This window comes from Oryctolagus cuniculus, chromosome 14, assembly GCF_051225735.1.
Source record: "Oryctolagus cuniculus isolate XC-2025 breed Fujian yellow rabbit chromosome 14, ASM5122573v1, whole genome shotgun sequence".
NCBI classification, from domain to species: Eukaryota; Metazoa; Chordata; class Mammalia; order Lagomorpha; family Leporidae; genus Oryctolagus; species Oryctolagus cuniculus.
Window position 1 is genome coordinate 94,212,469 of NC_142880.1, and position 119,084 is coordinate 94,331,552.

At 51.2% G+C, this 119,084-nt stretch overlaps 2 protein-coding genes across 6 annotated transcripts; one reads left to right on the forward strand and one right to left on the reverse strand.

Annotated features, from left to right (window-relative positions):
• Positions 1–9,635: 9,635 nt before the first annotated feature.
• On the reverse strand, positions 9,636–70,851 carry ICE1 (interactor of little elongation complex ELL subunit 1). The gene is made up of 19 exons (XM_008251200.4): positions 70,717–70,851; positions 58,402–58,460; positions 57,745–57,779; positions 55,515–55,533; positions 54,685–54,796; positions 52,088–52,164; positions 51,078–51,115; positions 47,846–47,928; positions 47,616–47,655; positions 47,476–47,532; positions 40,681–40,815; positions 37,329–37,741; positions 30,357–35,084; positions 29,587–29,755; positions 26,744–26,904; positions 22,411–22,601; positions 20,009–20,115; positions 12,354–12,452; positions 9,636–10,630 (listed from the first exon to the last, which is right to left on the reverse strand). Exons 1-19 carry the CDS (start codon positions 70,798–70,800, stop codon positions 10,449–10,451), a joined length of 6,789 nt encoding a protein of 2,262 aa, XP_008249422.4. The 5' UTR covers positions 70,801–70,851; the 3' UTR covers positions 9,636–10,448.
• Positions 70,799–116,014, forward strand: LOC138845212 (uncharacterized). Of its 5 annotated transcripts, none has more exons than XM_070056859.2 (6): positions 70,799–71,332; positions 109,650–109,796; positions 110,062–110,578; positions 111,363–111,535; positions 114,568–114,650; positions 115,016–115,176. In XM_070056859.2, exons 1-3 carry the CDS (start codon positions 70,799–70,801, stop codon positions 110,083–110,085), a joined length of 705 nt encoding a protein of 234 aa, XP_069912960.2. In that variant the 3' UTR covers positions 110,086–110,578; positions 111,363–111,535; positions 114,568–114,650; positions 115,016–115,176. The 5 variants fall into 5 exon arrangements, 1 of the variants encoding a protein (XP_069912960.2); XR_016220880.1 differs by lacking the exon at positions 115,016–115,176 and adding an exon at positions 115,370–116,014 and having other exon boundaries at positions 71,103–71,332; XR_016220881.1 differs by lacking the exons at positions 109,650–109,796; positions 110,062–110,578; positions 111,363–111,535; positions 114,568–114,650; positions 115,016–115,176 and adding an exon at positions 93,050–95,051 and having other exon boundaries at positions 71,084–71,332.
• The last annotated feature ends 3,070 nt before the right edge of the window (positions 116,015–119,084 follow it).

Sequence of the window (119,084 nt, forward strand, 5' to 3'; positions counted from 1 at the left end):
TGGCAGCCGTGAACTTGTGGGGTGGGCGGTCAGCCTGCTACCCAGCACAGGGTTGGGAGATCGAGAGGAGCCGCGTTTCAGAGGTGTTCAAAGCCTGCGTTGACAGCAAATTGAGGGAAGTGTATATGGCTGCTCAGGAGAGCCCTAACACAAGAGAGTGGCTGGCGCTGCGGCTCACTAGGCTAATCCTCCGCCTTGCAGCGCCGGCACACCGGGTTCTAGTCCCAGTCGGGGCGCCGGATTCTGTCCCAGTTGCCCCTCTTCCAGGCCAGCTCTCTGCTGTGGCCCGGGAGTGCAGTAGAGGATGGCCCAAGTGCTTGGGCCCTGCACCCCATGGGAGACCAGGAGAAGAACCTGGCTCCTGCCATCAGATCAGCACGGTGTACCGGCCGCAGTGCGCCGGCCGCGGTGGCCATTGGAGGGTGAACCAACAGCAAAGGAAGACCTTTCTCTCTGTCTCTCTCTCTCACTGTCCACTCTGCCTGTCAAAAAATAAAAATAAAAAAATATATAAGAGCGGTGGGTAGACTAGAGAGAGAGATAGTTAGATAGGGAAAAGATAGATAATGCTTTAAAAATAGATGATGGGTAGATAGATACATAGATGAAAGACACATGATAGATACATGATAGCTGGACAGATGATAGCTAGACAATAAACAGATTGATGACACGCTGAGTACATGATAGATAATAAGATGGACGGATGGATAGATGCTAGATACATAGGTAGATGATAGATGGTTCATAGATCAATAGGTGGCAGATAGCTTGAGGAGAGAGAGGGGGGAGAGTGGGAGGGAAAGGGGGAGAGGGGAAAGGGGGAGAGGGGGAGGGGGGGGGAGAGAGAGAGAGAGAGAGAGAGTTTGAAGCCCCATGGAGGCGGCTGTGAGCCTGGTCTGGAACTTCAGGAAGGGGTCAACGTCGCCACCTTGAGTCCGAGTTGCACAGAGCAAGGCTGGAAGCAGGGTCTCTGTGATGCAGAGGAGGGGGCAGAATTTCTTGGAGAAGGCGCAGTCTTTGCTCTGCAGGCCTTCCACTGATGGGCCCGGGCCCTCCCACATCCCTGAGGAGGGGTGTGCCTTGCCGGGGACTGATTGCACCCTCCCAGCCCCCTGTAGCCCCACGTTGACCAGACAACCGGCCCCCAGAGCCCGGCCAAGCTGACTCACCAAGTTAGCCAGCCTGGCAGGATTCCCTTCCTTCTACATCTCCCTTGGGGTGACCACGGTTTCTGTCTCCAGAGAGCAGTCAGGCCGCTGGGCTCACTGCCCTAACCCTAACCCTAACCCTAACCCTAACCCTAACCCTAACCCTAACCCTAACCCTAACCCAGGAGCCAGGAGAACCCCTGGAGGCGGGCGTGCAGGGTGTGCACTCAGCCGGGGACTGGTTCTAGGGCAGCTTCCAAGGTTAGCTCTTTGCCCCCGGAATTTCCTCGTGAAGGCAGCCCCAAGGGCCACTGAGGTCCCACGCGTGTCCTCAGCCCCGGGGGGTAACAGAACGACGCACACTTGTCTGCAGTACAACTCACACACGTGCAAGTGCTCAGAGCTTCCATTCTCCGAGCCGAGCCCGCCGCCGCCCCAGCCAGCCCCTGCGGCTGCACGCGGGTCTCCGCAGATTCTACACGTGTGCATCTCCCGCGTCACGAGGGCTCTGGTGTGGGCTCCTCCCTGTCAGCTGATGGCTCCCGAGACTCCCTGTACACCCCGCGTAGCAGCCATCCACTCCTTTGCACTGTGAGTGCATGCAGGTGTGAGAACAGAGCATTGCTTAGCCATTCTGTTAACAGCCCAACCGTGACTATCAAAGTCTTTAAAAAGGCCTCTGGGGACACACTGGTGCGCGCTCATTCTGGGTGCTGTGGCTCACGCATTTCCCTGTGCCCTTCTCGGTGACTAAGGAGGGGAAGCAGGTATTCGTGTGCTGACTCATGGTTTCTGTCCTCTGGCAAACTGCCTGTCTGCCTTTGTCACTTCCAAAGTCGCATGACTGGGGCCAGCGTCGTGGTGTAGCTGGTGAAGCCGCCACCTGCGACACCAGCATCCCACAGGGGCGCCCGCTCACATCCTGGCTTCCCCACTTCTGATCCAGCTCCCTGCTGACGTGGCTGGGAAAAGCAGAAGATGGCCCAGTGTGGGGCCCCTGCCACTCACGTGGGAGGCCCAGAGGAAGCTCCTACTCCTGTTGGGCCTGCCTCAGCTCTGGCCGTTGTGGCCATCGGGGGAGTGAACCAGGGGATGGAAGACCTCTCTCTGTCGCTCCCTCTCTCTGTAACTCTGACTGTCTAATAAGTCTTCAGAAACAAAAATGCATCATCTCCTTTTGTTTGAGTCTTAGGGGTGCTAATCTATTCTGGATACAAATTCTTTGCTTATGAATATACCCGCACAGTCTGTGACTTGTCCATTTTAGTGATAATGTTTTGTGATGAACATTTTTTATCTTGATAAAGTCTAATTTATCAACTTTTGCTTTATGAGGTTGTCTTTCATCTCCTATGAAATCCTTGTTTGCCTCCAAGATCTTTTACCATTTAATTGATTACATATGGACAGTATTAGTGATCAAGGTTTTTTTTTTTTTAAGTTTATTTGAGAGGCAAAATAAGAGTGAGCGTGACGAAGCACGCACACACCCTCACACGCACGTCCACGGCACACGTGTGTGCCCTTCGGGGGCTCTTCATGACTTCCACAGAGTCAGGGCTGAATCTGGGGCATTCTTCTTCGACCTGAGGACATTCTTTCAGTATTTCTTGTAGGAAAGGTAAAATGGAGAGAAATTCTCTTGGCTTTTCTCTTTTGAAACTGCATGTATTATGGCTTCATTTTTTTTTTCAATAATTTTTTTTATTTATTTGACAGATAGAGTTAGACAGTGAGAGACAGAGACAGAGAGAAAGGTCTTCCTTCCGTTGGTTCACCCCCCAAATGGCCGCTATGGCCGGAGCTATGCCCATCCGAAGCCAGGAGCCAGGTGCTTCCTCCTGGTCTCCCATGGGGTGCAGGGCCCAAGCGCTTGGGCCATCCTCCACTGTACTCGGGCCACAGCAGAGAGCTGGACTGGAAGAGGGGCAACAAGGACTAGAACCGGTGCCCATATGAGATGCCGGTGCCTCAGGCGGAGGGTTAACCAAGTCAGCCACGGCGCCAGCCCCTGTGGCTTCATTTTTAAAATGAGTAACGGTTGATTCACATGCAATTCTGAGCACTGCGGAGGCACCAAATGTCCTTTACTCGGTCTCTTTCAGTGACCACAGTGCCAAGTCACGGTGCAGTCTCGGACCCAGGACCTCGACCTCGACACGGCCGAGACAGAGCAGATGCAGCGCTGCGACCATGCCCCGTGCCTCCCTCCACTACTGACACCGGGCTCCCTCCTCCCCACGCCCGTCCATGACTTCTGGTTTCCAATGTCTGCCTCTCTTCCTGCAAGGTTTTCATTTCAGGAATAAAACTGTACAACACCTGCCATTCAGGGATTGGCTGACCTTCATTCTGAAGGCACTTTCACAGGATATGGGATTCTAGGTGAACTGTGTATACATGTGTGTGTGCACACATGTACACACACATGATACTCTCGTATGACTTCTCAATATTTAAAATAAGTCTTTCCATTGTCTTCTGCATGCCACTAATATGTCTTTGAGAAGTCGATAATTACACTTCCACTCATTCTTCGGTGCATGGGATGTCTCTGTTTGTTCCGGCTCGTTCGCTCTTCAGGTTTGGTTCTAAGCAGTCAGCTATCACGCGGCTCGTCGGCAGTTTGTGTTTCCCTGACTCACGCCTTCTGAGAGGTCTGAACCTGTGGGTTGATGCCTCGCGTCAACTTTAGACCTTTCTCAGCAAAACTGTCATTAAACACTGATGCTTTCTTTTTTTCTTTTCTCTTTCTTGCATCCCCATTACACATATACTGGACTATTTGATATTGTCCCGCAAATTAAGACAGTCTCCTCTTTTTTGTTTTTGTTTAGTTTCATTAGGTTTTTTTTTCTTTTTGTATTTCAATTCAAATGCGAAATTTCTGTTAGCCTCTCCTCCGGTTCATTGATTGTTTCCTCTCCTGAGTCACTCTATTAAAGTCAATAAAATATTTATTCCTAATAGTGTATTTCTCATTTCTAGAATTTCTACATAATTCACCTTTATAGTTTTTCTCTACTGAAATTCACCATTCCATAAGTACTCCATTCTTTTTCCAATAGATCGCTTAGTTTATTTCTAGTCCTGGCAAATAATTACAATATCTGAGCCGTCTGTGGGTCCACGTCTACTGGCATTTTCCCTCCTTCCTGTGAGACATCAGAACAGTAACAGACACTGAGGTGCACCTGTTCCCCTCTAGAGGGGGCACGCCCCTTCCTGCATGGGCCGCTGTCCTGGCATGACTGGGTAGACTGTCCTGTAGACAGGCTGGGTTTGAGCTCTGGGGGAGTTTAGCTTTGATTCATGCACTATTAGCCTAAGTGGGCTCAGGAATTCTCTTCTACAGTGCTTGGGGTCTGAGCACTAGCAAGATTCTCAAAACGTCTTCAGTCCACCCAAATCACCCGTTTTCCAAACCACGAGGGAGCTCTGTAAGAGCTGGGATTTCTGCTTGCCCTCCAGTCACACCCTGGGCTTTGGGGCATCTACAGAGATCTCTGGGGGGAACCTCAGAGGGCTCCTGCACTCTCCTGCCCCGCACACAGCCACGGGCAGCTGAGCGCTGCAGAGTGTTGGGGGAGGAGGATTCTCAGCACCCTTGCTCGTGCCAGCCCTCGGCAGCTGAGTCAGGAGTGACTCGGGGTGATAAGCCTTCTCCCTCCCTTCCTTTCTCTCTCTCTCTCTCTCTCTCTCTCTTTGAAAGACTTAGAGAGGGAAGGAGAGACAGAGGTCTTCCGTCCATTGGTCACCCCCTAAATGGTTGCAACTGAAGCCAGGTGTTTCATCTTGGTCTTTCATGTGGGTAGAAGGGATGGCACTTGGGCCACCTTCTGTTGCTTTTCCAGGCCATCAGCAGGAGCTGGATCGGAGGTGGAGCAGCCGGGACGTGGGCCGGTGCCGTATGGGCTGCTGGATCACACGGTGCCGTATGGGCTGCTGGATCACACGGTGCCGTATGGGCTGCTGGATCACACGGTGCCGTATGGGCTGCTGGGTCACACGGGGCCGTATGGGCTGCTGGATCACACGGTGCCGTATGGGCTGCTGGGTCACACGGGGCCGTATGGGCTGCTGGGTCACACGGGGCCGTATGGGCTGCTGGATCACACGGGGCCGTATGGGCTGCTGGATCACACGGGGCCGTATGGGCTGCTGGATCACAGGCAGCGGCTAACTTGCTGTGTAAAGTTCTCAGAATCCTGCTGCTTGCTCCTCATCCCCATCTCTGCAGACATTTTTTCTCTTGCATCGACACCAAGAAGGTTAGGAGCCTCTCCTTGCTCAGCAGAGGCTACCGTCTTTTCTAGAGTTTACTTCACTTTAGTTTTTTTAATCTCAGCTCTGATTTATTTATGGAGATTGATTTGGTGGCTTATACATCTTGAGTTAGCAAGAGCAGCGGTTTTGTGGGATTTTCTTCATTCCCTTATCTCCTACCTCCCATTTTCTGCCATTTGATTCTCTGAGCTTTGCGCGATCTTATACAAATTCTCTCACCGTTTGCAGCTAGTCTGCTCTGATCTTCTCCCTTGGCTGGCTGTATACCCGTGTATGCACCTCTTTCTGTCTTTAGATCTATTCCGTTAGTCTGGCACCTTCTCACAATCTCTGATTTCTGTGTCACACTTTCATATTCTCGTATTTCTTCCCAAATGTTAAGCACACTGAGGTCAGTGCTGTGGCGCAGCAGGTTAAGCTGCTGCCTGCAGTGCCGGCATCCCGTATAGGCACTGGTTCAAGTCCCGGCTGCTCCGCTTCCGCTCCAGCTCCATGCTAGTGCCCCTGGAAAAACAGCAGAGGGTGGCCCAAGTGCTTGGGCAGTTGTACCCACCTGAGAGACCCGGATGAAGTTCTTGGCTTCTGAATTCAGGCTGGCCCAGCCCTGGCCATTGTGGCCATCTGGGGAGTGAACCAATGGATGGAAGACCTCTCTCTCTGCCTCTCACTCTCCCTCTCTGAAACTCCACCTTTCAAATACATAAATCTTTTGAAAAATGTTGAACAGGCTTCATGTATTCTCAGCGTGATAAACAACACAGGCACAAGCTCTGTGCGTCTGGCCACGGGCAGTTTGCTGGTTCTGGAAATTCTCATCAGAGCGCTGTTTCCTTCCGTTTCTCATCTGTTAAGAAATTTGGCAGGAATGAGTAGGGAGCCACACTCCCGGCAGCTTCGTCTGTGGGCCAGGTTTACAATGACCGTCCTTGAATGAGAATGTCCGTTGCCTTGTCCACGCTCCTGGTGCTCTGGGGGGATCGGGCCCCACAGGTGGTGCACATTCCCGCTCCACTCCCTCGCGTAGGCCTGGGGTGGCGACTCACCTGGGAGATGCGTGTGGGTGCCTCCCCTGTCCCGCCCATAGCCGGACACACACTGGCAGTCCTCCATTCGTGCTTTGTGGACTTCTGATTCCCAGACACCAGCATCCCCGGAGGTGCTGCACAGCGGGGGTGGCTGGGGCCCAGCCTGCCCGAGATCCCACAGCACAGAGTCCGGCATCCAACAAAGGCACCGCACCCCCCAACAGCCCTTCACTCGTGAGTCTTGTCTGTTACCGGCACTTGTCTGTGCTCACGAACTGCGCAGGGCTGCTCGCGAAGCCACACAACCCCGTGTGTTAAGATGGAGACGCGGGATTCTGCAGAAGCAGAAGGGGCAGGAAGAGGACCGTCCCGTCGGCGGCCCGCAGAGCGCCAGGTCAACGGAACAGGGGAGCCCACGGCTGACTTTCCCAGCGCCCTCCCGCAAGTTCCTGACCATTCCCCATCGACGCGTCGGCCGCATCGGAGGAAACGGGTTAGTGAGGTTCACGGCTCTGAGCCCCACTCACAGGGCGAAGTCTTCAAGGCATGGCTGTTGTCTGGCAACGCGGGACGTTCATGTGGGCAGCCGGCCGAGCTAAGGGCTTTGCTGCTTAGCGTGACCTGCCCACGGTCACTCTGCCACCGCACCGCCAGTTCCCACCTGGACCCCTCACCCTGTCCCTTTTTTTTTTTTTTTTTTTGGTCAAAGCATTGATTTAGGAACATTTCAGATGCCCCGGAGTTTGCCGGGAACAGGTAAGCCACTTGCTGCGGTTTATTCCTCTCGGAAACGCTCTCCAAAAGCACCAGCCTCACGCTCGGCTCCCCTCCCACCCTCACCGCTTCCTAGAATGGAGCCCAGCAACCAAGCTGAGTGCGATGGGCGGTGCCTGCAGGCCAGCAGGCGGCCCCGGGCGACGGCCCTGCCGCTGCCCGCTCTGGGCGAGCCTGCAGTGCCCTCTGCCGGCCACAGGACACAACGTTCACAGAGCACCCTCACTATCGCCTACAGGCTGACTTCGCTCAGCAGGTGCATACTGAGGGCGAGAGGGATCCGGTGTCAGAAGCGCCCCACCCCGCCATCACACCTCCTCCGCATCACCCCCGAGCAGGCACAGCCAGAGAACCGCCGCTGCATTGCACTGCACCGCCTGCCCGGCCCCTCCCTAGGGCTCCCTCACTGCCCACCAGGCTCCCTCACTGCCCACCAGGCTCCCGGGACCCGGCACCAGCGCGGCTGCGCAGACTCAAGCCCCACCCAACTCCAGGTTCAAGGGTTCGTTCGTTTTCTCCCATACGCAGCATTTTGCTCCAGTGAGAAGAACCTGCGACAGTATCCTGCTTGGCTTCCAGAAACTAACAGAAGCTCGAAGGTGGAGGCGACAGCACCACAGGCCGCTTCAGGACTGCTCCCTGTGGGACCCAACGTGGAGCGGTGCAGACGAGCAAACCCAACACCCGCTGAGCGCAGGGAACGTCAGGGCATGGTCCCCCCTCCGTACAGATGCACCTGACCCCTTTCTGGGCAGGCCCACTCTGCCAGCAGACGGTCCCTGCTCTTCTCGTCCCCAGGCCCTCATCCTGACCCAACTCCAAGCCAGCCCCTCATCACACAGAGCCCCCTGCACCTGACTCAGGTTCCCGCTGCTCAGCCCCCCGCGCCGCGGGCTGTCTGCTCCTCGCACTCCCACAGCAGCCAAGAGGGGCTGGGAGTTATTTTTCTCTCCACACACTTTTTTTTTTTTTTAATGATGTACATTCACTTATTTGAAATGCAGAGAAACAAACAGGTTATCTCATCCGCGGTTTCAGGCCCCCGAATAACGCCCAGGGAGCAGAACTGGGCCCGGCAGAAGCCACAGCAGGAACTCAGCCTGGTCTCCCGGGTGGGAGCCTCACCTGCTGCCTCCCAGGCGCACAGAACCAGGGCAGGGGTGGGACGCGAACCCAGGCACTCTGAGATGGGGTGCCGAGTCCCCGCGGCGTCTTAGCCGCCTGTCAAACGCCGGCCTTGCACACAGCCTCCGTGCACTGTCAGCTCCTGGCCTCTGCCCCATCTTGAGTTTCCCGTGTAGTTTTCTGACACCTCGCTCTTGAATGTCTCCCGTTCCCTAGCCCCGAGTGGGAGGCACGAGGTCTGTGGTTGCTCCCAGCACACCGTGCGCGGGTCCCCGAGTCCTCTGGCTCTTGAATGTCTCCCTGTTCCCTAGCCCCGAGTGGGAGGCATGGGGTCTGTGGTTGCTCCCAGCACACCGTGCGCGGGTCCCCGAGTCCTCTGGCTCTTGAATGTCTCCCCGTTCCCTAGCCCCGAGTGGGAGGCACGGGGTCTGGGGTTGCTCCCAGCACACCGTGCGCGGGTCCCCGAGTCCTCTGGCTCTTGAATGTTCCCTGTTCCCTAGTCCCGAATGGGAGGCACGGGGTCTGGGGTTGCTCCCAGCACACCGTGTGTGGGTCCCCGAGTCCTCTTGCTCTCGCTCAGGCCACAGGGCAGCACCACCTCCCACCTCCCAGGTGGCTCCATGCACCCCCCTCTGCTGGTCTCCACCGCCGCTGCAGCCTCCCCAGTCTCTCCCTCCATCCTTTTCTCGGGGAACAGCCCAGGGAACTGCCATCTCCTGTGTCCAGAGCACGGACGCCCCTCCCCCCATGTCTGGACAGTGGTCAGCAGTGTGCTGTCCAACCCAACCTCCGGGGGATGGGCCCAGTGTTCCGGCCACGAGGCTCCCACGACAGTGCCTGCCCCGGGACTGCCCTCTGCCAGCGACCACACAGCTGGAGCCGGCCCTGCAATGCTCCACGCCTGCTCCGCCTCATCCACCAGGCTTGCGGCCACCACGCCCATGGGGTGCCTCCTGTTCCGGCTCTCCCCTGCCTTGCTGACCACCTGTTCCCGGCAAGGCGCCTGGGGGGAGAACACGCGGGCAGAGTGACTACGCCGGGAGAGCTGAAGGGGCGGTGCAGTCGCCTCTAAGTCAGTTACTGCAATTAAAGAAAACGCTGTCATCCGGTACCTGCTACCCCAAAGGGCAGCTCTGAGCGCTCGGAGCTGGCTGGGCGCCGGCTCTGGGTGGCTCCCATGTCGCGGCAGAGCCGCCACCGCAGGAAGTGCCACTCCTCCGTCTGTGCCGACGGCAGAGCTCACACCTCAGCAATCAACAGGAATGTGCGTGGCTTACTTTTATTTTTTATTATAAAAAACACATACAAGAGTTTTAAGAAATGATGAATATAAGACAAATCAGAATCACGGTGAGTTATTAAACCCAGTTTCTATATACAAATACTAAAATTCCCAAAGTGGAACATCATCCAATGTGAGACACATCATACATAGCACTGTCCCTATGTACACGGCACGCGCCCCGCGCCCGCTGCTGGCACGAAGCCCTCCCTCCGGGAGCATGCGCCCCGGGCTCCGCTGCCTGACGGCTACATGTCCGGAGGGGCCTGGGAGACAGAAGGCAGCGCAGCAGAGGGCCCGCAGGACGCCGCGCTCTGCTCTGGCGGATACGACACCTCGGGAGACGTGGCTGCCACCCGTTTCCAGTGAGACAGCGGAAGACTCCTGGATGTTTCGTGAGCCGATTACCTTTGTCCTAGTTACTCATCTGCACACAAAGTCCAAAAATAGCTCAGGAACCAAATCATGTTTTACTGTTAAGTTCATTATAAAACAGCACTCAATTTAAAAAAGCCACTAAAAGGACACTTTCTGCAGCAAAAAAAGGGCGAAGTTCAAGTTTTCGTTTGACCAAGACACAACACAACCCATACATCACAGGATCACAACAGCCGTACAGGAAATGCATTTAGGGAGAAACGGGGCAACCGCTTGTGTCTCCTGTCTCCTGGCGAGCGGGCAGAGCGCCTCCTGCCGTGCTACCGATTCCGATTCCCGTCTTTGTTCTCTGCTCCTCGGTGTGCTTTCCGAGAGCGTGGACGTCTGCTCCGAGTCAAGGCACTTCTCACCGCAGCCACGCCGCGCTCAGCCGAGCCCCTCTGCGCTCAGGGAGCTGACCTCCTCCAGGTAGCTGGCGACCGCAGACGGGATGCTGCTGGAAGCCTCTCTCCGCCAGGCGTCCAGGATCTTGGCTATTTCCGCCGGATTGCTGGGACTCAGGTCACAAAGTGCGTAGACAGCTGCTAACTGTACACCCCACGGTATATCTGAAAAGAATTTTCACGTCGGTCAGCAGACAGGAAAATATTTACTTAAAGTTTTAATGTTATAATCTATCAAACACAATTCAAATACAGGGAAAATTAAATTTTAAAGAAAAATCCCGCAACAAAAAAGCCCACTTCAGGCTGGTGTGCGAAAGAAGAGGAGACAAGGCCTGCGGCGGCTCACTGCTGTTCCCGTGCCGGCTGTGGGCTGAGGACGTGGGTCTGAGGCTCAGGGAGGGCCCACCTGGCTCGGGACCCCACGCCCACACCGAGCTTTCCTGGGCAGTTCTTGAAGAAGCAAGCTCCCGAGACACAGGTTTTAGGAAGGGGCGGATCCCAAAGCATCTGTTAACCAGGTGACTCTACTGCTATCCTGTGGGGTTTATACACACACTGAAGAATGAAAAGGTCAGGAAAGGACAATCGCCTGTCCCCTCGCACACTCGCACAGCCGGGTCACAGGCCCAGGAGGACACAGCGGTGCACTGTGGAGGGACGGGGTGCACAGGTGAGGCCCTCAGCTGGAGCCGTTTCCGAACTACAGACTCCCGTTCTCGGAGCGGCAGCGGCTCAGCAGGGCACAGCAGCACCACTCCGAGCAGCCCTGGCTGGAATCTGGAATACTGTGTATGCACAGTGCGACGCGCAGGGACAAGACCCAAGTCTAAACAGGAGAGTCAGTCGTGATTCACGTCGCCGTATCCTATCTCAAGCTGAAGGTAAGGCTGCACCCTATTCACAGAACTTTCTGCATGACAGAGTGGTGTGCGCCGAGCCACCAGAGCTGTGGCGCTCGGAGTTCCGGGTTTTGAGCTAGGGATGCTCAGCTTGTATCTAAAGAAGTAAAAAAAAAGGAAGACAAAACCCAAGAAACCGCCCACCACCACCAAAACCCACACATCCAACAAACAGCAGCTTTACCCATGACTTCCCCTTTAACCGCAGACAGACAGCAGCACAGAGCAGGCCCCGCGTGCGGCGCCCCCGCACCCCTCCCTGCACACCCCGCCGTGCGGCTCTCAGCCTGCAGCGCGCGGCAGCTCTCCTCACGTCAAAAGCTGCCCCCTTCGGCTCAGCCTTGCAAGCCTCCCAGGGAAAGGCGAAGACAAGGAACCCATCACAGGAAGATCATCCGCAGTGCCACACAGCACTTAAGCTGTCACTTCGTGCATGTCTGATAAGAGCCTGTGTCACCACACATTCTCTGATTGTGTAAGTCAAAACAGAAGCCAGGTTCATTACTTCAAAGGGTTCTCTGAGTTAAGCTCTTCCACAGAAGAGCAAGACAAAAACTGCGTGCTCTGCAGCACGTGAGAACGGGGATCTGCCGCGAGGACCGGCACGCAGGTTTCCAGCTCTCCCCCTGAAGCTCCGGCTCGGGAACACCCAGGCCGCTTCACACGGGCAACCCCACTCGGTCCTCGCGCCACAACTCCACCCAGGGGCCCAGCTGTTTCTGAGACTGAATGTCTGCACCAGGGAGACAGGGGGGCACCCTCTGCCTTGGAGAAGCACCGGCCCACAGCGTGAACTGGGCCCCAAATACACAAGCAAGGACGCGACACTCACGCACACGCTCAGATGCTGTGGAAGACGCGGCTCACATCGCTGTCTACGAGGAGCAGGGGAAGCTCAGGGCGTGGCACAGTCAGGACTCAAAAGAAAAAGTTTAAGAAGCGAAATGCAAAGGATTTACAAGCAATTTTAATAAACTCAGTTTTACCTTCATCCTGAGCATGCTGTATGAACATCCCGATAACGGAACTAATATTTTTCACAGCAGATGGGAATCCTTCCTTCAAACCCAACTGGCCCAAACGCCCTAGGAGAAACAAAGCAGAACAAAATGAAAACAGCATTTGGTTCCATGTTAATTTTTTTCTTATAACATTATGTATCGTAAGCCTAAAAGTTCTGAACTTAAATTAAAATGGATGTAAGTGGAAACGGGTTAAATGGTAAGGCATCCAGACTTAGCAAAGCACCATTTGTACAAGAGGAGGCGTGGCCAGCGGCCCCTCCATCCCTGACTTCCTGAGAACTCACCACACCCACACAACACACGCTGTGCTGTTTCCCCAGTGAAGTCACATCATCATGAGTGGAACTGAGAAAGATTCCAGCAGGACAAATGGAATCTGCTCCACTAGGCTAACACTTCAGATCTGAGATGGTCGTGCTGCCAAATGCAGGGCTTGGGTCTAACGCCTGGGACAGCTGTGATGACAGCCAGGCAGTTGTCAAGCGCAGCCACAGCTTCCCTGGACAGCAACGCTGAGCTCTGTGCTCCTTCCCAACGCTCCCACGTGGACTGATGCACAAGCAACAGCACAGCAAGCCACCATACCCTGAGCAGGGGCCACGGCGTGGCACCTCTCTGGACAGGCCTCATTCCTCACTGCCAAGGCACGGGCAACCAAAGAAGGCAATTCCACCTAAGAAAGGCGACAGCAACCAGGGCGTCCCTCCTCTGGTTCATGCAGCTGCACCCTTCCTCTACTCCAAAGGACCCCTGTGGGTGCGAGCCTGCTCCTACGTGGGATCCCACTCCCTCCCTCAAAGCAGTCTTCAAGTCTGACGCGTTCCTTAAAGACGACGACATTCCAGAAGACACTCTAGATGTGCCTTCCTGACAATGCTACATTGTTCTCTGTGCTTCGGCTCTCTCTCGGCACCACGAACATGCTCCTGGATAAACGGGAATCTCGTTCATGAGCCGCGACTCGACGTCGAGCATGGAGAAACTGAGGGACTGAGTACCTAAGTAATTTCTTTTTTTTCTAAAGATTTACTTATTCAAAAGAGTTACACAAGGAGATACAGAGATAGCGATAGAGACAGGGGTGGGGTGGGTTGGGGAGGGGAGAAGGGAAGTGGTGGGGGGGAGAAAGAGAGACAGAGACAGAGAGAGGTATCTTCCATCCACTGGTTCACTCCCCAAATGGCCACAATGGCCAAGGCTGGATCACGCCAAAGTCAGTAGCCTTGGACCCCATCCAGGTCTCCCACACGGGTGCAGGGTCCTAAGCACTTGGGCCAGCCTGGCTGGTTCCCAGGCACATCAACAGGGAGCTGCAGAGGAGGCAGTGTAGCTGGGATCTGTACTGGGCTCTCGTGGGTGCCGGCAGGGCGTGCAGCAGGCCTTTAGTGGCCTTCACTACTGCCCCCCTTGGAGACCAGCCCGGTGCTCACACATCCTGAACGCTGTGAAACGCAGTAGGCATTAGTAAATGATTACTGATTGAAGAATGTATGGTAATTCCTGATCCACGGTGACTTTCTAAGTATCTGGATGACCCTCTGGCAGCCTTCTGATGAGAATGAAAAGGAATCAACTTCAGAGAGGAGAAACCTCAGGTCATGACCACTTGTAAGATCTGAAAAGGATAATGGACAGAGGATCTGACAAGGACGATGGACAGAGGATCTGACAAGGGTGATGGACAGAAGATCTGACAAGGCTGATGGACAGAAGATCTGACAAGGACGATGGACAGATGATCTGACAAGGACGATGGACAGAAGATCTGACAAGGCTGATGGACAGATGATCTGACAAGGCTGATGGACAGAAGATCTGACAAGGACGATGGACAGATGATCTGACAAGGCTGATGGACAGAAGATCTGACAAGGCTGATGGACAGAAGATCTGACAAGGACGATGGACAGATGATCTGACAAGGCTGATGGACAGAAGATCTGACAAGAACGATGGACAGATCTGTTAGATGGGAAGAAAAGTCCCACAGAAGGGAGGCGAGGGAGTCCAGGGCCATGCAGAGCCACGCTCAGCGTCCCAGATAACCTACACCCCAGCAATGCCTGCTGGGAAGGGAGCCTCAGCAGGACCGAGACCCTGGAGTTCTCATCCTAGCGTTGGGGCAGACTGGTCACGGCCAGGGTGAGCTGAGACGATTCCCAAGAAAAGCTGAAACACTTGATGAGAGAATGCACAGGACTGCCCAGTGCCGGCACCCACAGCCTGATCTACGGAAACTGTCAGGTAAGGTGACGATGCCCCAGCTCCTGGTCCCAGCTGACACCCGGTGGGCCACGTACTCAGGATTTCATGGCCCCTAGATCTGGTGGTGGGCAGTGTCTGGCCTGGCTGAGTTACCTCCCCACTGCATGGACTCACACAAGGCTTCAACTCTGCAAATGCACCACTCCTCCGTGTTTACGAATCTAGAGCAACTCAAGCATTGCACAGAATAGTTTTTAACGTATGTTGTTAGCATGGGTCACACACATGACCACTGCTAATAGCAATGTCCACACCTCAGTTCAGCACTCAATAACACTACACTGTCCGATGGCAACCTTGCTTCACTTCCCATGGAATAAAAATCTCATTAATTAGAACACTGCAAAATTTGGAATTAAAAATAAAGACAAATTGGGGGAATCAAAACGGCTGCACCCACCCTCAGCCAGAGAGGAAAGACCCGTGCTCTAGGGGGGAAAGTCTCAGGAAAGTGGGAACGGAGCTGCAGACGGCGCAGACCCGCAGAGCCAGCACACAGGGGCCGCGCACACTGCGCACACCGCGCACACCGCGCCTGGCGCTCCGGCTGTGGATACCTCTCGCAGGAGCATTCCAGAAAGTCCAAGAAGTGAGGCGGCTGCCTGAGGAAGCATCGGTGAGGGGGTGAGGAGACCCGCAAACCGCATGGAGAGACTGAAGGACGGGAGAGAGCGAGAGGCGCTCTCCCTCCCGTTCCCTGCCAGGGGACCCCTTGCTGGAAAGAGGGAAGCAGTGCTGGGACACCCGCCACTGCTGCAGACGCCCTCCCACGGGGGCTGCCACAGTCCTCACCGACTTCCAGTCCAGGCCAGAGGGCTGACAGGTCCGAGGGACAAGTCTGCTGCAGAAGAAGCCACATCGCCTCTCCCTGCTCCTAAAGTGCCAGAACCAAGCTGCGGCCGAGAAGCTGCCAAACTCCTTCTGTCCTAGGCAGCAGCCAGCGGCTCCACCACTGTCAGAAGCCCCCCGAGACAGCCAGGACGGAGAGCAGGCCCCTCTGAATCACGCTGTGCAGTTCTGTACAAGGCTCTGCAGCCACGCCTGCTTGTTCTGTGTGGATGCAGGGATGGCCGTTGGCTTCCTGAGGCTGGTTGGCAGCAACAGCCCGTACGCATGCCCAGAGGAGCTGGTCCGAGGAAGCCGCTGCTGTAGCTCTTAGCAAAAGGTACTGGGGGTCAGGGGCAGAGAACAAGCCCCAGCATCCCCTTGCGTGCCCAGCGGGCACTGAGGGAGCCCCCGTGCGCTGTAACTTTGAGACTGTGATACTGTGCTACAACCCCTGGAGTAGCTCGCTCTTACCCAGAGGATCTAGAAGGCCCTACCTGCATTCCTCTGCTTCAGGCCTGTGACTGCCAGTGACCGCTCCCCAGCAAAACCGGCGTCCACCCTGTGAGCCCAGGCACAGAGGCCCCTGCCTCCTGCGGCTCCAGGACTGTGACGACCAGTGCTGTACCCGCAGTCACCAGAACACAGCCCGCAGGTCTCCAGGGAAGAGCCACCCCACTTGCCACTCTAGACCCACACCACTCAGTGCACGGTCTGCAGCACAACCTGTGTTCCCTCATGGGCCTGGGATCGGGTCCCCTAAACATCTCCCAGTGCTGGGACTCGGGCTCCCAGTGCTGTAGGCCCCAGCGTTAGTCATGCCCACATAGCAAGACCTGGAACGTCCCACCCACATTAGAGTTTGAAGTCCACAGTTACTGGGGCCACAAGCCCCAGAATCCCTCACACTTGCCTGGCAGAACAAGGGGACAATCCCCTGGGTGTCCCAAAGCACCAGAAACATGGCTGGCGCCACCACTAATCCTAGGGTGACGGACACTCAATTCTCTGGGGACTGAAACGCACGCCCTTGGAAGTCATGTCCACCTCAAAGCCGTCTGACTGACTCCACAGACGGCACAGTCTGGACGGCCGCGGCTCTCAGACGCTGCTGACCTGATGAGCACCGAGGAAGCCTCAGAGGTCACATTCTGCTGACCTGATGAGCACCGAGGAAGTCTCAGAGGTCACATTCTGCTGACCTGATGAGCACCGAGGAAGCCTCAGAGGTCACATTCTGCTGACCTGATGAGCACTGAGGAAGCCTCAGAGGTCACATTCTGGGCTCAACTAGAACAAGGGCAGAGCAGCAGACCACGGTGCGCACACTCCACAGAGAGAACTGCTATGCCGGACTGCACCCTTCAGCGCGGGGACGCAGGGCACCTCAGCAAGGACACACAGTTCCCCAGAAACAGCTGCAAGCTGAAGGAGATACCTGAAAAGAACCCAACAGACAGGGATCCCCAAGAAACTCAGTGAGATGCAGGAGAACACAGATGGTTTAAAGAAGTAAGGATAGTAATAGATGGCACTAACGAGAAATTTGATAAAGAGACAGGAATCATTAAAAAGAAGCAAACAAATTCTGGAGCTGAAAACCCCAATGAGTGAAACCACACACACAATCAAGAGCTTCAAACACAGAACAGACCAACTAGAAGAAAAACTTTCTGATCTGGAGCATAAGACTTTTAAAGTAACCCAATCAGATAAAAATGTCTATACTAGCTAAAGCAATCTACAGATTAAATACAATCCTTATCAAAACACCAATGGCATTTTTGATAGAATTAGAAAAAAAATAATAAAATTCACATGAATCACAAAAGACCCAGAACAGCCAAAACCATCCTGAGCAAATAAATATAAAAATAAATTTAAAAAAAATCAAGCTGGAGGGATCACAATGCCTTCATAATATGATTTTAAAACACACAACAAAACTGTGGTAATTAAAACAGCACAGCACTGACATAAAAACTAACACATAAATCAAAAGAACAGACTAGAGAGCCCAGAAATTAGTTCAAACACATGCAGCCAACTGATTTTTGACAAAGGTGCCAAGAGCACACACTGGAGAAATGATAGTCTTTTTAATAGGTGGAGCTAGCAAAACTACAAGAATGGATTCAGATGCCTACCTCACATGATAAACAAAAAATCCACTGAAGACAGATCAAGGACCTTAATTAAGAGCGGAATCTATGAAACCGCTAAAAGAAAACATAGGAGACACTTCAAGAAATTGGTGCAGGGCATGACCTCTTGGACACAGTCCCAAAGCACAGGCAACATAAACAAAACTGATCCAGTCGGACTCTATCAAGTCAGAAGCTCCTGCAGAGCAAAGGAAACAATAAGTAGAGACGGCAACAGAACGAGAGGAAATACTTCTAAGCTACTTATCTGGCAAAGGTTAATATCCAGAATATATCAGGAACTGAAAAAACTCAACAAAACAACAAATCCTGTTAAGAAATGGGCAAAGGACCTGAACAGACAGCCCTCACAACAGGAAACACAAATGACCAACAAACATCCAAGCACCGGAAGTACAGAGAAAGGCCACTCACTCACAAAGACTCTCAAGGTAGGCCTCACTTTCCAGTCTTTAGTACAGATACTTTTGGTCTAGTGATTTTTCACGTATTTTTTTGTAACCAAATTGTTTTTTTAAAAGATTTATTTGAAAAACAGAGTTTCAGAGAGAGAGGGAGAGGGAGAGGGAGAGAGAGAGACAGACACCTTCCACCTGCTGATTCACTGGCAAATGGCACCACCATCAGGGCTGGTCTAGGCTGAGACAGTTTGGAACCCCATCTTTGTCTCCCACATGGGTGGCAGGGACCCAAGCATGTGGGCCATCCTCTAATGATGTTCCAGGCACACTGGCTGTGAGCTGGATCAGAGTGGAGCAGCCAGGACTTCAACTGGTACCCATATGGGATGCTGGCACTATTATATTTAGAAATGTAAAACATCTCTCCTAATTTTTTAGCTTCTCTAGATTTTATAATTGCGAATGCATTAATCAAAAGTCTGGACATTTCTTCTCAGTTCATGAGACGCTGGTACTGGAACTACAGCGTCCAGATACACAGAGAACACCGGAGAACACGAGACGGCGTCACCAACACTCCTGTGTGCTAATGCTGCACACCCCGGATGCAGACGGAAACCGTTCTGTGTTATCTGCCCCAGCAAGCACAGCTCATCACTCCCACTTATGTAGCTCTGTTCACCTCTCAACCTATCTTCTGAATCCCCACAGTCTTTAGCAATGATCACTTGGTTCTGTCTTGATGGGTAACTTAATTCCAAGTGTATTTTTGGTTATTTGCAACGAAATTGGGTGTCTACCTTGTAACCACGCTTTGGGCAGAACCTGAGCACAGCACAGCTATGTGCAGGTGAGGTGCACACCGGGCAGGAACGAGGATTTGCTGTTACAGTAACGAACTTGGCAGAGACACATTTCCTCTGATCTATTTATAAGACTAGCTTGTAAGTTTTCATCAACTCAAATCCGAAGATACTTAAAGGTCAGGATAACTATCTTCAGGTAGCTCAAGGGCCACAACCCAGCAATGAGATGAGCCTGGTGCTGGGTCCCCCAGAGGCAAAGAACACGCTGCAGACGGAGAAGTCAGCGCACACTCAGCACAGCCTGCCGTCCACCAGCAGAGCTTATCCCCGGTAATCCTGCACAGCCTGGACAGCAGCGTGGCAGATGTGGCAGAGCAAAAAAAAAAAAAAAAAAAAAAGTAAAAAAAGTGAAAATAAAGATCTGTAGGTGACAGGAAAGGCGTATGAGAGCAAATGGCCACTGCATCTTCCTTAGATGGGAGACTGAGCAGAATCCATAGCTCGTTTTTATTTTTTTATTTTATTTTTTATTTATTTTTTTTTTATTTTTTGACAGGCAGAATGGACAGTGAGAAAGAGAGACAGAGAGAAAGGTCTTCCTTTGCCGTTGGTTCACCCTCCAATGGCCACCGCGGCCGGCACGCTGCGGCCGGCGCACCGCACTGATCCGAAGGCAGGAGCCAGGTGCTTTTCCTGGTCTCCCATGGGGTGCAGGGCCCAAGCACTTGGGCCATCCTCCACTGCACTCCCGGGCCACAGCAGAGAGCTGGCCTGGAAGAGGGGCAACCGGGACAGAATCCAGCGCCCCAACCGGGACTAGAACCTGGTGTGCCGGCGCCGCTAGGTGGAGGATTAGCCTAGTGAGCCGTGGCGCCGGCCCCATAGCTCATTTTAAACAGTGATTTCTGAAATTCACTGAAGTGATCCTTACTGGGCAAGTCTGAAAAACTGTGGTCGGGGGTGTGAAGATAATCCTTATTTTGCAAAGTAAACGAGGCAACAGCCACTATGTCTCCTGGTATGCAAGTGGATTAATATTAGCATGCGGGAAACAAGAGTTCAGAACAACATGCACTAACATGAACAATCAATCTGTGACAAGGACAGGTAAAACACGAAGTCTGAAGGCAGATTTTAAAAAACCAACGACTTACCTATGAGCCGCAGGACTGATGCTATGATGACATCAGGAGTGTGTGCGATGTTCGCATGTCCTTTTCTGTGCTTGATCCACTTATCCATGACAGGCCACAGCTCCTTACTAGAAAACACATGAGAGGATGTGTGCTGGTCACTGACCTGAGGAACGGCCCCCAAGACGGGGGGAGGGGTAGCCGCTGAGACCCGACACTGAACGCTCCCATCTGCTCCAACCAACCATCTGCACTCTCCTGGCTTACAACAGCTACAGACACCCACACATGCTGTTTTCACTGCTTCTACAAGGATCTGCACAGCATTCCCACTGTCAGGGAACGAGGATGTGGTGGAGTCTGTGTTTCCGTGGACCCTCAGGAGCTGGGAAGCCCCGGTTACAGAAGCCCACAGTTGCCTGGGAGGGTCACAGACAGAGAGCTGTGTGTTTAGGAAGAGCTGAGGCAGAGGGCAACTGGAATTTCAAGAATCAAACCACACTTTAGGTAGAAGAACAGACACTTTCTCCTAGCTGAAAAGAGTCTCAATACCTTTTTGCTTTTTTGTTCTTTCTCTTTTACCAAAAACACATTTGCTTCTTACATGGCATTCATGATATATCACTAGAAAAGTTAAATGCAGACAAACAAAAAGGAAATCAAAAGCACTCCAAATAACCCAGCTTACACAATTACTACTCTTGGCATTTGGGCTTTCTTTCTGGATACTTCTCCATCTCTATGCATGTAAAACTGCATGGTAAGAGCCCCTACGTGCCAAGCGAGAAGGCAGGGTCTTCTGCAGTTGCTCAGGCCAAGGCCCTGACATTCAACCCTGTTGTCACCACCAGTGGGGTACTACGGACAAGGCCACACTGACAGGCACCAGCCCTGGTCTCCTCATCTGTCACTGGGGGAGGACACCTGCCCTGGACTCCTATGGAGCCAGTGAGACAAGGCCCTCACACCTCTACAGCAGGCGCTGGACAGACTTTCTGCCACTTTGCTATCTAGTGGCAAACTGCCACTTACCTTTCCACAGCAACACACAGAGGTGCGCTGACAGCCATGTGTCTTCACACTGCTGTGCCTCACTACACACATGGACGAAAACTGCTCGCCTCCCTACCGCCTGACTGGCAGGTGCCTCCTGCTGTCGGGGTGGGGGCGGAGCGTCCTGTGTACAGCTGGATCCCGCACACAGGAACTGCCACAGAACAGTCTTCAGTACCTCTGTGCCAGGGACCAGCAACTCTGTGGTGAATACTCTGTGATGTCAGAAAAGCCCTCAATTCAGCCTTTCTAAGTCTGGGTTCCACAAGAAAACGATTTGGAAGACAATCTTGCCCATTCTCCTAGAGTGGGACATAGCTAGGGCCAGAATTACAGATGCAGAAAGAGAAGTTAACGCCTTACATACAAGGATGCCTGAGAGTAGCAGGCTTACATCTTTCCCAGGTGACAGAGCTGTTAACCTGATAATTTTGAGGATTTCTCCTTCTTTCGTTTTTTTCAGAGTATCTGTATGTTAAAGTAACAGCTATGACATTTCATTCACCATACCTGTGGGGTGCCTCCCTGTGTGAGCACCAGTCTACATGATGGGGCTACACCACAGAACTCGTCTCCATCGGCCGGCGCCGCGGCTCACTAGGCTAATCCTCCGCCTAGCGGCGCCGGCACACCGGGTTCTAGTCCCGGTCGGGGCGCCGGATTCTGTCCCGGTTGCCCCTCTTCCAGGCCAGCCCTCTGCTGTGGCCAGGGAGTGCAGTGGAGGATGGCCCAGGTGCTTGGGCCCTGCACCCCATGGGAGACCAGGAAAAGCACCTGGCTCCTGGCTCCTGCCATCGGATCAGCGCGGTGCGCCGGCCGCAGCGCGCCGGCCGCGGCGGCCATTGGAGGGTGAACCAACGGCAAAGGAAGACCTTTCTCTCTGTCTCTCTCTCTCACTGTCCACTCTGCCTGTCAAAAAATAAATAAATAAATAAAATAAAATAAAAATCAGACCCATTCAACGTTTACCAATTTCCACAGTCAAAAAATTGTCGTAATAATTCAATAGGAGGTTGAGCTCCGTATTTCTCCAATGCAGGCATATTCATATCATCTATAAAAAAAAAAAAATTAAAAAAAAAAAAAAAAAAAAAAAAAAACTCGTCTCCTTACCCTAAGACTCACTGCTACTGGGGAGAGATCATCCTAACAGAATACAATGCAAAGTAGGAAGAGGCACAACAGAAAAACAAATCAAGGGAATATAATAGGGATGCAGGTATTTTAAGAGTAGTTTTATAAAACAATCATCTATAAATATTTCAGATGCTTCACATACTTAAAAATGATTCAAATTGCAATTCAGCATTCAGTAAACTGTCTTAGAATGCAAACGATGCCTCTTTGTCTGAAGCTAGTGAAATGGCTACCTTATGATGTTATCATGCGTCCAAATCCACTTCTGGTGGCAGCAGAGCAGGTCAATGGCAAATATGTACTCCCAAGTGTGGTCATTTAAGTCCTCACCAAATTTCTCACTGGACTGAAATTCTGTTTTTGGACATAGCTGTATAGTCAAAAGTAGCTTTGAGACCATAAACCCCACATCTACAGGAGCATTCTAGAAAATAAAAAAAAAAATGGGAGTCTCAAATACAATACATCTAGTGTTGGTAAACTCAGAGTATAATAATCATCAGATAAACAATCATTTAATTAAAAAATTGGTATTTGAAGCAGCTGTATTTTGGATAAGGAACCAGGTGTATGTTAGTCCTAATACTTACCATAAAATGATCATGGAATGGAAGTTGAGAGACCAGGTAAACTAACTACAGGCAGGAACAGGATCCAATCAGGTAGAAAAAAGGTAGCTGCACCCAGCCAATAAAGAACTGAAGTATTAAAGCTAGCTGTAATAAAAAAGTTATTGGCTGGTGTTGGGGTACAGCAGGTTAAGCTGCCCCTCATGATGCCAGAATCCCATACTTGGAGTACCAGCTGCCATCCCGGGCTGTCTACTTCCAGCTCCCAACTGATGTGCCAGGGAAAGCAGGGGATAGCCCAAGTGCTTGGTCCCTGCCCACATGTGGGCAGTACAGATGGAGCTGCCAGTTCCTGGCTTCAGCCTGGCCTAACCCCAGCCAGGTACAGCCATCTGGGGAGTGAACCAGTAGATGGAATCTCTCTCTCTCTGTCACTCTGCTTTCAAATAAACAAAAACAACAAAAAAGCTGAAGCCATTAAAAATTCTTTTAATCCTATCATCTTTCTGACACTGGAAGACAGCTGGCTTTTCCTGAAAATTCATAAAACTGAATGAGACAGTACCGGACTGTTACGTCTGGCTTCTCTCGCACCTGTGTATAATGGAATGCATCCTTTCCACTCCATGTATCGCTAGCTTGAACATGCTTTTTCACTGCTGACCAGTTACCATTATATAGACACACCACTGTTTATCAAATCTCCTGTTGATAGCCATCTGGGTTACTGCTAACTATGGATGACCGTATGGACAGAATGGCAGCTGACATTATATACAGAAGACCCTTAAGAATGTTAGAAAATCTTTTCACAAAACTAGCAGGAAATACCACCCTAAAGAGGTCACCTGAGGGAAACACTTCCTGCCATGCTAGTAGTAAGAAATTCCTGATTTTAAAGACTAAAGCGCTAAATAATTTGCACTTGAGATAATATACACTACTTATTTTTTGTTAACTCGTGGTATTATATTTAATAAACATCCCTCTATTTTCAATTCTAGAAATAACGTCCTGGGGCTTAACTGTATAACTTTTCTGATTTTGAACCTTCTTTGTTCTATTGGGGAAAGCTGTGGTTACAAAGTAATATTCTTTGATATGTTAGTGAAATCTGTTATAACTTTTACTTTTAAGTGTCTCATTGAAACTTTTTCCATTCTTGTGCTATTACTTTTATTGAGTTTTATAATTTAACAAAGACAGGGGCTTTCTTTCTTTTTTTTAAGATTTTAAACTCTTCCACCTGCTTGTTCACTCCCCAGATGACTGCAACAGCTGCAGCTTCCTCTGGTCTCCCATGCGCGTGCAGGGCCCAAGCACTCAGGCCATCTTCCCCTGCTGTCCCAGGCCATAGCAGAGAGCTGGATTGGAAGAGGAGCAGCAGGGACACAACCCAGCACCCACATGGGATGCTGGTGCTGCAGGTGGAGACTTAGCCTACTACACAGCGGTGAACCCATGGCGGGGTGGGGGGAGGGGGCTGGGTTTTAATGTGTTCTTAAGATGAAATAGATTTCAGGGGCCAGCGCTGTGGCGTAGTGGGTAAGCCCGCAGCCTGCAGTGCTGGCATCCCATATGGGCGCCGGTGCAAGACCCACAGGCTCCACTTCCAATCCAGCCCTCTGCTATGGCCTGGGAAAGCAGCAGAAGATGGCCCAAGTGCTTGGGCTCCTGCACCCGCATGGGAGACCCAGAGGAAGCTCCTGGCTTCGGATCTGCACAGCTCTGGCCATTGTGGCCAACTGGGGACTGAACCAGCGGATGGAAGACCTCTCTCTCTCTCTCCTTCTCTGTGTAACTCTTTCAAATAAATAAATTAATTTACAAAAAAAAAGATTAAAAATACTTGGTTCTTGGGGCCGGCGCCATGGCTCACTTGGTTAATCCTCCGCCTGCAGTGCCGGCATCCCATATGGGCACCGAGTTCTAGGCCCGGTTGTTCCTCTTCCAGTCCAGCTCTCTGCTGTGGCCCGGGAGGGCAGTGGAGGATGGCCCTGCACCTGCATAGGAGACCAGGAAGAAGTACCTGGCTCCTGGCTTCAGATTGGCGCCGTGGCGGCCATTTGGGGAATGAACCAATGGAAGGAAGACCTTTCTCTCTGTCTCTCTCACTGTCTATAACTCTACCTGTCAAATAAAAAAAAAAAAAAAAAAAGTAGTTAAGAATCAGACAAAATGTAGCTGGAACTTATATTTGCCTTTTGTTATATAGTAAGCATCAACATCTTTTATGTTAATTACCAACTGGTCTGTTCAAGCATTCTACATGTAAAGCCAAAGTTGACCATTTTTATTTTGATAAGAAATCATCTTAGGCATCTAAAGCTGTTGCTCTAGGGTTCATTAATCCAGTAACTGTTGCTAAGTCTTCTAGTCAGAATCTTCCATATTCTGGCTTTTCTCCTTTTCTCATTAATCTGGACTCTGAGTTACCCATTTTTGTTGGTAAGACAGTGTTTTTTGTTTGTTCTCTCCTTGATGCTATGTATTACCTTTTAAAGATTTATTTTATTTATTTGGAACAGAGTTAGAGAAGTAGAGACAGCGAGAGAGGTCTTCCGTCCGCTGGTTCACTCCCCAGATGGCCACGATGGCCGGAGCTGCGCCGATCCAAAGCCTGGAGCTTCTTCTGGGTCTCCCACGTAAGTACAGGGGCCCAAGGACTTGGGCCATCTTCCACTGCTCTCCCAGGCCATAGCAGCCAGGACTAGAACTGGCGCCCATATGTGATGTCGGCACTTCAGGCCAGGGCATTAACCCGCTGTGCCACAGTGCTGGCCCCTATGTATTTCTTACTTTTTAAACTGAAATCTTTTTCTATATTCTTTTTTGTATTTTTAATTTTGAAAATGAGTATCAGCCAAATGTATTATTTGCTTAACAATAAGAAAAAGTGTTTTTAATAGTACAAGTTTTCCAAAAACTAAGGATATTTGGTATGAAGGGTTTTCCTTTTTGCTGAATTGTAAAAACGATTGTGACTTTAGTTTTCATATTTTACTTGTTCCCAGACTGCCCATGACTGTGCATCTCAAGTTCTAACTAAAAGTTTAAGATTTAAGATATTAGTGTCTAACTTTATTGAATTATCCCTACACAACTTAATCTTTACTTCCCAAAAATTGTGGTTTCCATGTGGCCAAATTCGTGATTCACCATATATATAAAAAATCCTATCTACATTCTATCTACATTCAGATTTGCTGTCTGTACTTAATTCTACTATGTCCTTACTTTTGTCTATCAGATCTGCTGAATTCTGAAAAAGAACAGTTGGAAGTCTTGTAGTGCAATGCTATTTTTTTCCTTAAATATTTCGCACTTTTCTTTGATTTTATTTTATATTTTTACTTGATATGACATTTAAAAAATTACTGAAACCAGCAGCTGCTTTGCAAGTACTGTGTTTTATCATCGAATTCCCAAAACAGGCAGAAGAAGGGCTCCAGCTGCAGGCAGGGGCAGGCGTGGCACAGGCAGGCAGGGCCCCCCGGAGGCAGCCAGCTCCCCTGCCGAGGAACTGACTCTGGCTTGTGCACACAGATGGCCCATTTCAAATCTGCCCTGAAATGCATGTGCACTACTCACTGTCCACTTGGTTCTCATTAAATAAAATAGAAAAGAACACCAATCTAAATATCACTTTAAAATATTAATGCTTAAAAAATAAAAAGGCAACATGAGAACAAAACATGTAGAACAAATACCAATTCCATCTACTAGAAAGAAAAATATAGATTAATAGATTCAGAAAAGATTTAATAGAAAAGAATTGAGATACCAATTTTTTCACTTCTCTAAGTACCTATTGCAGAATCAATTTATATCTCTTCCAAGTCCTTTAAGCATATGTATGGATTTCATCAGTCATAAATTAGCATAAAATCTAATTCCATGAAGAATATCTTTAAAATGCCTAGGAATGAATACAAAAACAGTAATATTTATGTAAGACCTACAAGAACATATGTCACAAGAGAAAAATAAAACTCACCTTTTCCCAATTGAGAAAAGCTCTCAAACAGTTCAGAACCTCTCCTTTCGCTCGCTGCCGGGCTACTAACTGCATTGCTTTATTAATCACTGATTGAGAGAGAAATATGTCATGCCACATGTTTGCAATAAACAAAGTCAGTTTCTCAGACTCTGGGAAATCTGTAAGAAAGAAAACAATAACCTTTTATGTCTGATCAAGCAAACAGAATATGAACCAAGAATAAACTCTGTGCATGACACTGTGCGTGCAAGGCTGGCCACAGCGGAGGGCACGCACTGTGCGACCCAGCCGAGGCTCTGGCCTCAGCTATTTCAAAATATGCTCCGCCTTTTTTCCTTCCTTTTCCCACTGGCAAATGCTCTTAAGTTTTTAACACAGGGCATGAAAACACAGCGGTGTATGAAAAAAGGAAATCTCCAGAGACAAAAGGCAAAATCCTCCCTCTAGGCTTCCTTAGTTCCAGGATTCTCCCATTTGATGTACGTCATTGCAGGTCATTTTAATGTGTTTACTCAGGTATGGATTAGTCAGGGAATTTTTTATTTGAAGAGTTATACTTTATAAAATCCGGATGACATGTTTTTTTGTAAACTCCTTCCCCTATAAAATGGCTTTTCTCTTTTTTAAAATTCATTTCATTGGGGCCGGTGCTGTGGCACAGCAGGTTAATGCCCTGGCCTGAAGCACCAGCATCCCATATGGGCGCCAGTTTGAGTCCCGGCTGCTCTACTTCCAATCCAGCTCTCTGCTGAGGCCTGGGAAAGCAGAAGGTGGCCCAAATCCTTGGGCCCCTGCACCCACATGGAAGATCCGGAAGAAACTCCTGGCTTCGGATCGGTGCAGCTCTAGTCGTTGTGGCGAATTGGGGAGTGAACCATTGGATGGAAGACTGACCCTCTCTACCTCCCTCTCTCCCTCCTTCTCTCTCCCCTCTCCCTCCCTCCTCTCTGTGTAACTCTTTCAAATAAATAAATAAATCTTTTAAAAAAAATAAAATTCACTTCGTCAAAGGGTAGTTTCTATTCTAAAACTGCTGGTTCAGGGAGGGCGTCGGGACAGCAGTACGGCAGTTAAGATGATGTGTGGGGTGCCTGCATCCCACACAGGAGTGCCTGGGCTCAAGTCCCAGATCCACTCCTGACGCCAGCTTCCCGATGCCACACACCCTGGGAAGCAGCAGGGACTGCTCACTATGGGGTTCCTATTCCTACCATGCACCTGAGCACCATGGACTGAGGTCCAGACTCCTGGCTTCAGCACAATCCAGCCCTAACTACTGAAGGCATCTGAGACATGAACCTGAAGTTGGGGGATAATTCTCCATCTGCTTTTCAAATAATACTAAGAATAAGTGAAATACACTCAAGGACGCAGATCAACTACTTTTGATAAATGAATAAATCAACATAGCCCCAACCCCTGCAATCAATACCTGTCACTCTTTGACTCTGCCCCTCCAGTGAGTAACGTTGCCCCTGGATACCGAAAACCTTTGACCTGCTTAACCTTACTACAGATTAGTCTGCCTTTTCTCAATTTCTATGAACAGATCAGCGTGGTTTGCAGTCTTTTCTGTCTGCCTTCACCTCTCAGCATAATGATTTTGAGATTTACCCATATTGCTATATGTGCCAGCAGTATGTACCTGTGGATGGCCAAGCAATGTTCCACTCTTTCCTACAGAACGAGATGTTTTTCATTTACCTGAGGACTGGCATTTGTTTCCAATTACGGGCTATTATGAATCAACATGTTATAAGTATCTGGGTACTAGTCAAGTAAGCATATCTGGTGTCAGTTCTTTCTGACATTCCCTCTGCCTAGAATTCTCTTGCCCACTTTTCAGCTGCATATTTTGTGTGCATTTTCACATCTAAGTTCAAAAGTCACTGTGACAAGGAAAGCTTCCCTGACCCTAGACTACTGCAGATCCACCTTCTAAATAAAGTACAGTTTATCCATTCAGCCCACAGTTAGTGACTGCGAGCAGCACACCATTCTGGGGTGTGGACAGAGGAGGAACAAGAAATTCCTGTCTATACCAAGTACACACTCTGGATGCTGCTTTGGGCTACCAGCCCCCACGGCATGGTCAAATCTAGAACCAATCACACCACACAACTCCCAGCACTTAGAGTTAAATGAACAATAAAGAGTGAATACAGAAATAAAGTGGGCAACTGAAGCACTGAGCAGACGCAGGAACCATACTGAAGATGATGGCACGCTGGATTATCCTGACTTAGAGACCCCTCCCTGCCCCACCCCAGCCACACACAAGGCAAAGGAATACCAATCTCTGCAGCTGAGCTGGGCTTCCACTAAGTGCTGCATACCATGACCTGGGACAGCAAAGGACTCCTCTGACTTCTCACTAGAGACAGACGACACAGCAGCAGACAGAGAAGCACAGGAGAAGCCCACTGTCTCTCCTTCTCTGACTCGCTGCTGCCCACGCACTCCGGCATCCACCTCACAGCTGCCCTCCGCAGGTAGAGGCACAGCAGTTTCCTTGTCAGTTGCTTCAAAAGTTTTTGCATATTTTCTATCTGCTTCTAAAGCAGCATCACAGGACTAGAACAGAAACGCAGTAACAACAGACATTCTATTTTTATGCAGAAGCAAAGAAATGTGCTCACTCAAGTTTAAGCAAATTCTACTGAAAATCAATATGAATAGAAGCTGAAGCTATTCATACCCTCTAGAAAATGCACAAAATTAACATTATTTTTAAAGCTACAGAGCAGTCATCTAGCTGAAAATGTAGATGTGAAGTATAATAATAAGGTAAAAAAGCAACAGGATGGTTCCAATATGCAAATGTCAGCATCTAAACATACCTTCCTTGAGGAGGCTGTAGCAAAACAGGCGTGCTCGCTCTAAGTCTCCAAGCTGCCGACAGATACCCACGTAGACCCTGCAAAGGGCGTGGATGTAACTGTGGTCCAGAGACGTCTTCTGAATTTTCAGTTCTGAGAGAATAGAGTGAAGCAAGCACTCTGCTAGATGCTGCATTGGAAGCACAAAGTGAAACGTCACTGCACGTTCTTGCTTATCTTTAGATCACCTAGGAAAAGCTAAAAGCAGCAAGGCTAAGTATCTATTGGGAGTATAAAACCCGCACTTTACAGAGGGCAGACCACGGCTAACCACTGGTAAGCCACAAGGGCGGGGGCGGGGTCCCCAGGCCTGCTTCGTGTGGTCTATCAGGCTTAAGTGTGAGCTCACATGGTTGCCCACTGTTACAGCCACCGAGAAAATACCACACAGTACCATGGTTTTGCCAAAACGACCTGGGACACGTGGAGGGCAGCATGCTGTGCCTTTGAGCATACCAGGATCAAGAGGAAATACGGCAATTTTAGCCTTGAAAGAGGAAATTTGCTTCAAACTTTAGGTTATTTGATGAACACAAGTTATTAAACCTCTAATACTTCCGTTTCAACTTTATAAAATGCCAGCTGGGAATAAATTATTTGTCTTAATGTTCACATACTTCTCAGTCTTTGTTGGCCTGGCTCATTAATCATTCAACACTTTGCGGGCAAGAGAGCCCTCATTCTAAGCACAGGCCATTCCTGACGTGCTCGGAGAAAGGCAGCCAACATACCTTTTTTGTTGTGCTGAATTCATAGACGACTTCCTTCTCTTGATCTCTCATCACTGGCTTTTTGGAGATATTGCCCACATACACATGGCTACGAATGACAGGCAACAGATCAAAGGACGACTCTGCAATTTTCTTCAGTGCATCGGCTATGGCTTTGTCATGGGACTCCACAGTTTCTTTGGGTTTTGAAGGCAACCGTGACTCTGTGTTGACAGCTCGAACAGAACTGCTCTCCTCCTCTGTGGCTCCAGCTTCAGCCTGAGGGAGGTTCCTCTGGAGGCTCCTGTGGACTCCTGCACTGGACTCCCTGCTCTCTGGTTCTGGGGAGCCGCTGCCCAGGCGCAGCCTCTTGGCACTCCTTGGTGTACATGTGGACAACGTCCTCTTCCCACCTGCATCCTGCTGCGCTCCCGAAGCCCTTGACTTCTCCTGGCGGGCGTCACCGGCAGAGCTACCTCCTGCCTTGACGAAAGCAGTTGATGCTGAAGTGATTGCCTTGAACCCTAGCAGAGCACTGACAGACCCCGGTAAGTTCTTGGAGTCTGCAGACGCACCTCGGGCGCGCTGAATGTTCCCCTTGAGGAGGTTCAGGGTGCGGGCCCTGGCAGACAACTCTGGATACATGGTGTCCAGGATCTTCACAGAATTCTCCTGAGGAGGCGCCCCCACGGCAGTGTGACTGGGCGCGCAGGCTGGGAGTCGGCCAGGCACAGGAAGCGCGTGCTTCGGGGTGGCTGCACAAAACTGCAGGGGCGAAGACACTACCCTCTCGCCAGCTGATGCGGCAGACGGAGACGGAGATGGAGACGGACCTGGGGGAGAGATGTGTCTGGGGTCTTCCAGCCATGGAGACAGCACGGGAGGCGCTGGGGTATCACATAAGGGAGAAATCTGGCCGACGGGAGAGGCTGGTGAGGAAGGGCTAGAACTGGAAATGAGAGGAGAAAGCGGCTGTGAAGTCCTTGGAGGTGTAGCTACCAGAGGAGCCAGCAGAGGCGGCAGAGGGGGCCCCACCTCTTGCCGTATCTTACTCAGAGTGTCAGGAGAGCACTCCGTGGGAGTAGAGGTGTCGGCATTGGCTAGAACAGGCTGAGTCTGGTTTCTTGGGGTTTTGACGTTACTTCTTTCACCTGAACAGGACTGAGAAACTTCACTTGGATGAGTTTCCACTTTGTTTGATGCTAAAGTCTTGGCTGGCTTGTTCGATGGCTCCTTGTTTGCAATCTTGGATCGATTCTTGTTTTTGCCACATGGCTCCAGTTTGGAGTTGTAATACGTGTGATCAGACGCAGCAACCTGAGTCTCAAAGGTCTGATCGTATATTTGAGAACTAATCCATATGCTAGGCTTAACAGGTCTATTCCGCAAACGACTTTTATCAAAGTTGGCGCTTTGACCACTGCTTGAAACATCCTCACAGGGAAGGGTGCTGCCACACAGGGGCTCCCGACACGCAGGGCCAGCGGCATCCGTGTCTGGGGACTTCTCCACAGAAGCCTCCGAAATGGACTCAGCTTCCAGCTCCCCCAGGTCCCGAGGAGCAGGGTCCTCAGGAGTCGCACACACTATCACCTGGTCCACATCGGGCCCGACGGACACACCACTGATGATGGTCCAGTTGTCCCCCTTTTCAATGACCAGGTTCTGATCCTTATTTATAAGGACGTTAATGACTTCCGAGGTCACTGTCGATATCTGACACTGGAAGGTCGTCTCGGCCTCCCTCGAGCTCTGCTCCGTCGTGGGCTCTGCTGCAGAGGCAGGGCACAGGGCTGCCTCGCCGCCATCTGCCTGCCTGGCCTCCTCAGGCCTGCTCTGGATGCGCTCGCGAGACCCATCCGGAACAGGGGAGCTGCTTCTGGCACCCACACTGGCGAGCAGCGGGAGCAGTTCTGGGGCATGAGAGGAAGAGCTAGCCACTTCCTGAGAGGGGACTTTTCCTTCTAATTTCTCAGTGGTCAGGCTGCTATTTATATTTAAGAACAGATTCCCAGAGTGATCCTGACAGCCCTCATAATTGATCTGCAGTTCCTGCCCAATCTTGGTGAGGACGTCAGACAGGGTCTCCAGAGAACACGGCGCCAGCTGACTTGCATTTTTTAAGGACTCGCCCTCATCCTCTGATTCGACCCACTCTTCAGAGGCACCAAGTGCTGCTTCCTCACAGGGTCCCTCTCTCGCCTCTCCTCCTGACAGTGCACTTTGCTTTAATTCCTTGTTCACTTCTTTATGCAGGGTTCCTTTGCTAGAACATTCTGAGACGGAGTCCCCCGAATTATAATCCTTCAGTTGACAACTTTCAAGAAACAGCACGACCTCAGATGTAGAGAGTCTGTCTATGTCAGGAAAAGCACTTATGTTACAATCCTGAAGAGCTGAGGTCAAACGGCCCACTTCCACGGAAGGTCCCGCCTCGGCCACGCCAGGCTCTGCAGCTCCTGCGCCTCTCTGAGAGGCGTCTGGAGCATCCTGCTGGGTGCTCCCCACCACGGCCTCAGGGTCCTGCTCACCCTCACTGCAGCTGAAGGCCTCACTCTCCTCTACCTCGGTGTCATCCTCTCCTCCCTCCCGAATGCCTGTGTAACTATACAAAGTACCAGGGAAGCTACTCGGGGCCGCGTCCGGGGCTTCCTCGTCTTTTCTAGAAAATGCTGAAGAAGCGGCACTGCCTGCGGTGACGAGGCACTCAGGGAGGGCACCACGAGCTTTCGGTGGCGACTTCAGAAGACCACGAGCGTTCGGCGGTGTGCCAGGAGAATCCTTTGCCACAGCCAGGGCCTCACTTCCGGACCTTGCTGCCTCTCCACAGAGTGTTTCTTCAACAGGAAAGCCTCCAGGTGCTGCTGATGCGGAGGCCGGAGGCAACCCGCTGCCTTCCACCCCGCTGGAGTCCGGATCCGTGGTCTGTGGAAATGGCCTGTTATTCTGCACCTCTCCCTGCGCTGCGGCCTCCCTCACCACGTCTTGGGTTCGGACAGGGATGTTCTCAGAAGAGAAAGATAATGTCCTATTTGTGGAACAACCCACGCTTTCTACTGGTAAAGAACCACCTGGAGAATCGCAATCTGATTTCCTCCAAGAGGTGGAGACCTCTGGTGAAGTGCTTCTCACGGACGCCTCCTGGATGCTCAGCGCTATGCCGGCTCCTTCTGCAGCGCACTTGGCTACAGGTGCAGCGCGGTCAGCTTCACGATCACTGCGCTCGGCTCCGAGAGCAGGCTCACTCCTGTGCAGTCTCAAGGGCTCCAATTTAGCGCCCTGACCCTTTTCAGGCCTTGACTGCTTCATGATAACAGACACTTGATTAGGCAACAGAGATGCGGTAGGTTTGAATTCTACAGGATTAGTGTTTTCCCCAGGAAGTTCAAGATTGGATGTTGCTCCTCTATTTTGCATGGATGGGATCCCCTTTTGTAGCTGATGGTCAGTCTTTTGTTCATGTTCTAGTTTAGCTTTCAGAATTTCTTCACCACGTCTTCTTAATAAATCACTGTGGTGCCAGGAAGTGCTTTTAACAAAACCAGAGGCACTCTTGACTGAGTCAGCTCGAGAATCTATTACTGATGTGAAACCTGACTTTGGAAGCATGAGTTCAATTCTTGGATCCTGACTTTCACATTGTCCATCCTTTGTTGCTTTCATAAATACTGAATGAGGAAATGAACAGACGTTGGTCATGCTGTTTATAATTTTCGTACACTCTCTCGCACTATTTTTCGGGTCATTAACATCAGATGCTCCCCACGCAGGGCTCAGAGCGCGCGAGCCCCTTCCCAGGTCACGGCCCCCTCCAGGCCGTTCTGCCTGCTCAGACTGCAGGTGCAGTGTGTTCAAGGTTTCTGGTTGCAGTTTCTGCTCTGAAGGACCCAGTTTGGCAGGGAGCACTTTCGTGGGAGTATCTGTGTCACTAACGAGCTGGAACGGACAAGACTGAGGGTTTCTGCTAACAGACAGCACTACTGAGGTAGAAGAGGAAGAAAAATGGGCTCCAGCATCAGGCCTCGACGCATCTACTGTATAACCTGCGTGGCTGTCCTCAGGTTCTGAGGACTCCCCCATAATGGACCCGTGCACATTGTTCCTGGCCTTCGCTGCTTCTCCAGACAGTCCCTGAAAATGGTCAGACAGGGCTACAGAGTCTGACTGAGGAGCTACGTCTTCAGGTACAGCCCACTTAGTAAACTCCGACTTGGGGGAGCCTATCCCTTTGGACAACAGGGTTTTCTGTTCCGTCTCAGTGAGCTCCTTCAGTGGCCTCTTGCCAAGGGGAGAAGAACATGGGGCGGACTTCCCAGGGGCAGCTTGCTTTTCTCGCTCTGGGTTGCTGGACAGCTTTTCAACCCACACAGTCCTGGTGGGCTTGGGAAGGGGCTCCTCAGTCTGAACAGACCTCTCCAGCTCCCTGACCTCCATCTGTGTTTCTGCCCCATCTGAAATGTCTCTCTCTCTACCCGCCGTGAAGTCAGATGACGGGGTCCAGCGTTCACAGGGCACGGCCGAAGGCTCTCTCGGTGCTGCTGCTGGAGTCTCAGGTCCAGCAGCTGTCACTCTGCAGACCTCCTGGGATTTGGGCTTTTCCTCCCATGTGCCACTTCCTGTACTCTTCCTGGATAAGCCAAAATAATCTCGGGGTTCAGCTGTGTCATCTTCTGAAACAGACTCAGCAGAAGTTCGAGGCTGGGCTGTGTCATTGTCACTGGAATCTGTATACTCTCCAAAGTAGGTTTCCTGAAAGGGTAAAAATTAGCCATGAGCACTCATTCACCAGACCAATTAAGGCAACCAATCCAAGGCACACAGAGGACATGATTCCCGAGGAACCCCTGAACTCACATCTGAGAAGGGAGTCGTTACTGAGGAGGGGTCTACACCTGCACTCCAAATGCACTTCCCCATTTTCTGGTCCAGAGGCTCACAGCCTCTGGCTCCACAGCCCACGAGGCTCCTCTCCTTTCCAAATGTCACACACGCTGGGGGCAGCCCTACCACATGCCAGGCATCACCATGGCTCTGGGAATCTGTGAGGATCTCCTGCCAACAGCTCTTCCCAACACTTCCTCAGACTGAATGCTGTACCATCTTTTTTTTTTTTTTTTTTGTATATTTTATTTGAAAGCGGGTGTTAGAGAATGAGAGGCAGAGACTAGTTTCCTCCCCAGATGTCCACAACTGGTGATGGGCCAGGCCGCAGCCAGGACCAGGAGCCAGGAGCTTCTTCTAGGTCTTCCACATGAGTGCAGGGGCCCAAGGGCTTGGGTCATCCTCTGAGGAGCTGGAGAGGAAGCAGAGCAGCCAGGATTCGAACCAGCATCCACAGAGGATGCTGGCACTGCTGGCCATGGCTTTGACCCGCTGGACCGCAGGCGCTGGCCCAGGCTGTGGTCTCCGGGCAGTGAGGACCCACCTCTACTCTAGAAGCCTCTGTGACACCAGCTACGCCGTCGGTCTGTGCTGACTCTAGCCCCGGGCCTCCTTTCTGGTGAAGACTCAGAGCCAGCTCCCACTGAGAAGGCCCTCTCCTCTCCTGAACCCACGCTGCCCCAGCCCCTGGCCTTCCTCTGCCTTCAGTCTCCTGCTCCCTCCCACCACCTCTGCTTGTCACTTGCACACTGACTGCTCCCCAGGATTCTGAGTGGGATCCCACTCCTTCCCCTCCACACACGCCGGCTGGATGCCATCTGCTGTACTCAAGCACCTGTGTTCCACCACTCCCCCTCCAGCACCAGGCCTGTGTCTAGAACGTGTGTGGCATCGGCTCTCTTGGACATCCTCACATCCCTGGTGTCTAACACGTCACATCACTTCCCGGGAAGCAGGATCCCTTCTTGTGCATTTGTTAATACCCATTACCCCTCCACCCCCTTAATCACCACCCTGGAAGTTATCAACTGCTGCTTACCTGACCTAACATTTTTCAAACCAGTCTCTACTTCCTGAATCTCAGTGCCACAACCTGGGTAAACAGCTTATAAAACCACAGCACTGTCTGCAGTCTTGCCTGCTTCCTGACCGTCCCTCATTTGCTATTCAGTCTTACAGTGACTACACTAAAACTTTCAAGTGAAGACCGATCATTAAGCTTGCATTTCTGGACTGTCCATCCCCTACAAGATGAAATGCACTTTTCTTAGGAGGACATACACAGTGCTTCCTGTTGTGCCCTGCTGGAATGTTCCCCAACACTGTGTTGCTCATAAGGAAATCTTCCACCTGAAACAGCCTCTCTAACTCTAAAATCCAGTGTGGGGATCCTATCTTCTGGCAGCTTCTTGCAGCCTCCACCCGGGGCCTCTGCCAGGATGGAGCTGTTTCAGTCTGTGAGTGCAGTGTGTTTCCCAGTACGGCAGTACACTATCACAGCAGTGCAACTAGATGTTTTCGTGCTGGCCCCATTCCACAAGACACCCAGTACGGTGCTGACCAAATCCTTGGTCATCTCTGCACTCCCAGCGCCTACCCAGTATTTGAAACACAACACACGAGCAGTGTGTCCCAGAAGGAAGTGACTCCTTAAGCCAAGAGATATGTAAATCTGCTTCAACAATACTATCTTCCTAAGAAAACACCATAAACCACCCCATGAGCCCATGAAAAGATTAATTCCCAAGTGCAGACCTTGGCTCTGCAAAGCGAATGGACATGCATGATAGTCACTTGGGTTTTCCTAGCACTGTACAACTGCACTGTAAGCCCATATTCGTCAGGTACTAGAGAAGAACACAAAGTGCATTATTCCCATTGGATACTTATAATCTGGCTTGGTTAGAGACAAACAAAAATCAAACCATAGTACCAGGTAAAGAAGGCCTATAACAAAAGTGTATGCTGACCCAGTGGGTCCTGGCACACCTTTTACAGTCTCGTGGTACCCACTAATAAAACTGGCTACAACAAGTTGTTTTTATCGAAGTGCTACTAGTGTCCTCTGAGTATCACTGCCAGGTCAGGCTCAGCCATGGAAGCAGAACTCACCGGTGCAAGTGGAGACGTTAAGGAGCCCAGGGGCGGTGACGACATCAGAGGGGGCGAGGGCACCGGAGACAGAAGAGGAGGGGGAAGTTTAAAGAAGTCAATTGCAGCTTGAAGGTCTTCATCAAGCCAATGCTCCTGGTCAGACCCGGCAGTGCCACCACCGTCGGCCGCACTCTGCACTGAAACCTCGGGGTTTCTGTCCTTGTGGAAAGCATGGTCAGCGCTATCGTCAGCTCCACTGGGCCTCTCTGTTTCCACATTTTCATGGGAAGAAAAGTCCCCCTCCAGCTCCATGGACAAATCTGCGAGGCATGCCTGTCCGTCTGGGGTCCTGAGAGGACCACTTTGTGCTGGAGGTAGAGCGCCGCCTTCCCCAGACGCCTTGCACCTGGTGCTGTCTCCAGCAGGCTGTTCTGTAGAGGGGAGAAGGCAGGCAGCTATCAGACACTGACAGTATCAGGAAGACTAATGCTTGCAATGTTAAGTTCAGTAAGCAGAAACATTTTAAAAATGAAAATCAATTTCAAAACATTACCTCGAACATCTGACTACATTTCACACATGTAAGCTACCCTTACGAGGAAAGTGAGGGATACAGGAAGAAGGGAGACGGCTGGAGGAGACAGCCCTGCAGCACGTGGGCCGACGACGCGCAGCTGGGAAGCTTCCGCAGCAGTGCTGAGGGGTCTTGCTAATCATCATTCTCTGGTGGAGCTTTCCAGACAACCAGCAGGATCTGGCAGAGAAATGACTGCATAACGGCTGGCACTACTTTTCTGTCTGAAAAGCTTCCCATGCCAATGCAACAGCAAAGTCACCATGAAAAGCCAACATGTTAGGGTCCTGATTTTGGTGAACTTCAGTATTACTGAGTTATAAAGCACAGAATAAAATAATTATCTGTAAGACTATTCTCATACAAATGAATGAATGAATGAATGAATGAATGAATAAACAGTGGAGGAGAGACAGCTCCTCCTTCCAGAAGAATGTCAATTCATAAATGCAACACTGGGGTGAGCATTGTGGCACAGCAGGTGAAGCCACCCACTTCAGCCCACATGGGTGCCGGTTCAAGTCCTGGCTGCTCCACTTCCAATCCAGCTCTGCTATGGCCTGGGAAATCAGGAGAAGATGGCCTGGGTCCTTGGGCCTCTGCACCCACGTGGGAGACCAGGAAGAAGCTCCTGGCTTCGGATCGGCCCAGCTCCGACAGCTGCGGCCGTCCGGGGAGTGAACCAGTAGATGGAAGACTGATCTCTCTCTCTCTCTCTCTCTCTCTCTCTCTGCCTCTCTATAACTCTGTCTTTCAAATAAATAAATAAACCTTAAAAAGAAAAAGCAAACACAAATTTAGAGAAATACAAAATTCATTATCAGGCAAATATCAATGCAGTAATTACAGCAGGACGATCCGCTGCTGGCTGCTAACATGTCTGGGTGGCAGTTTCAGAGGAACAAATTACTGGCATCATGTGTAAGTATTTTTCTCAACTAATTAGGGAAAAGTACCTTTCCTCCACAGAGGAACCTGTAGACAGCACTCTGTGCAAGGGAGCCAGGTGACCATCCCTGGGGACAGGACATTTCCAGATCACCTATCCCAGGCCCAGGGAAACACCACTGCTGTGGTGCCATCAGTCACTGCCTCAGACTAACACAGAAGACATCAGAGTCGCCAAAACAACAGACTCCACACCACATAATTCTACAAAGAAACACTCTCCCTAGGAGGCAAAGACACGGGAACATGGGAAGATGAGGAACTTTGAGACAGGGGCAGATGAAAGGAAGATGACTCCTAAGGCAAGTGGGGTCCGAACTGGACCCTAGAAGTGGAAGAGGCAGCAGCAAGGAACGGAGGGCTAGCTCACAGGACTGTACCAACAGTTCTGGCGTTCAGCATGGGAAATGGAGAATGCTAAACTCAGGGAATTCTAGGTGAGGGTCTAAGGACCTCTCTGTACCATGTCTGTAAGGGTCCCGTCTCATAACAAGATTCCTAAGTTGCAATATCTTCTGTTCTACCTTGGAAAAGCTGATGTAAGTAATGGCCTTACCCTTCATAATTGTATTTTTAATAAAATACAATTCGACTATTAGATCATCTTCTTAGTACTACTTTCACAACACAAAATCAAAACTTGAAATAAGAGGACTGACTGACAGAGAAGGCTGCCTCTGCCAGAACAGGCGAGTGGTGAACGCTCAACTGTGGGGATTCATTTAGGCGCTCCAGGCACCAGCTGGCGACTGTCAGCCCCATTCTTCAGGTGGCCAGAGGGACAACCCACCCAGATCTGCAATGCGACACATGCCGGGTCAAGCATAAATAACATGCAGGTATATTTATTGTTTTTATTTTATTTTTTTATTTTTGACAGGCAGAGTGGACAGTGAGAGAGAGAGAGACAGAGAAAGGTCTTCCTTTGCCGTTGGTTCACTCCCCAATGGGTGCTGTGGCCAGCACACGGATCCGAAGCCAGGAGCCAGGTGCTTCTCCTGGTCTTCCATGCGGGTGCAGGGCCCAAGCACTTGGGCCATCCTCCACTGCACTCACGGGCCACAGCAGAGAGCTGGACTGGAAGAGGAGCAACCAGGACAGAATCCGGCTCCCCAACCGGGACTAAAACCCGGTGTGCCAGTGCTGCAGGTGGAGGATTAGCCTAGTGAGCCGCGGCGCCGGCCCATGCATGTATATCTATTATCTCTCAGGGACTCCATCCTCAGAAGCCGGAGAGGAAGTCACAGGCACCCATTTCTACAGATTTTGATGCTCAATATTCTACACATTCAAAGGAGAAAATTAATAATATGCCAAAAAGATCAATAAGCACTTTGATCTTATGCAAGGCAGTGGTCTTCTTCCCTTCTACTCAAGGTAGCTAATCTATTTCCAAATCTTTAGCCCTTGAGGGACCGTAACTGTGAACATGGTAGAAAGCCTTCATGACATTCATCACAAGTCACCATGTTTAACCAAAGGAACTAGCAAATTACATGATAAATATAGGAGGGGAAACTGCTGACGGGCGAGCAAAGGCGCGAAAAGGTTTAGCACTGCGTCCTGCAGTGTTCTGCTAGGCCTATCTGCCTCCTCCATCTGTCCTTCCAGTCCCTTTGAACACCCTGATGAAAGCTGCTGTTACAAAATCAGAACTTAAACAAACGCATTCACTGAGATGCAAAGCCACAAGGGGGAAAGAGTGAGGGATGGCTCAAAGTACCCATTCTAGTTGATCTCATTTTTTTCATGTTAAGGTTAAGAAAACATTGAAAACTAAAGGCTGCGATGCCATGGAAAACATTTCTATTTCATGGCAGACATGGACATCTGTAAGCCTCTCCTCACCTAGGACCCATCTGCTGCCTTCGCCTGGGAGTCTGTGCGCTGTATCACCTAGGACCCATCTGCCGCCTTCGCCTGGGAGTCTGTGTGCTGTATTGACACAGAGCCAGAGTTCCTTCAGGAGCAGTTTCACTTTCCCTGTGAAAAAGAGGAAAACAGTAAAGTCACGTCATTCGGCTCAACCCACACAAGGCCAGAGCATATCCTGTGAAGTCACGACTCACTGGGGACTTGACTCCGCCACCGTGCACAAGTCAGTCACCGACAGAAAGCTCTGCCATGCTTCCGGGGGACTGAAGGCGGACCACAGATCTGCTTGCTATTTTAATGTGGGAGCCGAGCAAGGACCTACTTGCTGTGAAAGGCTTTCACCACTTTCACAACGGGGACAAATCCATCTTTAGCCCACACTGTTTCTCCACAGAATGCTAAAAGATGGAGAAGGAAGTATTGTTAACGACTTACAATACAAGGCATTTGGTGCTGTATTTGTATGTTTTACAAGGAATGGCAGAAAAGCATCCTTAAGTTGTATGAAGTAATGAGAAAAGTCATTAGACTTGACCATGCTAGAATTAACCTGGGAGGGTTGGTGGACTGTAGCAAATCCATCAGAGAAGTTGAGGGGAGATGGGTGGGAGGCCAATGTGTGTATACACATACATGGTCAGGCACAGATGCAAATACCTAAGGACAGAAACAAGCACAGAGTTTCACAAGGAAAACAAAACTTCTGGAAAAGTGGAGTCCCAGGGGCCTGGGTACCGGCAATGGCTAAGAACACACTCAGACTTAAGGCTCCAGGCAAGCTGTAACCACGAATGCCCTGGAGAATCCATATTATGTCACACTGTTACAGCTTTTTTAAAAAATAAACATTGTGAAGTGAATTCTAAAAATACCTTCCAAAGCAAAAGCACTCATGAAAGTATCAGCAGCTTGTCGTGAACCGTGCATAGAACCCACTCTAAATCACAGTCAACCAAGAGTAGCTTCAAGTGTTAGGTAACTTCAGGCCACCTCCAAGTTCTACTATGGTTTCCTTCAACTCCAGTGTTCAGATTAACCTTAAGCATTTAATGAAATTAGTGAAATCCTTAATCCAGTTCAAGGAAACATGAAAAGACTAACCTTGCAAATCAAAACAGGTTAGTCCTACATAAGCTGGAAAACTGCATCGCTCCAAAAAATGAAGGCCACAGAAAGGGGCCGGAAGAAAGCGGGGACAGTCACGGGTGCTGGAAAAGCTGGCCATTTCCAAGCCCGCCTGACGCAGTCAACAGCCTCACGTCGCTGGGAGTGAGGCACACCCATTTTTCAGTTTCAGAATTCTGAGATCAAGCAGCTTATCCACACTGCGATTTAACCTGCCCAAAAGCCCGCTTCCAAACAGTGGAATCCCCTTTGCTTAAATGACCTGACCAGGGTCCCTGCTTATTATGTATACCCAAAGCAGCAAGGAACCTTACAAAAAAAGAACGAACGTTACTTTTCCATTCCTACAGAGGCTATTAACCAGAGTCTACACTTATCCCAAATGAGCACTCATCACATCACTTCTGACCAAAAAAAAAACTACACATTCCCAACAAAGCAGGGGAAAAAATCGCCTGTGCGGTTCATTACTTAGTTGTGAAGACAAAAACCTCATGAAAACTGAATCACACACCTTTTTCTGATCCTTCAAAATGCTATCAATTCTAAAGCATTTAGAGAATCTCTGGACTTCACTGCTCTGTCCATTTCTGAACCTATATACACTCCCTACAGTATTCCAAACACTTGTTCTTTCTTTCTGATAAAGTTTCACAACTGCTTGTCCCTCTCCACAGAGAAGCTCACTGGGTTTTGAGTCCGTACGTGTGGGGACACTGGGGAAAGGTTCACACGCACACGATGCTTGCTTCTGTGTTCAGCTCTCCTGCAATGCTCTTCAGGAACGTCGCATAGCTTTCCTCACTGAGGTCCTCATAAGGCTTCTAGGTCTCTCCTGAGACACAGTCGGCCTTGGAGGATGAGTGTCCTCTGCCCCTTCTCTGACAGTCAGCAGTGACACATCGCACACCACCGCTTTACCAAGTGCCCTTCACTGCCACTTCTGTCTGCGGCTCTGTCTAGCACTTTCTACACGGTCGTATCAGCTGAACCACAGACAATTCTACGGCTCCCTAGGAGTGCGCACAGTGCTCGCTCTGCCACGTCTGTTTGCTGCACTGATTAGGGCTCCAGTATTGAAGGCAGGCTGGCCTTGTTTCCCATAGTTATGACTATGCTTTTAAAGGGCCACCATTCTCAGATCAAAAAACAATTTTGTTTTTTTTTTCTATTACCTCATCAAATATACATATATCTTTCAATTAGAAATGGGTGAATGACATAATTAGAACCAGGTGTTCTATTTCTGAGATACATCTTCATGTCATAAATGGTCTAAATTACCTAATTACTCATGGATTTTATTTCTTAAAATTGTATTTAGTGTTTTCAAAGCTATATTATCAAATGACAGAGTTGGCTCATGAGTATGTATGTGGATATTATTCTAATCTGCTTTGGGTACGGTGTGTTCTACCCTATGAGAATGAGATGGACAGAGTCCATAATGTTACAAGTAATTCAATAAATAAGTTAATAAAGACAACATGTTTTCATTGACAGCTTCACAGACCACACCCATAAAACCACCTGGATCTATCATGGCATTAGATTTTTATTTTTAACATCTTTTTCCAGTTTATTTTTTGGTCAGGTGTGCAACAACTATTCTGAGTCAAACTGCACATGTTTTCCTAGAAAACAATACATTTCACCTACATTTCGCATATAAATGTGAAACTGTGAATGAAGGACTTCCTCCGCTGCAGTTCTGCGGGTTTCTAGTCCTGGTGGTATAAGGTTTCTTTCCCGCCTGCTTCCTACCAGAGAGTCCCTGGCTTCCGCAGCCTTGCGAAGGCACAGCTGCTGGCCGAGAGCTGGGGACCAACTGCTGTTTCCTCTCTCACATTTCCATTCCCATTTCCATCATCACATAAATTTTCACTTCCATTCTCAAGTTTCTTTTGTATTTCCATCCCTTCTTAGTTGCACACTTCATTTTCTGTGTTTCTTACTTTCTAGAAATATGTACTTATGATCATAAAACATGTCTTTGAATATCTAAGAAACTGGCTATATCCCAAAGGTTTAATAAATACTGCCATATTGTTTATTTCCAAAATAGTTTAGTGTTTCATTTACTATTTTCCATGATCCAAAAGGGGTAGGTTTGTGTTCATGTGGATTTAGATCCCATGTAAACTTTCTACGTTTTTGTTGATGCAGGTCTAACAGGATTTTTATTAGTAGACTGGAGATGTTTTGTTGTTTTTAGTCAACTTTTATATGTGCTTGAAAAAAATTTTACAACTCCGTTCTATGATTTACAAAGAGTGATATGCCAATTACCAAACTTGCAACCGTGATTCTAATTCCATCTTTGGTCTGCTTTCTCTCTCAATTTTTGAGTAAAATATTAAAGTCTCCCATGATGAAAACAGATATGGCTAATCCAGTCAGAATTTCCAAAAGTTTTCTTTAACACAGGTTGATGCTTTTAGGTCTACAACAGCAGAATTTGTAAATTTGTTTCTAAGCATAAATATTTTTTGCCTTATATTTGTTTTCACATTAGCATTGCTATCTTTATCCATCACGCTATCTTGACATCATCTGAATTTAGGTCTGTTTTCTGTGAGCACGCCAGAGATGGAAACTCCACACAAAAATCACCCTCAACACTTGGTAGGCCCTTGAACAAGCCTAAGTTTCTGCTCAGGGGAGTGTCCTCCCGTGACTACTGGGTCACTCTCTCTCTTGGCAGTTCTGTCCCCCTATGAGAAGTCCTAGCATATGGTTAAAGACACCTCTGGCTCTACCCTCCACATTCTTATAATTTTTTTCTAATACTTTTGTTATTACTATTACTTATTCCTTTGTACCACAGTCTCAGAGAAATGTAACACTTAATCTCTTGGTTCACGAAATCTATTTTCTATTATCTGTCCATCCAACATTGAGGCTTTCTAATGGGTTTATTTCTGCAACTATGCTTAATTCTAGAGACACTCAACTGGTTCCACTGCATAGCAGAAGCCTACGGAGAGGTTTAGGTTTACACTGAGGACACTTAGTCAGTTTTTAACATTTTCTCCTCATCCACGGTTAAATACTGTTACCTCAGTTTTCTTGTATCTATCTAGTGTTTTCTTGTCACTACTTTTTTTTTTCTTGTTTTTTTTTTTTTTTTTTTTTTTAAAGATTTGTTTATTACTTTTTTGAAAGGCAGAGTTACAAAGAGAGACACAGAGAGAGAGGTCTTCCATCTACTGGTTCACTCCCCAAATGGCCACAATGTTTGAACTGGGCCAATCAGAAGCCAGGATCCAGTTTCTTCCAGGTCTCCCATGCAGGTGCAGGAGCCCAAAGACTTGTGCCATGTTCTACTGCTTTCCCAGGCCATAGCAGAGAGCCGGATTGGAAGGAGAGCAGCCGGGACTCGAACTGGCGCCCGTATGGGATGCCAGCACTGCAGGAAGGGGCTTTTACCTGCTATGCCACAGCACCGCCCCGTCACTACTTTACTACTTTTTCTTAAAGTTTTCCACGAGAGTTCAAACAAAATAGCTTTGGTAGCCAAACTATACTTCTTCAGTCTATTTTTAGTTCCATTCCTTTTATAATAAACACATGTTCCCACTTCATGAATCTATAGGAAACTGTCTTTGGCAGTGGGGAGATGTGGTAAGTGGATGCAGTCCTAAGGGTTTACATGAGTGTATATAAATGATCTTATTTTCTGGAATAAGGAGAGCTGTTCCTTAAAGCAGCACCAATTATCCAATTTTCTTATATCCACACCCACTTTAGGAACCTCCCATGCCACAGCTAACCCATCAAAAAGCTAACGTGGGCCACAATCTGTGGGCAAAGGCCAGCAAAACAGCTTCTGAAATCCAAGATTGACATGCTGCTCACCCATTAATCAATCACCCAGCAAATCGCTGACGTCCTGTACCTCTTCTCTCTGCCTGTCGCTTCTGATCAGGGGAGACTGGGCTTCTGCAAGGAAGCCCTGCTGCTGGGAGCGGCTGCTTCTCTGTGACTGTGGGTTTCATCATCACCACCTGGGACCGTCTGCGCTGCATCTTCCCGGCGTAAATGCTTTAACTACGCAGGACGGCATTCTTTACTTCTGGTCATTTTTACTGGATTTGATAAGAAAGACAAACTAGCACGCAGGCAGCCATTTTTTAAAGTGAAGTCAACCCAGTACTGGCCTAAAGTGCAAGTCTTTTCCAGAAGTCAAATATTAACAGGGAAAGTGTTGATGATAATACTTAAGAATTAGGAATTAAAGCCATCAAGGTCCACAGAGAAACAACCGGCAGGTTGCTGAAGACTTCACCTATTTAGAAAAAGCAAAAAGTACAAAAGACAACATCCCTTGCCCTCACTGTGAAGGCAGAACAAACATAAATCAATTTTACTTGAGATAATGTTAAGTTCTTTGAGGGAAAAAAATTAAAACAATGCAGACACGGGGAACAAAGGCCCTGCTCTGGTCAGAAGAGCCCCGGAAGAGCTGAGCAGTGGCATAACCTGCGGGTGCAGAGGGAAGATGACTGAACGCAGCAGCTGCTGCCGCTAGACAGCAAACCTTGGTCAAGTCTGCCACCTCTCTCGGCAATACCTATTTGCAGCGCTGTACTTTCCACACATAGGAGGACCAAGAGAGCAAGAGCACATGGAATTCATGTTAGTGAGAGTGATAAACGACAAGTCAGTGACCAGTAGCAGAAAGGTGTAAGTAAGGCCTTGAGCTAGGAAAACTTGAACTGTGCTCTGAATTTTTTTTAAATTTAAAGATATTAAACCAGGTTAAAGTGATTTCTTATGAGACACCATATACTGAGAACAATTTAAGTGTTGCAGTCATTTCTACTCAGGAAAAAAGACCTTAGTGTGATGAAAATACCATTGTTTATATATTATTTTATCCATATAAAAAACTTGTGATATAGAGCAGGGTTTCAAATTCATAAACTCTGGTTTTTAGACAGAGTACAAAAAAAGAGACGCAAATGCCTAGGGTCACACAATAACAGAAGTGGTAAAGTGAAAACTGCGATTCCTCACCCTCAGGGTACGGCCTGCCATCCCTGAGACCAGGTACTCAGTGTAAGGTGCACACACACCGTCTCTATCGCCCACGCTCCACTCTACCACTTTTCTTTTTGACTCTGGGCCTTCCTTAAATTCTTCTGTCTTCAGAAAATACACTATAGGGCTTTGACTCCACAGTGTTCCTGCCTGACCTTAACACTGTCTATATATTGCATACCTAGCAAATTTAATGAACTGATAACCTGAAATCTAATGAGAAAATCTATACTTAATGAAAAGTGCACAAACTATAAAGCAATAAGCTGATTATACAAGTATATATGGAACAAATGAAAATCTAAAAACAAAAACAAAAACAGAAAACAAAAATCCAAACTCTACCATGAAGAATCGAGTAAACTCTGGCATTTCTCTAGTTCTGTGCAACCACGTGAATACACAAAATAAAACAAAGGCTATGATACCATGAAGAATCGAGTAAACTCTGGCATTTCTCTAGTCCTGTGTAACCACGCGAATACACAAAATAAAACAAAGGCTATGATACCATGAAGAATCTAGTAAACTCTGGCATTTCTCTAGTTCTGTGCAACCACGCGAACACACAAAATAAAACAAAGGCTATGATATACTCACTCTTATCTATGCTTCCGTATGAATCACTTGAGATCTGTGTTCCAATATGTCTCAATTCTAAAAACACATGAAGATGAACAGTTAAAACAAAAAAATGCATACTGAAACAAATTTTAAGCAACTATTAACTGAATACTCACCCTTTTCATTTTTCTGCTTAGAAAATTCATCAAGCTTTTCCTGTGAAAACAAAACACTGATCGTATTACACTAGAGAAGAAGTACAACTACCCAGGACTAAAGGTAGAAGAGGTGTGACGTGACAGGCGACTGAGACTGTCGTCTGACTCTTAAATCAGTTACAACACAGACACGACAGGAGCTCCTGAGTCAGGAACTTAACGCGCAAGTACACGAATTTATCCAGTACCTGTGTCTTCTTAAATTCCTTTTCAAGTATTTTCTTTTCATTGCTCAGTTGCTTGAAGTCCTGAGTTTGCCTGACAGCAGCCTCTTTATTTAAAAAGTGCAGTAAAGCAAGGGAGAGAAAAAAATTTACTAACTTTACTACCACAGTAAATGAAATGCTTAAAATCTAATCCTCTGTATATCATTTCTTAAAACTTTACAATAGTTTTTATGAAGTTATTGTTCCTTCAGAATATTAGCCAGAGCTAAATACAGAAATGCTTAATTTATTTTTAATTGTTATTTTCAACACTATAGAATTGGGGAGAGCCTTAAGAATTGTTTCCAAACCATGCAGAACAATTGTAGACCCTTCGAGTCAAGGAAGAGCTCACTACACAAGAGGGAGATGCTGTGGTCCTCCTCCTTCTCCAATAAAATCAGCAGCCTTTACTCTGGAGAGGTTCGGAACTGCCATTTTATCTCAGAACACAGTCCACACGGCTCGCTCTCTTTGGTGGGGAGGGCATTCTTCCCAGCGTTTACTGTAGGCACTGCTACTCCTTCCTGGAGTCCCCTTCAACAAGGTAACCAACTCTAATTTATAATGCTTTAACTTTAATGTACGTTTTAGATATCTGTACAGTTCTCTGTACCTTCAGAAATCTTTCATTACAGTTTTCAGTTCCAGATATACTACTAAGAATCTGATCAGTACTGACTTTCTTAGAATGTTCTTATGATAAACTGCTAAGAAAAATAAAATTGGGGCCAGTGTTGTACTGTAGTGGGTTAGGGCACTGTTTGTGATGTTGGCGTCCCCTATCAGTGTACTAGTTAAAGAGTTCCAGCTGTTCTACTTCCAAGCCAGACCCCTGCTAACGCACACAGGAAGGCAACAGAAGATGGCCCAAGTGTTTGGACCCTGCCATTCATGTGGGAGACTCAGATGGAGTGCCTGGATCCTGGCTTTGGCCTGGCCTAATCTCAGCTATTGTGGTCATTTGGGGAATGAACCAGCAGGTGGAAGATAATGCGTTCTCTTCTCCCTCATCTTTGGAAAAAAAAAAGTAAAAGAAAAGTCCTATCAAGCACGCAGAACTCCTCTAACTATCCTGAGTATGTCTTTCCTCAGTAATCTTTGCTATGCCATTTCACTCAGTAGGGAAAAATATTTTTACAAGAAAAATGAAGGCTACACTTCCCTTCACACTACTGTGAATACTGCATATATAAACTTACAAGCATTTAGGTTTCTTAAAAACATGTCCTTAGACACTTATCTTCACATACTAGAACGAGAAGGCAATACTTAAAAAGAACACAGTACTGTACTTCCTGTCTACGGTCAGTATTTGTACAACAACCAAGGCAGAGGAAAAATGTTTCCTAAGTATTCAGAGTTTAAGTCTAAAAAATATGGCTCAATCTAAATAAATTAGTGACTGGAAATAGTTTGAGCCAACTACTATTCCATTCGGTCCTTGAGGCAACTCATTGGACATTTTTACTTCCCATTCTAAATGAAAACTCAGCATCAGGGAGAAGAGCACCAAGAGTACAGTGGTCAGAAAGCCACAGGGGACAGGATGCACCCTGGGGTGAAAGGACGCTCGTGTGCAGGGAAGCGCCTGGCAGAGCCTGTCTGCCCGAGCGGACCCTATGCCCACGTCCCAGCTGCACAATTAGGGGCGGGAAGGCGAAAGGAAGGTCTTGAGTTCTACTCCTGCTCAGTCCTGAAAAGGGTTATCAGCTGAAATGGAAGGGCCTCAGAGCCTCCTGCGCGGCCCCTTTGCACTCTGCCTACGCACTGCAGACTACAAGTCCCCGCGAGAGCGGGCGGAGGGAGGCTCAGGCACTCCCTGGACAATCTCCAATGCAGGGAATTCAGAAAAATCTCTATGGGTGTGCTGTAGCTGTCCAAATACATCAGTTTCCTGGCACCAAAAGTAATCATCTTTTCTATTAAGCACCTATTTCATAAGGAACAAAAAAAGTGAGAACGCTCCATGGGATTCAACTTTCAAACCTAAATCATTTCACTAACAGCTACTTTTTATATATTAAAAAAATGGGGGCCGGCACTGTGGCACAGCAGTTAAAGCCCTGGCCTGAAGTGCCGGTATCCCATATGGGCGCCGGTTCTAGTCCCGGCTGCTCCTCTTCCGATCCAGCTCTCTGCTGTGGCCTGGGAAAGCAGCAGAAGATGGCCCAAGTCCTTGGACCCCTGCACCCACGTGGGAGACCCAGAAGAAGCTCCTGGCTCCTGGCTTTGGATTGGAGCAGCTCTGGCCATTGCAGCCATCTGGGGAGTGAACCAGTGGATGGAAGACCTCACTCTGTCTCTACCTCTCTCTGTAACTATATTGCAAATAAATAAAATAAATCTTTAAAAAAAAAAATGGGCAGCTCTGATTGAGAGTGCAGAATCCTATCAGGGATTTGCCACAGCCCATCTGCATAGGACTATGTGGTAACTGAGAGGAATGTTCCATTCACACCTCTTCCTAATCATGTCTTGAAGCAATTACTCAGGGACGTGCCACGACAAGCCACGACTCGGGACAGGCATTTGGGGCAAGTTGAGATTCCCTGGACGGCTGCATCCTACACCGGACACTTGAGTTCAAGTTGCAGCTCTGCTTCCCATTCAGCCTCCGGCTGCTGTCAGTATCTGTGTCTCCCTGCCACCCACGTGGGAGACCCACAGTGACTTCCAGGCTCTGGCCTAGCCCCGGCTGTTTCAGACATCTGGGTAGTGAACAAGCCAGCTGAAGACCTTTCTTTCTTTCAAGAAATAAAAATTAAAAAAAAAAATAAATGAACCACTTGGAGCAGGACATTTAGCACAGTGTGTAGTGGCTGAAACTTGGCTGGGACACTTGCACCTCATCGCCGAGTGTCTGCGTTTGAGACCCACGCCACTCCCAACTCCAACTTCCTGCTAACACGCACCTGGGAAACAGCAAGCAGGGGCTCAAGTGGATGAGCCCCTGCCACCCACTCAGAACACCCAGACTGAGTTCTTAGCTCCAGCTTTCGCCCGGCCCCACCCTGACCATCGTGGGCATCTGGGGGAGTGAACAAGCAGACGAGGGAGAGCTCTGTTTCTTTCTCTTGGCCGCTCAAACAAAATAAAAATTACAACAAAAAAGCAGAGCTCAACTATTTGCTCAAGTAATACAACCTCACAGTCACCAGGGATTCGTATCACGACCAATGACCTGCTTAGCTGAGTAACGAATGTCAATTACCTTCTAGCTTCTTCACCTTAGCTTCTAGTTTCTTCTTCCTAATAATAAATTGTATAAGTTAAATGGCAAAAAAACAACAGCGTAAGAGAACAAAGCACAATTCACGACATGTATTTTTACTGAGGTTTGTATAGCAAAGAAATTTCCAGTTACAAATACCATGTCAACAAGTGAAATTATCAGCAATGGTTCCGATGAAGAATAAATCTCGTACGGAACCGCATACTGTGTCACGTGCAACGCTGCCAATGGCTTAAGAAACCAGCGGTATTTCCCGTCTGAAATCCATGCCACTGATCTCTCCAGGCTCTGCCATGAGCACTGCTGGGGTCTGGCCTGACCCACTGTGGCGTCACCTCTGAGCGGAGCCTACGGAGCCAGGTGGCTGCTCCAGGAGGGCGCAGTAGCTAAGCGTCTGTTATTTCTCAGAGGCACACGTGGTTATCAGTGTCCACAGCAGTATCCTGTGGGAGGTAGTGGCTGCAGAACTGCACTTGTCTTAGAATGGAGCTCTGAGAGTCAGAGATGGTAGGTCCCACCGAGAGGGACTCCCAGAGTGCTAGCTCCAACACATCTACCCTAAACACTACTCCACGCTTGTTTTGTTCATAACACGAATACAGCAGCACATCTCAGACATGCACAGGATGCTGCTAGCAGCCTTCTCTGTTGATGGTAACAGGATACCCCTTCCACGGGACATCTGTAAAGCACCGGTTTAAGGTGAGGAATGAATAACTACATTTTATACACAAAAACATACAGGTACGCAAACAGACCAAAAACTTGTATCAAGTTCTTGACGCAGCTCTGTTACATACGATGACCTTTTTAATCCTTGCAACCCTTCAAAGGAGGTATAATTCCCATTGTACAGATGTAGAAACCAAAGCTGAGGGACTACAGCTCACACGCTTGACAAAGCCAGACTGGGAAATGAGAGCACGGCTGATCCCTGCACTGGTTTCCAGGCTGGAGGCCCTACTCCGCGCTGGCTGAGAACTACTCACTGAGCGTCACTTTTCAAGCACTCTTCTTTGACACGAGTATATTCCTGATGAGTATCTTGATACAACTTCAGAGAACTCTAAAAAAAAATAAGAAACTATCAAACTGAAAGTCACTGACCACTGCCCCTAATTTGTTTTAATCTAATTAAATTATCTTCCGTTATAAACATGAGATTAACCAAATGAACAGATATTTTAGGCAGGAAATCAAAGCACACTTCATGACATGTCTGTGTGGTTGTTTAGGTCAGCACTGTGGCACAGCAGGTAATGCAGCTGCCTGTGACACCAGCATCCCACATGGGCGTTGGTTCAAGTCCTGGCTGCTCCACTTCTGATCCAGTTCCTGCTAATGTGCCTGGGAAAGCAATGGAAAATGATCCAAGTCCTTGGGTCCCTGCACCCAAGTGGGAGACCTAGAAGAAGCTCCTGGCTTTGGTCTGGCCTAGCCCTGGCCGTGGCAGCAATTTGGGGAGTAAACCGGCAGATGGAAGATTTCTCTGTCTCTCTCTCTCTCTTTCAAATAAATAAATCTTTAAAAAAACAAAATAAAATATTTTAGTGGTTGTCACTGGATTATTAATAGGTGCAATATAATTAACAGTATAATAAAGCAAAAGCTATAAATTTGAAACAATATACTAATTTTAAGACAATTCCAAATTCTCAAGACTGGTTTAAATATTAAATAGCTACGACATTTGTCTGAAACCAATTAAAACTGGATATAACTTAAAGAAATTGTAGAGCTTAACAAATATAATTTATTCTACTATGAAAAAATATAAATCACTATACTTAACAGTAATTTGAAAAAAATGTGTGAACACTGATAGCCCTTTCAGTCACTGTTTAAAGAGACAGTTAATAAGGATTACATTACAGTAGAATATGCGTTATCGTATCTCTTAAACCTTAACACGTCTGACAAATAAGCTGTATTACCCTCTTCTTACAAACAAGGAGTGAACGGCTTGATAGGCTGACTTATCCCTGGAAGTCACAGGGACCGAGTGACTAACTCGGGCACATCACCAAGGTCGGTCTCCAACGTCCAGGTTCCTCCAGATACAGCTGAAGAGATTCTGTAAGCGGGGCTAGTACTGCACAGTTACAGATAGCATAATTTCTACAAAAATAAGAAAATCAACAGGTATTGCTGCAACACGTAAAACCTGATAGCTCCGTGGCAATATCAACAGCCCAACGCGAGGAAGACCGGGAGGCATCCACATCTTCATGAAAACAGTGGAAGAGGTAGCGACGTGAACGCTCATTCCAGGGTGGCTCAACTCATCTCGGCAAACCACCTCACTTCATGGGCTGCAAATATTTTTATTGGGTAAAAGCCATGAATTCTCTGCTAAGATTTCTATAAAGAGTGAACTAAAACTTACGCATAAAAGTAAGTTCACAACATTTAAAAAAAAAACCATTTTACTGCAATTTGATGTTGAGAAGGAGAAATGTCTCCAAGAAAGAATATTTTTATTCGATTTTCCTATCTGAAGTAGTATCTCTTCCCAGTAAGCATCACTGAAAAAGATCAACCATATCACTCCTCAAGTAAAACACATAACCTTTGGCCTTGACTTACTTATAAGACCATGTGACGTTACTGAAAGGCTCCCGTTTTGTGTACCTCTCAAGGAAAAGGACGGGAGAAATTGAAAAGATTATTTACAAAAAAAAAAAAAAAAAAAGAAGAAGAAGAAGAAGAAGAAAAGAAAAAAAAGCACCAAACAATGCTGGCAGGGTTGCAGAGGCAGCGGATGTAGATGCTGCTTTATATACCAACTAATTTGTGAACTGTGGGAACAGGTGCTTTTTATTTTATAAGATTTATTTATTTTACTTGAAAGTCACAGTTTCATACACAGAGGAGAGGCAGACAGAGAGAGGTCTTCCATTCATTGGTTCACTCCCCAATTGGCCACAATAGCTGGAGCTGCGCCGATCCAAAGCCAGAGCCAGCAGCTTCCTACGGGTCTCCCATGTGGGTGCAGGGGCCCAAATCTTCCACTGCTTTCCCAGGCCGTAGAGGAGAGCCAGATCAGAACCTGTGCCCATATGAGATGCTGGCACTGCAGGTGGTGGCCTTACCTGCTACGCCACAGCACTGGCCCCGGGAACAGGCTCTTTCAAGGACATTGTGAGACTGTCAAAGCAGAGGCCCAAAGTGTTCTAACTACTGGGCTGGGCAGGGCTAGTCCAGGTATACCAGAAAACCAAATGCTTTCCCAGCCTCTCTCCATCACACAATAATTCCTCTACTTTTAACTCTGAACGAAAAATGTAAAAATGTAATAAATGCAGGACAGATAAAACCAAACAAGCACACAGCTAGGAGTTTCCACTAGATACCTCTTCAAAATTCTAAGCAACTAACCCAAGCCTGACTGCAGAGGTAACAGTCCCACATGGACCAAGGTGTTAATCGGCTGGTTCAGCGTTCTCTAAGGGCTGTAACAGCTGAGGAGCCCTGACTAGTGTTTATTTCCTCTCACAACACACGAGAAGTCCCTGGGTCCTGATCCCAGTGAATGAGCCGACCTCATGTATGGACACCATCTTTACAGGAATGCGGCTTTAGATACCTTCTTCTCCTCCAGCTCTGCTTTTAAAGACCCCAGCTCTTCCTGACATTTCTGCAGAGGCGAGATTTTCTGCAGCATCTGTTCCACCTGGTGATGCAGAGTACTATTCTCTCTATAAACAAAGCATAAATGCCGTTACGCATGCACAGTGATTTACTAAATAGATATGCTGACCATCTAGATCTCATTCCTAACGTCACACTGCTTTTTTATTTCTTAGGCACAGAGCCTATTTCTAACAAAAGTAAACCAAAAATCAGCTTGAGAAACATGTACATAGATTCTCAATCTGTTGGGGCTTAATTAGTGGGCAATTTGCTGGACAGCCTGGGTCCTCCAAGCTCCTCCCTGTTTATTCAAAGTAAGTGACAGAAAATTTTCTGTTTCAGTTTATAACCACATTTTGCCTTCTTGTAAATGACAAATGTAGTCACAGCATGAAGCATTGCTAACATTTTAAGCAGGTCTATTTTGAAGACGTTTAAAATAACACAAGATGAACAACTACATTCAATGATCTGACACATGTAGACAACAATAGCAAGAGAGTGATACATTTTATCTGGATGACAAGGTGGTCAGTGAGTGACTGCAAAGGGAAACGCTACCCTGGTAACTGAAGACAGAAGTGATACATTTATTTGAACAATTTGACAATTAAGAAAAGGCGATTCTCCTTTCATTATGAGCAGCACCAGAGCAACATTCAGCACTATGGGCTGAGCCCATGTACGTTTCGTTCACGCTTGCTTAAACATCTGGCCTGATAACGTCTTTCCCAAGTCCACATTCACGCAGGGATCGCACAGTCACCAAGAAGGGTGGCTTACCTTCTTGCAAACTGCAGCTGTAAAGCTTGTTAAAGAAAACACTGAGAATCTTATTTTCTGGTATTTGTCTCAAGATAAAATTCACTTTACAATTATCTTTATTTCTGCTTAACAGACACACAGGCAAAATTATAAAAAAAAATGGAAGAACAATATTCAAGGTTTTATCTGTACTGAGTTATTGTGATTTAACATAACGTGTCAAAAAAAGGCTAAATATCTATTTCTAAAGCCTTTCAAATATAATCGCTTAGAACAAAATGCGGGCATTTGGGGAATGAACCAGCAGATGGGAACCTGTTTCTCAAAAAAACAAAATCAACAAACAAAACAACTAGAAAAACCACTCAACTCAACTTTTTTTTTTTTTTTTTTTTTTTTTGGACAGGCAGAGTGGACAGAGAGAGAGACAGAGAGAAAGGTCTTCCTTTTCCATTGGTTCACCCCTCAATGGCCGATGTGGCCAGCGTACCACACTGATCCGAAGGCAGGAGCCAGGTGCTTCTCCTGGTCTCCCATGCAGGTGCAGGGCCCAAGCACTTGGGCCATCCTCCACTTCACTCCCGGGCCACAGCAGAGAGCTGGCCTGGAAGAGGGGCAACCGGGACAGAATCCGGCTCCCCGACGGGGACTAGAACCCGGGGTGCCAGCGCCACAGGTGGAGGATTGGCCTATTGAGCCGTGGTGCTGGTCTCAACTCAATATTTAACAGTAGTTGTACCTAAAGCCATAAATCACATCACAAAACCAACTTCTAGAATTCAAGAATAGCATTATATTCACTTAAAAAGATTACCAATAATTTTATTGAAACATTTTGTGGCCAAGTTGTAGAAAACATAACTTCCATGCTAACTTACCTATATAATCACTTCAGAAAGTCTCTACCAGTTCTCCAGAGATAGTATAATCAGCATATACACTTCCAATATTGGAATTAACTATTAATTTCATTCTTTAGCTACCCAAGAGTAGTTTTAATTGCTCTACATAGCTTTTAATATACATGAATAGTTAATTAACTAAAATAATATGCATTTATTAAAAGAATTGAAGTTCCAACAAATAAAGCACTTGAGATTTTTAATGACCTATTTTTGAATGTAAAGATTCAGGTACTAAAAATAAATCTAAATAAGATATTTTATTACCCTCATCACATGAATTCAGTATGATGGTACTGACACAAACGGTAACGTGTGACCATGTGCAAGTGCACGTATGTCAGGAAACAACACTGAAGCAGGCCTCACGGTGAAGTGAACTCCTGTCAACTGCTCCAAGTACATGTGGCGCTTGCTGCGGCAGCACATGTACTAAAAAGTACACGTACACTCATTCTGGGTGCAGAAATTTTCTGTTTTCATTGGAAATTTAAATCAAGGCAAGTGTTACCATACTAAGATGAGGAACAATCATTTATGCACACCTGTTTCGCCCTCTGCAAGCATATTTGGCCAGAGGTTGACTAGACTAAACCATCACATTTAAGCTTACTGGGCAAGTGATAACTAGACGCCCAGGAATTGTGAATACAGAAGTATACAGTATATTTTTAATTCTGAATATACATGTTATTTCTCTACAAATCAAAAATAATTTAAAGTCAGGCATAGCAGGTTAAGCTGCTGCCTGCAGTGCCAGCAGCCCATGTGGGTACTGGTGTGAGTACAAGCTGCTCGCTTGGGCCCCTGTACCCACATGGGAGAACTGGAGGAAGCTCCTGGCTCCTGGCTCTGGCTTGGCCCAGCCCTGGCTGTTGCAGCCTTTTAGGGAGTGAACCACTCTCTGTCTCTTCCTCTTTTATAGCTCAGCCTTTCAAATAAATAAAATAAATCTTTAAAATTTAAAGTTAATTTGCCAATATTTTGAATGTTCTCCCAGTATACTTTTTGCAGATTAAAAATCAATATTCAAATAGCATCATTAGTTACAAGTATCCCTAAACCCAAGGAACAGATATCCCACAATGAGAAAAATCTACCTATTAAAGAGATCTTCAGAAAGGCATATCCCATAATGAAAACAAAATAAAACTTTAATTTTAGAATTTAGCATTATTAACAGTAAAAGCACTAGCTGTTTATTGTGTTTGTAAAAACTGCTCCCTACTTAAACCTATAAACATTTCCTTCCAAAAGATGGCTATGAAAACAATTCTCACATTTCTTCTAGGTACTGTATCTAAATTAATTCCAAAATTCAAAAGGAAAAGCCAGAAAAAGGATATCATCACATTTCTTCTGATATTCTGTTAACAAATTACTGTAACAAAGAAAAGATGAATTAGGTTACGATTTTATCTAGAAAAGACACTTTGCTAAGATCGTATTTCAAGTCATGCAACGCAGCCTCTCTTGCTAGGTTTCCTGAAAGAAACGTACACTACATCACTACACACCACCTTAAATCCCCCAAAAGCACTGCATCGCTATGCGCTTTTAATTTTAAATCCCTCCCATCCAAGTCACTATTGTACCCGACAAATTCATGAGATTACAGCACAATTTTTAAAAATTTACATCTAATTCAATTTATTAGAAATAAGCTGAAATGCTGCGAAATATGAAACATTGTGAGGCTGTTTCAGGTCAAGTTCTAAACTGAGAAGGCTTTGAAGACACACAGAAGCTTTTTAAAAAATTCCAATTTAGCAAAAGTTCATTTCCTACTAACCCACAAGCTTTGTTCTCAAGGCCTGTGAAGCCACCAGCAAAAGGTTCAAGTTGCTGCCAAGAGTTTTATAATAATCAGCACCATGTAGGCCCCGCCCCAAAATGAGAAACTCAAGTTTTCATTTCAGCCCCAGGGACCTAAAACCATCACCTGCTTCAGCCAGTCTGCCAGGTTTACAACATTCTGCCTAACACATGCATTATATACTCACTCAGTGTTGATAATTTTTTGTTTCAAAGTGATTAATGCTTCAACATATTCATTTAAATTCTGAAAGAAAAAACACTACAGTCAGCTATTTAAGTTTTTACCACATGTAATTACCTTAAATATATAATTATTTTCTGTATTATACGTGTTTAATGTATGACATAAACAGAAATATGCAAATATTATTTGTACTGCTTATAAACACATACATATTGTGATCTCTATCTGAATCTTTTTGAGAACAGTAACACTCCTTGAACAGTGAGGCCACTGGAAAGATACTTTCACAGTGTGTACTTTATCACAGAGCCAAGAAATATTAACTACTGAGGTTCACAAATTAACTAAGAGCCTCAGCCCTCACTCTGTACTATTTCTGAAAGGATTTAAGACATCCCAAAAAGACAAACACAAAAGCGATACAGAAAAACCAGCAAAATAATTAAAACAGTCACTGGAGGAGACAAATAGGAATATTAAAGTGGAGCCAAAATTAAATGTAAAAAACAGAAACAAAAACAAACTCATTTTATCAGGATCTGTATTATACCATAAGGACCAACCATAAATTCGACCGTAAGTCATTGAGCAGTGTTTAATGTTCCTAAGATTTACAGATGTTTTTTTCTTTAACTGAGTTCTTTCATTTAATGTCTCCTTTTCTCATTAGTAAATACTTCAGAAATAACACTATTATAGCCTTTTCACATACAACACAAGTTATAATAACCATCTAGACTGTGCTAAACATTTGCTGATTATCTCAAAAGACCTTTTTCTAGGCAAACCAAATACTTCTGATAGTTACAGTACCATTCTTATGGTAAACCACATTTTCTCTGCAGTTAAACATGTACTGTGTCTCTTACAACAGAAAGCCACATATAAAACAAAAAAATGCAAGTTCTCTTATAATCCCACCAACAGTCAAAAATGGTTACTCTTAAAATTTTGGGGTGCCTTTCCAAATCAGTACAACCATGTAAACAAACCTGATGCACCCAATTTATCTGTTTTCTCTTGCGCTCACGTAGGTCCTGCTCAGCCTTACCAGCAGCAGGCAGTGACTGTCCTCATCTGCTGCTTTGAGAAACAGTCCTGCTTTCCCTCATCCTGGGCCAGAGCGCGTGTTTACATGGTTAGCGCGGACCCAGAACAGGGGTCTGCTCTGCCCATGACAGCTGGGATCTTCGACAATCTCAGAGACACTTTCCAGTAACATGCATTGGTGGTATTCAGAAACTTTCCTGATCACTTTTAGCTTCATGTTTTGCTTCCATTTACAGCTTGTTAATAACATTTGCTCATTGGTGTGGCTGTGCTTTTCTAATGAGCTACACTATTTGATAAGCAGTAAGCGCTCATCAAGTGCTGCAGGTAAACTCAGGTGTGTCTGCCAATTGATCATTAAAAGACAACCATACATGCATAAAGATATCTTCAGAAGGTTCTATTCTCCCAAGATAATGAAATGATTCCTCTTCATGCTATTCTAGCATTTTGATGCTATTTTTAAGTTTATATCTTTAATTCTTCTGGAATTTATTCTTATGAATAGTATGATACAGACTCTAAAAACATTATAAACCACAATAGCAACAGGACTGGCTGGTGGTATTAGTCTACCAACTTACCACATTTAAAAACAAACCTTCTATTTTACATACAATAAATTCTACATAGATTACAGTGATAAACAAAGCTTTAATGTTATTGGGCAAAATACAGGATAATATCTTTTTTTTTTTTTTTTTGACAGGCAGAGTGGACAGTGAGAGAGAGAGACAGAGAGAAAGGTCTTCCTTTGCCGTTGGTTCACCCTCCAATGGCCGCCACTGCCAGCACGCTGCAGCCGGCGCACCGCGCTGATCCGATGGCAGGAGCCAGGTGCTTCTCCTGGTCTCCCATGGGGTGCAGGGCCCAAGCACTTGAGCCATCCTCCACTGCACTCCCTGGCCACAGCAGAGAGCTGGACTGGAAGAGGAGCAACCAGGACAGAATCCGGTGCCCCGACAGGGACTAGAACCCGGTGTGCCGGCGCTGCAAGGCGGAGGATTAGCCTATTGAGCCGTGGCACCGGCTCAGGATAATATCTTTAATAATATCAGAAAAAGATGAAAAGAAAATTCATATTACAGGTGGTAGTATTTGGGAACATTCTGACAGTATATTCTGTGTGTGTGTGTGTGTGTGTAAATGACACTTTTGTCTATTTCCAATTCTTATGACTTTAACGCTCTCTATGTAAGTTTTCTACATTCCTGGTTGGATTTCTTCCAAAATAATTTTTGTTGCAATCACTAGCATAAATGCTATCATTATATCTCCTTTGTTTTTCTATTAGACCCCCTAAGTGTATCCAACAGGTGCTCTGGAATGTTAACTTTTGTTTGTCAATTATCGTAAACCTGCTCATTTTACAATTCTACTTATGAGCATGGATACAAAAACCCTAAAGGAAATATCTGCAAAGTCTCACAGTGTTAAATAACCCATCTGCAGATTCTCTTGTTCTATGTGAGGAACTGTCCCATCCACTGATGACATTTTAGTGTTTGCTTTGCTTTACTCATGCTTACACTTTGTTTGCCCTCCTTTTCCATTTTTTAAAAAATTTTATTTATTTTATTTCAGAGTTAGAGGTATAAAGAGAGGGAAAGACAGACAGAAAGGTCTTCCATCCACCAGACCACTCCCCAAATGGCTACAATGGCAAGAGCTGGGCCAATCTGAAGCCAGGAACCAGCAGCTTCATCTGGGTCTCCCACAGATGCAGGAACCCGAGTACTTGGGCCATCTTCCACTGCTTTGCCAGGCCACAAGCTGAGAGCTGGATCGGAAAAGGAGCAGCTGTGACATGAACTGGTGCCCATATGGGATGTGGGCACCAGAGGTGGAGGCTTAGCCTACTACACCACAGTGCCAGCCCCTGCAGGAAATGAGACCTCAGCATAACATTGAATAGTAAGAGTGATAATTGGTATCCTTGTCTGAAATTAGAATTCAGTTTGTTCTGCTCCAGGTTTTTTGGCTGATATTCTTTAATCATGTCATGAAACTTATAGGTAGAACTTGCTAAAAGATTTTATCATGCATGAGTATTAAATAATCAAATTTCTGACGGCGCCGCGGCTCACTAGGCTAATCCTCCGCCTAGCGGCGCCGGCACACCAGGTTCTAGTCCCGGTCGGGGCGCCAGATTCTGTCCCGGTTGCCCCTCTTCCAGGCCAGCTCTCTGCTGTGGCCCGGGAGTGCAGTGGAGGATGGCCCAAGTGCTTGGGCCCTGCACCCCATGGGAGACCAGGAAAAGCACCTGGCTCCTGGCTCCTGCCATCGGATCAGCGTGGTGCGCCGGCCGCGGCAGCCATTGGAGGGTGAACCAACGGCAAAGGAAGACCTTTCTCTCTGTCTCTCTCTCTCACTGTCCATTCTGCCTGTCAAAAAAAAAAAAATCAAATTTCTGCCTCTATGTAGTTTAAATAAACATGTACTTTTGTCCTTTTGTTAACTATCGTGGATTACAATAGATTTTTTTTAAAGATTTATTTATTTGAAAGGCAGAGCAACAGAGGAAGAGACAGAGGCAGGGAGAACTATTCCATCTGCTGGTTCACTCCCCAGATGGCCCCAACAACCAGGTCTGGGCTAGCCAGGAACTCCATCCTGGCCTCCCACATGGATGACGGGAGCCGGAGTATTTGGGTCAGTAGCTGCTGCCTTCCCAGGTGCATCAGCAGGAAGCTGGATCAGAAGCAGAAGAGCTGGGACTCCACCTGGCACGCACACACGGGATGCTGGCATCCAAATGCAGCTCACCCTGCTGCACCACAACAGCCCAACAAGAGATCTCTCGTGGGATAAAAACAAATGCACATCAACTGCTTAAACAGACTGATGGATCACTGCCCTAACATCCTGCTTAGGTGTTTTTCCTTCACCTATATTCGTAACTGATATGTCCATACCTTTTTTTGTACTACATCCAGTATTCTTAGTGACATCACATATGGCTCATAAAAATCAGACACTTTCTTGTTATTCAAAAAGTATAAGGAAGAGATAAATCGTGAATATGACTCATCCATGAGTAATTGTTTGCTAGTCTGTTAAGGTTTACCCTCATCCCCAAAAGACATGCTGAAGACCAAACCCCAATATTTCTGAATGACCTCACTGGGAAATAGGATTCTGGGCGGACAGGCATTCGGGGCAGGGGTTAGATGCCCCTTAGGATGCCTCCATCTCATACTGTCGTGTCTGGGTTCAGTCCTGGACTCCAGCTTCCTTCTAATGCATACCCAGGGAGGCAGCAGGTAACGGATGGCTCAAGTACTTGAATCCTTGTTACCCATGTGGAAGACCTCAACTGAGTTTTTGGGTATTGGCTTAGCCAAGCCCTGGCTGGTGTGTGCGTTTGGAGAGTGAACCAAGAGAGATATCCCAGCTCTCTGTCCCGCTCCTCTCTTTCTTTCAAAATAAATTTCTAAAAACCAAACAGGGTCGTGGCAGGTATACTCAGGTTAAAATGAGGTCATCCTGGATTGCACTGGGTCCCAACGCAGACATCTGGACAGACAAGGTAGACATATATGCACCTGTTTTTACTTCTTCCTAAAACCAGCTAAACCACTGTCAAAGGAATTTTTTCTTTCAAAAAGGCAAAACCTATAATGAGGAGAACAAGATAAAGTCAAAGGACACTGGAATGGAGATTCAAGTACTGATTTAGTGTGCAAAAAAGCAGCACTGGGGAAGTGGAGAACAAATTCAATTTACGTGCAAAACTTCCACAAGCTTGGGACTCAATGAGTTCTTCTGTAAACGGGAAAGGGGAGAGAAGTGAAATACACGCTAGCTGTAGGCACTGACAATCTCCAACTCTCCACCAGGCCTTAGGGAAATCACCCTTCCACCATCCCAAAGAAGGCTGGTGTTTTGAAGGAGGTCACTAGCTGCGATGCTCTGGACACTCAGGGCAGGGGTGTTCTACCAAAAACAGAGGGGCTAAGTAAACAGAGGCACAGTGGTCTGACACTGGCCACCTGTGTCTCATTATTAAGCTCCCAAAGAGGGTAATGTCCTGTCTCCAGATGAGGGATCAGGAGCCCCTTCTCTGAGACTGTACCCAAAAGTACTGACACTAGAGAGTCTTCACTCAATAAAGAGCCCACCAGACTGTCCTGCAATGCAGCCCACAGTCCAGAAGCCTCATTGCAGCTAGCCCATCATCTCCTGCACTTAATATGCACCATCAAGGATTCCCCAGAGTAAGACACAAGCATGCAATGTGAAACAGGGAGACCAACACAAGCAAACACAACTTGAATAAAATTGAGATGTCGGAGGTATTTTGGAGATAAATAATAGTATACTTATGAGTCAAAAGCTATTTTAAAGGGAATATTCACAGCTCTCGAAATTGCAAAAAAATCTTAAAAAATTAAACATATGAACACCCACTAGATGGTTAAAGCAGACAGCAATGAATGCTGGTGAGGATGTGGAGAAAGCGGAACACTCATACATGACTGCTGGGAATGTAAAGCAGTACAGCTGCTGTGCAAAACAGTTTGGCAGTTCCTCAAGATGCTCAATGGGGTTCCATACAGTCCAGCAGTTCCACTCCTAAACACAAACCCAAAAGAACTAAAACATATGTCCACATCACTTGTATACTCACATAGCAGCATCAGACTATCCAAAAAGTCAACACAAGCTAAATGTCCATCAAAACAGGAACACACAACAGAACAGTGTTTGACAATGAAAACAATGTATGACACGTGTTACAGCACGGGTGAAGTGAAAGATGCCAATCACAAAAGGCCGCATATTCTATGACTCCATCTATACCAACTGTCCACAGTAGGTAAACCCACAAACGGAAAGCAGCTCAGTGGTTGCCAGGGACTGGAGGAGGGACTGGGAATGACTGCTAATTAGTAAGGGGTTCTCGGGAGATGAAAATGTTTTACAATTAGCTAGTGTTGTCAGTGCACAACTCTGTGAATACACTTAAAACCACTGACTCGCACACATTAAAAAGAAGACAGTGTGTGAGTTCAAACCAGATTCAGGCCATGGAATATCAGTACAAAATTCTGTTAACACCATAGACAAGCACAGATCCTCAAAGAACCTGAAGAGAAAAATCCAATCAAACAAGTCTGATACAAAGAATCTGAATCGGAAGTGCCGCAGACTTCAACAGGAACACCGGAAACCAGACACTTCGAAAGCAAGCTTTCAATATCCTGAAGGAAAATTAACTCCAAGGTAGAATCTGTACAACACACATTTTCAAAACTGCAAAATCTCTACAAACTGACTTCCCAGGCATCCTTAACCAGGATGGTGCTGAAAAAGAATGACCATGTTCTGCCAAAGGACAGCCGACGGAGGACCAGAGGAGGAGGCAAGGAGGACCTAGGAAGGCCACGGGGCCTGGAGTCAGAGCAGGTCAGGTGTGACAGCAATCCCCCTGCCCCGAAGAAAGTGGCAGACTAAGGGCAGCACTGAAGGGTCCTTACACTGAACTGGCAAAGAATTCCAGAGAATGTATCTGATCTGATCATGCATTTGTGTTATTTCTTCAGCGGAAGTGACTCTGCCTCCCCCTCCCCCACAACGGACCTCTTTGCTACTCTAATCTTCCCCCTCCCCCACAACGGAGTTCTCTGCTACTCTAATCTTCCCCACCTTGCTTCCAGATGCTACTCTGTAATACCAAGCACTGTGCCAGAGACAGCAAAGAAACCCCTGGCTCCAGACTCACACATCTGGATTCAAATTCCTGACCCACAGCCATTTTCTGGCTGAGTGACCTTGGGCAGCTTTCCTCGCCCAGTATTAGTTCCAGTTCCACAGACGGAGAGCCGAAGCACAGAGGAAGTGTAATAACTGGCATGGGACAGGGGTTAAGTAGGATGAGCCACATAAGTATTCAATCCAGCCTCTGGCATCCAGTGAGCACTCATAACATTTTCAGGATGAAATGTTAAAACTAAGGGTAAGGAGCAGTGACTGACCAGGGGAAACACGAAACCATGCAGCAAAGGAGCAGTAATTTACACCAGAGCTTAGCTCTGAGTACACAGTGATGATAACGTCACCTCCACTTTTGGTCATGACTGCACTGAGCACACGGGCAGGGGTGCGCTCAGATACAGCAGACACAGGGCAGCCAGAGAGCCCAAGCCTCAAAGTCAGAAACAGAACAACAGGAAAACCAAGAACTGCAGCAGTACACTACTTAATGATGAGAAGTTCTTCATAAAACACACAGTAAAGCAATTGACAAAGGTTATTTCTTAAAAGGGGTAGAGAGGGCCTGCTGGTTTAACAAATCTTGTAAACCTATCTCTCTAAACTATGTTCATGCAACTCTGATAATAAAAACGTAAACTCACAACACACAGCACAGGGGTGCAGGGGGTGCCTAGCTACCCAGCATTCCAGTCCCCGCCTAACACGATTTCACCAGGCTCGGCTGTATGACAGCACATGTCTGGTCAGATACTGCAATATCCTAACATAATGTAATCTCTTCTCCATCAATCAAGTCCACACAACACTTATGTTGGCTGAAAACTATGGTTTCCACATAATGAACCTTACAACTGTGAAAGTGTATCAGGGTGTGCTCTGGTGGGGGGTACCTGGGGTACCTTTGTGATCCATATTATTCCCGTGTGCGGATGTGACCACTGTCCAGGTTCTCTGGAAGGAGGGAAGCGTCCAGGGGTTCTTCCCCTCTAGGAAAATGCTCAGGTGTGCTTTCTTCAGTTACTGCTTTGCTCCCAGCATTCCTGCTCTCATCTGGAATCTAGAGTATCTCTTATTCAGAGTTTAGGACCAGATGTGTTTGAGAGTTCACAGGGTTATTTTTTTTTCTTTTTTAGATTTTGTCATATTTACATAGACTTTGCCAGTTGAGTATCCTAATCGAAAAACTGTGAAATCTGAAGCTTGAAATTTCACTTTCAAAACGTTTAGGATTTCAGAGCATTTCAGATTTTAAATCAGGGAAGCTCAACCTACATTATATTGTCTATTGGAAAGCTCAGTCTATTCTCAATTGTCTCATTGTTTTTCTTTGCCTTCTGGGTGATTTCTTCACGCTAATACAGCACACGTTCAAAATACAATTCCCATAGGTGCCCATTCTCTTACTTGAGACCTTCTGGTCTCAACTGTTTTGCTGGATGCAACTGTGAATACAGAAGGTCACATTCCCCTCCTTCTTACGGGACGTGGACTCAACACAGGGGCAGAACACACTGGGCAAGGAGGGGTAGCAAGACAGCCTCGGCCAGGAGACCCAGGTGCTGAGAGCAGAGAGCCAGAAGACACTGAGAGTGTGGCTGGGAAGACAAACAAGTAAATTCAGTTACCCCTCTGTAACCATGGGATTCCTATCTGCAGATTCAATCAGCTGCAGAGAAAATATGTGAAGAAAAGAAAAACTGGTGAGCATGTACAGACTTGCTCTGTCACTTCCTGAACAATGTAAGGACCAGCACCATTTCCACGTGTTAGGTATCACAGGTGATCTAAGACGACTGGCAGGAGTGCAGCTTACATGCACGTACTGCAATACCCCACTTTATAGTAGGTATTCTGGAGCCTGAGGGGTGACCCAGAACCAAACCCCTGTGGGCACTGAGCTGGCAACTGAACACTTGTGCAGAGCAGAGCGGGAGCTTCCTCACCTCACCCCTGATGTGCTGGGCTGAGAGACAGGCCGTTCCCAGCACTCCCGTCTCCCGTCTCCCTGGGCCGGCCACAGCATCGCCCGGCCCCAACGTGTGTGCAGCAACCCCTTAACACAGCAGACGTGAAGGCACACTCCTTAGAAAGGCTGCTTACAAGGTGAGCCCTGGGCTGGCATCTGGGAATGGATCCTGAAGGGCCCCTTCCCACCCCTTCCCAGCTAAGAGTGGTCACCGTGTCTGGCCACGCAATGCGGCTTATGCGAAACACCTGCTGGCCTCCCATTCTGGGACGTGGGTCTGCACTAGATAGAGGACGTCTGCATGGCTGGCCCCTGATGGAAACCCTGCACACTGAGTCTCTAAGGAGCTGCCCTGGCCAACAAAGGACACACACAGGGTCACAATATGCTGCCCGAGGAATTCCGTTTTGTGCGACTCCTCTGGGAGAGATTCCCAGCAGCTTCTGCCCTGTTTCCCCTGGACTCTGCCCCACGTGCCTGTTCCCTTTGCTTTCTCACTGTCTCCTCTCCCTGGAATAGTCACATCCCTGTGAGTACAACCACATACGAGTCTTGAGAGGACTGCTGGCAAATCATTGAGCACAGCAGCGGTTTGATGGCTTCCAACAGTTTGACAGTCCAAAACGTTTCCAGGTCCTTGGAAAATGCAAGGCTCTCCTATTAAGACTGATAAAAGAGGACCAAGAAACAGGACAAAGAAACATAACATATTCCCACAGGACCTTCAGCTAGAAAGGAAAAAAATAGTCTAGGGCCAGCAAACAGAAAGTGAACAGGTCTATGGGTTGGACAGAATTGCTGCCCCCATGTGAGTACTGGGATGTGCGGGCTGCAGGCTGACAATGTTTGGAGGAAACATACACTGGAGGTATGTAAAGCCGCAGGGCAGGGACGTGCACACCAGTCATGAAAACATTCCGTAACACGGCAGGGACGTGCACACCAGTCGTGAAAACATTCCGTAACACGGCAGGGACGTGCACACCAGTCGTGAAAACATTCCGTAACACGGCAGGGACATGCACACCAGTCGTGAAAACATTCCATAACATGGCAATGGTTGGTGAATCTGAAAACACCAGAGGGAGTTTTGGTATTACTCTGGAAACTTCCCTGTATGTTCAAATTTACTTATTTTGAAATTATTTTTAAAAATCACACTAATCAGGGCTGGCATTGTGGCGAGGCAGGTAAAGCCGAGACCTGCGAGGCCAGCATCCCATATGGGCACCAATTCATGTCCCAGCTGCTCCACTTCAATCCAGCTCCTTGCTAATGGCCTGGGAAAAGCAGCAAAAAGATGACCCAAATGCTTGGGCCCCTGCCACTCACGTGGGCGATCCAGATGAAGCTCCCTGGCCCAGCACTGGCCGTTGAGGCCATCGGGAGTAAACCAGTGGGTAGAAGAACTCTCCTTCTAACTCTTACTTTCAAAATAAACAAACTGGGGCTAGCGTTGTGGCACAGTGGGCTAAGCCTCTGACTGCAGCACAGACATCCCATGTAGGCACCAGTTTGTGTCCTGGCTGCTCTTCTTCTGATCCAACTGTTTATGGCCTGTGAAAGCAGTGGAAAATGGCCCAAGTACTTGGGCCCCTGCACCTATGTGAGAGGCCCAGAAGAAGCTCCTGGCTGCTGGCCTCCAATCAGCCAGGCCCAGCCCATGCAGGGAGTGAACCAGCAGATGGAAGACCTTTCTCTGTTTATCCCTCTGTCTCTCAAACAAATAAACAAACTCATTAAAAAAAAAAAAAAACCCTTGCTCACGTTTTGCTCTGGCGGAGGGAGGCTGTACTAAATGTTCACCTAACCTCCCCTCTGATGGACAACACGTTCTGACTTACAAACCCAAGCCTATGCTGATCTTTATCAGAGAGGAGTGTGTCTCCTCAGCTGTCAGGACCCCCACACCCCGTTTGCTTTCCTCTGACACGGCGTGGACAGGACAAGGCAGCAAGGGCAGAATGCCCACCCCTTCCCCACGACGCCCCAGGCACACGCACCCAAGCCCAGCGCGCCCAGTGGCCTCTGGGCCCTGAGAGCCTGGCAAACCCGCGGCAGCCTCACCTTCAGCTGCCTCACTTCACGCCTCACTGATCGCACACTTTCTCCCCTCCACGCCTCTCCGAGCTGGCCGGCTGCCCCTCCTAACTGCAGCTTCCTTCCGAGCGCACTGTGCGCTCCATCCTTCACACACTGGACTGCTCTTCTGCCCAAGTGGACCCGCACTGCTGGCGCCCTGCAGCTCTGCTCCTGCACGCAGGCCTTCCGGTTCTCTGTAGGGACGCCTCAGAAGTTCATGGAAATTGTAAACCAAAGGTAAGTGTCTCTGGACACAAAAAAGTATTTGGAATCCACGCACAGTTCCTCGGATATGCATTCCCCATGAACTTCTGGAACACTGCGTGAGTTCCAAACTGCATGCCATCCGCCAGCCTACCAGTGCTCAAGAAGCGTGCGCCTAGGTGACGGCATACCCTCGGTGGGCATCCCTAATTAACACTACCCGTCGGGGCACCTGGAAGAACGCCTCCCGTTCCAGGCAACGAAGTCCAAACCTCCGGCGGGGTCCAGCACAAGCCCCAGTAAGCAAGAGAGCTCAGATGTATCCCCAGGACGGCCAGACCCCGAAGGGCCCTGAGCGCCGGGTGGGCTGCGCAGAGCAAGCATGCCTCAAGCCCGCAGCCGACTCCTCCCCGCGCGGGGCTCACGCCCACCTCACGGCCTGCTCGTCACACGCCCGGCGCTTCTCGCAGAGGGCTTCCACCTGCGGGCTCCCCGCACCGTCCATCCACCCCTTCTCAGCAGTCAAACCCACGGACCTCGCCGGAAACCAGCCCACCGCGCCAACCCCCGCTTTCGGTCCCTCGCAGCTCGAAGAGCCTCCCGGGCCGTCCCCGCAGGCAGACACCCTGCTCAGAGAGGCCAACCTCGCCGCAATGCCGGGTCGCGGCGCTGCCCGCGGTGCCCAGCACACGAGGCCGAGCGGCGATGGCCACGGGAGGCAGCCTCCACCGTGGCCAGCTCGGTTCCACCACCGAAGCCGACGACGCAGACTCCCGGCATCACCCGGCTGCAAGGATCTGCGCGAAAGGGCCCCTGGGGCTACTTCCACTGCCCCCAGGCCCCAGCAGAGCCCACCCCGCGGTTAGACACGTGACTGATTGCTCCACCAGCTTAACCTACCGAGCTAACTCAGCAGCGAGCGGGAGCGCCTCTCCAAGCCCTGGAAGCCCGAGGACCCCGACCAGACGCCTGACAGGCGATGACAGGCAAGCAAAGGCCTTGCCCTCGGGGAGGTCGACCTCCTTAGCATCCCACCTGTCACCCGGCAGCCGAAGAGGCAGCCCGGCCGGCACCCAGGCTGCGCAGGGGAGGAGTCCTCCAAGAACCCGCTCACTCTGCACAACTCCGTGCAGCGACTTCTGCGTCCCCAGCTTACACACGGCAAAGGAAGCCGCAGCGACAAGGACATCGGGGGGCTGCAACCCCCAGGAAGAGGCGGCGGCGCCGGCGGGCCCCGCGCTCCCGCCGGCGAGGCCGCGCCGCCCCCCGCGCCCGGGCCCCGGGGAGGTGCCTCACCTGCTGCAGAGACGCGCAGCCCTGACACCGCGAGAGGTCAGCGGCCGTCCCGGGGGCTGCCGAGTGCGTCTCGCCCGGCATCATGGTGCCGCCACCGGGCCCCGTGTGCACGCGCGTCTCAGGGACCCACGGCTTCGGCCCTGTCTTGCCTCCGCTGATGCCGCCGGGGCCGCCGCCTGCCAGGCCGCTTCCCGCCGGGTCCGGGCGGGTCCATCCGTGCACAGAGGTCCCCGTGGAGCTTGCGAAGGGCTCTCCGAAACGGAGCCGCCTCAGGCGCTGGCGAGAAACGCTACCCGGCGCGGCCCCCGAGCGCGACGCAGTCCAGCCAGGACCCCGCCCCGCCCTGGCTGGCCCCGCCCCCCGCCGCCGCGCAGGGCTGCCCGGGGCACTGCCTGAACGCAACGGGGAGACGCGGCGCGGAACACGTGCCCAAAGGACAAGCCAACGCCCGCAGAGGCGTCACGTGTGCAGTTCTTCCTTCGACGGGGTCATTTATTGCCAGCCTACCGTACAACAGGCTGTACGTAGACACCTAAAGGCACCCGCGGTGGGCGAGGTGCCCGCCGATGACGTATTATTCAGGCGCCCGCCAGAGTGGAAGGACCCCCGCGTCCCGGTAAGCAAAATGCTGGATTTTTATAGCCCTGTGGGAGCCCTGCTGTACCCCGGGCCCCTCCCGTGTCCGGGAGCGGGGGGAGGAAGGATACAGTTCCCGGCGCGCCGCGCGGCGGGCGGAGACCGAACGGTGCCTCTGGCCACGTCCGGTGCGATTCGGTGCCGGCTGCTCGGGCTCCGCCGCTAATGTCCGCTTCCCGTCAGTCTCGCTACTCTGGCGAGTTTCTGTGCCCATTGCCGCGGCGGCCTCCAGGGCCCGACTGTGGGCGCCGCCACCCAGCGAGGGCCGAGCGCAGCGCCCGGCAGAACCTAGTCAGGCCCGTTGGCCACTGGCCAGCCTGATAACCGTGTCCTGGGAGAGGGGCAGAGGGAGAGGCCTCGCGTCGGCTCGGGGCCTGGTGCTGCGGCGAGGACCGAGGTTTCCCGCTCGTCGGGAGGCACGGCTCGTCGCCGGCAGCGGCTTGCTCGGAGGCCCCGGAGTCCGGCCTCGCCCTCGGCGGAGCATCGCAGGTGCCGGGACCCTGCAGCCGGAAACACCGCTTTCGGAGCAGCCTGGGTTTTCTTGAGGTTTCTGCCTCTTTCCTTGCTTACGCTCTGGGTACCACGCACTGCCCGGTGGAGGGGGCAGCTCCGTCGGTGGTGGCCCGATTGGCGGGCTTCGGCGGCGGAGCAAAGGCAGCCCCAGAGCGCGCGGGAGAGGAGGGTCCAGGGAGCAGGCGGGGTGCGCAGAGGCAGGCAGGCCCGGTGACCCACCCGGCGGAGGGGCAGCCGCGTGGCTCCCGGTGGCCTCGCAGCTCCGACTTCTGGCCCCGGCGAGCTCGTCTTCACGGTGACTTCTCTTTGACGGAAGGCTTCCCAGGTGAGCGCTTCTGCCAGGGAACCGGGAGGAGGCGGCGGCAGCGCTGCACGAAGCGCCGGGGAGCTGGGCTGCGTGCTGCTGCCTCTGCCCCGTGCCCCTCCCTTCCGGCCCTCGGGGCCATGGTGGTACCTCGTCAAACACAGCTGCACTTGGACTGCAGTGAGTCTCCTTTGTAAATGCCACAACGCGCTGCACACAGTGGGTCTAAATGGATTCGCTGCGACTCGTTGGAGGTGCAGGGAGCGGGGCATCTCCCAGAATGAACGTGCAGTCGTTTCTGCCTTTCTCGGGGCCACGTCTCAACCCCCTGGGAGAGAAACCAGAGCCTGGTGCGCCAGGGCCGGGGCCAGCAAGCTTCCTGTAAAGGCGCCCAAGAAATGGTTCAGACATCGCGGGGCGGAGGCCCTGCTGCCTGCTCCTCCCCGTCATGGCACACACGACTGCGCCACCTGCTTGTCTTGGTCGTTTCTGCTCTGTGAAGCTGTTTTGCCAATGGGAAAAGCGTTCTGAGTGTACGTGCTGCCCGCTAAGAGCAGGGGTGGCTGCCTACCATCACGGCCTCTGATGGAGACCAGTGCTGGAGGATGCTCCCTCGTGACAGGGCCCTGTGGAGACAGAGCAGGCCGTCCTTCCCATCCCAGTGTAGAGAACTTGGCCGCGTTGCGGCCCTGCCCCAGGACTTAGAGGCCGCGTTTTAAAGGTGATGAGTTACTTCGCTTCACAAAGGAGATTCCAAACAACTCGCGGGGACTGTGGAGTGGAACCTATTAGCTGCTTGTAGGCAGACGTGACAGCGCACCAGAGACCAAGTAGGAAAACACACGGCCTGGCCAGGGCAGGAGCAGTAGGCGTGTGCAGGAGGACAGGAGGAGAGCGGGGCCCAGGGACGGGGCGGTGGAGCCGCCGGCGCCCGTTTGCCAGTCGTTAGGATGAGCTGAAATGGCCTCCAGGACGCCCCTCCCGCCACAGGGCCACCCGGGGATGCCGCCACTGCTCTCAGCAGCAGAGCTCACCACGGCCACCGCCATGGTTCATACAGGTCAAGGTGCGACTGTGCCAGTGGCAGGCCTCGGTCTGCAGGTGTATAGGATGCCGGAGCCATGATGTCTTCCGCTGAAATGTCAGGGAGAGGCCCAGAGGCCTCTAACAGCTTCCCCAGTCTGAGGCCTCCTGTCATCAGCAGCAGGAAGGCGCTAAGGCACAACCTCGCACAGGTAACAAGGAGAGGAGAGTTTTTCTTAAAGCAGCTGTTCTTGGGCTTCCAAGAGAACATTCGTGTCTCTCTGTCCGAGCTCCGAAGACCCGAAGGACCCTCTGCCCGCCGCCCTGTGCCTGTCTTACCCAGAGGGCTGGTCAGGGAATCTGCTGGGGCGGGCTCAGCTCTTGCCCCACACCCTCCTCACGGCTGGATACCTGGGAACTAAAGCTTTGGAATCTGACGCGATTGAGAGGGGAGTGGTGATTTGTCAACGCGCGCTGCCACCAGAAACCTAATAGGTTTAGTGAACGGTGAGGAGAACGCAAGGTGAAGCCAGCTGTCTGGAAGTTCTTACTACCTGCTTTGTGCAGAGCGATCCTCTCCCCTCCGGCCCCTCCCCACAGGAGAAGTGACCCTGTGACCTTTCAAAGGCTGGTGGTGGGGCAGGCATTGACGTAGCAGTTAAGCTGCTCGGGGCCTCGCCTGCAGCCCGTGTCCCGTGCCAGGTCCGAGGCCGGTCCCCACTCCCACTTCCAGTCCCTACCAGTGCGCGTTCTGGGAGGCAGCAGTGAGGGCTCAAGTACTTTCCTCTGCCAGCTGCGTGGGAGACCCGGATCGAGTTCCGTGCTGCTAGCTTCCGGCTGGCCCAGACCTGACTGTCCTGGACATTTGGGGACAGTCCCAGCAGATGGGATTGCTGTGTCTCTATCTTTCAAATAATGTTTTTTTTGTGAAGGAAAACCGTTGCGAAGCAATCAAACATAAAAACCTGAGAAAGGATTCCAGGAGTAGTTTGCCACTGCAGGGTCTGAATTTGCAGCCTGGACGCAGTCTGGCGCATGCCCACAAGGTGGCCCTCTTTCCCTGCCTGTGCTTTAGAAACGGAATTCCCCGCCTTCCCTGTGACACATCAGACCCCCACCCCGGGAGGGCAGCAGGGTGCTCTGGGCACCTGGTGAGCAGGGCATTTGTGGGAGCTTCCTCCCTGTCTACGTGTGGGTGCCGCCATGCTTACTCCTAAGCGGCCCTGGCTCCTGTTTTTTTCAACACAGCCTGCTTTGGTGAGGGCCTTTGTATCTGTCCCAGGGGTGGGCAGTTTCTGCAGCCCCAGCTGTCCCCTCAAGGGGCGTGGAGGTGGGGCTAGGAGTCCATGTGGGAACTTGGGGCTCAGTGCCAAACGTGGGTGATTGTTAAGCAGGTGTTTACAGGGCCGCCCCTGGTGGGGTGGGACAGCGCTCTGTTGTGCCCTGCAGGCTTTCTTAGCAACCTGTGCCCCCAGTGTCGGACAGGGAAGAAGGAAGGTGGAAGAGGGGGACCAAGTCCTTGGAGGGGAGTTGCTGTGCCAGGGCGTGGCCACCTCCCAGAGGAGAGAGAACAGCCAGTGAGACGCCACCAGGTAGACCTCCGAGAGCTGGGTGTGTGTCCTGGGTGGGAGGTGGAGAGGCTTGGGGCAGTGGGTGCTTCCGTGCACTGAACCATATGTTCACCAGCACAGGGGTGCTGTGTGCCAGCCGCAGACAGCCCCTCGGGGGAGATCCCAGGACCCAGCAGGACAGCTGAGGGAGGGGAGGAGGCCCAAGGTGTGCGCTGTCGCCAGGGCTGGGCAGGCGAGCTGCAGACAGGAGTGAAGTGTCGCTCTTCCAGCCCCACAGGGGACCAGCCGTGGGCAGCGGAAGGGCATGGCTTTGCCCGACTATGTCTGCAGGCCCCCATGGCAGCCGATGGCAGCCTCTCTCCAAAACCTGTCCCGTTTCCTCAGGCGTCCAGCATCTCCCCATGGCTAGCGTGCCCTGTCGGGTGATTGCGTTCCACCAGGTGAGCCAGCAGAGAAGGGCTGGCCCACGCGTCCGCCCCGTCCTCGTCACTTCCTGCTGACTCTCAGGCCCTGAGCCTGGGGCTAAGTCACTACCCCAGCCCCAGCCCTTTGCTCTTGCTCCGTCTTACGGGAGCTGCGTGGTAGCCTTGCCCGCCAGAGCCCTGTGCAGCCGGCCACCATGCTGGGAGGTGACCGGAAGACAGAGGAGGGCCCAGGGCTCCTGCTCTCCCTGCTTTCACGGGGCAGTGGCAGCTCACCCCTGGAGCAGCTTGGGAGTCCCACCTGCAGTTCCGCTGACCCTTGCAGAACCAGCTTCCCGGCCGCCTCTTCAGACCCCCACAAAGGCTGGACAGGCAGCTCCCAGGGCACAGACCCCAGCCCAGCAGGGCGCTCCCTGCCGTGGAGGGTGAGGCTCCCCTGGGTGCCCTCGCGCCAGCTGGTCTGCACACACTCCCTCTCCCGCTCTCCATGCCTTCTGCAGTGGTTGCTCCTGTCACTCAGCCCTCAGCCACGTGCAAAGTGCTCAGACCCTCCAGCTTGCACCCTGAGGCGTCTCGTGCATGGTGTCTGGATCACACATGATGCAGGGCTGGGATGTGGGCATTGGCTGAGCCTCGAACCAGGAGGGACGAAGCACACATGTGATTTCACTATTGTTTGGTTCAGAGCCTGCCTTTCTGACTGACCTGTCCGGCGCCTGAGCACTCGGGTGGGGGGATCTGCCTGTCGTATCCTCTGCCATAGCTCACAGCCCAGTGCCACGCCCAGCGCATGGCCTAGCAAGTGGCATTCTACTCGGTGAACTCGCTGCTTCCAGCAACTTGTTGCTTTACCGATGAGTAACTCGGACATGGAGGGACTAAGTGGCTCACTTTGTGCCACAGGGAGAGAGTGGCAGAGCTAGGAGTCTGAGCCCAGTGCCGTCCTCCCCCCATCTGGTGCCTGTACCCTCTCATGGTCCAGTGTGGGGGACTGGACTTGCAGAAATTTCCCTATCCAATGTCACAGGTGCAGCCCCATGGAAACCATGGCCTTGCACCTCCCGCCCCCTTTGGGTCTTTCCGGTGGGCCTGTGTGGGCAGTCCCTGTTGTCTACAGAACCTGGTTGAAATGCCACCTCCTCTCTGAAGATGTCCCAGCCTCCCCTCACCTCCACCCTCCGTGTTCCCGTCCCCTGTCCACACACGTCGCCAGGATCCTGGGTTCTCCAGTGGGGCCTGTTAGCATGTCCATGCTGCTTCCCAGAGCAGCTGCGTTGCAGTGACCCTTTGCAGTCACCTCTCCTTATTTATGCCCGCAATGTTCATTTATCCTGCAGCAAATGTTTACTGTGCTGCTGTGGAGCCCCAGCGAGGAGGAGATGGGCAACACGGGCCCCCACAGAGTTCAGGGTGCAGGACCTGCCCCGGGCTGCTGGCCTTCTCCCCAGTGTCCTGTGCAGCCCTTTAACCGGCCGGACCCTCACTCCCAGGCTGGCCTCTTCCACCTTGAAGAACCTGTGCAACAGGCCCAGCTTGCTGCTAGCTCCTCCCTACCCCAGCACCAGTTAGGTCATTTGTAGGACTGAGTGCAAAATGCAAGTGCAAAGCCAATCCCCCTTCTCAAAATGCAAGAACAATAAGAAGCCAGCGGCAACAGCAAAGCATTCGAGCAGGTGCGGGGCCCTTGGGCGGGCAGAGGCTGTTTGGAGGCACAGAGCATGTGCGGGAGTGGCCCCGCAGCCACCCTCTCTGACGAGGCCTGCTGGCCCCCAGCACCCAGGGGCTGTCTTCAGCTCCCAAGCGGGATCACGGGGAGCACTTGGGAGTGTGCCAGAATGAACACGTTTTCCCCATGTTGCCAGCTCTCGAAGCCTTGCTGTTGGGCTAGCGTGCAGGCCTGAGTGCCGTCTCACCTTCACCCGGCTCTTGCTCTAGAGGTGGCCACTCTGCTCCCTGTCCTGGTTCTGGCCACACAGGGTTGTGGTGCACATTGCCTCTCTCTCATGGAGCCTCAGGCTGACCGCAGGCCGCCTCTGCGAAGTCAGCACCCCCTCAGTCCCTCTTCACCGTCACCGGGAGGAGTGGTCTGTGCGAGGTTAACCAGAACATCTGAACTACATCCGTGGGCAACAGCTGTCACCGTCATCTTTGCACGGTCACTGAATATACGGGCAGGTGACTCCTTCACACGGTTGACACACAATAACCTCCTGGTAGCTTCGGCCCCAGACACCTAAAGAAATATCCTCCTGCATTTGCGAGCTTGGCGTGGCTGTGCTGCTCGAAGGACCTGAGCGGAGCGGCCCCCTGAAAGTGGGTCCTTGACGGCCTCTTGGCATCAGCATTCACAACACACAGATTCTCCTCGACCTCAGGGTGTCCCCGCTCTGGCGGGGCTGCCCTGTGCATTGTGGGGGCGAGGAGGGGGTCAGCACTATCCCTGCCCTCTGCCCACTGGACACAGAGCAGCCCACCCTGAGGATGACGCCTTGGGACCTCGCCAGATGTGCCCTGGGTGGGGGCGGGGGTGACACAAAACCACCCCTTTGAGAGCCACAGCCCTGCCCCGTGGCGGTTGCTGTCTTGTGGCTGGAAAGGGGACTACGGGGTCAAAGGGAGTTTGGGTTTTTGAAGGCAGAGGTTGCACATGGCAGCACCGAGTCCTCATCCCACACAACCAGCAGCAGCACCTGGACTCTGTCCTGCCTGGCCTGAGCCCTCTCCCTGGGTGCCCCCCACAGACAGGCTGCTCCTCCTGTCTCCTGGGTTGGACCCTTCCAGAACCCCGTGCCCTGGGGCTTTGTGCTGCGATCCCCATGTCTCTCCCCGAAATATTTACTCCCTGGAGTGTGGTGGGAGGAGGGCACTTGCGGAGTAACTGAGTTGAGGAGTGGATGCAGGCCAGATCACAGGACAGCTTGGACAGAAGGCTACAATGCTGTAGACCTCTGAAGAGTGTTGGGAAGTGGAGTGGTGCTGTCGGGGTTTCATGCAAAATGTTTCCAGGAGAAAAGGACTAGAAGGGGGGCCGGTGCTGTGGCACAGCAGGTTAAAGCCCTCGCCTGGAGCGCGGCATCCCATGTGGGCACTGGTTCTAGTCCCGGCTGCTCCTCTTCCCATCCAGCTCCCTGCTATGACCTGGGGAAGCAGTGAAAGATGACCCAAGTATGTGGGCCCCTGCACCCACGTGGAAGACCTGGAGGAAGCTCCTGGCTCCTGGCTTCGGATCGGCACAGCTTTGGCTGATGCGGCCATCTGGGGAGTGAGCCAGCGGATGGAAGACCTCTGTCTCTCTCTCTACCTCTCTGTAATTCTGTCTTTCAAATAAAAAAAAAAAAAAAGGACTAAAGAAGGCAACAGAAGTGAGGGCCCAGTGAGGGTTATCATCCAGGTCCCAGGCCTGGTCACCCAGGGGCGCCGAGAAGCAGAGTGTGAGGCTGGATGGTCACGTAGGTTGTATATTGGATTAGAGGAAGGACAGGATTCCAGCCTGCACCAGGAAGGAGAGACAATGCAGGGCTGGGGTGTGGGCATTGGCTGAGCCTGGAACCAGGAAGGACGATGCAGGGCTGGGGTGTGGGCATTGGCTGAGCCTGGAACCAGGAGGGACGAAGCAGGGCTGGGGTGTGGGCATTGCCCGGGCTGGCAACCAGGAGGGATGAAGCAGGGCTGAGATGAGGGGAGAGTGGAGAAAGGAGACTGCTCAAGTCCCACTTCTCCCGTGATTTATCCCTGATTTACCCAGCTCCAGGTACTTGCTGTGTCCTGGTGAATCCTGTGGTATTGACAATACAGCCAGATTCTTTTAAGATTTATTTATTTTACTTGAAAGTCAGAGTTACACAGAGAGAGGAGAGGCAGAGAGAGAGAGAGAAAGAGGTCTTCCATACACTGACTGGTTCACTCCCCAGGTGGCCGCATCAGCCAAAGCTGTGCCGATCCGAAGCCAGGAGCCAGGAGCCTCCTCTGGGTCTCCCACGTGGGTGCAGGGGCCTAAGGACTTGGGCCATCTTCATCTTCTACTGCTATCCCAGGCCATAGCAGAGAGCTGGATGGGAAGAGGAGCAGCCGGGACTAGAACCGGCACCCAAATGGGATGCCGATGTTTCAGGCCAGGGCGTTAACCCACTGCACCACAGTGCCAGCCCCGTATAGGTCATCAATTCTGAGATCCACATATCATCATTGTGTCTTCCACAATGCATATTGTAAGTTGGTTCATAAAACAGACTTTAATCCATCGTCACTGGACAGCAATGAGCACTGGGGCGTGATGGATGGGGAAGTACCATCCGGCCAGGGAGGGTGGAGAGCAGTGCTCTCTGCTCACATACCAGCTCGGTGTGCACGTCTCCTCCTCACCTGGATTCCAGATTCTCTGCCTCTGCAGCGGGGTGCGTGTTACTGACTCACGTACCCAGCATCCTGTGCGCTGCAGTGTCACTGATAAAGCACTTTGGTTTTCATTGATAAATAGCAACACGAAGCAGACAGCCTCATTTTCTTCAAGAAATATGTTTAACTCATGGATCTAACATTTGACAAAAGCAAAAGGAATCCAATACATTTCAGACTCGAGGAGCATGATCTATTGTCCTTGACCAAGTGGTACTAATTTAGCAAAGAAAGAAAATCCTTGCTCCTGCCAGATTTTATGTTTCCAACTCAGACTTATCCGAAGTCTTTACTGTTGGATTTTGAGGGGAGATTCCTATTTCCCACCGGGTTTAATGAAAATTCCACATGTCCTAGGAATGAAATGCATGGTTTCCTCATGCAACACCTCGCCAGAAAAGCGAAGGCTCATGTTAGAAAGCAGTGCGTCCCTGCCCGCCCTTTCTTCGTCTGCTGGGAACAGGCTGCACACCTGCTCCGGGCCAGGCACTGCTCTAGGCAGGTGGTGGTGGAGGTCCTGCACCAGCCAGGAAGCCTTGCAGGAGCTGCTTGCTCCGTACCGGGCCCTGAGGCAAAGCAATGGAGCAGGACAGGGCCGCGGTTGCTCTTTGCAGGAGAGCCGCTCTGAGTTTTGAGTTGGATGCGAAGGAAGGATTTTGCAGAGAACAGAGCTGTTAGGGTGGCAGTCTCCTGGGGCAGGGCGGTTTTGGCAAAGGTACCTGCCCTCAGATTATTGGCTCGGTGAGGGCAGGTGAGCCTTGGCACTGGCCCCAGGGAAGCTTGGCTGGAGCGTGGTGAGGAGAGCTTAAGCCAAATAAGGAAAGAGTTTGGGCAGCAAGGGCACCCTGTGCTTGGTGGGGGATCTGGTTTTCAGGGGAGAGAGCTTCCTGGGGAGGGATTCTCACCGTTCTTGGGGACAGAAAGAAAAATGCATCGAGTGCACTGGACAATGTATTTTTATGTGAACATAACGTGCAGACCATGGTGCTACAGGAAGCAGTGGCTGAGAGACCTTCTCTCTGGAAATACTAGGGGGCAGTGTGGTATTATGCAAGAACCTAGTGTCTTAGTGTCCAGCCACTCACTGCATGGCTTTGGCCAAGTAAGTGCTCAAACCCTGGAGCAGGTCTTGACTCGGACACCCCTCACATGGGGCCACAGGGTTTTTGTTGTGTGCAGTATGTATCTAACGTGCACGAGTGACAAGCAGGTGCTGAGTAAGTGACCAGTGGTGAACCATGAAGACCTGCATGTCTACGGCATTGCTGCAGGCTGAGCTCTCTGCAAACAGGCCTGCCCGGTGACGCAAGTGCTCTTCTCGCTAATTTACATTCAAACGCCGTGCTGGCTAGGATGGTTCCCGCGAGGCTGCTGCTGCGCCGACCGAGCACTCCTCTCCCATCTCCACGTCCACATTTCCTGCCCTGGGAACACACCCGTGGTGGTCATTCAGGCCGTGGCTTTTGGAAGTCATGCAGAGACAGCGTCCTGCGCCGACAGCTGCCTTCCCAGTGAACTCCCCGGGCAGCCCCCAGCCTCCTCGCCATTGCTCTGTTGGTGTCTGGGAGTGACTCTGGGTTTTCTGTGAGGCTGGGACTTCCTGGAGGCAAAGGCCTCACACCTTGGCATGCTCTGTTTTCAACTGATTCATTCAGGAGTTTTTGTTGGGCTGAGTGTGGAGAACCAAGATGTCTACACCCGTGGATTAACTCACTGTTTACTTCAACATCAATTTTCTGTTCCACTGTTCCGACCTGCATGACTTCACCACTGCGGAGGACTCCTTTCCAAGAAGATGAAACTCATAAGTAGCGTTACTACTGGTTTCAGTGATTCCTCCCAAATTCATTGCCATGGTGACCAGGCTGCAGAGTTTCTGAGAGCTGACTCTGGATGCCCCTGAGCCGGGAGATTTGTGGAGTGTATCTCTCCTGATCTTTCCCAGTGCTAATCCCACACTGGCCCTCATTGAAAAAACCTGCATCAAACTGGACAGCAAAACCCTCATATACGGCGTGTTGCTGTGCCACCCACAGCAAGGCTAAGCTGGTCCCAGGGGGGCCCATGAATGAGCAGTGCCCTACACAGCCTGTTGCTGTGCCGCCCACGGCAAGGCTAAGCTGGTCCCGGTGGGCTCTGTGGATGGGCAGTGCCCTACACAGCTTATTGAGGTGCCGCCCACGGTGAGGCTAAGCTGGTCCTGGTGGGGCCTGTGGATGGGCAGTGTCCTACACAGCCTGTTGCTGTGCCGCCCATGGCGAGGCTAAGCTGGTCCCGGTGGGGCCCGTGGATGGGCAGTGAGCAGCACACTTAGCTCTGCTCTCCCAGCAGCCTGTTCTGTGGACTTCTCAGGCTGGCATCCCCTGCATGGACACGCTAATACTCAGGCTGGGTCAGGAGCCCCAGGGGTCTCGTGCAAGGCAGTTGGACAGGTCGGCTGGGGGTCCAGGTGCCACTGTTTCCCACCACGGGCACCCTGGCCAGGCCCCAGGCACTCGGTATCTCTGGTGCTGGGCTGAGAAGTGACTTCCAGAGTTAGCCCTCCCTGCTTCGATTCCTGTCTCCTCGTGAGACAAAGGGGACATAGCAGATGTGATTAGGCCACAGATCGTGGGATGGCGAGGTCACCCCTGCCTGCTCGGGGAGGCCCTGTGATTAGGCCACAGATCGTGGGATGGCGAGGTCACCCCTGCCTGCTCAGGGAGGCCCTGTGATTAGGCCACAGATCGTGGGATGGCGAGGTCACCCCTGCCTGCTCAGGGAGGCCCTGTGACGGATCATGGGATGGCGAGGTCACCCCTGCCTGCTCAGGGAGGCCCTGTGACGGATCATGGGATGGCGAAATCACCCCTGCCTGCTCAGGGAGGCCCTGTGACGGATCATGGGATGGCGAGGTCACCCCTGCCTGCTCAGGGAGGCCCTGAGGCTGACCACAGGTGGCCTCGTAAGAGGGGCCCCCGTGAGGACGGAGGTGAAGGTGGACGCAGGAACTGCAGTGCCACAGCCTGGAGGGTGGGGAAAGGCTTGCTGGCGCCCGCAGAAGACGGAGTCTCCCTGGTACCCGCAGAAGACGGAGTCTCCCTGGCGCCCGGAGGAGGCGCTGGCCTCCCAACACCCGCGCTGCACCCCGTCTGGACTCCGAGCTCCTGGAATCAGGCTACACGAGGGGAAGAGCTGTGCTATTTCACGTCATGGAGCCGCGGCAGGTTGTTACAGTGGCCGTCAGACACTGACACACCTACAGCACACATAGAAACAAGACCTCTCTCCCAGGGATTTCAGAGGCTAAACCAGTTCATTTAGCTGGGGGTCAGACACACAGGACGCTGTCGGTGAGTACTGAGTACCCTTCTATCCGCATCTGACGCTGGGCTCTGTATCTAACTGCCTGACGCCCGGCCATCGTCTGCCTCAGCCCCGAGAGGAAGCAGCCGGCAGGGCAGCAGGTGCCCGGGGCACCCAGCCAGACCTCCGTAATTCCAGGGGCTCTTCAAAAACTTCACGGAGAGGTGTGCTAGGCATGGAGCTCGTCTTTTGAACTAAAATAAATTTATATTTTAACTCTATTTTCCATGAGCTTTCTGAAATTCTGTCCTTGTTATTGACTGCCAGGGCCCTGGGCAATACTCAGCTTTCTTTTCCATGCGAAAGATTCAGTCCTTAGAACTGTTAGAGAAAGCAAGCAATTGAGTGGATAATTCTAAACAGTAAAAAGTCCCAACATTATTTTTATTTGGCTTTGAAATAAACTACATAATATAAATGGCACTAGAATTATTTTCCTCATTGCATCTTAGTCTCATTTAATTCACTATTCCTTGATAAACAGCCCAAAACAGAAGACATGACTTGTGTTTGTAGTGAGTAGAGGAGGCCAGAAGCAGTGAGGAGGGAGGAGCCAGCTGTGGACACTGAACTGAGGGTGATGGACAGGTGAGGTCTTCGGTGTATCTGCGTCAGTCATGAGGTGGCTCGCAGGCCCTGTGATGACCAGGGTTCTCCCAAAAACAGAGCCAAAAGGACATAGACACATATGTGATAGATGCAGAGGGGTAGGTAGGTAGATGGCTGTATAGACAAACAGCTGGACAGACAACATGTAGATTCCAGATGATGGATATAAGGATAAAGATGGGCACTATTTATTTATGCATTAGAGTTGGCTCGTGCCATTGTGGGGCTGGCATCCTGGAATGCGCAGGGCGAGCCAGCAGTCGGGATTTAGGTAAGAGTGGGTAGGAGCTGCTGTTGTCGTTTGAGTCCAGATTCTACAGGGTGGTAGGCCAGGCACTTCTGGCCATGTGGGTTTCTGTTTTTCTGTCTTAAGGGAGAATTACTTCCTCTTTAGGAAACATCAGCATTTCACTGGGGTCATCGGCTCCACTCAGAGGCAACATTGTCAACGTTAATCACATCCAGGAACACCTTTACAGCCACGTGTCGCACAGTGGGGGCCACGGCCGAGCCAGGCTGCCCACGAAGCTGACCACAGCCTACAGAAGCAGCTACACACTTCTTATATTTGTTCATCTGCTGTATGGACGCCCTGAACAGCCCACTACAAAAGAATGAAAAAGGTGGTTTAACAGAAGTGAGCTTTGACCTGCAAAAAATTCACAAGCTTCTCTCAAATATTTTTTATTTTTAATTTTTTATCTTCTTAAGATTTATTTATTTGAAAGGCAGAGTTACAGAGGAGGAGAAAGAGAGAGAGAGGGAAGGAGGGAGAGAGAGAGAGAGAGAGGATGAATCCATCTGCTTGTTCACTCCTAAAAGGCTGCAAAAGTCAGGGCTGGGCCAGGTCAAAGCTCCTTGGCGGGGGCCCAGGCACTTGGGCCACGCTCTGCTGTCCTTCCAGGCCATTAGAAGGAGCTGGATCGGAAGTGGGGCAGCCAGAACACTATCTGGAGCCCGGATGGAAGGCCAGTGTGTGAGGCGGTGCCGCGCCACATGCAGTCCTCCCCGCAGATGTCTTGTAGCCTGTCACCAGATTCGTCTGAAACACCATCGAAGTTCTGTTTTCAGAGGCCGGAAAGTCAGGAAGGACGTCTACATAGTGAGCCCAGCTGTTGCTGTCTGCTGCACACGGTAGTGGGGCTCATGGGACATCAGATAAGCACCACGGCCGCCTGGACTGGCCATCAGCACGAGGACGGTGGCTGCTCACGAGATTCTGTGGGGTGTCCCAGGGTTTAGCTGGAGTTTTCTGTGCTTAGTACTTCTGTGTAACACTTGGTTTCTCAATGGTACCCCAAATATAACAGTTAGAATATCTGAGGAAGCGTGATCATGGGGTTTTCTCACTAATTCTTTTTGTCAAATTTTTCTGATAAAGTAGAAAAATCTTTTCTCAAAGCCATTTCTATAAAGCCTGATTTTGATCCTATAACATTTTCCTTAATTTTTAGAAGATTCTGATAAAAGTTTCTGAAGATCAAAGGTCTGTTAGCCTGTAGCGTTCTTAAAAAATTCTTTAGGATGTTTAATTCAGAAGAAAAAATATTTTCCAAAGCAGGTTTCCAAAGTTCCGCCTCCACACAGCGTTGTAGAGAGACGTGTTTCCTCTCCCACAGTGAGAGTGGCTGCCCGTGGCTGTCACTGGTGTAGGAACAACGGGCATTTCCCATGGCCTGGGGCCACCGCTGAGGCTGTGGCCCCTGCCCAGTGCCGGTGGCCTCCACCCACCTGCAAATGCACCTGTGGCCAGAGTGGCTGCTCACGCTCCGCAGCTGCAGCCCAGCTCGCAGGGCCTCAGGTCCCTTCCTGCCTCTGGCGGCAGTCGCGTCCTCGGTCTCGCTCCATGCACCACGCAAACTAACCAGGGCCAGGCTGGGGCGGTGAGGAGGGAGCACTGGGGACAGCACACGTCCTGCGGTCCGGCTGGCGGGGAGCACAGGAAAGGGGCAGCCGCTGCACCGGTGGTTGCCAAAGCCCCGACCTCTGGCAAGTGGCACAGACGTGGGCTGTGGGGCTGAGTGTCCACTGGAGCCCAGGGTGTGCTGTTCTCTGGGGGCATTGTGGGACTGTGATCACCCAGCTCACTCACAGAGAGCGCCTCCCTGCTGCTGACTTGGGGTACAGTTGCTGTTAATACTGCAGAGAATACAAGTGGGAAATGATTCGTGGAGCTGGAGTTAAAGGCCCTCTGCTGTGTCTGTTTAGCTCAGTAAGCTCCCAGTTTGCCAACGTCCTCGAACAAGTGGTCATTGTGATGACATCTCTCCCTCCTCCTTTCGCAAGCCAAAATACAAATTCACAGTTAGCAGTCCCTGCCTTGTGTCGCGGTTACACTGTAGTATATTGCTGTGTCAGTACGGTATCCTGAATGATTCCTTGAAATCTGAAGACTTGGAAGCTTGGAGTTTTGAACTTCATTTTTTAGTTCAATGGTTTGTTCTTAACCTCAGTGACAGCAGATACACGGAGGAGGTATCTGACCGACCCACCCACTCGTGTGCCCTGGAATTTGCTTTTATTTCATTAGATCCCTGGTGTGGGCCATGCTTAAATAATTTGCCAGTTTGCACACTAACGCTGGAATGTACTACAGTTATTTGGGCTACAGTGTCATCAAGGCTACTCCTCAGACATCACCAGGAACGCACCTGCAGGCCCCTAAGGTTGGGTTCATTGACTTTACAAAGGAGGCCTGAGCCCTGGGGCCCACAGGGCATCTCAGTAAGAGGGTGTTAGAGAGCACTCATAGGGTTTGGCTCAAGTGGGGTGACTCGGGGAGAGTGCAGGGACACAGGTCGTGTTCAGGACTGAATGTCGGCTGACTGTCTAACTCCTCTACAAGGTGGGAAGACAGGCGTGAGGCTAATGCTGTCACTGGTAAACAGTCATTCACGTTACCCAGCACAGGGGCGTGTTGACTCAGGTTTTGTTGTTGTTGTTGTTCTGTTCTAGAGAGGGAGAGGAACAGAGGGAGAAAAACAGACAGATGGACAAAGAGCTCCCATCTGTTGGTTCACTCCCCAGGTGCCTGCAACGGCTGGATCTGGGCTAAGCCAAAGCCAGGATCAGGAACTTAGTCTTGGTCTACCTTGTGAGTAGTAGGGACCCGATTACTCGAGCCATCACCTGCTGCTTCCACTGGTGAGCATTAGCAGGAAACTGGAGTGAGGAATTGGAGGTGGGGCTTGAACACAGGCACCTTGGCACGAGATAGGGGTGTTCTAGGAAGCAGCCGAACTGCTTGCCCAAACACCTGCATCGATTTGTGGTTTTGACAATGCTCTTGCTTTGGTTTATGTCCAGACAGGGTTGTGAGGGTCTCTGTGCTGGCTCGTGCCCTCCTTTGCAGAGTGGCCTTGTCTGATGTTGTGTGCTGTGGCACTCTTCATGGTGACAGGTGCACGCCCTGGCATTGTTGCGAGTGCCACACCCACTTTTCTGTCTCTCTGAAAGTTTTGATTCATAGGCGCAGGATAATCAAGGGCTCCCTTTACCATTAATATAGCGATAACCACAATACTCAGGGAGAGCATTTGGCTTGTGAATTCTCCCTGGAGAAGGAAGCTGCCTGTATTGGTTATCTGCTGTTGGACGGCAAATTACCACAAGCTCAGTGACACAAAACAACATATGTCACTTATCTCATAATCTCTTTGGTTGTCGCTCCCCCTCTTCGTGGAGGAACGACACTAAGCCCTGCCTAGGCTTCATATCCGAGTCACGGCACCATTATGTCGCTCCCCCTCTTCGTGGAGGAGCAACACAGGACCCTGCGCTGTTCTTTCGTCTGCTCGGCCCTCCCCGGGTTTGCTGCTGGTTCTTCCCGGGTTGGCTACTATCCCTTCCACCTCCGTGGAAGGGCAGTTCCCCCTGGCCACATTCCCCACTTCCGCAGGGGAGCGGCACACCGCCGGCCGGCTTTCTCGGGGGCTGCACGGGTTCCCTTAGATGTTCCCCATAGATGTTCCTGGTGCATGCCGTCTCTCTCCTCCTTTATAGTCCTCCTCCGCCAATCCCAACTCGGCTGCCCACACGCCGAGTACGCTGCTCTCCTCCAATCAGGAGCAAGTCCTACAGTTTATTGGTTGAACTGGAGGCAGCTGTGCGGAAGCTGTTTACTTCTCTCCCAGCGCCATATTGTGGGAGAGCAGATGCATAGAATAAGTCTTAATTCCAGTAACTCAGTCTAGTCCGGGTTGCTCCCCACAGGAGAGCAGATGCATAGAATAAGTCTTAATTCCAGTAACTTAGTCCAGTCCGGATTGCTCCCCACACTTGGTGTGTGGCCCCACTGTGTCTTCTGCTTTGGTTCTCGCTGGGCTACAGTAGGGTGTTGGCCAGGGCTATGGTCTTGCCAGAGGCTCAGCTGGGGAAAGACCCCGTGTCCGGCTCTCCCCTTGAGGTTGCAGGACTGACGTGTCTTCTGTTGGGGTGGGCGCAGTCTCTCTGCTGAAGGCGGCCCACAGTCCCTCCCTGTGGCTCTCGCGTAGACCACCTCGCGGGATGGCAGCTTCCCGCTTCAGAGTCAGCAAGGGGAGTCTCTGCAGACTGCGAGGCAGGATACTCTCCAACATGTGACATCACGTTTGCCGTAGTCGGACCCAGAGGAGTCACAGCCCCACTCACGCTCAAAGGGAACAAGTCATACAGAACATAAATCACCAAGGAGGGTGTTTGCCGCATCCCCTAAGAGACTATTAATCATCCATATCAATTCTTAAGATTTTACAAAATTCTGAAGATTACATATAGATAATCAGATTATGTGAACAAATATAAATAAGAAAATCAAGTCAGGCCAACACCATGGCTCACTAAGCTAATCCTCCACCTTGCGGCACCGGCACACCGAGTTCTAGTCCTGGTTGGGGCGCCGGATTCTGTCCCGGTTGCCCCTCTTCCAGGCCAGCTCTCTGCTGTGGCCAGGGAGTGCAGTGGAGGATGGCCCAAGTGCTTGGGCCCTGCACCCCATGGGAGACCAGGAAAAGCACCTGGCTCTTGCCATCGGATCAGCGCGGTGCGCCAGCCGCGGCAGCCATTGGAGGGTGAACCAACGGTAAAGGAAGACCTTTCTCTCTGTCTCTCTCTCACTGTCCACTCTGCCTGTCAAAAAAATTAATTAATTAATTAAAAACTGTTTAAAAAAAAGTCATTCCTGATTCTTACTCTTCCCAACACAACGGGGATCCCTTTTCACCCTTGAGTGTGCTGCTAGACCCACTTCTTGTACCACCTGGCTCCTTTACCATGACCGGCTGCCCAGCATGGCCAGTGGCCCTGCAGAAATGGGGTCTGGGACTCCCTGTGTTACCACAGGCCATGGTGAGGAGGCCTCCATCTTCGCCGGGGATAGACACACTTCCTGCCCTTTCTTCTCCCCCTTCATGGAGGAGACCAGTGGTCAGCTGGGCGGGTAGATCCTTGCATGTGAAATTTTTGTATTTTGGTCATCACACTGTGTGTGGGTGGGGGCAGTGCTGCTGGCGTCTGGCAGGTGCAGCCTAGGCATGCAGGACAACATCCCACAGCACCCCAGACAGTTCCCAACCACAAATCATTGTCCAGCCTAAAATGCCAGTAGTGCCGGGGCTAAACCTAGCACAGTAGCATGCATCTCAACAGACTGGGGATTTTTGGTGACTTACAGAAGTATTCCTTTCTCTCATGCCTGCCTTGCAGTTCAACCTGATGCAAATAAAGAGTGCAAACCATGTATTTACAAGAATTTACAGATCCGGTATTTTTAAAATCACAGAGCAAATTTGGGTAGAGACTTCGATGCGTTAAGAGAGCAGGCAGACATCCCATGACTCCCAGGGTACAGGCTAGAAATCAGCTGAAGAGCAATTGGGCCTTCAGGGAATCAGTAAATTATGTTATCAAGTGAAGGGCCAGAGACGGCCCGAGCTGAGAAGCCGCCTGAGAGCCGGCAAGCCGGCCACCTCCGTCCTCCGGGAGCAGCAATGCTGGCCAGCCCCCGCGTGCTCACGGTCACACACCAAGACCTTGCAAGTGCTTTGACGAAGATGTTTCTTTGGGCCTTTTGGGGCCCGGCACTTGGACAGAGGTTTACCTCCATGTTCCTTGTGGGTGCCCGTGATCACTCCAAGGCGGTAGCACGAAGTTGTCAAGCAGGGGACGGTCTCAGCATCACTCCCGTGGTGAGACTGGAAACCATTCATTCCTTGCAAAGTCGCAGGGTCAGATGCTGAGGGATTCGTAGGATCAGAACACTGGGATTCCCTGGACACTGCCTGTCCCGTAGTCTCATTCCATGGATGGGAAAATCAGAGGTCGGGGGCGGAGCCACTGTTGGAGGTGGAATTTAAACCAGAAGACCCAGCCTCTCCAGCTCCCGGCGCTCTGCACGAGGATGCCGGGCCGCGACTCGCAGGCCCTCGCAGCAGGCGTCTCCTCTCCTCTCTGGACAGTCAGCAGGAGCTGTCCTCTGCCAGCTCAGCCACCCAAACTGGCAGGCCTCTGGGGCGATGGTGAGTGACGGGCGGGCCAGCCAATCCAGCGCCGACTTCATACGTAGTGTGCACAGCTGGCAGAGTTAGTGCGTGGTCTCCAGAGGTGTGCACATTGGAACAGACAGTGAGAGACAGGACTCCTTACTGACAGAACCACAGGCTCAGCACAGGGTAAAGGAAACACACGGGCACGCACACGAAGGACTTGGTGGAATCTGGAATCCAGTGACAGCATACATTTTCCAAGAACATTCTGAAGGCCTTTCGGATATGATTGAGAAACACATAGAAGAGTAAGTAGCAGGATGTGTATATAAACATGTAGTTTATGCTTATATACCACTGTCTATGGAGACATACAAAAGTCAATTCTTTCCCCAGAACACATGAAACATACAATGGTTTTTACGACTGTAAATAGTTGATTAATACTTTCCTGGTCATATGAGTGCCACCAGCATAACGACATGTCCTAAATACCAATGTGAACACGCACGGACAAGTGCATAGTATCGTCTGGTCTGAGAGGCGCTCCACTTTAAATCCCTGTGGAGTGATCACGGGGTCTCAGCCTGGGCACTGCCGGCGCCCGGGCTAGCGTGTTCTTCCTGGGGGACACCGACCTGTGTCACCCACCCCCTTCCTAGCTGTGAGAGTCCACACAGTCTCCTGACAGGGACAAAGCAGCCCCGGGCTGAGAGCCACTGGTGCCATCAGACAAAGCGTCCAAGCGTCCTCACGGCTAGCTTCTCCCCTCCATCTGCTTACGTCCACAGGGTCCAGTCCTGGAAGCCACGTTACTGCATGGAGAAACAGGCACTGATGTGAGAACCTGGGTCTGTCTTTGCCAAATTTCTGTCAGAGTATAACTTTTAAAAGTTAAAGCATGACTCTCAAAGAAATGTGCAGTGCGCCTGTGCCTATGCGAGAGAGTTATTTACCTCTACTGAGACGGCCAGCAGGAAGCGAGGCTGGCCCAGGGGAGAGGGCGGGACGGCCTGCCAAAGCCTGGAAGAACTCCCGGAGGAGGCTGTGCTGCGCTGACTCTGACAGTCCTCTCTTCCTGCATCGCCGCCAGGCGAGAGCTGGGTGCCTCGCCGTTCCTCTTCCCTGTGCTGGCGTGGACTCCGACAGGGGTCTGATGTAGCCTAATCCGTGGGAAGTAACAGCTGTAAAGTCGTGCTCTTGCTGCTTTTCAGGTGTTTTTTTCTTGCATTGTCTTCCAGAAATTTCACAAAATTCACCCTCGTGTAGCCAAACTCTCATGAAGGATTAGCATTTACTTACGTATTTATTTCTTGATTTAAGAGACAGAGAGAGTGAGCTCCCATCACTCCCCACGTGCTCAGGACAGCAGAGACTGGGCCAGGCTGGAGCAGGGGCCTGGAGGTCACCCAGGTCACCCCTTGAGGAGCAGGGATCCAACTGCGTCAGCCCTCACAGGCTGTGCTCCTGGGTCTGCGTTAGCAGGAAGCTGGAGTTGGCAGTGGGGCTGGGACTCCAACCCACCCACTCTGAGAGGGGACACAGGCATCCCGGCCAGCGCCTTAAGTGTCATGCCAAACGTCGGTTCCAGGATTACCCTCCTTCCTTGTTGTACCCTTCACACGATATCACATTATTTAGTTTCCATTGATTTTATTATGGCGAGGTGGTCTGTGGGGAGCAACTCGGACTAGACTAAGTTACTGGAATTAAGACTTATTCTATGCATCTGCTCTCCCACAATATGGCGCTGGGAGAGGAGGAAACAGCTTCTACGCAGCTGCCTCTCGCCAACTTGAGTGATGACCTCCAGGAGCTGATTCTGCTCCTGATTGGAGGAGAGCAGTGTACTCAGCGTGTGGGTAGCAGAGTTGGGATTGGTGGAAGAGGACTATAAAGGAGGAGAGAGACAACATGCACCAGGAACACCTGAGGAACATCTGTGCAGCCCCCGAGAGAGCCAGCCAGTGATGTGCCGCTCCCCCGCGGAAGTGGGGAAAGTGGCAGGGGGAGCCGCCCTTCCACGGAGGTGGAAGGGACGGTAGCTAACCCGGGAAGGACCAGCAGCAAACCCGGGGAGGGCCGAGCAGACAAAAGAACAACGCAGGGTCCTGTGTCGTTCCTCCACGAAGACGGGGAGCGACAGTGGTCAAATGCATTTTCGTGCGTTTCCTGGCCACCTGTCCCGGGTATAGCGCTTAGCGTACTTCATGCCCTTTCTCCATTTTCCCTCTCCGGGAATTCAACTTTTTCTCATTTGTGTGTAGCTCACATATATTTACAATACAATCATTTATCTTTCACAAGTGTTTCAAATATTTTTCTTGGCCTTTTCACATTTGTTTTTCTTTAATATAGACATTCATACACAGACAAGTCTATCAAGCGTTTTTCTTTTTTAGCAGTTTTACTTCTAGGATTAAGTAGAAAAGTTCTTTCTTAATCTTTTTGAAAACATTTCTTCATTTTCTTGTTGCATTTATTTGGGAGACAGTGAAGCAGGGACCCAGACAGAGGCAGACAGATGTCGTCTGCTGCTTCATTTCCCAAACGCGTGGCTGGGCTTCGGGGCTCAGGATCCTCCATGCGGGTGGCAGGAATCCCGCCACTTGGGCCGTCTCTACTGCCCTGCAGGGTGCTCAGCTGCAGGCCTCTGGGCCGGGGAGTGGCGCTGGGACACAGACCAGCCACTTGATATGGGATGTGGGCGTCTCTGGTGGTGTCCAATCACCAGGCCAAACATCTGCCCCCGTTAGTTTATTCAGAGGCCATTATTTTATACTTAAACGTGTTTCAAATTCCACTGAAACTCATTTTTATAGGAGAGTTGGCCAGTTTTCTTGACTCCGGGGATTGCATACTTCATCTTTTGAGGTCACACTGCTCATGGGTGATGTCCCTGGGCAGGAGGCTGCTCCTGGAGTGTTTATTCCTCTCTCGCCATCCGCCCGTCTCCATCCCAGCCCGCGGAAGAGGAAATTACTGTCCCTAGGAGCACGCTGCTCTACCCAGCACAGCAGAGCTGACTCTAAATGTCACGTCCGTTATTTGCAGATGGAGATGGAGTTCCCTCCGACAGAATTTGGGTAAGTAAAAGGGTGTTGTCTTTTGAAGGCCCATCATTTTTCCTTCTCCTGTCAGGCCCAGGCTTCTCCCCATGAAGAAAGTGTTTTCCTAGCGAGTGTTTTGAGGGCGTGGATTTCCCTGCGTGTATTGCGGGCAGTGCCACCTGTCGGGAGTGTTCCGACGAGGTCGTCGTCTTTTGCCTGGAGTCCCTGGGAATGGTTAGGCCCAGGGAGCGAGAAGGTGACCCACGGTCGTGCGCTGGACTGGATGCAGAGAGTCACACAGCCCTGCAGTGGCTCTGCCTTTGCTGGCCTCTACCCCAGTTTTCCAAGCTGAGCCCGTGTGCTCCTCTGCTCCAGGGAGCCCGGGCCTGAGCCAGCCCTTCGTGCAGGGTATCCACGCTGTTTGTGCTGCCCACCCGCGGGCCCCACGGTCACTGTCAGGGTTCAGAGCACTGTGGCGATATGACTGCCACATGCAGGTCACCTTCGCCTCCTTTGGGGAAGGCCCCAGAACACAGGACTGGTGACACTGCACTTGCTGTGTCCCCAGAGAGGCCATAAGTGGTTCCGTGATCACCCCAGCGGCTCAGAAGGGCACAGCTGTGGGGCCCGGGGCCTGGGGAGGCAGCCAGACCACAGCCACATGTGTGTCACCGGAGGTGTCCTGTATTGTTGTCAGTGTGTGGTTAATCTCTCACACTGTGGGCATATAAGCACAGAGAAAACACAGCACACATCACGCTTGGTTCTGTGCGTGGTTCCAGGCACGCACTGAGGGGGTGGGACACACCCCTGCAGGGAAGGGCTGTGACCGTGCCCGGGTTCGTAGTTAGCACAGTAACTGGGAGACACTTGGTGTATTCTGGGTGGGGGAGGTAAGAATCTTGGGGCTGTTGTAGGGCCCTCCCCCCTCACTTCAGTGACGGTGGGAGCACTGGATGGGTCTTTCTGGGCTGCTAAGATGCTCCGAGGGTGAAAGGGAAATTGAAATGAGCCAGAAAGGATCTGATTGGAATTTGAGTTAACAAAACACATCAGAGCCCCCGAGAAGCTTCGAAGAGGCCAGCGCTGTGACCTGCAAAGTCTTTTCCACGTCTGGCAAGAATGTCTTCCTCCCGGTCTGCCCCCGTGCGGCAGTGCAGAGTCTGTACCGTGGTTCAAAGGTTGCCTTTTGAAACGTGAGTAGTTTTGTTTGTTTTCATCTACTTAAGAGAGAGAGAGAGAGAGAGAGAGAGAGAGAGAGAGATCTGCTGATTTGGTCTCCAGATGTCACAACAGCCAGGGCTGGGCCTCCATGCAGGTCTCCTCCATGCGTGGCAGGGGCCCGAGCACCTGAGCCGTCACCTGCTGCCTGCCAGGATGCATTAGCAGGAAATGGGCACCAGTTCTGGTCCCGGCTGCTCCACTTCCTGTCCAGCTCTCTGCTATGGCTGGGAAAGCAGTAGAAGATGACCCAAGTCCTTGGGCCCCTGAACCCATGTGGGAGACCCAGAAGAAGCTCCTGGCTCCTGGCTTTGGATCGACGCAGCTCTAGCCGTTGCAGCCATCTGGGAGTGAACCAGCGGATGGAAGACCTCTCTCTCTCTTGCTCTCTCTCTCTCGCTCTCGCTCTCTCTTTCTCTCTCTCTGCCTCTGCCTCTCTGTAACTCTGCCTTTCAAATAAATAAATAAAATCTTATTTAAAAAAAGATTGTATTTCAAACTTCATTGTTGGCTTATGCAATAGACTTAAAAGTTTATATAAAGATAGAATTAAAAAAGAAGTTTATGTTGGTGCAAAATAGTTTTAAAAATCCATGCATAATTCCTTAATAAAATGTATTTTCCATGGACTTTTTGAAGGCCCCTCGTCTTATGCTCAGTACATCTGGGGCAACTTAACTTCTGTTCTTTGTGGGGCAAAATATAATTCACCTTATGTTTGCCTTAGTAATAAATCAAAAGGGACCCCCCACCCAAATCCCACATGCTAAGACACTGTGATGTGAGCGCCACATCCCTACCAAGCCATCCTTCCTCTCCCTCTCCCCTCCCCCTTCTTCCCCCCTTCTCCTCCTCCCCCTTCCCCATCCTCCCTCTCCCCTCCCTCTCCTCCCTCTCTCCTCCCCCTCCCCCTCCTCCTCTCCAGTGCTGCTCCCCACCTCACTTTCTGCGCTCTCCATAGCAGGTTCGCAAAGGTGGCTGGCTTGAGAAGTTCCCAGGGACATCCTGGCAGACACGAAGAGCAGGCCTGGGGATTCCCTGCAATCTGGTGGGTTGGTTGCAGCTCTCAAGTTTCAGCCACGGTTGGCTAACCCTGGAGAGATGGCCAAGTGACTGTCCCCCCTCAGCCTCCACCCAGACTCCTTCCTGCAGGGCCTGCCAGCTTTCCTCGCGGCTTCTCCACGAGAAGCAAGCTGAGCCACTCTGGGGGTGGAAGTGGAGCCCTCCTGCATTGCTCCTGCTGGAGCGAGGGCCCGGGCGCCAACGGGCTCCTTGCCCCAAACGTCCCTCGGAGCTCTGATGTCATAGATAAACCAAGCTCTGAGACCAAGGCTGAGGCTCATTTTCTAGAACAGGCTGTGTTAACATTATTCAGCTGCCTGGTTTCCATTTCCGACCACTTCCCAACTGTCTACTTAGGAGTGTTTGAAGCCAAACCCATTCATTCTTTCCACCATTTCCTGGGGGCTGGAGCAGTTAATGATGGTCCTGTGAGGAGGAGAGAGGGACACAGATTAGAAACAGCCAGAGAGTGATGAGAAACAAGAATTATAAGTTGGAAGAGAAGGGCGAGATACTAAGGAGCGTAATCTGAAACATCATACTTGCACCATTACCGTGGCATGGCTGGCTTCACTGGCACGCTAAATTTATCTCACTGCTGGTCCACTGTGAGAAATAAAAGCTGTGAAAATCTGGGGGCATCCCAGGATTTCTCAATAGCTGCAGGGGTCAGCACATGGGCCACAGAGCGTGGGGTGACTTGAGGTGCCCAAGTGGTCCTGTTGCCCCATGAGCACGCCAGCCCCGTGACAGGCTGTTCAGAGCCCAGCGGCTGACCAGGAGCCCGCCTGTATCTGCTGAGAGAGAAGCAGATGCGTCTCTGGGCCACGTCTATTGCACGATCTTCTCGCGCCAGCAGGCTCCAAGTCTCAGGGCAGCAAGTGGCAGCTGCTGAGGTCAGCTCTGGCCCACACGTCCCTGAACTGTGCCCACGTGGATGTCCGCAGACCTCCCGTGTCCACCTCGGTGTTCCTGAAACCCTGCCCTTCTCGCTCCTCCCACTGGGAGGTGTCTGCACGTCTCCGCAGCCCCCAGAGCTCCACTCCAACCTTGGGACATCCCACGGGCTCTCCTGCCCTAGGCTTCCCTCCTTCTGGCCAGGCGCTTCCTGCCCTGACCAAGGTGACCCACAAGCCCCGCCCCAGAGTCTTCTCCCTGGTGGTTAATGTTCTCACTGGGACTGGGAGAATGGGTTGAAACTGAAGAAGCGTCGGGTTGGAGCCCTCTAGTGGTCTCTCATTGCACTGAAAACCAAGTTTCGTGTTGGCCGCCCTTAGGGCCTGTGTTCTCGGATGCTCACGGCCCCTGCTGGCCAGGGCGCTGCTTGCCTTTGTGGTCAGTGATCAGACTCAGCCCCTGCCCACCTGAGGGCCTTTGCAGGTCCTGGCCTTCAGCCTCGAGGTGAGCCCTCTCTCTAGACCACGCGCGGCTCATGGGTGTCCCCTGAACCTCTGAGCCCCTCCAGAGAGGCTGCTGCCATCCAGGGAGTGGGCGCCCAGTGGGATGACCACCCCCAGGCACACTCAGGCTGCCGTAAAGTCCTCCTAACGGCACCAAGGATGAGATGAGTGACCTCCTTGAGATTTCAGGAGGCTTCAGATTTAAGCCAAGAGCTGGGAGATCGTGGGCCCCCAGTTTAAGTCATTTCGACACCAGCGGCCCGACACTGTGCAAGCTGGGTGGAGGCTTTGCCTCTGTGCTTCCTGCGAGGGGCCACTGGCCACGTGGGACTGCTGCGACACAAATGCAAACGAATTAAGCCGACATGCAAGTAAAACCTTCACTTGCTGAGCGACACTGTTCACATCTTGAGTGTTCTGTGGCCATACGTGGTGAGTGGCTGCCCAGTGGGCGGCAGATGTGCGGCGTCTTCATTGCCAAGTGTGCTGCTGTGTGCAATGTCAAGAAGGCGCAGGCCTCTCCTGAGGAGGCCGCAGTCTGGGCATGGGGGCAGTTGAAGGCTGACCACCTCGTCAGTCCCAGTGGGTGTGTGCAAGGGGCTAGGGGTGCACAGAGGCCAAGGGGCCCTTCAGGTGCAAGTCAGAGCAAGGTAAAGGCAGAGCATGGGGGGCCGGCGCTGTGGCGCAGCGAGTTAAAGCCGCGGCCTACAGCACCGGCATCCCATATGGGTACCGGTTCAAGTCCCACCTGCTCCATTTCCAATCCAGCTCTCTGCTATGGCCTGGGAAAGCAGTGGAAGATGGTCCAAATGCTTGGGCCCCTGCATCAGCGTGGGAGACCTGGAAGAAGCTCCTGGCTCCTGGCTTCAGATCGGCGCAGCTCTGGTCATTGAGGTCATTTGGGGAGTGAACCAGCGGATGGAAGACCTCTCTTTCTCTGTAGCTCTAACTTTCTGTCTTAAATAAATAAAATAAATCTTAAAAAAAAAAAAAAAAAAGAGCATGGGTAATCACGGATTGGCCCTTAGCAGGACCTTAGCAGGGGGCAGGCGATTAGCCTGAGGGGTTAAATGCCCTCACCCCCGACCCGGGATTGCTGAGTTCGGTAGCAGCTCCTGACTCCAGCTTCTCAGCAGGAGACCAAAGTGAGTGTGTTTGCTCGCCCATGCTCCCCTCTTCTGTTCCGCACACACTGTGTCTGACGGAAAAGAGCAATGCCGTTCCTGTCCCGTGGGAGACTGACGTCTCTCGAGGTATGCCACAGTAACTGTGTGTGCGTATCGGGCAGTCACATAGAAGTAGCTCAACTTGCATTTGACAGGTACAGACAGCGCCAGGTGGTGTGGGCGCTGTCTCAGCCCACCTGTGCTGCTGTAACAAAATGTAAAGAAATCTACTCCCTCGCAGTTGTAGACTGGAAAGCCCCGCTCTGAGGGTCGGTGTGTGGTGCTTCCAGCATAGCCCGTTGCGATGTGTCCTCCAGAGGGGAGGAACGTGGGGACCATGCAGTGAGAGGAGTGGGAGGGTGAACGGGCCTGAGCCGTCCCCTCCAGCCTCGGTGCGTCACTGATCCGTTCACGTGACCAAAGGCCACCAGTGTGGACCAAGCTCCAAGGTGAAATCCGGAGGGGGCACAGGCCATGGCAGGTGTGGTGTTGTCATGGAAACACAGGTCTCCAAGGGCAGGTTGTCTTCCGCAGCTGAAGCATCCCTGGGACATTCCAGTCTTAGAACAGGTTCCGTCCACAGACTCCTGCTCCCTGCCGCACATGGACAGCACCTGATGCCAGTTATTTTCTTGCCAGGGTGAGAAGGTATCGGCCCACCTGACACCCAGGAGTTTCAGCTTCCCACGAGCGTTCCGTTGCCACTTGCCTCCCAAGGCTGTGACTCAGTTCCTGGAGTTTGTGCGGCCATGTCACATCCGTGCCTGCCTGTCCTACAGCACCTGGCGGGATCCTTCCCCACTGCAGACACTGGACGTGTGAATGCGTGCACACCTTGTAACACAGTCGGGGCCCCGACTTCCCCAGCTCAGCTGGGCTGTGGTGTCGCCTTTGTTCTCCTAACCCCATTCCCAGGACTCTGGCTGATAGAGCAACAGACAGATGTCTTCCAGATGCCCCGAGAAGCTCTCGAAGTCACCCCGTGGGCCATGCTCCTTGGATTTCCCGGGGCCTGTGTGCAGAGGGGGTGGAGAAGGAGAGCAGTGAGGTGTCATGCGGCATGATTTCCGGGGGTGGGGGGTGGGTCAGTGGATGGAAGGAGGAAGGTGAAGATGGCATGGGTAAGGGACTCGCAATCTGCTCCCCAACGTGAGAGCACCCCTCATCCAGCTCCCAGACCCACCCGTGCTGATCTCACGGAAGGTGACGGCTGTCACGCGCATCGGCCCCGATGAGAAGGCTCTCCCAGCCATCCGCAGTGGCCATTTTTCACAGCCTCTGGGGCTGCACCAGCTGCCACCATATGTTTGCTGGAGATGAAACAGCCCGCGGAGCTCTGTGCTGAGTGCGTGTTGGCAGCCACGCCGCCTTTAAATTGATATTGATGTCAAGGCTGCTTTGTGTAGCCTTCCTGAAGGTTTTCACAACAACAGACCAAGGCAAGCTTCGTGGCACCTGAACCTGAATCAGGCTCGCGTTTTTTCTGATGCGTATTTAATTTGGTCTTGGCAGCGTCTCTGTTTTTCTTGGGTTTTACATCATTTATGAGGTTGCATGGATACACGCTAACAAAACATCATCTGTAATCAAACGAGACTCACAGAAGAAAGAAATGCATGCCAATTCCGACTAATCTTAGCCTTTATGGGAATAGCTATTCGCTATGAATGATTAGCCAAACATCTGTGTCAACACTTCCTGAGCTGCAGATAGAGATGTTGTTAATCAGCACATTTACAATGAAATTTCTAGCTCCGTAGAGGGAAAAACACTCAGCCACAAACAAATCTGTTAGCTAAGCTTTTGTGAGTGAAACCCACTCTCCTAATTAATTGTAGTCATTGAAGACAGGGCTGTTTGCAGTGTGTGTGTGTGTGTGCGCGCGCGTGTTAGACTAGAAGTTTGCTCTGTCTTACATTACACTTTGTAATGACATGACCTCCAGTCACTTCTGTATCAAACTAGGGGGTCATCATGGGAAGGAAATTGTTCTCCTCCGGCACATGGAGGCGTGCGGCCTCCTCTGACCCTCTGGCCCAGGCGTCAGCCTGCATCTGTCGAGCTGAGAAGAGACACCTGTACTCTTCAAGGGCGTTTGACGGGGCTGAGGTTGATAGAACATTTCCTAACTGAATGCATTGGAAAGCGTTTTGTACAAAGTCCGCATCTGCGCCTCACTGTTCTACACCTCCGGGACAGTGTCCAGAGGCGTCACCTGCTGCGCGGGCTGCTCTTTCTGGCGACCTCCTTTATTCAGCGTGACCTTGACCTAGCCCCCGGCTGCACCATGCCTGTTGAATGACAGCGACAAGAGACCTGCACACAGTGCTGAGCTGTGAGTGGTGAGCGGCCCGGGGCCTGTTCCTCACGGGGGCGAGGCTGAGGGTGCCGGGCTCTGTGTCTCAGGACTGGAGTGGGGCGCTTCAGTGACTGGTGAAGAAAGCAAGCAGCCACCCTGTGTTTTATCAGCTGCGGCGTCTGCGGGCTGCAGGGCTTTGCGAAGCCCTCCCAGGGGGCCAGCAGGAAACCTTTGAGTCAGCAGATCCACCAAACTCCTTGAGTTTAATGAAATGAAGTTTTACATGAAGTGAGTTTTTCTTCCTGCATGTCTGTCCCTGTGGAAGTCGGCTCCTTCTTTAAGACCCAGAACCACGCGATAGAGGAGCGAGGGCTGGAAACAGAGAGCCCAGGCTCTCCGGGCCTTGGATTCCTGCGGATTCTCTGAATCAGTCACGTCAATGGGATGGAATCCGGTTTCAGATTTGATCTCAGCTCTGGGCGAGCAGCTTTGCCTGTGTTTCCTGAAGTCTGCCTTATTGCTTTGTAAAGGCTCACCCGCAGGCAGCTGAGAGAGACAGCAGCCACAGGTCCCGGGGGAGAAGCCGCGTCAGTCCTCTCCGAACATCTTGGCGCTGCAGAGAAGACCCAGCCGTGGTGATGTCGCCAGCCTCCCCCGGGTTTGCGATCCACCCCGCCTCCTCGCCGTCCTAGGGATGTCAGCCTGGCCTTCTGGGTGTCCTCAGTTATGTCCACCTAAAAGCCGCAGGTTATTCCGTTTTTGGCAAATGTAACCAAGCACATGACTGATTGGCTTTCCTGGGAAACTGAAGCTGACAAGAGACACGAGTGGTTTTCATTTTATGTCAAGGCTGGCCAGTCTGGAGGCCAGGAGACACAGGGGCTCCCGGCCGAGGGTCCTCAGCCCTGCCTCCTACCTCAGAGTTCACGTCCAGCGGAATCGCAGCACAGTGGGGCTCTGTGAAAACAGATTCACGCGCGGTTGGTGCCCCGTCCACAGGTGCCCTTCCTGGAACTGCAGTCGCCTGTGATCGATGTGGCCCAAAAATGCTGCATAGAAAATTCCAGAAAAAAATTCATGTTTTAAATTGTGTGATCTGCATAACGTGATGCAGTCTTTTTTTTTTTTTTTTTTTTTTTTTTTTTTTTTTTTTTTACAGGCAGAGTGGACAGTGAGAGAGAGAGAGAGACAGAGAGAAAGGTCTTCCTTTGCCGTTGGTTCACCCTCCAATGGCCGCTGTGGCCGGCGCACCGTGCTGATCCGATGGCAGGAGCCAGGTGCTTCTCCTCGTCTCTCATGGGGTGCAGGGCCCAAGCACTTGGGCCATCCTCCACTGCACTCCCGGGCCACAGCAGAGAGCTGGCCTGGAAGAGGGGCAACCAGGACAGAATCCGGCGCCCTGACCAGGACTAGAACCCAGGGTGCTGTTGCCACAGGCGAAGGATTAGCCTATTGAGCTGCGGCGCCAGCCATGATGAAATCTTGCCACATCCTGCTCTGTCCTGCCTGGAAAATGAGGCTGCCCTTTGTCCGGTGGATCCGTGCTGCACAAGCCCTGCACCTGTTAATGGCTTAGTAGTCGTCCCGGTTATCAGATCCACCGTCTCAGTGCCGCACTCTTTACGTCACCTGATCCTACATAGTAGCGGCCCCCAAGCCCAGGAGTAGTGACACTGGCAGGTAAGATGTGGCAACCAAGCTGTCCAGGGCTTCCTTTGAGTGAGAAGGCGAAAGCTGTTGATTTTTCCCCTTTAGCGAAAGATGGGAACCCGGGGGGTGAATGTTGGCCCAGCAGACACGGTGCCTGCGTCCCACTTTGGAAAGTACCCAAGTTCGAGTCCCAGCCCCGGCTCCTGACTCCAGCTTCCTGCTAATCCCTGGGAGACAGTGGTGAGGGCTTGAGTAACTGGGTCCTGCTACCCAACCGGGAGACCTGGACGGCATCCTGACTCCTGGCTTTGGCCTGGCCCATCCCAGCCACTGTACACATTCTAGGAGTGACCTGGCAAGTGGGAGCTATCTATCAATCTGCCTTGTCTCTCTGTCTTGGCCTCTCAAGTAAATCAATTCATTTTAAAGAAATTTAAGAAAAGAATTTTATGCTGAGGTTGCTAAGCTCTACGAGAAGAACAAACCTTCTATTCACTCACCAGATGGCTGCAACAGCCAGGGCTGGGCCCAAGCGCTTGGGCCGTCTTCCGCTGCTTTCCCAGGTGCATTAGCAGAGTGCTGGATCGGAAGTGGAGCAGCCGGACTTGAACTGAGCCCATATGGGATGCCAGTGTTGCAGGCAGTGGTTTACCCACTACAATGCCAGCCTCAGTTTCCAGCTTTCTATGCCAGTTAATTTGAATTGTTCAGAAATGATCATAATTTGTCCTTATCCATCTGATCCATCCACTTGTGATTGAGCCACTTTTGAGTTTGTGTCCTTAGAGCGGCTGAAGCCAGTGTATTGAATTAACCAGCTGTCACTCTAGCTTCAATACTCAGTTTGGTTTTGATAGAAAGAAATATAAGAAAATATGAACGTTTACAGGCTTTGCGTGGACATTTGAATTGCATCTTTTTCTTGGAACGTTGTTTTCAGCTTTGTCTCAGATGAACGGGCTTTCAGTACCGCCACACGGATGTCCCGGCTGTGCGAAGGGTCACGGGGGGACCGCTGGGATGAGCTGCGGAGCTGGTGAGACTTCTCAGCTCTGCATCGCAGGTCATTCTGTGCATCTGTGGGGCAGAGGAGCGTGGCAGGAGGGGAAAGATCAGAGCAAAATGAGGCCGGGGTGACGAGCCTGGGAGACGTGAGCTCAGCGGACGGAAGCGACACAAGCACGCAGCTCGCTGAGCCTCCGGGAGCCATGCAGTGGGAGAGGGAGCTGCTCCACATGTGCCACCAGGAGAAAGCTGGTCAAGATGACGCCTCCACGGCTCACTCATCCCCCTCGGAAATAGCCGGCTGTTTGCAGACACACTGATCTGACCAACCGCTCCTTCGTGTGAGCCACTCTTCTAGAAAGGAAACATGACTCACTTCCTCTGGCGAGAGTGGTCCATCCCTGCTCTGGGCTCCTGGCTTCTCCAGGGGCGTGGCCCGCTTTCTCGTGAGCTTAGCTCTTGCCTCTTCCTCCCTGCCTCCTCTCTCCTCTTCCGAGGACAAAACCTCCTCACCTGCTCCCACACTCCGCCTGGCTAACCGTGCGTCCACCTGTTCACCCTCCCTCTCCCCGCTGTGTCTCCACCGGCCTGCCTCTCCCACCCCAGCCAGGACTCCCCTGTCCCAGCTGCTCAGGGCCAGCTTGAAGCTGGGGAGGTGAGGTCACTGTGGCCTCAGGCTGGTACCAGTGGTCTAGCCTCAGCCCCGCTTTCCGGGCACGACTCTCCTCCTAGAAGTGTGACGCACCCTGGGACAGCCACAACAGGAGCCACCCAGCACCCACATCCAGCTGCCTCTGTGCAGGTGCCACAGCCCAGCTCAGTGGAGAGGGGCCGCTGTCGTGAGGTCTGTGGCCATGGCATGGCTGTGGGAGGTCCCCACGGCACCTCCTGCTGGCCACTACTTACACACCTCACTTGGAATTTGAGGGGTGTCAAAGACATGCCAGAAGGGAGCTGGGTTAGGTAATAGGGAGGGAGCGAGGCGAGGCCACACCCAGGCCCTTTGTCCTCCTAGGTCACCAGCAGTCATCATTGGCTGAGGTCTCTGTAGGGGCCAGGCCAGCGTTGGCCTGGACACAGACCACACAATCACAGGATGTTAGAACACACAGTGACTTAAAAAAAAACCCTTATTAATAGAAAGAGAACAGATTTCATGTATTTTGTAGATTCAATTCTAAGAAGATAACAAGACTCAAGTGGTTTGTCCATGCGCCCAGGCACAGAGACATAGGAGTCTCCAATGCATAAAATAGGCTTCGTCTGAGTGTCTCTCATAATATCATATATATTTAATATCTGACACAGTATTCTATTTATATATACATTCCTATATCGGTAAATGTGAGGAAGGGTGCTAGCTGATGTTTTAATACTTGTGAGAGAGGCCGTGGGGCTGTGTAGCCCTTGGAAGCTTCGCACCCAGCCTTGCTAGGGAGAAAACAGGGCCGTGCACCCCTGGGCTCCACAGCTCAGCACCGAGAACCAGGGGGTCCCGCAGCGCTCCTGGCCCAACTCCTCCTGCTCTGCCTCCCCTCGCCCAGCTCAGAAACTGTCCCATCCTCTTATGAGCCGATCCCACGCGCTCTAGATTAACCGGGGATGGAAACCTGATCCGTGCCAGGAAACCGCCTCTTCCCGGGGCCGGGGAGGAGAACTCCCTGATGACAGACACGGAGCTGCAGAAGCCGGGGGCGTTGTGCTGTGTGTCCTGCCTTTGGGGGAGACCGTGGTCCAGTGCGGGCAGCAGAGCCGGGGCCCTGAGGCTGAGGATGCCCGCGACATCGGTGTCCTGGGAGTCGGGGGCCCAGGGCTTCCGCAGCACCTCTTCCCACCGCCAGGCCTGGTTGTTGGAGTCCCACTGCCTTCTCCCAGCCACTGAACTAACGGCTCTGAGGCTCACTGAGCTCAGGTGGGGGGCCCTCGCCCCCGAAGGAGCCCCCCGCGGGTCTTCTCAGAGAAGACCATCCCTGTGCCTTCTCCTGGACCAGGCTGTCATCAGCCACTTTGTTTCTGGCATAAAAATGACAGAGCTCAGGAATGTGGTGGGGGAAGGAGAAGACGCACTTTGTCCAAGGGAAGCCAGCGCTGAGCAGTTAGAGCGGTAAAAACGTGCCTTGCTCCGAGAAACTGGCATGGCAGAGGAGAGAGTTCCCAGTGTGGAAGCTGGCTGGGGCCGACTACAACAGGAGAAGTGGGGCTTCCTGTCCAGGGTGCGGGGTGCGTGTCAGCACACGGGAGCCTCCCACGCGGGAGGCGCAGCTGCACTGGCACACAGGCCGGGGTGGGTGCACAGCGCGGTGATGAAGTGCGGATGGCCAGGGCTGGGCAGTGCACACTCGGCAGGATTCTTGCTGAAGCCCGACGAGGCTACAGGTCCAGAATCAGGGCTGTTTGGGAAGGATCTCGAAGGAGGCTGCATGCGGTTTGGTCAGGGAGAGACTCTTGGCCAGCTGAGAGTGTCTTTCAAGTCGGAAAGTAAGGAAACGCGAAGGAAGCACGCAGAGCCGACCGGGGCTGCCCACGAGGACTATTCAGCAATAGTCAAGGACAGCGACTGATCATCGCAGACTCGTCTGTGGGTCAGGACAGCAGTGACAGAACAAGGGAAGGCCTGCGGCCGCCAGGGCAGAGGCTGCAGAGCAGGCGGGCCCCAGCCTACACCGTGGCTCCGAGGACGTTCACACAGGAGCCACCAGCGAGTTCCGGCCGCTCAGGGGCGGGCCTTCGATGCTGGCCAGCACACTGGGCCGTGGCAGGTGCCCGCCCACTACCGAATGGAGAGACTGGACAACACCTGCTTCAGGTAGCAAAATCCACGTCGGCAGCGAGGGCACAGCACGCCCTGCACCCGGAGACGTGATGCACGGCGCACAGTCCCAGGGGCACGGGCGACATGACACAGGCTCGGGCACGGGCGACATGACACAGGCTCGGGCATGGGCGACATGACACAGGCTTGGGCACGGGCGACATGACACAGGCTCGGGCACGGGCGACATGACACAGGCTCGGGCATGGGCGACATGACACAGGCTTGGGCACGGGCGACATGACACAGGCTTGGGCATGGGCGACATGACACAGGCTTGGGCACGGGCGACATGACACAGGCTCCCCGAGGGCTGCTGCTCTCCCAGCGGGAGGCCAGGACAGTGGCAGGAGAGGAAAGTGAGGGAGCAAACGGTGACCATCTGGCGACTGAAGGGAGGCCGTGACTCTGCGGGGCGTCTTTACCGCGACGGAAGTACGGGAAGGGGCCTGCACGGATCAGTCGCCCGCTCGTGAGCACGGTGGGCCAGGGACAAGTACTGTGCTCAGTGGACAGCTGTAGTGTAAACGTCGGTTTCTGGAAGAGACGGGGTTGTGCATTCTCAAGAAGTGTGGAAAATGTGTGTGTGTATATACACACGTATGTATACACAGCAACATAGGATATACACACTTAAATATATGTACACACATATATACATGTATTAAGTTAGGTATATACAGACTCTTAAATACATGTATACACATATCTACAGACTTACATATGCACACCCACACTTACATATACACACAGTAACATAGGTTATACACAATACATGTACACACTGATATACACATAGTAACATAGGCATATACAGACACATACACATTTACACACATATATACTCAGACTTAACATATACACAATGTGCAAATCCTTACACACATATTTACACACATATACACTTACATCCATATTCACATTTGTACGGACATTTAAATATACATACATATATGCACACCCACTTATATATACAAACACTTGTGTACACACACACATATACACGTTTACATGTATGTATGCAAACATGCACACACATATACACGGATACATTTATTTATACACACATAGACATCTGTATCCACAGTCCACTTACATATGCACGCTTACATGTATGTACACACGTGCACTTGCATATACGTACATGCATATAAGCAGAAGTTCCCCTCAGCCATGGGTTCCCTCTCGCTTCCCAGTATTTCAGTCGCCTGCACTCAACTTCGCTCTGAACGCACCAATATTTTTCTTGACTGTTTGAAGACAGATGGCATCCATGTAACTTTTATTACATCATCGTCTTATAATTGCTGTATTTTATTATTAGTTGTTGTGTTCAACTTCTTACTGCAGCTAATTTATTAATTACGCTGTATTGTTGGTATGAATACTTTGAAAAAGGCATAGTAAGAGTACATGCAGGGTCAGTCCTGTCGATGTGTGCTCCAGGCCGGTTCTGGTGGGCTCAGAACACCCCTCATGGATGGGGGTAGGGCTACTGCTATGTGAGGTACGGCTGCACAGGTGTATAGCTCATATTGTAAAACACACACACACAGCAGGTGACGCAGTTAGTTTTTGCCTATGGAAAAAAATACACGGGCAAAAACTTAACAATGGTTGATTCTGAGTTACAGGCACACAGGTGTCCTGTTCTATTTTTGCGATTCTCTACCATCACGATGATTTAAACACGACGGCAGAAGTGGTGAGACTTACTGCAAGAACACACACAGCTCACCTTCGCGAGTCCCAGGTCCTCGGGCCTGGCCCGGCTGTGTCCTCCAGTGAACAGCGAGCGAGGCCTGAGGCTGCACAGCTCCCTGCCTTCCTGGGCTGTGGTCACTCGGTTACTCTCCCTCCCAGGCTGCTCCTTTCCGTTCACCTCCAGGGAGCAGAGGGTGACAAGAGCCCTGCCGTGGGCCAACAAGAAGGCGTGGCTCTCACGCAACAGCAGAGAAGCAAAGACGTGGAGATTTTATTTGATCTGGAGAAGGGTCCCTTAAGTGTTCAGGATGCAGAGATATTTTAAATACCACGGGCCTTCCGGGGTGACACTGCGCAGGGCCAGCTGACCTCAGCACTGCACCCCGCGGCTTCAGGGCTCCTCATCTTGAAGTCCACAGCCACAGGGTCAGGACAGCAGGCACTGGGAATTCCCAGGGCCCCTCCTGACCGCCCAGCCACTGCTTCTCCTCCATTGCCCAGCTTCTTCCTTGTGACACCTGAGTCGGCGCACAGCGGGGCTAAGGGGACCACAGCTGGCTCCCAGGCTGGACCCCCAGCCTCGGCATCACCCGGGGCGCTAGCAGATCCACAGATGTGGTCACAGCTCTGAGTGTTCCGGCTCCGGCTCCAGTCCCGGTTTGAGGGCTCACTTGCAGTTTGTGTTTCTACTGGGGAGTAGCGCACGAGGAGAGAGGGTTTACCCCAGCCAGCCCTTCGCTCAGCTGACCCTGCACATCACATACAGCTATCGCGGAGAATCGGATGGAAAGTCTCTTCTTCCATCTCTCTTTTTCCTCTTGTTTGCGATTTGTCTAATTCAGGGCTACTGTCAGTGATTTGCTGAGCAGGCACTCAGCCATTCGTTGATCTAGTGGCAAATGCGGACTCCCTGAGCACGTGGCAGGAGACAGCTCGTGTGGCGCGAGCGTCCCGGATCGCTGTCTCCCATGGTTTGGTGGGGACCCCTAGCTCAGAGCTGAGGCCACGCCCAGCCCTGTGGGAAGGGGAGTCCCGTGGGTATTTGAAGGAGCACACGAATGTCAACGAGAGCTTTAGGGCCTGGGCTGACCCAGGACGGCCACCTGCTGAGACCCACAAATCGTAGGTCTGCAAGCCACAGGGCGTTTGGACGTAGAGACGAGCTCCATCAGGCCCGTGTTCCAAGCCAGGGGCGCTCTAGAAGCTGTGGGGCCACGGGAGACGCCAGGCTTCGAGTCCATCTTGGCGTGGTGGTTGCGTGGCTGTGATGGGGACCACCATGCCCTCTGGGAGCACAGAGGCTGTGTTCCTCACTGGCAGAGGCGCGAGGCATGGACAAGCCCTGTGCTCAGGCTCAACACAACGCAGTTCACGGCGACTCAGCTGCCGCGGGCGCTGTGCCATCCCCGACGGTTCCCCTGAAAGCAGCTCAGAGGCTGCAGACGGCCAACGGGCTTTCTGCTCTCCTCCCCCTCCCCCTGCCCGGAAACGCGGGAGCATGGCTTAGCAGCGGGGCAGCGAGGATTCTGGGAGCAGGCTCTCCTCCTTCCTTTGGTTCCCTGCCTATGGAAGCCGGGACTGCTTTCCTGTGGGTCCCACCCCTCCCCGAACCTCATGGCTGGGTGGCAAAGACCTTCCCCAGGCCACACTCTCCACCATGGCCTTGAGTGACCTCCTGCTGGGTCTCTGCTGGGCAGTGCACACCGCACCTGCTCATAGGCTGGCTGGTTTTTATTTTTTATTTTTTTAATTTTTTTGACAGGCAGAGTGGACAGTGAGAGAGAGAGACAGAGAGAAAGGTCTTCTTTGCTGTTGGTTCACCCTCCAATGGCCGCGGCAGCCGGCGCACCGCGTTGATCCGAAAGCAGGAGCCAGGTGCTTCTCCTGGTCTTCCATGGGGTGCAGGGCCCAAGCACTTGGGCCATCCTCCACTGCACTCCCGGGCCACAGCAGAGAGCTGGCCTGGAAGAGGGGCAACCGGACAGAATCCGGCGCCCTGACCGGGACTAGAACCCGGTGTGCTGGTGCCGCAAGGCGGAGGATTAGCCTAGTGAGCCGCGGCGCTGGCGGCTGGCTAGTTTTTCTCCTGTTAATCTGTCTTTTGTTACAGAGGTCAAGCCCAGCTCGGGTGTTCTCCCTCTCACACCCAGGATCTCCCCACCTCTTCCCCATATGCCATCCGAGACCCCGAGGGAAACCGCAGACTTTAACCACCAGACCACAGGGTTTCGGGGGTGGTCTGGGACAGCCCCCATGGACTTGAGCTTTGCTCCCATCACCCGCAGGTTCATGCTTCTGAGAATGAACACCTTGCCCAGGAGAGCGGCTGCCCAGCCCCGCCTCGGCCCACCGAGGGTCCCCGGCTGCGGCCCTCCTTCTCCTCCGCCACTGGTCTCCTTGTGCATCGGTGCGTGGACTGGATGACCGATGACGTGAGTTCACCTTCAGACAAAACAAAGCAAAACGGTGCCACGAGGTAGACGGAAGCGGCGCTAACTCCTTGGAAGACCCCAGGGTGTAGGGAGAGCAGACCCGAGCTCTGAGTGGTGCCCTCTGGAGGCAGGCGTCGGAAGCGCATCCTGACCCTGCACCCAGAGCAGGTGCTGCTGTCAGCAAGCTCAGGGACATCTGAGCAGTGTGGGGGCGTTCCTTTCCCCTCTGGCTTCTGTCAATTCTGTGTCTCATTTCACTCCGCAGGGCGAGATGGTGGCCCTGGACTGAGACTTGGCAACAAGGCAAACATCAGACGTGGCTTCCAGGATCCTCTGTGCCTGCCGTCCCCCCACCCACCCCCAACACACACACGTTGCCCTCTCCCCGGGGCAGTGGGCTCCCCACACAGCAGTGCTGTCATTCTTTTCTGCGGCCCCCACTCCTTCTCAGGGCCTGGGGCCAGGGCGCTGCTGGCGAAAGGGCATCTTGCTTTTCCATAGGAAAAGCAGCGTTTATGTGTGGCTTGAGCTAGAACCCCGCTATGAACCAGAACTGTGCCCCCAGGGAGTTCTCTGAGCTTTTGGTCTTTCTGTAGGTGCTCAGCTCCCTCCCCAAAGACAAGGCGGGAAAGGAGGAGGCAGGGCAGAGTGGGCCCTGTGGGGACCGTCTTCAGAGACCCGGCGCCAGGGCCTCAGGACGTGGCCACGGCCCCAGCAGAAACACACTGCTTGTGCGACTTGGAAGTGGACATCTTTGGAAGGCCTCAGAAGGCAGGACTAAGGTCAGGGCCAGTAATTAGAGAGCTGTGAATTTATAAGCCCTGCACACATTGGCAGGAAATGAAATAGCAGTCGCTCCTCGTAAAGCACGATTTTATTTATCATAGTTTATTTTCTTCCTCTGGAAATTTATGCAGTGGCCTCACCGTGGCCCCTTGGCAGGGGCGATGTGAGGGAAGGGGTGCTTCCCAGCAGGAGGGAGGCCTGGAGGGGCCAGCGTGTTGGGTGTGGGGCTGGAGTCCTCGCCTGTGGGGAAAGCCTTAGCAGGGGGTGTTATCTGATAACCCGCAAGGGGGCTCCAGGAGGTCTGGGCAAAGCCCCCCTCCCCCACCTCTCGTTGCTAAATCAGGAAGTGACCTAGGAACAATACGTTCACAAAAGAACCCACAAGGAAACAGAGCACAGGGCTGGGGGCAGGGGACTCTTGAGCCTGGCTGGGGTCTCTGTACAGAGGTTGGGGCGCCAGTTCTGTCCCGGTTGCCCCTCTTCCAGGCCAGCTCTCTGCTGTGGCCAGGGAGTGCAGTGGAGGATGGCCCAGGTGCTTGGGCCCTGCACCCCATGGGAGACCAGGTGAAGCACCTGGCTCCTGGCTTCGGATCGGCACAGTGCGCCGGCCATAGTGGCCATTTTGGGGGTGAACCAATGGAAGGAAGACCTTTGTCTCTCTCTCACTGTCTAACTCTGCCTGTCAAAAAATAAAATAAATTAAATTAAAAATAAACTGTGTTATGCTCACGGGGAGTGGACACCCTCGCACAGTGCCGCTTCGTATTTTTTCATTTACAGACGGTTCCGCGATTCCTCTTCTTTTGCTGCTGTGAACAGACGTCCTCTGGGACGCTTGCTTCAGAACAGGGATTTCAAGACAGCGCTGACCACGAGACACCAACAGAAGGCAGCCATGTCAGTGACAAGGGGTCCCCAGCCTCACGACCTCTTCTGAGGCTTCAGAGTCTTAGGTAGGAAAAGTGAACCCTACCCGACAGGGACCCCGATATCACCAGGAGCCCCGGGGCCCCGATCTGTCCCTGGAGGGGTGCTGATAGCAGAGGGACAGCGAGGCACCTCGGCCAGAACCCCGCCTCCGAGCCGCTTCCCGGGTGGATGCCCCCCACCTTTGTTCCCTTCCCTCTGGGCAGTGCGTGGCCAGCTCTCCTCAACAGGCTGGGCTGGCGTCCCCGGTGCTGTCCAGACTGAAGGGGCTGCCAGACGTCAGGGCCAGGGGAGGGGCAGGCGGCCGTTGTCACAGCTTCCGAGGTCACTGTGGCCAACGCGGGCGTGACCAGCGCCTCCTATTCCTGCAGTTTCCCCTCTTTCTCTGTCGTGTAAGCAGCGCTCTGACTCACTCAAACGCTTACTCCTGGTGTAGGGTGAGACCACAGGGAACACTCATTTAGGGAGCCCGTGATTCACACTCGTAACCTCCAGAGTGTGTTTGCTGACGATGCCAAACCCATCTTTGGGTGCAGCGTGGTGGCTGTCACACCATTCGCTGCTCCTTTCGTCACTTTGTGTCACGACAACGGTCAGTCCTAAGTGCAACTCTTCAACGTCCGTGGCAGGGGCTGGTGTCTAGCCTAGCCATCAAGATGCACTTAGGATACCCGCATTCCACATCCCAGTGCCTGGGTTCCACACCCGGCTTCAGCCCGGGCCTCTAACTTCCTGGGGGGCAAAGAGGATGACTCACGTGACTGGGCTCCTGATAATCACGTGGGAAATCTGGGTTGTGTTTCCAGTTCTTGGCTTCAGCCTTGATGCAGCCCTGTCTGGTGTGGGTGTTTGGGGAGAGGACCAGCAGATGGGAGAACCTCTCTCTCTCTCTCTCTCTCTCTGTAAGAGACTTTATGTTCCATATAAATAAATACATAAAATGAAAATGTTTGCAGTAGGCACCCGCACCCTGACCCTGCTCTCTCCACGCCCTTGGGGAAGCCAGGTGGCCCCCGTGGTCTGCAGGGTGTGCTCAGGACAGCAGTGTTCAGCAGGCAAGCATGCGTGTGCAAGCTGTGGATGTAAGATTCATAGTGCAGTTACACCTGTCGCTATACAGTGCCCAGTCGCGGCTGTCTGTAACCAAGCGAGTGTCCTTAGAACACCCGCACAGTGCCCCAGTCCCGGCCCCTCCTGCCCCTTTGGAGAGGAGCCCACTTGGCCTCTGCAAGGCCTCAAGTCCTCTATCCTGTCTGCCTTCCCCTGCTGCCCACGGCCTCCCTCCTTGATGTGGGGGCATGGCTGCTGTCCTGCCTGCCCTCCCAGGGAGGCACTCTGGGGTCCGCAGGCTGTGTGAGGCCTTTCTCACCCCTTCCTTCTGTTCCTCTGTCCCACTTCCCTCTCTGACCTCTTCCTGAGGACAGGCCCTTCCTCTGCAGGTGCGTGGTTGAGGGCCTCTTTGGCAGTGGTCTTATTGGAAGTGGCAACACAAAGCATCACAGGGCGGCCAGCGCCACAGCTCACTAGGCTAATCCTCCGCCTGTGGCAACAGCACCCCGGGTTCTAGTCCCGGTCGGGGCGCCGGATTCTGTCCCGGTTGTCCCTCTTCCAGGCCAGCTCTCTGCTGTGGTCAGGGAGTGCAGTGGAGGATGGCCCAAGTGCTTGGGCCCTGCACCCCATTGGAGACCAGGAGAAGCACCTGGCTCCTGCCTTCCAATGATCAGCGCAATGCGCCGGCCGCAGCGGCCATTGGGGGGTGAACCAACGGCAAAGGAAGACCTTTCTCTCTGTCTCTCTCTCTCACTGTCCATTCTGCCTGTCAAAAAAAACAAAAAAGCATCACAGGGCAAGAGACAGTGCAGAGTGTGTCTGGTCTCTCTCCCTCTTCTTTTTGGGAAATTTTATTCATCAGAAAGTTTCATCAGAAAGGTAGAGTGACTGACAGAGAAAGAGACAGGCACAGAGAGATCTTCCCTCTGTTGGTTCCCTCCCCCAGATGCCCACAGCAGCTGGGACTATGGGACTAGGCTAGGTCGAAACAGGAACCAAGAATTCCATCTGTGTCTCCCAGGTAGGTGGCAGGGATGCAGGGACTGGAGCCCCCGTCCGCTGCTTCCCGAGATGTGCATTGGCAGGAGCCTGGGCCAGAAGTGGAGCGGAAGACCCAAACCTGCACACGCTGGTATGGGTTTTCTTGTCTCACATTCTGTATCAAACGCCCACCCTACTCGCTCCCTCTTCCTATAAGGTCACCAGGATTCAATCAGGGGGCCGCACCCTGGTGTCCTTATTCAATCCTAATCACCCCAAACCTCTTACACCATACCTGCAAGTCTGTATTTCCTCTGTACCTCGGAGCAACAGTGTTGCAATTCTACACCTGAAACCTTGGAGGACTGAGCTGTGTAACAGCCTTGGCAGTGCTGTGCACACAGCTGTGTGTGTTGTAGTGCTGCATTCCCTGACCCAGGAAGCCGGCCAGCACCAGTGTGCTCGTCGTGTGCCGTGGCCATCCGTCCACCTGACTCTCTGTGGGGATAGCACCGTGGGCGGCTTGTCTGTCTCCTGTAAGATGCGTCGTCGTAAGGATGGGCGCTCAGGCTGTGTCTGCACATACATCGTCACTTCGCTGCTGGCCCTGACTTGACAAGTCCGATCAAAGTTTTGAAAAAGGCAGCTGAGAACATCAAAAGGCCTGAAACACCCGTTCCGTGGTGTAGGCTCCATCAGCTTCTCTGGGGAGGGCCCGAGACTGTGGGCATTTCATCCTATGGGACTTGAAGGAAAGATGTCTCTGGACAGCCCGTGTCCTCCGGCTCCCCTCTCCTCTCCACTGATGCGATGTTTCCCGGGAGTCCTGCCGTGGACAAGGCCCCCGCCAGCAGATGAGGTGTCCACATCTGTGTCTTTTAGGATCCGCAGCAGCACAAGAAAACTTCATGCCTTCTGTGCTTTCTGTTTGTGTATACGGCGCTGGCTTATTTTGCTTTTAGGTGTGGGACGTCCCTGTCCAAAAGAGAGCCCTGTTTCATGATCATAGATTGTTTATGTTTTACAGGATTTCAATGCCTCAAGTTCACTCCAGTTCTCAAACACGCTGTCCTCTTGGTCCACAGTGAGGCGCACGGTCTCCGGCTGGAGGTGAGTCCAGTAGCTTTCCTTTGAGAGACATTTGCAGGAGGACACAGACTAGGGAGCAGAAATCGCATCTTCCTAAGGTCAGTGTCCCAGGTCTGCATGCTTTGCATGCTGGATGGCCAACTGGACTTTTGTATTCTACGAAGGATTAAATAGACTATTATAATCTTAAGATATTTCTAAGAGGCTTATAGAAACACAATACACACAAGTGCATTCATAACTGTGATTCCTCTTTGGCAAAGAATTAGATTTTTGTTAAAAACACATAGTTAATCCAGAGACATTACAAATAATTTATAATGCCTGAATAAGGAATGGCATATTTTCCAGAATTTTGTTACACTGAACTTAATCTATCATTACAGGAATGCCTGTGGAATTTGGTGAAATGATTTTCAAAGAAAAGCAAAAACTAATTTTTGGCTTCAAACTTCTGCTTATTGAGTAATTTAAACCTTGGTGGCCTTAACTTCCAATGATTTCAGCCATATTAAACAAAATAAAGTTGATTTGCTAACAGTATTAAGTTTTATGGATACAATTATCCACCCATCCACCCATTTATCCTTCCCTCCCTCCCCCCTCCCTCCCTCCCCCTTCTTCCCTCCCTGTCTTTATTTTCTCACATTAGTGAATTAGGTTTTCCTCCTCTTGGGGAACGATGTAGAGAATTATTAATTTGAGATGTAGTTCGTATTCTTACCTTCTTTCCTTCTCAGTCAAGAATTAATTTATTTCGCAAAACTTGAGAGAAATGTAGGATTAGAAGCATGCAAGGAGCTTCCGTCTAAAGCCAGCCCGCGCTTCTGGACAGAGCCTCTGGGACTGTGAGGAAAACGTGTCTGAGCCGATGGACCAAGCAGTTCTTTGCAGCGTCTCACTCTTGGAGCGGGCACGAAGTCCGGCAGGCAGGTGCAGTCCCGCCAGGAGCCACTAGTGGCTGCTCACTGCACCCAGGAAGTTAAGGACCAACCGCCATCTTTGGGGCTTGCACCAGGGTGGGAAGAGCAGCTGAGGCTCCTGGTGAGGTTGGCTTTGCTATGGAGGCACCTGTTCCTGCCCATGGGGAGGGCGCATGAGGAAGCACACACAGCCAGACCCCATTAGTCACGGCTGAAATCTGAATGGAGATTACTAGCACAACACATTAACTGCTTGACAAAGCTATGCTGTCAACGTTATACCCACGCCATAACACTCAGATAAAGCAATTTAATTTCCCAAGCAAGAAGAAAGAATCAGTCCATGGGCTAAGACCAATGCGAAACACACAGTTTTGTCCTAACATTGGTGGTTAATGTTAGGTCTCGTAAGATCTAAAATCAAAGGGGTCACACGTTTCCAAGCTTCACTGGGCAAGTGTTTCCCTGAAGTAATCCAAGAGGAAGAGTAATTTTTTTTTTTTTTGACAGGCAGAATGGACAGTGAGAGAGAGAGACAGAGAGAAAGGTCTTCCTTTGCTGTTGGTTCACCCTCCAATGGCCGCCGTGGCTGGCGCACCGCGCCTATCCAAAGGCAGGAGCCAGGTGCTTCTCCTGGTCTCCCATGCGGGTGCAGGGCCCAAGCACTTGGGCCATCCTCCACTGCACTCCCTGGCCACAGCAGAGAGCTGGCCTGGAAGAGGGGCAACCGGGACAGAATCCGGCACCCCGACTGGGACTAGAACCCGGTGTGCCGGCGCCGCAAGGCGGAGGATTAGCCTAGTGAGCCGCGGCGCCGGCCTTGAACAGCTGAGTCCTTGAGTTTCTTAAGTAAAGAACCATCAGAAACATGTAGAATCAGGAGAGCATTCATCAGCCCATGGTGTTTCCTCATCCTGTGCTTGATGAGAGACTGTGGGACCCTGGTGTGTCACACCACGGGGGGCCACTGGGCCTGACCATGTTTAGTTACTGAAAACTTACAAATAGGACCAGGCCGCTGGGATGGATGTGAGCTCACAGCGTTTCAGATCAAATAGGAGAGGGGCTTTAGCACGCTGTCCAAACCAGCGTTTAGAATAGGACGAAAGAAGCCCAAGCTTGCCTGGAACACACGTCCCCGGGGTTTCTCATTCAGATGCTTCTCCCGGGGTGGGGCCACGTTTCCTTTCTTCCGAAAGTCAAGCCCTGGCATTGGAGGGGCCCCCCCGTTTCCTTCTGAGGCACTCCATTTTCCTCCTAAAAAAGGCTCATTGGCCTCTTGGGGGAGCCCATGAATCGAGTGGATGGAGGGGTGGGGGAGGGCAGTTCTACGTGGTGCTGGCCGCTGAGGGGTTTCAGGTGAAGGCACGTGGCCTTGTGGGGCATTCCCAGGGCTGCCCACACCTGGGGTTGGCCCTGGTTCTGGACCAAAGAGGCTCCCCCAGGCTGACCACCCTCGAGGGCAGAAGCATGCGCATGGGAGCCCTGGGTTGGGCTTCAGGCCTCAGCTCTGCCTCCAGGGCTTGGATGATCTCATCCCAGGTCTCATCCAGGGACTCATACCTCTGTGTCCCGGTTTCCTGGTCTCTCACAGATGCAGAAAAACACCGCACCACCATTCCTTGTGGTTCTTGCCGAAGATAAATGAGAAAGTGTACTCAGCATACCTTATCCAGAGCTGTGTAGCTACAACACACAGTGTGAACAATCGAAGTTATTTCAACAAATGGTGTTGTGACCGTTGGACATCCTAATGGAAAATGGAATCTTCCATCGTCTAAAAGGAGGATCTCGGAGTGTATCACTAACCTGGATTTGTGAGACTTAGCACTAGAAAACTTCTAGAAGAAGACAGGAAGAAATATCGACGACTTTGGGTTAGGCAAAGAAATCTCAGATTTGACACCCAAAGCACAATTCATAAAACTAAAAAAAAAAAAAAATGGTAAATTAGACTTCATCCAAACAGCTCTGCTCTGCTCTGTGAAAGGGGATGTCGTGAGAAAATGTCTGTATACCTGATCATCAAACTGGGAGAACTAGTGTGATGTGATCAAAGTGGGCCCTGAACAAGACGCTGGGGTGGCAGAGTCACACAAAGAAAGAGGCACCACCATCAGTCCAACAGGGAAAAACCAAGTAAAACTGTGACGAGAGACCAACGCCTTCCCATCAGAACTGCTCAGGCGAAACACGGGCAGGACCTGGGGACCCAGCAGCCCCAGACGGCTCAGCAAGGCGGACTCACGGGGAGGCGGTGCACCAGGCTCAGAGGACTGTGCCCAGGACACTGGGCGGTGCCTTGGGAGCAAGGGCTCTTGGACCAGAGTCCATCCCTGCTAGAAAGAACTCAGCGGAAGGAACGGTGTGCCTGGGAAGGGTGACGCCCCCGAGTCTTCCCTGCCACCAGCAGGAGGGGCACCTGAAGGAGCTTAGTCCAGCACCAAGAAATGATGAGGCTGCAGCTGCCTGTGAGATCTGGTGGTGTTGTGTGAACCCTCGCTCCCTGCATCATCAGCACACCAGGGAGTAGCTGGAAGTCAGAAAGAACACTCTTTCCACAATCAAATCACTGGGAGTTCAGAAACCTTCTCCCTGCTCACCACAGCCCCTGGTCAGGAGGACCGCTCCCACGTGCTGCCCACGCCAGTTCCCGTGGCGGACATGGTCGGGACGGACAGTGGCAGGAACACCATGAACTCTGTCTTTTTAATGAAGGAGCAGAGGGGCTGGTGCTCCGGTTAAGCCGCTGCGTGGGACACCGCATCCTACATGGAGCTTCAGTTCTGGTCCTGGCTGCTCCGATTCTGACCCAGCTCCCTGCCAGTGCGCCGGGAAAGGCAGCAGATGGGGGCTTAAGTTTTGCAGTCCAGATGGAGCTCCAGGATCCTGGCTTCAGACTGGCCCAGCTCGGGGCCCAGCCACCTGCCACTTGACGTCCCGGAGCCCTGATCTTATCACTGAGAGAGGAAGGGGATGTAGTGCATCCTGCCCAGGTGCCCTGCAGCACGAGGATCAGATGAGCGGGTGCGATGAAATGCAGACGGGCCTCCAATGGCAAATGTGTGGTTGAATGGAACCAGGATTCAGGAAATGGTGTTGCTTTGTGCTTGAGCACCAAAGGGTCTTTAAATGTTTATTTGTTTTCACTTGGAAGGTTGAGTGACAAGCGAGAGCACTTCCATCTGCTGGTTCACTCCCCAAATGCCCATGACAGAGCCAGGGCTGGGCCAGGCTGAAGCCAGGAACCAGGAGCCCCATCCTGCACCCCAGGATGCGTTGGCGGGAGGCTGGACTGGGGTATTTGTAAGGACACTGAGGGACCTCATGGTGTAGCATGGTGGTTCTCACCCAACATCGTTTCAGAATTCATTGCTGATTCTGGTGAATTTTGTTGTGACGACGTTTGCTGAGACATGCAGAGCAAGGAGACCTCCCTGTCAGACCACGCTAGCGTCTCCACGTCCTTAGAAACCTCGGGGAGGGAGATGTTTCTCAAGTACACGAAACCGAGCAAACACCAGCCCTGCTA

Excerpts from the sequence above, each read along its gene's own strand:
- LOC138845212 (XM_070056859.2), top strand. The coding sequence starts at position 70,799 with ATGGTGCCGCCACCGGGCCCCGTGTGCACGCGCGTCTCAGGGACCCAC. Across the intron at positions 71,333-109,649 it reads GGAAGGACCCCCGCGTCCCG|GTTCATGCTTCTGAGAATGA; the intron begins GTAAGCAAAATG and ends CATCACCCGCAG. Across the intron at positions 109,797-110,061 it reads TGGACTGGATGACCGATGAC|GGCGAGATGGTGGCCCTGGA; the intron begins GTGAGTTCACCT and ends TTCACTCCGCAG.
- ICE1 (XM_008251200.4), bottom strand. The coding sequence starts at position 70,800 with ATGATGCCGGGCGAGACGCACTCGGCAGCCCCCGGGACGGCCGCTGAC. Across the intron at positions 47,533-47,615 it reads TAAGCAGAAAAATGAAAAGG|AATTGAGACATATTGGAACA; the intron begins GTGAGTATTCAG and ends ATGTGTTTTTAG. Across the intron at positions 40,816-47,475 it reads ATACGGAAGCATAGATAAGA|GGAAAGTGAAACTGCTCCTG; the intron begins GTGAGTATATCA and ends TCTTTTTCACAG.